General features: G+C 43.3%; 1 protein-coding gene across 1 annotated transcript; it reads left to right on the top strand.

Moving 5' to 3' along the window:
• The first annotated feature begins 32,873 nt into the window (after nt 1-32,873).
• LOC148502466 (uncharacterized) lies at nt 32,874-139,610 on the top strand. The gene is made up of 16 exons (XM_088449802.1): nt 32,874-32,895; nt 88,082-89,800; nt 90,056-90,465; nt 95,570-95,666; nt 112,695-112,709; nt 120,357-120,508; nt 120,933-120,969; nt 122,679-122,857; nt 124,191-124,209; nt 124,857-125,624; nt 125,847-126,856; nt 126,927-126,945; nt 127,035-127,796; nt 128,979-129,974; nt 130,512-131,365; nt 139,398-139,610. Exons 1-16 carry the CDS (start codon nt 32,874-32,876, stop codon nt 139,608-139,610), a joined length of 7,272 nt encoding a protein of 2,423 aa, XP_088305928.1.
• The last annotated feature ends 4,569 nt before the right edge of the window (nt 139,611-144,179 follow it).

Raw genomic sequence — 144,179 nt, 5'->3', positions numbered from 1 at the left:
TGAACAATTCCCAGCTGTACCATCAAGACCTTCACTTCCAGGTTTATGGGATGTGCATGAGCTAGTGACCACTATCGGGGAGGAATCCCTCTGGGCCATTCAGCGGTACAAAGCTTATAGGCACTAGTTTCGGAAAATTGTACTTTCTGGAGCTTGATGCATAGGGGCACAGCGCATCCCCTAATATAATTCTATGGGGATAGCTATATCTGCTACAAACCTTTGTAATACAATAGTGAATATGTATCGCAATATGCATTGTGGTACAGCTCAGAAATGCAGGTTAAATGCTATTTCTGACACTGCCCCTAACTAAACAACACTTAATTTAAATTTAACCACTTGCATTATTACTACAGGAAATGGATAATCTTCATTTTCTATACTGCCTCTCACACAACAATATGTTTGTAACTACTTGAATGTAACAGGTAATATTTTTTACCACTTTCCAACATCCTTTTGCTAAGAGAAATGTGATGACTCTGCTGCGCACACAAGGCCTGATTCAGACATGCTCGCTAGCCAGCAATCACTCGTTGCTGGCGATGTTTGCTAATGTGCGCATGCGTATACTTCGCAGTGCGTTTGCGCAAACTAGTACGAGCGATTGGGATGCGCTTGCTCACCCTGCAAAGTCAGCCCAGTTTAATGAGTGACAGGAGAGGCCGTTTGTGGGTGGTAACAGGGGCTGGCCACTGGAAACAGGGTGTGGCGTTGCGAACGCAGGTGTGCCTGAGCATCTTAACGCCGTTCAGAGGCATGCATAATTAACAGGCAGCGTCATAGTACACGTCACCTGGTTGTATTATAAACTGAAGTGATTGCAGTGCTTGCGGTACAGTCTACCGCAAGCGCTGCAGTCAGTTCTGATGGTACCTGATGTATTGATGGTTGCATACACTTCCTGGAGATGACGTGCGCAAGTGGGTGTCTTAAGACAGGCTGGTGGGCGTCTGCATACACAAAGCAATCGCTTGCCAAGACATAGTGGGCATGCTTATGCCTTGCCGTACCATCGCCTGCCTTGATGTCACGTAGCTGAATTTGCATACGCTGGAAGCAAGCGGTCGCATCTAGCGAGCAGGTCTGAATCAGGCCCATAGTACAATACGTTTTTAAGGTTTAATTTTTTTTCTTATTGGCTTTGATGTGAAGTTACTCCCCAGCAGCCATTTGCTATCAGACATGTGGTGATAGTGCGTTTTATACAACAATACCCCACTAAATCCACTTGGATTTTAACAACTTTAAATTACCATTTTGACTGCTTTATTGCATGCAGTCACCTTTTTATTACAGCTTTTGCTATAAGAGAAGTAAAAATACTTCCCCTCACACAACAACAATACCCATCTGGTCCACTTGGATTTTAACAGAATCAGTATGATATACCGGCAAATGGCATGCCGGCGGTCAGAAGACCGACAGCGGCACCCTGATGGTGAAGATCATGGCAGGCAGGTAAGGCACCTATCTCCCCCCCTAACCCTCCTCCGGTCATGCCTAACCCTAACTTCCCCCCGGTAATGGCTAAACCTAACCCCCCGTTCTCGCACCCTAAACCTAACCCTCCCTGGGCAGTGCCTAACCCTACCCTCCACCCCAGTGATGCCTAACCCTAACCCCCCTCCCTGCAGCCTAACTCTAACCCTCCCCGGTTGGTGCCTAACCCTAACACACCCTGGTAGGTCCCTAAACCTTCCCCCCTATCCCTGGCCTAACCCATAGCCTAACCCACATACTTACCTTCGGGATGCCGGTGGTCAGGATGCCAATGTCGATATCTTGACCCCCTTCGAGATGCCGGCGTCGGCATTCTTACGGGCATCGGGATTCCAGCGTCGGTATCATGATTTCCGGCATCCCGTCTGCCAGCATCTTGACCAGATCCCGATTTTAACAATAATAAAATTTTCCTTGAATGAATGTTTGGATACAAATTTTAAAATATATTTTAGGAAACAGACTGAGAGGTCATTCTTAAAAAAAACCAAAAGTATTATCTTTTATTACTGTTTAGTAACAGACTTTATAAATAGATCCACGTGAACGAGGCGTCTCACATGTTGTACAAATAACTGTCGTACCTCTGTGCGTAGCTAAATGTGATTCGCATTCCTGACGTGTGTACACTCATCTCTCAGGTTGTGACTCATCAGCTATTCTCCTTTCCCCGGCCATGTCTTTGCTTTCTCATAAACCTGTTTATTGAGATATAAATGCCTTGATTGCTTTCTTTGACGTATCGCGGTTGTTTCTCTAAACTACTGTAGTCATACAGTGAGAAAACACTAGAAAAAAGTTTAAGTGGCTCACCTAGCGCTGGATGTACAGTACATCTATTTTTTCTGTACACAAAAACACATACACATGTATCCTTATGTAAGTGTATGTTACTATAGCACTGACCAAGATATAGAGAGGTGCTGCCTACTTTAATGGGGGTACCCAACCCCTAATACAAAATTATTGTGGGGCACCTCTATACCGGTTGGGTGTATGAACTTTGTAGTAAGAATAAGTATAAAGAAAATATTTTGGGGGAAATTTTGCAGTTTATGTAGAAAATAACAGAAAAAAGTAGAAGAACTTTCAGGTACAGGGTGTAATCTAAAGGTGCCCACACACATACCGATCTGCACACGATCCCACGATGTGTGCGATTTCCCCTGAACTCTCCCCCAGCAGCTCCCCGGCAGCTCCTACACACGATTTGGAGTAAAAAGCATAAGATCTATTGTGCATCTTAACTTTTTTTTTTTCCCAGTGCATTTTGTCCCAGATTGTCAGATCTGCCCTACTGCACGGCAGATCTGAAGATGCGATGTGCGACCAGCGGGGACGCGCATCGCATCGTGATCGTGAGTTAGGACTCACGATTTCCTCACGATTTGGCCATATTTTACACGATCTGTCGTCACGATTCGTCGGAATCGGCCAGATCGTGTAAAATATCGCTATGTGTGTGGGCACCTTTAAGGGGACATAACATACAATATTTTGTATTTGTGTAAACACAGATAGTTAAAATATAAATATGTTTTGTGGAGTAACCTACAGATTCTGGCCGGAAACTTGTACATAGGAGTAACAGAACACTGATCATCCTTTGGGATTTGTTGGTGCGGAGAACTGCTATGAACTCACACATTATTGTCTCATACCTCCCAACTATCCAAACACTGTCCCCCCATCCCAAACACGTACTTCGGTTTTCCACGAGGGAGATAGGTTGGGAGGCAACTCTGTCATACCTGCTGCCCTGTGTATTATGCATGTGGCATCTAAACTGTAAAGTTAGAGACTGGGGTCAGCCCACACTCTACCATCATGAAGAGAATTGGGAAAGTGAAGCGTCGCCAATATTTTTTTTGAGTATTTGCAACCACCAACATCCGAGAAAAGTACTTTTTGGTGCAGGTTCCTCCAATTTAAGAATCCATAAACTATTTCTTAAAATCAGTACTTTAATTGATAGTTGTCCCAAATGGGGTTGAATAATAACTCAGTCTCATTCTTAATATATACTATAAAATACATAATACATAAAATCTACATAAACTTGTGATGTATTTCATGGGTGCATTGCTTGCTTCTTTAAACAGTTTATGCCATTATCTGGCACTGGGACAATTCTTCAGTCAAGCTGCTGATTTCTTCCTCAAGTATTAGAATGTGTCCTTACTGTTCTGTCATTTTTCCAACTTGTTCATATACTTGGGGACATGGAAGGTAAATAAAAATCTGGTGCTGCAGCTTTGGATAGGCTCATCGGTAAGGTTGATCCTAGTTCCCCTTCAGCTAAAGGACCCAGATGTTAGGTCATGTGAGGGCGGAAGTGTGGTTCCATGTCCTGACAGAGCGCTGTTCTTTTGTCTCAACTGTAGTATCTGGCTACCAATAGCAGAAATGTGTACCCTTGTGGGCTCGATTCGCTTGTCACGCTACAGGCACGGTGCCTCGCTTCACTTGTCACATGGTACTATTCCCACTCTATGTCAAAGTGGATAGTAACTGATGATTTCAGGGTCCTATAGCTGAAGGGGATCTAGCCGCAACCACAGCGGTAACTGTGATAATAAGTAACTGTCAGTGTATTCACTGCCGGGTTGCTCTGTAAGACTCTCTTTTTTTATTGATTGGTGTAATACGGTGCAGCGATACCCAGCTCCCTGACAATAGTTTCGGTGAAGAGCCGGAGCTTCCTACTCTGAAGGTCACTACTTTAAAGCTTGCAGCTGCAATAAACATTTACAAATTGTTAATGCTGAATGGCTATCCTTGTGAAAGTAAGCACATAAATGCAGATTAGCAAACTTCATTGATGAACATAGCTGCCAACAAATAATTATATTAAAAATTATAGCAAGATTTTTTTTGTTTGTTTGGGCAACTTTTCCACTCTTTTCACAGCTTGATACATCAACCACTATATACATTATTACAACAGGATGTGCTGATCACCATTTATATGTTTATTATTGTTATACTTACAAAATGTGATACATTTATTAATGAAGTACTGTATCACAGGTCAAAGTAAGACAAGCCAGGAACATTGACAGTAGCTATACACAAATTTAAAAGGAATTTCTAAAATTGAAATTAAAAAGATAAAAACAAAGCATTGCTGTCAATGGTTTATTAATAATGGGCCAAATGTAATAGGTCACGATTTAAAGTAAAAATCCAACTCGCACCTTTGCGTATTTTTTGAAGGTGCAAGTTGGTGTCGGGACTCACAAATGTAATAGCCTGCGAACTTTTGACTAGCAATAAAAGGTGCGAGTTATACAGAAGCCATCACAGATCAATGAGATCCGTGAAGGCTTCTGTCTGTACCAGCAGGCCCATAATGCCCTGCATGCTGGTACTTGTGGTTCTCCAAGTACCAGCATGTGGGGGAGGCTTACTGGGATATGTAGCACCACAGCTAAAGACAATATTAACACTTCTATTTTACACAACACATTTACACTATCAACCCAGCACCCAACGGCCAGGGGTGCCTGGGATAGCCCTGGGCTATCAGCCTAGGTCTGGGGTGCCCTGGAGAGGGAGACCCCTTTATTGGGGGGTCCCCACCTCCCCGAGAATCCCTGGCCTGGGCTGACTAGCGGTCAGGGGTAATGCTTTGGCCAGGGAAACTAGTGAAAGGTTTCCCTGGCTGTGGCATTACCCTCCTGCTAGAAGAGTCCGGTGCTGGTTATGGAAATCACAGGGGTCCCTACTCATTTTGTCCCCTGTTTTTCCACAACCAGGACAGGCTCAGCAAAACCCTGTGCTGGTACTTAATATGGTTCTTAATATACAGAGGCCCCCTACACATTTTGGCTCCTGTATTTTTAGAACCAGGATAGGCTTTATATAGCCCAGTGCTGGTTATGCTTATGGGGAGGTGGTGCATGTCTTTATTTTTAAAAGTGTTTTTGTATATGTACACATAGGAACATGCACGTATCTCATGGACATGTGCATGTTTCTGTGTTACTCTGACCTTCTCAGGATAAACTCGCTATCCTGAAGCTGGTCTATTGTTTTGCAAGTTCTCAGGCAGTAATATGTGCGAGTGAAGCACTTGCACTCTATTACATTGCCCGAGTTCTATCTAGAGAATGGAAAAAAAACATTTGGATGTGAGAAGTTTTTTGCGAGTTATAGTAAAGCCCGAAAATTGTGAATCTTACTATAGTCACACCCTATTACATTTGCCAATGAGTAAAAAATGTGAGTTTAGCACAGAACAAATTCGCAACCTATTACATTTACCCCAATATGTTATAGGGTAAACAGCATACTGTATTAATGAGGCATTAAGATTTATTTAAAAAGCTAATACCATACAGATTACAAATGTTATTATTAAGTCCTTTTTTTTTCTCTTAGATTTGGATGAACCAGTCACCAGGAGATGGAGGAGCACCATGTAGCACAGGAAGATGAGCTGCTGGACACACCAATCTCCACCCCATCAGCTAGTCCACCATAATCATCATCAGTGTGACTCCTGGTGGCAGTGGCGTAAGTTCATTCCAGGTGCCCGGAGGCAAGTTATCAGTTAGTGCCCCCCCTATCCCTCATATGTACAGCCCTAAGTGGGGTGAATATATTGTGGGTGATGGAGGAGGTGCCCCTTCAGTGCTGGCGCCCGGCGGCAGGCGCCTCCATTGTCTCCCATACTTCTGCCCCTGCCTGGCGGTAAATTCAATTTGACATTCATTTTTATTAATCTCTTAAATCTCTTGAGATCGAATTGAGGGCTCTATTCAGACCTGCTTGGCAAGATGTGTATGCAAATTCAGCAGGCAGGCGATCGCACGGCAAGGCATTAGCATGCCCACTGTGCTGTGCTCTGTGTATGCAGACACCCACCAGCCTGTCTTAAGATGCCCACTTGCGCACGTTATCTCCAGGAAGTGTATATAACCATCGGTAACATCGAGTACCATCGGATGCATTTACAGCACTTGTGGTTGACCATACCCTACTGCAAGCACTGTGAGCAGTTCAGTGTAAAATTCATCCAGGTGACATGTACTATGATGCTGCGTCTTAAGTATGCATGCCTCTGAAACGGCATTAAGACGTTCAGGCACGCCTCCGTTAGCACCTTCACTCCCCCGTTTCTAGCAACCAGTCCCTGTCACCACCCACAAACGGCCTGTTCTGTCACTCACTCATCTGGGCAGTCAATGCACAGCAAGCGAATGCTTCCCGATCGCTCGTACTGGTTTGCGCATGCACACTACAATGCATACGCATGCGCAGAATGCAAACATCGTCTTGCTGCATGCGAACGCATCCTAGCGAGTGGCTCTGAATCAGACCCTGAAATCGAACAGCAAAATTCCTTAGCAAATCTCAAATTAACTAAGGCCCTCATTCAGAGCCGGACGCTCTGAGCAGAGCGCTCGCTCTGAATGAGGGCCGTCCTCCATAAAAATGGAGCGTCCTCCTGGACGCTCGTATAGCTGTGGGTCACCACACACAGCCTATACGAGCGTGCAGGTTGATGGTCGCGATGGTCTTGACCATCGCGACCATCGCCACTGCGAGCCGGAGCCTGCGTTTGAGTTTTTCAACCGCAAGGCCCGGAGTGATTTTGGCTCTATCAGAGCCAAAATCACTCCCACTGACATCACTAGTGATGTCAGTGGGCCGGCTTCTGACGGTAGGCGTTCCCTTGGGAATGCCCCGTCTGGCAGGCACGCCCCCGGCACGCCCACCAAAGGGGGCGTGCTGTCAATCAACATCGACAGCACGCCCCCTTTGATCAGACACAACGAGCGAAGGAAAGTCCTTCGCTCGTCGCGTCTGGCGCATGCGCACGATGGAGCTCCCTCCGTCGTGCGCATGCTCAGTGCACACCATCGACCCACTTCTGAGCGGACAGCCGCTCGCGAGTGGGTCTGAATCAGGCCCTAAATTTCTAGTTTGCATTCGATTTTCAAATCGTATTCGATCTTGTTTCAGTTTAAGAAGGAACTTGATGTTCAATTTAGCATGTTCATGTACAAATCGAACACCAAATCCCACTCTAAAACATACTTCAAAGACCCAAATGAATAGACCTGCTTCATGCTTTAATTTTCAGCATGAGCAGTTCTATTTGATACAGATGCATGCATACATCAGTGAGATGCATGCATGTATCTTATTGTAAAAAGCTTGTTAAAAGTGTTAATTTCCTTTAAAATAACGTGGGGTCCCCCCCTAAAAGCACAACCAGCCCCGGACTTTGCATAGCCAGTCCTGGTTGTGCAAATACAGGGGAAGAATTGCATAGGGTTCCCCTGTACTTAGCGTAACCAGCACCAGGCTCTGAGCTGGTCCTGGTTCTGTAATTATAGGGGAAAAAAGTGTAGGGTTACCCTGTAATTTCCATAACCAACACCGGACCCTTTCTAGCATGGTGGGGGTAATGTCACAGCCAGGGAAACCCTATCACTGGGTTCCCCAGCTGAAACATTACCCCTGACTGCTAGTCAGCCCATGGCCGGGGATCCCTGGGGAGTTCGGGACCCCCCCAATAAAGGGGTCCCCCTCTCCAGGGCACCACAGGCTTAGGTTGATAGCCCGGGGCTATCCCCAGCACCCGTGGGCAGTGGGTGCCGGGATGATAGTGTAAAAGTGTTGTGTAAAATCAGTGTCATTGTCTTTACCAGTAGAACTGCAGGTCCCAGCAAGCCTCTCCCGCATGCTCCTGACGACGGTGAATTTACACCGAAACAGCTGTCGAGCTGATCCTGTCTCTGTGAGGGGAATATTCCGCTGACAAGTATCAGTTTTCTTTGCCACTACAAATGATATGTCTTGATTGAGCTTTGCTGTTATGGTATAATCGGCTCCCTCATTGTTTTGCACTTTTGAATGCACTTTATGGATCTATATAATTTTTTTTACATATTTAACCTTGGTTGTGCTGGCTCCTTTTTTCTTGAGATTATATAAATATATATATATATATATATATATATATATATACATACATATATATATACACCCACTGATGAAGTCTCCAAAACAACATGAGTTTGGGCGTGGTTTCAGAGATGTCACAGCACCGAGACACTACCTACAGGGAGGTGAAATCCTGTTAATGGGATCTGGAGCCTGGACGCTGTTCCACTGCTGAGAAGGCAATAGCAGATGCGGTCTCACCGATACTCATGTGGCTATGGTTTTCAGGCTAGATGTTTCCCGTGTTTACCTATGATCCTCTATGCTGAACTATGATAACTTCTGTGTAAGTTTTTTGTGTGTGCTAGAATTAAATATTTTTACATAATACTCATTGTGGTACGCACCCCTTCTTCTTCTTTGATCATGATGAATCACACAGCACATGCTGACTATTAATTTTTTTGAGCAGCGTCCATTCTGTATATTAAATTACATTATTACTCAATAGCCTACTTCTCCACCATGCCTTTATGAAAATGTGTGCAATGCAGTATGACTGATTTCCTCATCACAAAGGAGTCACGGGCACTCCCAAGGAATTTGGCAATAGTACTAAGGGAGATTACAGATATATCACATATAGCAATGCAGATGTATTCTATTCCTAAAGATAGATTCTACTCTACCCTATGGTACCATGGTAACAGTTCCGTCCAATGTGTAAGGAAACAGCTAAAACACATGACATCATTACAATTATAAAACATAACAAACTCAGGGGGAGATGTAATAAGCTCCTAACTGCCATTTTTCAAACACAAGGCCTGATTCAGAGACAAATATGCATATAAAAGTGTACAGAATTAAAATGCGCAAACAAAAAGCAGCTAGAGGGATAGTGTCAAAATAAAGAGGTATCCTTCACCCTCCACCACAATAGTATAATAGAACCAATGTGACATCACACTACCAGCGCTAATGCATATACAATACTTAGAGCAAATGGTGGGTAAATCCAAAGTCCTCCAAATTTGATGAACAGTGGATAATCAGACGACTCTCAAACACAGCATAGTCCGTAGAAATAAATTGCATATGTCCCCATATAAAAAAGAGGATGGGCATATAGTGAAGTACAGTATTAATATTTAATAAACCACATAACAAATAAACAACACACAGAGGAATCCTTTTCTAATGTGCCAAAACTACTGATAGCACATAGTGGTAAGCAGTAAATTCTTTAAGAATGAGATCCCCAACCAGTCAAAATGCAAACAATTACCAGCTGAGTTAGGAAAAACTTGCAACAGTCAGGTCTTTATGCACCAGTGAATAAGCCGCGATCCAGCATCTGTCCGGAACATGTACTGGATTCTAGCCGACGTTCGTCACACGTTCCCTGCACTCTCGTCAGTTTGGGGCTCTCAGAAAAAACAGCCAAAGCGTTTCAACCCCTTGCCTGAGGTCTTTTTCAAGGTCAGCAATCGGAATAATCCCAGAAGGAAATGAGTCCATTAAATATGTAGTGTGTCCTATCAGAGCGGTCTGGACACAGCTGATCTCTATACAATAAAAAACTACAAGTCCCATGATCACTTGCTGTGACCGGCCAATCTCTTCCATTAGTACAAAGCACGTGGTTCCTCTCCTTCCACTATGTAGCCAGAATGCGTGATATCTTCCACTCATAATAGCGATACGTCACTTCCTTAACTGTAACCATGGTAACGGAACGCTTCTTAGGAGCGGTGTTTAATTTTCAGTACAGGTCATCTTAGCGTAACTGTTAAGTCTACAAACTTTCTCTCATGTAGACTGCGGATTGAGGTAATACGATTTTTAAAGTGCTCTGTACCTATTAGTACAAAATAACATAATGTTAAAACCATAATTAAACAACAAACACAAAAAAAGAATAGATCATAAAACAACTCATAAAAACCATTTCACCTCAAAATCGAGGTTCAGCCTTCCCGGTTTAAGAGTACCTAATTCATAAATTTTCTTCATCTTAGCTTTAGCTAGCTGTCTAGGTAAATCTTTTTGCCTCCAATGTCCCATAATACACGATAATCCTATAAATCTTTTTATAGCTGATGGGCAACAATTATGACACTGCTTAAAATTATTTGATATGGCATGTGTCTCAAGACCGTTTCTTATATTCCGCAAGTGCTCCTCTATTCGTACTTTTACAGGTCTTGAGGTACGCCCAATATAAAAAAGGCCACATTTGCATTCTATAGCATATATCACATTACTAGTATTGCACGTTATAAATTCCCGAATTGGATGTATCTTTCCATTTATCTCAACTGTTGTAATCTTCGCTGCTCCAGTACTTTTAATATGACGACAGGCTATGCATACACCGCACCTATAAAACCCTTTTGATTTGATAGATGTCATATTTTTAATTTTTGGTAATGCACTTTTTACTAGAGCAGTTTTTATTGAAGGGGCCTTTCTATAAATACATGTAGGTTTTGTCGGAATTAAAGTGCCTATAACCGGATCCTTCTGTAAAATACTCTAATGTTTTTTCAGAGTTTTTTCAATTATCTTGTGTTGACAACTGTAAGTTGTCAGAAATATTTTGTTTATGATCAGATCTTTCATCCGATTTTTTCGCAAGAAGCTCTTCTCTAGGTATTTCATTAATCTCTTCCATTACTTTTTCTATTAGGTCTGGCTTGTAGCCACACGCTAAAAATCTATTTTGAAACTCTTTGGATTGTCTGTCATAATTGTCTTTCTTTGTGCAATTACGTTTAAGGCGTCTGAATTGACTCCCTGGAATTGAACAAAGCCAGTTATGGTGATGGCAACTGTCCGCCTGAATATAGGTTTGTGAATCCGTTGGTTTAGTAAAATTCATAGTATTAATAACCCCATCCTCAATAAATATAGTAATATCCAAAAAATTGACCGTGCTATCACTAGATGTGAATGTAAAATTAATATTTTTTAAATTAGTATTAAGATAATTTAAAAATTTATTTAAAAGCTCCCAACCTCCTTTCCAGAAAAATAAAACGTCGTCTATATATCTAGACCAGGACACCAGGTTCACTCCATAGGGATTATGGTTCCAAATCTTCTAATTTTCCCATAATCCCATAAACAAATTAGCATAACTTTTAGCGAACCTGGTGCCCATCGCAGTCCCAACCTTCTGTATATAAAAATTGTCATTAAAATTAAAAATAATTATTAGTTAAAATGAATAATACTCCTTCCATAATAAAATCCTGCAAGTCTTGTTTTAAAGTGCTTTGTCTTAAAAACTCCGTAACGGCCCTTACCCCTCTTGATGGTCTATAATAGTATAAAGCGACCGATGGTCCGCCGTCACCATAATAAACCCCTCCTCCCATTGAATTAATTGTAAAATGTTTAATAAATATAAACATAAATTGTTGGGGATCTCATTCTTAAAGAATTTACTGCTTACCACTATGTGCTATCAGTAGCTTTGGCACATTAGAAAAGGATCCCTCTGTGTGTTGTTTATTTGTTATGTGTTTTTTGATATATTAAAACTGTACTTCACTATATGCCCATCCTCTTTTTTATATGGGGACATATGCAATTTATTTCTACAGACTATGCTGTGTTTGAGAGTCGTCTGATCATCCACTGTTCATGAAATTTGGAGGACTTTGGATTTACCCACCATTTGCTCTAAGTATTGTATATGCATTAGTTCTGGTAGTGTGGTGTCACATTGGTTCTATTATATTGATTCAGAGCCGGACGCTCTGACAGAGCGCTCTCTCTGAATCAGGGCGTCTTTTTATTTTATTTTATGGAGCGACCTCCTGGCCGCTCGCATTACTGTGGGTTGCCATCCACAGCTAATGCGAGCGGCCAGGATGATGGTCATGATGGTCAAGACCACCTTGTGGTAGGGTCTCATGGCCACAAGCCCCAGAGAGCTTTCGGCTCAAACAGAGCCGAAAGCTCTCCCACTGACATCACTTGTGATGTCAGTGGGGCTGCCCCCAAATGGTAGGCATTCCCATGGGAACGCCTCCGTCTGGGCAGCCACCCCCCCAAACCGCCCACCAAAGGAGGCGTGCTGTCACTCAACATTGACAGCACTCCCCTTTTGGTGCGAGACCCGGAGCGTCGGATTGCCTGTTGCTATCCGGGTCTCGCGTATGCGCACGACGGAGCCGGCTCCATCGTGCACATGCGCTCTAGGCCACCATTGACCCAGTTGCGAGCGCTCAGCGCTTGCGACCAGGTCTGAATAAGGCCCATAGCCTGTAAAGTGACAGTTAGGAGCTGATTGGTTGGTACTTTATATCTCTCCACTTTATCAGTTTTCAAGGCTTAGTACATCTCCCCGACTTTTGGAAAAAACCTTTGTGAATGTAAAATCTATTTGATATGCTAGAGAGACATGCGTGTGTATATGCGTCTACACAAAAAGAAAAGCAATCTGCTGACATAGGTGCACTTTATGAAAGCAGTGTTCAATAATAATATTTTGTTATTATCATCTTGGTATGTTTGAAACTGCCTTGTAGCTGGTGCAGAATCTAAACTTCTGATCAAGTATATATGCACTACAATAGTGCTATGTGAGAATGCACCTTCCCATTCTGCCTCTCTAGGAGCAAGGTTGTTTGCAGCACTGAAGGGGCACCTCCTCCATCACCCACAATATATTCACCTCACATAGGGCTGTAAATATGGGGGATAGGTGGGCACTAAACATACTTACCAACATTTCACTCCCTCCTACCGGTAGGGAGCTGTCGGGCTTTCTCAGCGGGCGGTAAAAAGGGGGTGTGGCCAGACAATTGCACATATTTGGGGGCGGAGCATTGGGCCTTGACATCGGGATCACGTCATCGTGGCTCCGCCCCTCTTCACAATGCCGTTACTAAAGGCATTGTGAGGCAGGGGGCAGGGCCGGGATGACGGGATTCAGTGCGAATCGCGTCATCGGCCTCTGCGCTGCCTGGATTTATACTGTAAGTGCAGAGGGGGTGGGCGGATGGGTAGCTGGGGCCTGGGAGGCTTGCCTGCTTTTCCGAGGGGCCGGGAGCAGCACCTCATTTTTGGGAAGCTCCCGATCGAATCGGGAGGGTATGGCACTAAATGATAACTTGCCTCCAGGCATCTGGGATGAACTTACGCCACTGTGCAGCATACCACATACCATAGTGCAATTCCGTTTGTTTGCTTCTTAGAGATATCATACACAATACACTATGCCAACTGACAATTGCGCAAAGTTGGCATACAGTTGTACAAAATAGCATCTGCCCAACTTTCTTACATATTTCTTGTTCACAAATTATCCTTATTGTCTCATACAGAAATACTTTTACCCAAAGATAGAACATACAGGAAGAACAGGCAATATTTTCATTTTTCACATTCAATGTTCTGCACATAACACAAATACAGAGGGAAAAATGTGGAGATCATTAATTCTTTCCAAAATTACTTTCCAAACCAAAAGACCCACGTGTACGAGGTGTCTGACAGGATTACAAATAGCCGGCATAGCTCTGTGAGTAATGTGTCATTTGCGTTCCTGACATGTGTACATTCATTTCTCAGGTCGTGACTCACTCTTTTTCTCCTTTCCCCAGTTTTCTCATAAACTCGTTTAAACGCTATACTGTATATTTAATTCGATGCATCTCTAATTTCTTTAAACTAAAATGACATGAAATCCCTGCATACAGAATACTCTGAATGATAAATCTGTTATATGAATAACTTTAGCTACATTTAATAATAATAATAATAATAATAATAATAATAATAATAATAATAACGACAACACTTGTCTGCATCATTTTTGAGGTTACGGTTTTTCTAGGTGATCTTTTATATTAATTAGTGCATGGTGAATTCAAAAACAAAACTCATTTTGCTCAATGAGGTCTTTCAAGTTTAAAAAAGTTGATATTTCATAAATAAATTATGTAATAGTTTGGAAATTATAATGTTTATTGTTTCAAAGCAGACTTACATTTGCATCAATTGTACAATAGATATATTATGTCCCTTTATATGGCAGCAGGCCATTAATGCCTCAATATGTATATGTGACAGAGCCCATTCATGCACCTACATATGCCATATAAAGCTCCTTCATAGACTGTATAGCAGCCCCCTCATGCCCCTACATATGCCAGATAGAGCCCCCTCATGCCCCTATATATGCCAGATAGAGCCCCCTCATGCCCCTACATATGCCAGACAGAGCCCCCTCATGCCCCTACATATGCCAGATAGAGCCCCTTCATGCCAATACATGTTCCAGATATAGCCCCTTCACTGCCCTAAATATGACAGAAAGAGCTCCATCATATATCACCGCACTCTCATGCCCATGCTTGTGCCAGATAGAGTCCCTTTAGTGCCCTAAACATGCCACATAGAGCCCCTTCATACTGCTACATATGCCAGACACCACTCAGGTTCTACATATGCCACATAGAGCCTCTTCATATGTCACAGCCCCCTCTTGCTACTACATATGCCAGAGCTTATTTATGCCATATCATATGCCAGATAGAGCTCTTTCCAACCCCTGAATATGCCAGAGCCCACACATGCTCCTTTTATATGGCATTATGTGTACCTGTTATTATGCCATTAGTACAAACCTGCCCTTCATGCCCAGCCTTATATACTATAACTGCTCATCAGAGCTCAGCAGCTTCCAATCGCCCTTTGCATCCATTGTATACACAGTATTGACACAGTGACAGCGAACCATTCCGATGTCTCTGGAGTCAATTTACTAAGTGATGGTTTGGACTCCAATTGCAAACCGATTGGCATCGCCAGCGATTTGGAACATGAAAATACTGCATTTACAAAGCACTGATTTTGATTGTCATTCGAAATCTGTCGGTGATACCCATCAATTTTTGGGGTAAAAAAACACTGGTAGTTTTCTAGTTTCCGCTGAAAGCTGTCATCAAATGCAATTGTGAAACAGATGGAACCAACCATGAACTGTTGGAAACTAATCACAAACCGACCCACACTTCCTGATACTTTTCTATTGTTTTCCCCCTAACACAGTCTATTCTGATATCACAAACCCCCTATAAAATGCTGAAAAGCACAAAAACATGGTGGGAGCCTGTAGTGAGGTGGTTGGAGAGTAGTTAGAGCTGGTTAGTGGAGTTTAGTGGTGTTTGGAGTTCTTTTTCTGCAATATCTGAGTGGAGGTGTAAGTGTGTCTTGTCTCTTTCAGTGTTCTCTTGTTTCTTTTGGGTGTCTGTCTAATTTTCTGTCTTGTGGCAATTTTTATTTAAGTCTTGTTAGTATTATTTTTGTGTCTTTGTGGTGTGCTTGAGTGTAGTTCTAGTGTTAGTGTAGGTTTTCTTTTTCTGTGTTTGTTAGTCTTGTCTGTTTATTCTGTGTTTTATGTAAGTATGGAGGGTGAGAGGAGAGTTGACTGTGAGGAGTAGAGGGCAACAGCAGGGATGGAGGAGGCTCATGAGGTTTAGGAGAAGAGTCAGTGGGGTAAAACTGCATAGGGTTGCAACATTTTTTTTTTATGAAGGACATGTTGCATTAGTCTCTGCAATTGTACCCTGTAATGACTTAATTCTGGGGAACAAGGCTGCCAAAACTCTGAATAGGCATGAATACCCACTCTAGAATAATATTCTGAAATATATGATTGCGCTGGGGCCATATAAGCATTCTAATGGCCCGTACACACGGGATGAACAGACAACGATCAGATATCATTGTCTGATTGTCCTGCATGTGCTGGATGTTCGATATCGAACATCCAGCAACATGCACCAACCCCCAAATGATGTAATGACCCGTGATCAATGATCGCGGGTGCCTATAGTAAACAGGATAACCTGCTCGATATCGACCAGGTTGGCCTGCATGCATGGGCGATGGTCGATATCGACCATCCGTGCCCATGCATCGACCATCGTTTGGTCGTTTGAGGGGGCCAGAAACTGGTCGATTTGAACGATAACAATATATCGATATTGTTATCATTCAAATTGACCAGAGAAATCTGACCGTGCATATGCACCATTAGTCCCATTGCAGAGAATGGTTCTCAGATATTAAGAGAAGGGTTAAGGCAAAAACAGCTGATGAACGGAAGACTGCAGTGAATAAAAGTGGCTGTTCCCCTATAAATATGGATTACACAGAGTATGAAGTGCAGGTGAGAAGGATTAATGCACCTGAGCTTGTACATGGGCTGAATGTCAATGATTCAGATGCCCCACAACAGCAGCAATAACACGGTGAGTGTCAAATATGAATTAACCTTTAACAAACCCATAACTTACCACATTATGCTTCCCAATTCCCATAACTTGTTTTCTTTTAAAGAAATTCTGAAGAATGTTTAATTTTTATAAAAAAGGTAAAGGCTCCACAAGATTCAGGACCTCATTCAGAGTCGGTCGTTGCGGCCGCACGGTCGTACGCCACCGATGTTCGCTTAACTGCACATGCGTAAAGTTCGCAATGCGCGTGCGCAAACTTGCTGCTACGATCAGAAATTTCTCTCTCCTTTTAACACAGCCAGGTCGGTAGTTTGAGTGACAGATTGAGGCGTTTGTGGGTGGTAACAGGGGAAGGTGCTTGAAAACGGGGGAGTGGAGATCCCAACGCAGGCGTGCCTAATTATGCGAATGGCATTTTATGGGAGTGCATAATTAACAAAGTAGAGTCATGGCACACGTGACATGGGTGGTTTTTACACTGACTTGATCGTAGTGCTTAAGAGAGGGTATGGTCAACCTTAAGCTCTACGACCAGTTCCGATGGTTCCCGATGGTCTCGATTAATCCTTATATGGCTGGAGATGACGTGTAATGCGTACGAGAAGGGGGCGTATTTTTTGTCTTCCAGCCGCTTCCTCCCCTTGGTCGGCCAGCTAACGATCCGAACTTAGGGACGCAACATGCGAGTGCATCATTTGCATATCTGGCCCCTTTTCCTGTACGACCGTGCGGCCGCAATGACCGACTCTGAATGAGGTCCTCAGTGCTCAGGAGGAGGTTGCTGGTGAGCGTGATTTAAAGCAGGTTCAGTAATGTAACAGCAACAAGTCCTGAAAAATGGAAATCCTAATTAAAATCCTAAGCAGCTGTCCTGATCTGTAACAGGTCTTTCAAGATCACCATCATGTCCATCCTTAAGCTGTACAGTCTGTGAGTAATTGAGAAGGCCATCTGGGCAAAGAAGTCAGCCATCTGCTGCTACTAGAGGTCAGGGTGATGTAACAAGTCCATCTGGGCAAAGAAGTCAGCCATCTGCTGTCACTGGTGGCCAGGAGGACGTACAGTATCAGGCACATCCCAGCAAAGAAGTCAGCCATCTGCTGCCACTGGTGGCCAGGAGGATGTATCAAGCACATCCCAGCAAAGAAGTCAGCCGTCTGCTGCCACTTGTGGCCAGGAGGACATATTAGGCACATCCCAGCAAAGAACTCAGCCATCTGCTGTCACTGGTGCCAGGAGCACATCCCAGCAAAGAAGTCAGCCACCTGCTGCCACTGGTGGCCAAGAAGATGCTGCCAGTAAGTGCATCATTGTTGAAGTTTTTTTATGTCAAATGAAAGAGAAAAAGAGGATTACTATAACGGCTTTCATTGCAAAGCAACTAATCCCATCCCTAAATCCTTACATGTCACAAAAACTCTTAAGGCTATCTTTGTTGTTGTTTTTTTGCTAATCTTTACTGTGGAAGTAAAGGAGTAAAGGTAATGGAAATGTATTTGTAAACGTTCCTACATATTATTTGTACCTTTATATGTGTTTTGCATATATTTAAATGACTAAAAAACTGAGGCCCTGATTCAGAGCCAGACACTCTGACAGAGCGCTCGCTCTGAATCAGGGCCGTCCCTCTGTTTTTTTTGAGCGGCCTCCTGGCCACTCGCATAGCTGTGGGTGACCACCCACAGCTATAGTGAGCGGCCAAAAAGATGGTTGCGATGGTCAAGACCATCGCGACCATCGGGCTTGCGACGAGACCCTTGTGGTAGGGTCTCATCTGCAGCAAGCCCTGGAGAGCTTTCGAGCAGAGAGCACTAACACTGACTCTCTGGACAGCCGCTCGCGAGTGGGTCTGAATCAGGCCCATAGTCAGGTGAATAAAAGTCTTTTACTGCCTCAATAATTCTAACCCTTTCTATACACAAGGATGTCACAGATTATTAAAGTACATTTTTTAACCTCCAAATTAATAACTAGATGGTTATAAAATTTAAATTTTTAAGGTTTCAAATTATTTATTTATAAATAGTATTTTCATAAAATATTACTGTTCTGTCCTGGATAAATAAAAACAGTTTTCACTAAATGTAACAGACAGTCAGTATGCAGCTAAGTATAAAATGTATTTAAAAAAAATAAAATAACACAAATATATAACATAAGAATAAGATAATAAAATTCTCACTGATATTTAAAACTGGACATGTTTTACGTCTCCTGCTCGCTTCCGCAAGCAGTAAAAGAGTGATTCACTGTAGTGGCATAACTATAGAGGGTGCAGGGGGTGCGCCAGCTATGGGGCCTGGTGGGTTAGGTGGCCCGCCAACCCAGCAAGCGTCCCCCTGCACCCCCTGTAGCATGGCCGGCTAAGTTGCTGGTGCAACTGGGAACGCTGGTCTCTGATGTAATCAGAGACTAAAGACACCTCTGATTGATTCAGAGGCCAGTGTTCCCAGTGATGCAGTGTGAGGTGATGTTGTGACATAAACCACAATAAGAGGAGCCCGCTTCTGCTGCTGGATCTAGTCAGCGTCTACACAGTGTCTACGCGGGGAGGTGACGGCGTGGACTGAAGCATGAATAGATGTAAGTACTGCATGGGGAAGGGGAGCCACAGCATAAGGATCAGTACTAGGGACATTACTGAAGGCACAGCATAAGTTGCACCACTAGGGGCTTTGCTGGGGGCACAACAAAAGGGGCACTGCATAATGGGCACTACTGGGGGCACTACATAATGGGAACTTCTGGGGGCACTACATAATGGGCACTTCTTGGGGCACTACATAATGGGCATTACTGGGGGCACTGCATAAAGGGCTTTAATACAGGGGGTACTGCATAAGGGGCTCTAATACAGGGGGAATTGCTAAATGGGCACAACTTCAAGGGATGCTGCATAATAGGCACAACTAAAGGGTTCATTGTATAATGGCAAAACTACAGGGGGTACTCTATAATGGGCACAACTACAGGGGGTATTGCATAATGAGCACAACTACAGGGGCGCTGTGTAGGTAGACCTATGGGGGCCCCGAGGAAATTTTGCTATGGGGCCCCCATACCTCTGGTTACTCCCCTGATTCACTGGTTATTAATTCAGAGGTTACCAATTCTACTTTATTAATCTGTGATATCCTTGTGCCTCCACCGAGATGCATGCATAAGTGCTCTCTCTATTTGGGTGAGTAAAGGAACACCTAGTTACAAGCTCCGTGTCACAGACACATGTTTTATGTTTGTACCCTTTCTCTGCATCATGATGCTGCCATCAGTGGACCTGAATCAGAGGTAGATGCAGACTACGTCTATTGGCGGTTGCCCATCTGTGACTTTATCCATGCGTATGAATGTGCAAGGACTGAGATGCCCGCTACCAGCATCCATACACACTGTAATTAGAGATGTGCGTGGACCCCTGTGTTTTGGTTTTGGTTCTGGATCTTCCCTGGTTTTGGTTCTGGATTGGTTTTGCCAAAACGTCACCTTTATTAGTTAAAGGGCCAAAAGTTTGCATCCAGCTTGCAGGCTCAAAACTGATCGATATAATTATTAATAGAGTTGAGGACTGTGCAAAGATGATGGTTGGGATACCCTTGAGGATTGAAGAATTGATATACTAGCTGGTGTAGCCCCTGGGTGTAAAATTGATAATAAATAAATTAATTAAAAAACAATTCATTGGTGCAGCCCCAGGCTGAATAATTAATAATAATTTAATTAAAAAAGTAAAAAACTATTTTTTGGGTGCTGCCTTTGGCTGAATAATTAATAGTAAAAAGAAATTCAGTGGTGCATGTAAAATTGATAATAAATTAATTTAAAAACAAATCATTGGTTCCTAAACCAACCATAACATTAATTTAAAATGTCAGGTAGCAATGCTCCAACCAGCCCAATAATGGAAAGGAAAAAGGTGCAAGATGGAATAGTCCTTGGGCCCTCCCACCCACCTTTATGTTTTATACGAAACAGGACATTCACAGTTTAACAAACCAATAATTTCAGCAACAAGGACTGCCAATTGTGACAGAAATGATTGGTTTGTTTGGACCCCCATAAAACAAGCTGCCAATGTGACATGGACATGGAAATGAAAATGATCCTATACACAAACTGGCTTTACATTACTAGCTGTCGTCGTCGTCATCCCCATCAGTGTGTACATCCTCTTCTTCACACAATATTAATTTGTCCCCACTGGAATCCACCATAAGCGCCTCTGTAATTTTTTGATGTAATTGTTTGTAGAGGTCTTCCTCGAGGAATTTGTAGTTCATTTTAATGAACATCATCTTTTCCACATTTTGAGGAAGTAACCTCCTGCGCCGATCACTGACAAGGTTGCAAGCTCCACTGAAAACTCTTTCGGTGTACACACTGGAGGGTGGGCAACTTAAGTAAGGCAAAGCCAGTTTGTGTATGGGCCTCCAAATTGCCTCTTTTTCCTACCAGTACTGAAAGGGACTGTCTGAAATGCCTAATAGGATGTTATCTCTGAAATTCCACCATTCTGTGAATGGAGACCGTATCACACATAGTCACGGTAGAAGACATGTCACTAGTAGGCAGTTCTCTCAGGCCTGACCAGATTACATTTTTTGGTGACTGATCTGCATGACCAGCAGGCATTCTGTAAGGAAAATTGAGTCTTTTCCTGGCAGCTGCAGAAACTGAAGGAGGAGATGATGGCATTTCACATGCGGCTGCAGCTGACAATTCTTTTACCAACATCTCTTTGCACAGTTTTAGATTTTGGTCTGTAGGAAAAAAAATTCACAAGGTAGGACATAAACCTAGAATCCAGAATAGTCGCCAAAATATATTTTATAGATTTCAATAGATTGACAACTTTTGGATACTGGTGAAGTGAATCAAGGGCTTGATTCACTAGTCTGACATACTTTGCGCAATCACCCTTTTTCACCTACTCCTTCAGTTTCTCCAGCAGTTTTTGCAAAAGTCTGATGAGGGAAATGACCTGACTCAAGCTGGCAGTGTCTGAACTAACTTCATGTCTGGCAAGTTCAAAGGGTTTGAGAACATTGCACAACACGGAAAATATTTTCCACTGCGCTTGAGTAAGGTGCATTCCCCCTCCGCGGCCTATGTCATAGTCTGTTGTATAGCCCTGGATGGCCTTTTTGCTGTTCCTCCATCCGCTGAAGCATATAGAGGGTAGAATTCTACCGAGTTACTACCTCTTGCTTCAGCTGATGGCGTGGCAAATTTAACAGTACCTGCTAGTCATGCAATCTTCAACAAGTGGTTGCCAAATGTCTAAAATGTCCGGATATTTTACACACCATGGAGAGCATCTCCTGCACGCTCCAGTCAGTTTTTAAAAATGTTGCACCACCAAATTAATTGTGTGAGCAAAACATGGGATGTTTTTTTTAAATTCGCCCAGAAGTAATGCTCTCACAACCTGCTCATCTCTAACTGTAATACCACCTGGTGTGACTTTAGATGCCACCACCGGTTGCCCCATTGGAGTTTGCACCAGCCCTATGGCAGGTGCAGATTTATCCTCTGAGTATGGCCTCTAATGAGAATAATTGAGCGCCTGAGTGAGCAACCAATCCAACGGCATGCCAGCCCCATATCACTCTCATGGGATGGACCATCTCTGTGCGTCTCTTTAACCACTGCAAAGTCATTGGCCAGAAATGTTCAGCACTTTTCCATGACATCTCCATTACCATGTGTCTCAATCGCAGCAGCGCCTTTGTGCGTACACTCTGTGTAACGCATGCGCTGTAGGAGTTTTTAGGCAAAGCGCAGTACCAATACATACACACACACACAAACAACAAAGATAATACCTAGGGCCTGATTCAGAGCCACTCGTAAGTGGCTGCTCGTTCGCTCCGAGCGATGTTTGCCCAACTGCGCATGCGTATGGATCGTTATACGCATGCGCGAACCAGTCAGTGTGGCCGAAATTCATGTGCTCGCAAAATAGCGAATGCCTGACAATTTGAGTGACAGGATGAGGCGTATGTGGGTGGTAACAGGGGAAGGTGCTTGAAAACGGGGAGTGGAGATCCGATCGCAGGCGTGCTTAAATGTCAAAATGGGCGTTTTATGGGTGTGCATATTTAAAACAGCAGCGTCATTGACCACGTCACTGGGTTATTTTATAGCCAGAACTGCTCGCAAAATTGTGGTAGCAAAAACCAACCCCAAGAATAGCGAGCAGCTCATACCCTGTTCGATGTACTCGATTAATCTAATAAATAGCGGACATGACGTAGGATGCGAGCGGACAGGGGGCGTAGTTTCCCAAAAAATGAACGCAAGTTTTGTTCGCTCGTTCAGACCTAGAGGCGTGAACAGACCGCAAACAGCGAAAGGTTCATTTGAATAGCCACCCCTATTTTCTGGACGAGCGAGCGCAATAGCGACCGGCTCTGAATCAGGCCCCTAGTGTCAGCTGTACATTCATAATCAACCAATCAGAAGCGGTTTGCTTTTCTGGACATGGGTATAGCAGTTTTACATCAGAATTGCCAGACTAACTGGCATAGTTCTCAGACTGAATCATCCCCAGTGCCTACACGGTGTCACTCATAGTATTATGCACAGAAAATGAGTGGATGTTTATGAAGTACTTGTAGTAGCCACAGGGTGTTGCCCTTGTGATATATATACCATAGATCAGATATTTGTGGTTACAATCACATACATGTGTTCATAGTTACTAATAGGAATACTGAGTAGCTTTTCAGTTTCTAAATATAATTAATTGACTGGTCCGATGTTGCATCAATGGTAGCGTGTTCTCAACACCCGGTGGATCTGTACAGAACACAGATAGGGGAAGTGGGTATAGCAACATTTGCACAGCCCATCACACACTATGAGATCTATTTACTAAACCTTGGATGGAGTTAAAGTGAACAGAGATAAAGCACCAACCAACCAGCTCCTAACTGTCATTTTTAAAACACAGCCTGTGACATGGCTGTTAGCATCTGATTGGCTGGGACCTTATCTCCATTCAATTTATCTTCATCCAAGGCTTAGTACTGTAAATAGACCCCTATGTCAAGAGGGGAATCTGTTAGCAGGAAATAGAATATTTTCGCAAATACAGTGCAAGCGTGAATGCATTTCAGGACGGAATATCGTACATCTCTGTATCAGGCCCATAGTACCAGACACGTTAGATTACTAATTTTGTCACAAAGGACTTGTCGTACACAGAAGCTACGTGATTTGTCAGTGTCAGTATCCAGAGTATCCGTACATTGTACTTTTATCACACTAGTGATACGGATAAGTTGCATATTTTGTGAAAAAGACTCTAGTGCAGCAAATAGGTGTTAATTGCCATGATTTTAGGAGTATTTGGACACATCTGTATACCTCCTAATAGTCCAATCATGACAGGACGGTCATTGGTGGACCTCCAAACAGGTAGGGCTTACAGAAAATTGTCCAGGACCTTGAACAAATGTGAGCATGGTTGGTCAGGTCAGGATTGCATGGGTCATAAACTTGGCTTATGTTAGGGAAAATGGCCGTCCTGTCCCTACAGATTTATGTTTTATCAAGTTTTCTCATTTACATGTGATGCAATTCTAAGTACCAATAAAAAATAATTGTATCTATTTTAGTTTGGTCATCCTTACTTTGTGCATAGCTCACCATTACTGATGAGTAAAAGGTCTTGGCCAATCTATTACAATCATGAGTTCGTCCATAAATCTTTTTTAGGACCAATTGTCCCAATTACAATCATCTTAATAGTCAGTAAGGGACTGGTTGCATTTCTTTCAGCCCTATTAAGGCTGTGTAAATCATTTCCTTCTGCACTGGAAAGAACCCTTGTTGCCACAGAGATGTTTCTATCAAGCAAAAATTTTTTACAGTTTGTTCTTTTAAAAGGAGCAACACATCTGCTGCATAGGTACAATTTTATCCAATGTACATATCCCAGGGGGGGATGTAGTCAGCATCCCGTCATGTGGGATGCATTACGATCTTGGCACCAGAATCCCGACCACCGACTCCCCGAAGGTAAGTATCGGACATTAGGCGGAGGGTTAGGGTGCAGGGTTAGGGTGCAGGATATTCGACCGTTGGGATCTCATACCCAACACATCTCAAGGCGATGGAGCAAAACAAATCAATCACTTTTATGGCATTTTAGCACTTGCGTGTTCGGGTGTGGTAAGTATTATCGCCGGACGCATGGCCGGCAGTTCAAATCCCGATAGCGGCTGCCCGGGAACGGTGAAAATCCTGATCGTCCCTACCCTAACCCTCCCTTAGGGGTGCCCAACCCTAACCTCCCCCCCAAGTGCCTAACCCTAATCCCCCCTGTAAGTGCCTAAACCTAACCGCCCACCTTCCTCGCTGCATAACCTTAAGTCCCTCCCAGGGTTGCCTAACCCTAAGCCCCCTTCCCCTAGGCTAACCCTAACCCTCCCAGGGGGGTACCTAACCCTAAGTCCCCACGGGAGCCCTAAACCTAACCCTCCCCCCCCGCAGCTGCCCGCGCCCTGTGCCTGGCTTACCTTCTTTCGGTATGCCTGCTTAGGTCTTCCAGGCATCTGGTTAATGACAGGCGTCGAGTTAGATGCCTGTCATTAGTACCATGCCAGGTTTACAGTGTCTGGAAGCCGGCGGTCGGGATTTAGACCGTCGGCTTCTGGACTACATCTGGCGTGTTCTCATTCCCTGGGCATGCGCGATACAAATTCACACAAGTTACTCTACACAACTGGGCATATGTTTAACTCTTCAGTATTCTCAATATGCCCTTAATAAAGTAACTGTCAGAATTGTCACCATCTCTCTTCAGCTGCTGAACCCAATGAGTCCAAAGATTTGTATTTTGGGCATATTTTGCTTCTTTTCATATCTGTTCATAGTTTAACAATGGACCAATCATTCTGCTACATTGGTTAAAACATTTCAATAAAGAATAATGGTACCGGTACAACTTCATTTGGATCTTGGTGCTAACAACACTTCTTTCTCTTGTACAAGCTGCAATAAGAAAATGTTACCAACTATATTGTGGTTTCTTGTTCTGACCAAATTTTCGAACAATTCTCTGTAAAACCAGCCCCGTCCATCTGGTGTACATGTCACATGCTTCTCATATGCAATTTCCCATCTACTCTACCAGTCAATCAAATCCTGGTAATGTTTACACTAAAGGCTGTGTGCTGTCCATGTAAATATTCATAAGCTAATGTTCACTCTTATTATTATTTAACAAGTACATTGATTGCTAATACTAGTATGCCTCCACTTATATCACTAGATAAATGGAATGAATTGAGAGTCTGGGGCTTATGTAATAGGTTGTGAGCTACAGCCCCTGCGGGAAATCCTGTGAGTCTACATGGATTTTTAAAGCGACAATCATTGTAAAGGCAATACCAGCTTGGTTTTGCCTTTAAAATGATTGTAGCATCTGCGGATCACATCCTATTACATAAAGCCCCCTAATTTTGTTGTTCTTGTAGTCATTTAATCCTAAAATTGGAAAAGCATCTGTTGGCATTCACAGATTTTCAGATTTTAAGATACATGGGACTAAGATAAGAAGAGAAGCGGTCAGCATCTTGTCGTGCAGGATGCCGGCACTTAGAATACCGGCAATGGAATCCCAACACCTGTCTGAATTCCGGCACCAACATCCCACCCGCCAGCATCCAGAAGGTAAGTAGCGGGGTTAAGGGGAGGATTATGGCTAGGGCTTAGGTTTAGGCACTAGAGGGCGGGTTAGGCACTAAGGGGGGAGGGTTAGGTTTAGTGTGCGGGGAGGGGGATGTTAGGTTTAGAGACTATGGGGGAGGTGAGGTTCAGGCACTGGGGAGGGAGGATTATGGTAGGGAGAGGGGGAGGGTTAGAATAATAACCAATAAGTGTCTATATTCTAACCCTGTCAGGATGCCTGTGTCGGGATTTTGACCGCCAGGATGCCGGGCGTCGGCATCCCTACCCAACCTGAAAAGAAGATGGGAGGAGGATTTAATTAATTTTGTACTGGTAAGTAACCTCAAGGGGTTATCCATGTACACTTCAATATTTAGCTGGTGGTGGCAGAAGTACAGTATTATTTCAAACTACAAACCACTTTCATTACTGACTGTAATTACTAAAGTAATGGAAATGTGTTACATCCCAAACAAGCAGCTTTAATAAAAAAAAAACTTCACAAGACCAAATACTAAACAGCCACAATACAGAAATAACTAATGTACATGAAAAATCACTAACAGCATGGGAACCCAGATAGGCCAAAAAACCGAGTAGGGCAGGCAGCAAAAAACAATAACCAGAGACCTGCAAATGTGAGGACAGGCAGCTGATATCATAATGATAACAGAAGGAAGAGGTCAGTGCTGGCAACAGGAGAGAGACTGACAGCAATCAGAGGTCTGGGTGACAGCAAACAGAATAGTTAATAACTATGGGGTCTATTTACTAAGCAGTGTTAGGAGACAGAGTGAAAAGTGATAAGAAAGTGATAAGGTGCCAGCCAATTGGCTCCCAACTGTCATTTTTCAAACACAGTCTGTGAGATGGCAGTTGGGAGCTGATTGGCTGGCACCTTATCACTTTCTTATCACTTTTCACTCTGTCTCCTAACACTGCTTAGTAAATAGACCCCTATATGAGGTAAGTATAACAGCAGGCTAACAAGAAAAGCAACCATGGGTCAAACATAAGCATGGCAGAGCAAATCCAATAACACAGGATGAACACTACAATGACAACATGCTGATGCACCTGATGACCTTATAATTCAGCTGCACCTAGTCAAAGAACTCCCTGAACCCTGCAATCTAACACTGATTGGCAAACACCTGAGATGTCAGTGTCATTGTGCTATTTGGTTAGAAGAGAAGTGGAATTACTAAAACTATTGCTGTTCATCTCATCTCTTAGATTCTGATGTTTTAATTATCTATGTAACTATAAATCACTGTAACATTAATACAATATACTATCTGATCTAGGCTGACTGATCCTGGAGTCTAGATATAAAATTCACTTTGACTATTATTCTGCCAAATAACTTGTGGACAAATTATCAGAACAGATTTCTTGCCCCAACAGCTAATACCACACATCCAGATGTAAAACTACACATCCCAGCATTCCCTGCCACAGTTTTGCTATATAGCCATGCTAAAAAAAATTGCCATGCATGCTGGGATTTGTAGTTCAACAACATCTGGAGGGTCGCTTAGCCCACCCCTACCCTAAGGTCTAGCTCCAGAAACACAAATCAATGTTTGCAGCAGAGCAGGCTGCTACAAAGGCTGTATGTGTACACAAGGGATGTGCAGTCAGGGGAGGCAGAGTAATGATAATTACTTTAATCCACACCCCAAGAACATAATCTAATGATAAACAAATCGAATTTCACAAGTTGATAGCAGAATGAGTGAAGTCTTATAGGCTGGAGTGGTACAGTAGACTGTTATCAGGGACAAGTGAAGAGAATAGCAAATGCAGATCTAAATGGAATAGATGGTAGTGTGATCCGTGCTCAGCTGGGGCTTCCTGAGTATAAATTGCTATTTACTATTATTTACATATCCACTTCTTTCATCCGTCATATACTATAATATATTCCTACACCTCACCACACTCACCATCACAGAGGTGAGAACAGTGGGTGCAATCTATACCTTTGATGCAGATCTTAAAGGGCATATATTTTATTTTATAGAGCTGATGTACTGATTTACAGATGTTACCTGAAGTTTCAAACTGCATGTGTCTCCTGAATATAAGGTAACGCAACTGCTAGAAGGTACAAATTTAAACATGACATATTTATGCATATTTTAATGCACACTTAATGCCTCATTTAGAGTTTGCACACACAGATGCACTAAGAGCCTGTTTCTGGGTCACATGTAATGCGGTTGAAATAATAGACACAATCTGTGATCAAAAGTCCATTGCGAACATCAGCTGGTATTCAGACATAGAAATATCTATGCGACTGCGTTGCCAGGACCAGATTAAGGTGGGATGGTGTGACAGGGGAGGTCGCCCTGGGGCCCCCACATACAGAGGGGTTTCCCACACAGGGTCGGTGGAAGCCTGCCGAGATCAGGTGTCCAGTGGCACCTGTTCCCGGATGGGGCCTCAGCTGCTGTGGCTCTATGTTCCACTTATATCACTAGATAAATGGAATGAATTGAGAGTCTGGGGCTTATGTAATAGAGTGTGAGCTACAGCCACTGCAGGAAATCCTGTGAGTCTACCTGGATTTTTAAAGCGACAATCATTGTAAAGGCAATACCTGCTTGGTTGTGCCTTTAAAATGATTGTAGCATCTGCGGATCACATCCTATTACATAAAGCCCCCTAATTTTGTTGTTCTTGTAGTCATTTAATCCTAAAATTGGAAAAGCATCTGTTGTCATTCACAGATTTTCAGATTTTAAGATACACGGGACTAAGATAAGAAGAGATGTGGTCAGCATCTTGTCATGCAGGATGCCGGCACTTAGAATACCGGCAATGGAATCCCAACACCTGTCAGAATTCCGGCACCAACATCCCACCCGCCAGCATCCAGAAGGTAAGTAGCGGGGTTAAGGGGAGGATTATGGCTAGGGCTTAGGTTTTGGCACTAGAGGGCAGGTTAGGCACTAAGGGGGGAGGGTTAGGTTTAGAGTGCAGGGAGGGGGATGTTAGGTTTAGAGACTAGGGGGGAAGTGAGGTTCAGGCACTGGGGAGGGAGGATTATGGTAGGGAGAGGGGGAGGGTTAGAATAATAACCAATAAGTGTCAATATTCTAACCTTGTCAGGATGCCCGTGTCGGGATTTTGACCGCCAGGATGCCGGGCGTCGGCATCCCTACCCAACCTGAAAAGAAGATGGGAGGAGGATTTCATTAATTTTGTACTGGTAAGTAACCTCAAGGGCTTATCCATGTACACTTCAATATTTAGCTGGTGGTGGCAGAAGTACAGTATTATTTCAAACTACAAACCACTTTCATTACTGACTGTAATTATGAAAGTAATGGAAATGTGTTACATCCCAAATAAGCAGCTTTAATAAAAAAAACTTCCCAAGACCAAATACTAAACAGCCACAATACAGAAATAACTAATGTACATGAAAAATCACTAACAGCATGGGAACCCAGATAGGCCAAAAAACCGAGTAGGGCAGGCAGCAAAAAACAATAACCAGAGGCAGCTGATATCATAATGATAACAGAAGGAAGAGGTCAGTGCTGGCAACAGGAGAGAGGCTGACAGCAATCAGAGGTCTGGGTGACAGCAAACAGAATAGTTAATAACTATGGGGTCTATTTACTAAGCAGTGTTAGGAGACAGAGTGAAAAGTGAGAAGAAAGTGATAAGGTGCCAGCCAATTGGCTCCCAACTGTCATTTTTCAAACACAATCTGTGAGATGGCAGTTGGGAGCTGATTGGCTGGCACCTTATCACTTTCTTATCACTTTTCACTCTGTCTCCTAACACTGCTTAGTAAATAGACCCCTATATGAGGTAAGTATAACAGCAGGCTAACAAGAAAAGCAACCATGGGTCAAACATAAGCATGGCAGAGCAAATCCAATAACACAGGATGAACACTACAATGACAACATGCTGATGCACCTGATGACCTTAGAATTTAGCTGCACCTAGTCAAAGAACTCCCTGAACCCTGCAATCTAACACTGATTGGCAAACACCTGAGATGTCAGTGTCATTGTGCTATTTTTTAGAAGAGCAGTGGAATTACTAAAACTATTGCTGTTCATCTCATCTCTTCTGATGTTTTAATTATCTGTGTAACTATAAATCACTGTAACGTTAATACAATATACTATCTGATCTAGGCTGACTGATCCTGGAGTCTAGATATAAAATCCACTTTGACTATTATTCTGCCAAATAACTTGTGGACAAATTACCAGAACAGATTTCTTGCCCCAACAGCTAATACCACACATCCAGATGTAAAACTACACATCCCAGCATTCCCTGCCACAGTTTTGCTATATAGCCATGGTAAAAAATTTGCAGTGCATGCTGGGATTTGTAGTTCAACAACATCTGGAGGGTCGCTTAGCCCACCCCTACCCTAAGGTCTAGCTCCAGAAACACAAATCAATTTTTGCAGCAGAGCAGGCTGCTACAAAGGCTGTATGTGTACACCAGGGATGTGCAGTCAGGGGAGGCCGGGGAGGCAGAACCTCCCCTGTCATATTCCCTCACCCATCATACTCCCTCTCATGCTCCAGAGTGTTGATATAAAAACTGTGCTTTTTTACATGTGTGCCTCTCCAGCCATTGACCTCACCACACGTCACTGGTGTACACAATATACATTATGTGGCTTTCTTGTTTCCAAGTGATTAATAATTGCTGATCGGTAACCACACTATAACATATGAACACATTACCAGTTCCAAGAGCAAATATTAACTTACCTGTTTGTATTATTCCTTTCCGTGTTCCTTTCCAAGAAAGCAGTGATGTGTAGGTGGTTCCTCCTGTCAACAAAAATAATCAATAATAATTACTTTAATCCACACCCCAAGAACATAATCTAATGATAAACAAACTGGATATACAATACTTATTATTAATATAGTATGAGTATAAGCACTGTTTTATTATGGCTCATAGATCGATATAACAAACAAGGGTGAACCTATTGAACTCTTACTGCATGAAAAGCATAGGCATACTTTTCTATTATATATTGTTGTTGTTGATTTGGAAGCCACCACACAGCGCATCATCACCAAGTAGTGGGTATTATAGAGCGGATATAAAGGAGGACACACAAGGTAGATACAAGAAAAGCAGACAAAAAGGGTAGTGAGGCCTCTGCTCATGCAAAAACTTCCATTGTAGTGGAAAAGGGCAGAGCTAAGACATGTGGAGCAAGCAGAGCTCTGTGTGGATAACCCTAACCCTAAACCATAACCCCTAACCCAATTTGAAAGTTGGAGGGAAACTGATCAGGCGCAAAATGGAATTTCACAAGTAGATAGCAGAATGAGTGAAGTCTTATAGGCTGGAGTGGTACAGTAGACTGTTATCAGGGACAAGTGAAGAGAATAGCAAATGCAGATCTAAATGGAATAGATGGTAGTGTGATCCGCGCTCAGCTGGGGCTTCCCGAGTATAAATTGCTATTTACTATTATTTCCATATCCACTTCTTTCATCCGTCATATACACCCGTACAGTTTAAGTTTACAGCCTTATACTATAATATATTCCTACACCTCACCACACTCACCATCACAGAGGTGAGAACACTGGGTGCAACCTATACCTTTGATGCAGAGCTTAAAGGGCATACATTTTATTTTATAGAGCTGATGTACTGATTTACAGATGTTACCTGAAGTTTCAAACTGCATGTGTCTACTGAATATAAAGTAACGCAACCGCTAGAAGGTACAAATTTAAACATGACATATTTATGCATATTTTAATGCACACTTAATGCCTCACTTGGAGTTTGCACACACAGATGCACTAAGAGCCTGTTATGGGGTCACATGTAATGCGGTTGCAATAATAGACACTATCTGTGATCAAAAGTCCATTGCGAACATCAGCTGGTATTCAGAGATAGAAATATCTATGTGACCGCATTGCCAGGGCCAGATTAAGGTGGGGGGTGTGACAGGGGAGGTCACCCTGGGGCCCCCACATACAGAGGGGTTTCCCACACAGGATCGGTGGAACCCTGCTGAGATAAGGTGTCCCAGTGGCACCTGTTCCTGGATGAGGCCTCAGCTCCAGTGGCTCTATGTTCTAAATGCAGCAGCACAATCAGCACTGCTGCATACAGGGCAGATCTGCTCACGATACCCCTCATCAGGCTCACATGACACATCATTTCTGTCAAGCTGATCACTATAGTACGGCCTCAGGAGCCACTTTTCACTGTATGCAGCTGCGCTGACTGTGTTACTGCATTAAGAACACAGAGACAGAAGATAATTAATCAGGGGGGAGTGAGGGAAGGCTCCGTGTGGCAGAAGGGGTGGGGGGGATAGGAGTAGTTGCTTGGTGGGGGCCCCTACAACTTTGTTGCCCCAGGACCACCACAAGCCTTAAACCGACCCTGTGTATCGCCCTCCACTTCTGGGAGCAGCCATCATCATCATCATCATGTGCACCAACTCCATCCTTGATGCGGAAGAACTCTTTACGCATTTTGCATCTGCCCCACCTACAGGGCAAAATGGCTTTACCAGGGTACAAAGGTAAATGCTTTGTTTTTTTGCTTTGCTCCCAACTATGGGATCAGCCCCTATGGCTCTCTGGGTACCAGGTTAAGCTATACCAGGGAAGAATTCCTATTGGCTGCACTAATCGGGAGGGGTGATACTTTGTATAGTGTACATGACCAACTTTTTTACCCCTCCTGGTTTACGGCTTTCATCACTCCATTGGCCATTTCCATTCCCTGCTCGCAATTTTATTAATGCACCAATATTAATGGTGCATTAATAAAATTGACACTGAATTAAAAAAAACCAGTGGATTGGTATTGACTTGAAGAAGCGCATCTAGTGGGGATACAAATAATTTATTTGAGATTAAATATCCAACAAAAGGGTCTTTATAATGAACGGGATGCAGTTAGCAGGCCGGCGAATGGGATGACGCCAGTCTCAATCCTGATGCTAGAAGTCCAACACGGGACTTAAGATAGATGTTGAAATACTGACGCCTATCTTAATCCCGATGCCGGAACACAGACAGACACCAGCCTGAACCAGATAAGTACAGGACGTCTTAGATGTTAGGGGGAGGGTTAGGTTTAGGTAGCATAGCAGGGTTAGCGTTAGGTTTTGGAAGGAAGGTTATGGTTAGACTCCCTAGGGGTGGTTAGGGTTAGCCACCACTGGGGGTTTATGGTTAGGCACTAAGGGGGAGGGTTAGGTTAAGCACGAAGGGGGAGACTTAGGTTTAAGCACTAACAGGGAGTGTTAGGGATAGGGTGCGGGGTGGGGAGGGTTAGGGTGTGGGGTGGAGAGAGTTAGGGGGAGAAGGGGGAAGGTTCAGGATACCAACTATCAGGATGCCACTATCTGTATTTTCACAGGAGGCATCCCGACAGCCGTCATTACATATCGATTCCTAATGAACACAGCATGAAAAAATATATACAGGCAGATAAGGATGTTATATATTAAATACAAAATCTATTAAGTGACGACTGTCACCAATCAAGAAATAATTGTATTTACACTGAGGACATTACAACCATCTGATATATTTATTAACCAGCTAATTCCAGGATATTCTTTAGGAGATGAGAGAATCACATTAGATGCTGACTGGCAGTCATTATCAGATACACAGTATTCTACACTGCAAATGTAGCAAATGAGAAATAAAATGTTAATATGAAAGGGAAACTAAGCTACAGGTTACAGTACATGTAGAAAACTGCACCATACAGAAATTATTATCTGTTAAGTGGACACTTTGGGTTTAAGATTATTATTCTAGTCACTTTTTCTTTACTGCTATCTCTTCTATATTTTATATTTCGCTAATAAAGGTAAGATTTTAAGAATCAATGAATAAAGGTTATATTTTAATCAACTCATTAAACTTGCACGATGATTCAGAATTGCTTTATGTAAGTAACAAAGGGGCATGTGCATTTAGTAAAGTAACCCCTTCTCTTTTTTTCCTTTTAAATTTGCTACCTGATTTAAAGAAAGGGTATCAGTAGCACTCCTGGCATATTAACAGGATTGGAGTCATAAAACAGAATTATAGGAACATAACTATATAAAATAAAAATTAATTTCTCCAAATACCTCTATAGCACTAATTAAAATAAACAAAAAAATATATAGTAATCGTTTTTTGTGGGAATTAAGGGCCCGAATCAGCACAGATCGCTAGGCTGCATTTCCACGCACCCGGCCACCGCAAAAATATGCTAATGAATGCATACGCACTGCCACCGTAACATAATATGAATACGCCCAGCACTTCATAAAGATGCCCCCTTACATTCACTCACTTCCTTAATAATGTGCAAGATTGCAAAAACATCGAGAACCATCAGACCAAGATACAGAATAGTGGTTGACTTGACCCACCTGTAGGAATTGCTAAACCACCTGCACGCATTGAGTACTCAGGCTGCGTATGGGTTCGCACGACAACTCGCCGTCACCACCCACAAACGGCACTTCCTGTCAATCACTGAGTACTGGGTCTGCGTACTGCCTGTGATCACATTCCCAACTGCAGCGCCTGGTTTGTGCATGCACACTGCGTCTTCTACACATGTGCAGATTGCACACATCAGCTGGCTGTGTGCGAACACAGCCTTGTGATCCAAACTGAATCAGGCCCTGATTCAGAGCCGGACGCTCTGACAGAGCGCTCGCTCTGAATCAGGGCCGCCCCTGCTCCTTTTTGGAGCGGCCTCCTGGCCGCTCGCATAGCTGTGGGTGACCACCCACAGCTATAGCCAGCGACCAAAGTGATGGTCGCGATGGTCAAGACCATCGGGCTTGCGACCAGACCCTGTGGTAGGGTCTCGCTGCCGCAAGCCCAGGAGTGCTTTTGGTTCTATCAGAGCCGAGAGCACTCCCACTGACATCACTAGTGATGTCAGTGGGGCCGGACCCAGACGGTAGGCGTTCCCATGGGAATGCCTCCGTCTAGCAGGCACGCCCCCGGCATGCCCACCAAAGGGGGCGTGCTGTCACTCATCATCGACAGCACGCCCCCTTTGGTGCGAGACCCATAATGATGGCTATCCCGTCGTTATTTGGGTCCCTCCGTCGTGCGTATGCGCACTAGGGCACCATCGACCCGCTTGTGAGCGCTCAGCGCTCGCGAGCGGGTCAGAATCAGGCCCTCTATTCAGACCTGCTCGGCAAGATGTGTATGCAAATTCAGCAGGCAGGCGATCGCACGGCAAGGCATTAGCATGCCCACTATGTCTTGGCATGCGATCGCTCTGTGTATGCAGACACCCACCAGCCTGGCCCCAGACGGTAGGCGTTCCCATGGGAGCGCCTCCGTCTGGGCAGCAACACCCCCGGCACGCCCACCAAAGGGGGCGTGCTGTCACTCACCATCGACAGCATGCTCCCTTTGGTGCGAGACCCATAGCGACGACTTGGCCGTCGTGCGCATGCTCACTAGGGCACCATTGACCCGCTTGCGAGCGCTCGCGAGCGGGTCTGAATTAGGCCCTCAGTCCCTAAATTCCTTTAGACAAGCTTTGCTGAAATACAATGTTTGGAATAGTGAATTTGTGCACAATGAAGTCAAAACAACAACAACAAATCACAGTCTCAGCTTTTTGCATGTATCAGATCCTAATAAGACACTGTCTCAAAGATGTGTCAGAACCTTCAGTTGTCTATTAGAGTGGCTTGTTAGTGCTCTGCGAGTCTCAGGATGACATGGAATAAATGTGTTTTACTTTGATGGTGGCACAAAGCTGAGGATTTTAGCTTTGTGGTCCTTTAACCTTTACATTTTGGTAAGGCTAAAAATGTAGTTATTCAACTGGATACCAAACAATTGTGTTATGTTAATCTAGTTGTCACACATACCTTGACATAAAACACTCCGAGTGACTCAGACATAAATAATGCCCAACCATAAATGTATCACACAGAGATATAATGTATTCATTTATTTATTAAAAGACACTTGGATTATTACAGGTTGCTATGCACAGGGCAGTGTTTACATTTGTCTTGTTTAAGCCCAAGGGTCAATGAGCATATTATTATTATTATTATTATTATTATTATTATTATTATTATTATCCTTTTTGTATATGGCTCCACAAGGGGTCCACAACACCTTACAAATTACAAAATCAGAAACAGTATGAACAAAACAAGATAAAAGAGACTTACAGTACAGAACATTGCAGAACATGGACAAGTTTATGAACATTGCTGTATCAAAGTTTATGAACATTGCTGTATCAGCTGTCATAATACCCAAATAAGCAGCATTGCGGCAGGACCCAGAGCCGTAACTAGACTTTTTGGTGCCCTGTGCCAGAAAGAGCATCGGCGCCCCCCTCATTTTTCAAAGGGACATAATGCACCCAAAAAAGGGCCATGGCTTCATGGGGAAGGGCCAGCGAAGAGATAGGAGAGGCCAGGAGAAGCTGGGGATGAAATAAGAGGAAGCTACTAGCAAGAATGATAATAAACAGAAATTTGACAGGCCCAAACAGCGCCCCCGGACCTGTGGTGCCCTGTGCGATGACACCGGTCGCACTACCCTAGCTACGGCCCTGGCAGGGCCCAAGGGTTTGGTGCCATTTCAGGCAGTGGGGAGAAGATAATGGTATAAGTGAGGATAGGGAAAGCACATGAGAGAAGAGGGCCCTGCTCCAAGCCTGTATTCAAAATGCATTTATCAGTTCCTGTACTCGATCATCTCCAACAGGTTATGTTTTCAGGATATCTTGTAAAGAAAAACATCTCTGCAGACATGCCTCTCAACCTTCAGTCACTGCACTCACTACGTATAACACTTCCCGCAAATGTAACTCTATTGTGTTGGTCACTGACTCAATTGCATTATGCAGGTGGCCTACCTTCTGTAGGAACACTCTGATTATTTTATGTCCATCCAGCTGCTGTGATTGGAAAAAGCTAAATTCTGTGCCCATGGTGGTGCCACTACCTTGACTCTATAACAACTGCCTGTCACCCTAACATGATGCCTACAGTATAAAAATGGATACCAGAGCACAACGGTTGGTACATGAAATTGTAAGAGGGCTTGGTATATGCACTGTGCCTCAGCATATTTCTGTGTTTATCATTTATTTTTGATATGACTTAGGGACCAATTTCTCAAGTGTAAAAAGCTCAAAGCTTTCACCAGCTATAGGGATATTTGGTTTCCCTATTCAGTATATGAAGGAAATTATAGTTGAAAATAATGGATAACCCCACTGCTGCTCCTGCTGGCGATATATTCCCAGTATAGTGTTGTCTAGGGAGCCTGCTTATAAAGTATTTTAGCAGTGCTGGTACCACTGCCAAACATGTTCTGTTAATTGAACATCAAAAAATTATATGATCGGACGCAGATCAGGCAAACATTCTGAGTAAGTCTAAAGTCACTCAGAATGGCCGCCGTAACTGAGACTCCGGAGTCATGCTTCCTGCGTACGGGATCACAGACGCAGGATGTGACACTCCCTTGAAACGGTCAAGACAACCTGCATTTTTAGTTGCCTCCCCTAAATGATTCCTGACTGCCAGTCACACTGTGATTAAAGACTCACAGCATGTGACTATGGTAATCTACCTTCACGCATGGGCAATGGCACAATAATAATCGCTCCATTCGTGAAAACATCAGCATAAAGTAGAACTCTTTATAAGGACCAATTTGCGTAAACAGGAAACACACATCTGGTAAATTCTAAGTGGTGTGTGGTTCTCCTATTGTCCATGTATGTGTCTATTAATTTGACTATCCATCTTTAGGTAATACAGAGAGCAGATGGAGAGATTTCAGGGGTGTGAGTGACTTGTGACTCCTCTGTATCATGGTAATTTCCTGAATAGGGAGGTACGGGCTGTCAGCTGGCATGTATTTGTGACTATACATTGTCTCTGCCCTATATATTACTTGTTAATTATAAAATGTTTTACATAGTGTTCTACCCATTGACAATAATTATAGATTTATTAAGCTTTGATAGATGTAACAATGGCTACTGATGAATTCTGATGTTGTTAGTAATTGACAATTTAGACATAATGAAAAAAGCAACTGCATCACTCCCTCAAACACTATACTCTGTGTGCTGACAATTATACCCGATTGTGTGCTATAGAAACATATTCAGGTGTCAGTGATCATCTCACTATGGAGTTGTCTTTGTACGTAATGAGTAAGGTGTTTATGTGAATACAAGGATGCGTACAGTATAGGCTATTTTTGGCCAAGTAAACATATTAACCTGTTAACATCCTGTTTTCTAGTTTTTCTAAATAAAATGCTATAACAGTCATTGTAATGAAGCCACACCAAGCAATATTCAAACCATTACATTAAAAGTTCTCTGAGGAACTGGTGGTGAAACACATGTTGGATAAGGTCCAACACCTATGTCAGCTTAATGATTACAAACACAATGTGACATCTTCAGTATTTTACCTTGTACAATATATTTGCTATGCGCATGTACATTATCTGCTGTTCTTAAATGGTGTTATTTGAGTTAAACCCTCAGTAGCTAAAAGTTGTCACCTACTCCTCAGCTTTGCCATTTTGTTGCAAGGATCACTTTATGGTGGCCCCTGTTGTGTGGGGTCCCCAGGAGCTAGCATCCTAGTTGTTGTGACTACTGTATATCTGAGGTGTGCGGTGCGGTTTGGTTCTCCAGAAATTCAAATTTACCCGTCTTCAGGAATCCAGAAAGTTCCCGTTCTGATCTCCTGAGGAGATCCAGATAAATCTGAGTTGTGGTTCAGTTCTTCCCGGGTTCAGAATAAGGATTTTAAATCCAAATCTGGGGTTTTGGGTTGCAAAAATTACATGATTTTAGCTGTTTTTAAAAACATTTTTTCCAATGTTCTTTTTTTAAATGAATCCAGATCCAAAACCAAAACATATCTACTGTATATTCTGGTTCTGATGTAAACTCATTACTAAGCACTGACTAATTGTATGCCTAAGATCCACCACTCACTTAAGCATATTTCAATATATTGTTATTGATTTTTCATTTATTTATTATCAGTTACTTATATAGTGCCAGCATATTCCTTTGCATTATACAATTGGGAACAATTGGGAACAAACAGTAATAAATCAAGACTGGGTAGTAACAGACAGACATAGAAGTTTGAGGGAGCTGCTCGCAGGCTTACAATTTATACTTTTAAATATATAAACCATTTTGTACTAGAGGTGGGTACACACCTGAAATATATATCTGCAGATGATGGTCGTTCATACACACTGAACAACCATCATCTGTGCTGCAGCTGGGCCCGATGGCTGGGGGGGCGTGTATGGGGCATGGCCTAATCGCGGAATGTGTGGACACGCCCCCTCTGAAAAAAAATCTGTATGCGGCGCTTTGGAGGGGGGCGCTGTGTGCCCCTCAGCCCGGCGCACAGCCAATGGGGGGGTGCGATCAGCATGATCGCTCCCCCCTTTGGCAACGGAGACTGCTCGGGCTACTGCTTTAGCAGCCTCGGACAGTGTCTCAGTGCAGCCCAGCACACAGCAGCGTGTGCTGGGCTGCTGTGGATAGAGAGCGCTGTGCCGTACCCGGGTAAGTAGTACCTGCTTGCGGCTCTCCCCCCCCTTTTCTGCACCCCTGCATACATTGTTCACAGACATATCGTCTGTACACACTGGCCGACGGGGACACGATATATTGGCCAATCAATTGATCGGCCAATATATATCGGCCAGTGTGTATCCAGCTTAAGTGTAGGGTTCATATATATGGGACTGTGGCAGATGCCAATATATTTATACCTGTAAAGTCTCAACTCCCTGTGGAACTTTGAATGAGCATAGCAGTCAGTGCAAATGTATCCAAAATGCTTAGGCAAACCAGCAATATTTCCATGACACAGTATGAATGGAGACATATACATGTATTTTTTGTTATCCAAAATAATTGTTGGGTTGCTTTGAATATCCCTTCCAGCATCCTTAGTACTCCTGTTCTAATGCCATTTTACCTGGTAGGAAGCAATGGTTACATTTTTTAAAAGGGTGGTAAGGGAAGGCAAAATATAAAATAATAATAATAATAATAATAATAATAATAATAATAATAATAATATTATTATTAATAATATTATTATTAGTATTATTATTAATAAGTTTTCCAAGAAATTAGTTTGTACTGTAGGTACCCAAATTTGTATATTGAACTAATAAGTTTGAGGATTTTTCTTATATCTGTTTTCAATAGATGTTTAAATGGAAATACTTTTCTAGTTGAAAAAAGTAATTTTTCTCAGTTTGTTATTTAGATTTATTTAAGACAGAATGAAAAGTACTGTAAAGTGACTTTTCAAACAATACGGGTAAATTACCTTTTTTACCTTAATTTACGGTTGTTTTAATTTGCTTTTGTGATGAATAATTTTTGTCAAATACGTAGCTTATGTTATGGAGCATTTGTAGAAAATGTAATCCGTATTCTCTTTAACAGCTGTGGTTAGAGAAAGTCTGTAGGAGGTATAGTAACAATGTAATCAGTGTGTTATCTCATCTGATAATAACTGTGTAAGTGTTTTGTTTAGCTGATAACACCTGAGGCGACAGAGAAGAAAGTAACTGCAGCTTGAGTTATGCTGATAACATGCGGTAATGGAACAATTGCAATTTATATTTTGGCATAACGTATTAACTGGAAACCAGCCATACATTCCATGGTCAAATCAATGGGTTTTATAGTTGAATAGTTACCGATGTGCCTTAGAACGGTAACAGGGGCAAATAAAAATTACATTTATGAAGGAACTAATTGAATTAAGGTGTTTGGCAATTCTAACAAACTTGGGCAATTTCCTTGTGATATAAGATAAAGTATGCTGGTTGATAGACTTTTTGAATGTTCTGAAATGCAATGTTTTAATATACTTTAATAAAGAAAGTATCAATTATCTAAGGATGTTATTACCCTTTTCATACACTGTAAGCTTTTTGCAATAGGAATGTCTTTCATATTATATAATGAACCTACAATATATGGTAAGGTGTGTAAATAAACAAATACATACATACATACATACTGAACATGGCAAAATCTGGTTTCATTGGAAAGAGGGTGAGATGTGGCAGAAGCCATGTAAAGTGCTAGTTACCCAATTAAATGCTTTAAATGCCGGAAACATTTCAAACACTATTGCAGTTACAGTTTGGGGAAACGACAATGGCTCTGATTGATTGCTATGACCAACACATCCACTTTCATTTTTAGAAACTTTAGTAAATCTAAGTGGAGACAGAATTTTATTATTTTTGTACTCTTTTTGGTAACCCAGATGATGCATTTTATCATTTTTATGGTCTAAATAAATATTTGGTTATATGTTTGTCTCTCCTTTCAACTTTAAAGCTATGGGATCCCAAACTGTATCTCTTGTTACTTAATATAGTTATTTTCACATCAGTCAGTCTTACTGTAGATCCCCCGTCATTTATATATCCCAGTGTGGTTGGTATTAGGTGGACAGGATCAATGAAATCGGGCCTAGAGTGTGGAATCTAGAGATGATAGGCCTAGACCATTGGTGACCAAAAATGGTCCTCAACTACCTCCAACAGTTCATGTTTTTCAGACCAGCTGTGTCAGTTAGTAATGAATGTATTTGGTCACTAGCTAGGAGATCTGGAAAATATGTTAGATGTTCTGACAACTAAGTTTAGTCACCACTGCACTAGATCCTGGCTGAATGCCACAGGATCAGTGTATGGCCTACTGTTTTCTGAGCAGTAGTGGCTCTTCAGCGGAAAGCTTCAATTTAAAGACTGTCCTGTGAGTCTGAGAACCAGATTATGTTAGAGTGCTCTTCATAGGGTTGACAAATCAGATCCATTGGAACCAAGTATAGATTTACTGCACACTTCAGTGGTTTGGGCAGTTGTGGAAAACAGTTCACAGCAAGTGTGATATTAACCACAGTAGCCAAACAGGTTGTGGTACAGTTTAGAAAATTAAAGCTCCCATCTGATTGGTTGCTAGAAATTGTCGTCTTTTCGCTAGCTTTTAGAAATGCCCATTTAAGTTTGCAGAATATATTTTGTACTTATTTGCTATCTTCTTATTTATCTCCTATACACTTTCCTCTTCTTGAAGTTAAAAACAATATTTAAAGTTGTATACTGTATTTAGTCTGATTGTGACTATTTTATATGGCTAATATGTGCACAATCAGCAAAAATGAAGACATGACTCTGCTATTTGGGGTCATCCAGGTTTGTCTGATAGACGGCAGGTGACCACTAATCCAAAACATCTTCTGAAATCCCCATGGGTATATGGGGCTATGTACATATTATATCATACCTCATATGCATACATGACTTACTGTATAAGTCATGGCCTATACGTTAAAAATTACACTCTGTTTATTACATGGTGACATTTGTACAAACTAATCTTAAATTTTTTGTCAAACACGTCTGGATAATTCTTATCCTCCGTCACCTCCCAGCTGGGTGTTGTCTCATTCCAGCATAACTTGTGCCATGTAGGGTGTCTGACGGAGTACAAGATCCAGCTGCCTGAAAAGAGGAGTAACGTGCTCTTTCTTAGAATAAACTCTGATGCTCTGAGTATAAAAACATAGTCATAATAAGTGTCACTCTCTCATCTCATTTAGACAGCTCAATACACCCTAAATCAACCCAGGCTTTTGTGCTAGTGTTTATTTTGTGAATATTATGTTACGTTGACTTAAAGGTTCCACTGTTGTGCAGTAATAAATATATATATTTTTTTAAAAGTCACACCTACAGTACTATACGTTGGCAAAAAAAAAAAAACATTATTATGCTGAGCTAAGTGTTTAGTGATTAGATGAGCACATAATTATATTATACATGGTTACATTATGCAATTTATTATTACAGTAAAATGGAACATGGGTATAGTGGTAAATTATGAAGATTTATTTTAGTCTGATTAGTGTAATTAATACAAATCTGGGATGCATTTTACACCTGAACAGTTGTAGTCTGACCAGATCTGGCACCTTAGATTGAATGCACAGATCTATATACAGTTAGCCACATACAAATGTGTCCTTATACTTTGCATAATGAGCAGTATCACTGAACCACTCTGAAAGGTGCACCGTACAGTCTTTTTCTGTAATCTTTGCAATTTATTAGTATCCTAGATGCAGTGAAACATCACTCACAGTGTACTACAGACCTTAACTGTAAAGTATTTTGTTTTAAACACATACAGAGGTGCAGATGCAGAGGAAGTTGGCATGAGAAAAAGCTGCAGCCGCTGTATCATAGCACTTCGTACACAAATTCAAACTCAGGGCTGAATTCAATTAGCGGCGAAATTGCCTGATTTTTTTTTATTTTTAAAACTGCGAAAACGGATGATTTTTGCAAAAAAAAAACTGGCGAAAAGTCTTCACCATCTCAGACCAGGTAATAAAAAATGCAAATCCCTATTTTTGACTAAAAATGTAGGGATTTCTTTCAGAACCCTTTGGACACCCCCATCCAATGAGAAATTATCTTAAATTATGTTTTAAAGTTGCATAATTTGGCAAAAAGTGACCAGTCAAATATTTGGAGAAAAAAAAAAAAAAGTTGAAAATGGGTTTAATGTATTAGGTCTGGTATTTCGGGGGGCAATATGGATGCGTCAAGTGTTTTAAACATCGCACGTGGTTGCAGCACATGCTTTTTTAAAATTTTTACGACACGAAAATATACTTGCACCCATTTTAACATACCCTTAATTTACGTGGAACAGTAATTTCCTGGAAAAAATAGCTATAATTTTTTTAAAGTTTTTTCGTCTATGCAAACTACTGCCAATCGGCGCAATTTTAGTGCCCTAAATACTTTTATTGCAGCCAATAATACACTTCTAAATTATTTTCCGATGTATGTCAGCCATTTTTTGAGGTTCAGATGCAATTTCCTGACTTTTTCGCCTATTTTTGCCTTTTTTTTTTTCACACCTCCCGTTTTCGCCATTTTTTTTTTCAAGATTGAATCTGACCCTCAATCGCACACAGATGTACAAATGTTGCACATTAGATTGATCAGTGTAATTTATCAGAGTAATTTTGTCAAATCCATTTGCTTTATTTATGCAAATAAGTTGCACATTTTTAGCAAGAAAGACAACTGTTGCGGCTGAGTCAGGACCTGACTCGCCGAGAGGGGCTATTTGGTGCGACTGAAGCCACGTTGTACACCAACTGGACAATGACTGCACTAGAAATTGCACTTAATTTATACTTTGACATCCCAGTCAGAAATGGATCAGTAATGTTGCTTGTTATGGTCAGAATTGCTGAATGTATTTGAACCTTATATGATACATCTTGTTAACGATACCTATGTATCAGAGCCGTAACTACACTTTTTGGTGCCCTGTGCCAGAAAGAGCACTGGCGCCCCCCCATTTTTCAAAAATACATAACGCATCCAAAAAAATGAATTGCCTCATGGGGAAGGGCCAGGGAAGAGATAGGAGAGGCCAGGAGATACTGGGGATGAAATAAGAGGAAGCTACAAATGAGAATGATAATAAACAGAAAATTGACATGCCCAAACAGCGCCCCCTGACCTTTGGTGCCCTGTGCCATGGCACCGGCCGCACTACCCGAGTTACGGCCCTGCTATGTATACATGTTGCATGTTTTAAACACAAGTACATTAAATACATAGAATTTCTATTTATCCATTTATAACACAAAAGAACAAATGTATCACATATATATTTTTAGAGAAAACCATTCACATCACAGTCAAACATTCTGATGTCTTGAAATTCTAAATTCCATCTCAAACAAGAAATGATGATACGATATCCAACATTGCTGGAATATATCTTTATCACATTTCACCATTTTCACACTGTACTCTATACAGGTTGAGTCTCCCATATCCAAAATGCTTGGGACCAGGGGTATTTTGGATATCGGAATATTCCGTATATTTTTAAATATTTGCATATCATAATGAAATATCTTGGGAATGGGACCCAAATTTAAACACAGAATGTATTTATGTTTTATATACACCTTATACACACAGCCTGAAGGTAATTTTATACAATATTTTTAATAATTTTGTGCATCAAAAAAAGTTTGTGTATATGAAATTCATTTATGTTTCATATACATCTTATACACACAGCCTGAATGTAATTTTATACTATATTTGTAATAATTTTGTACCTTAAATAAAGTTTGTGTACATTAAATCATCAGAAAGCAAAGGTTTCACTATCTCAGTCATACTAAAAATATTCCGTATTTCGTAATAATTAGATATGGAAGACTCAACCTGTATCTCCTATAATTAACTGGTCTCTTCACTTCTGAACGGACTGCAGTTGTAATTAAAATAAGATTAAATTGTATTCCCTGTACAGTATGTGCAATTAGTGATGTGTGATACATATGTCAGCATGATTTTAACTAACCTAAAGAATGTCAAATATTTGCATGCCACATTCAAGAACAATGCAACATATTGTTCATGAACACAAATTATATATAGGCTGCTATGCAATGTCTACTTAGAGAAATTAAATTACAACTTTGATACATTATGTCCAAAAAAAGGTTTAAGAGAAAAATAAAATTCTTCCACCTAATCCTGTTCTATATTAGCCCTTAACCAAACAAAATACATACCGTTTCATTGCTCCTGTTCTCGACTCCTGCTTTCAAATGTCTCATTGTCTCCATTGTTCTGTCTTCTCTTCTGTCTCCTATCTTATCCTATTTATTCAGAAGGTCTCACTACTCACTATCCATGTATACTGTGCCTCCCCTTTTTCTCGTCTTGTATTTTATTTTGCCCTCTATCCTATTTATTTTATTTGGAACATGCATGTCTACATAATCCGCTCTTTTGGATTTCAGTACCATCTGTATGCGGATTATACTCAAATCTACCTATCCTCTCCAGATTTATCACCATCTGTATTGGTCCGTGTCACTGAATGTATTTCTGCCATTTCATCTTGGATGTCATCTCGCTACCTGAAACTTAATATTTCTAAAACAGAATTAATTATATTTCCACCGGCCAATAACAGTTACCAATCTGATCTATTTATCACTGTTGATAACTCAACAATCCACCCCACCCCACCCCACAAGCTCGCTGCCTTGGTGTCATCCTTGATTCTGAACTGTCCTTTGTTCCCCACATTCAATCTGTCTCAAAATCATGTTACATACATCTAAAAAACATATACAAAATTCGACCATATCTCACACAAGACACTGCAAAAACTCTAATCCATGCACTCATTATTTCCCGCATTGACTATTGCAATAGTCTCCTTACTGGTCTTCCCAAAAACAGGCTATCACCATTACAATCCATTATGAATGCAGCTGCAAGGCTTATCTTCCTTGCCAAACGTTCATCGTCTGCTGCCCCGCTCTGTCAGTCCGTCCATTGGTTGCCGGTTTTCTACCGTATTCAATACAAAATACTGTTACTTACACATAAGGCCATTAACCGAATTACACCAACATACATCTCTTCACTCATCTCAAAATATCTCCCAACCCGACCTCTCCGCTCAGCACTAGATCTGCGTCTCTCATCCCCGCGCATTACTTGCTTCCATTTACGGTTACAGGACTTTCTTCGGGCTGCACCCACTCTATGGAATGCCTTACCACACACAATAAGACTTACCTCTACTCTTCAATCCTTCAAGTGTTCCCTGAAAACTCACCTCTTCAGACAAGCTTATCAGATTCCAGAACCGACCACATAACCTTCATAGCTTCCATGTCTTATCACATCCCCTCTCACAGTCCACACATAACCTCACATATTGTCTTTCTTTCACATACTCCTGACATTTTGCCGACATTCCTGTGTGACTGGATCATGCAGCCCACCAAGAAACTCTGCATTCTGGCCGGACCAAATTGCAATATATAGCACCTATCCTTGTGTATCAATGCCTATTTCCCTATAGATTGTAAGCTTGCAAGCAGGGCCCTCTTACCTCTATGTCTGTCTGTTATTACCCTGTTTTGTTCTATCAATGTTTCCAATTGTAAAGCGCAACGGAATATGCTGCGCTATATAAGAAACTGTTAATAAATAAATAAATTTACAAGAATAGCCTGAACCTTCATGTTTGGACCTGGGGAAAATCTGACCACAGATGAATGGCTAAATTACACAAGACAAAGGGGAATATTTATCAATGTTCGATTTTTAATTCGATTTTCAGTTTAACTTGGTTCGATTATGAATAGTGATTTCTGGTTTGATTAATGCCCTTGTCCAAATCGAACTTCAAATCCCCAAAATAAGACCTGCTTCATGCTGGAATTTTTAGCATGAGCAGGTATGAATTACACAGATGCATGCACAGATCAGTGATGTCTGTGCATGCTTCTGTGTGTAAAAAGATTGTAAAGTGTTAAAAAAAAATGACATGGGGTCCCCTCTAAAAGCAAAAAGAGCACCAGGCTTTTCTGAGCCGGTCCTGGTTGTTAAAATATGGGGGACAAAAGACATAGGGGTTTCACATATTTTTCACAACCAGCACTGGGCTTAGTGAGCAGCCCTGGTTTTGGAATTTCGGGGGACAAAAGACTTAGGGGTTCCCATATTTTCCAAAAACAGCACTGGACTCTTTTTAGTGGGGTGTAATGCCACAGCTGGGGTACCCTTTCACCGGGTCCCTGGCCAAAGCATTATACCTGACCGCTAGTCAGCCAAGGACACCGCTGGCCTGGGCTGATAGCATTTTGGTCTATCCCGAGAACCACTGGCCAGTGGGTGTTGGGTTGATTGTGTATAAAAATAGATTTAATAACATTGTCTTTTACAGTAGAACTAGAGGTCCCAGCAAGCCTCCCCCACATGCTGGTACTTGGAGAACCACAAGTACCAGCAGGCGGGGCATTATGGGCCCACTGTTACCTCTAGTTCACCTGCAAAAGAAATATTAAAATAAACACAAGACACACACCATGAAAGTAGAACTTTATTACACTCACACTCAAAGATACTCACACATACTCACCTACAATCCCTCAACATGTCCTAATGTCCATGTAGGCATCCATGTCTTCCTAAAACAAAGAAATGCAAAGTCACGAGCAACGGACATACTGTAAGTACTGTCCTCTACGGACAGTACTTCCAAATGGCAGCTCAACCGTGGCATTTCACTTAGAAATGCATGGGCTGAGCCAATGAATGGTTCTCACCATTGAGGTTTCACTAGGTTTCCTCTATATGAAATTTATATATCAAACCCATCTCTTCTTAATCTATCTTCTAATCTTTATTTGAAAGGTTATTCAAATTCTCAGACAAGGATATGATAATTGTAGTAGAGGAAATTAATAATTATTGGAATAAATAGAAATATGTAATTAAGCCACTATAAATAAAATAACAAATTTATTTATATATTCCTATTATGGAGGTTGTATGGGAGAGCTGTAGAGGCTATAAGTTCTTATGATGAAAATCAATTTTATGTTTTTACTATCATGTTTCACAAGGATACATTAAAACTATATTACTAAACATGACATAACTACTGTAGTTAAAGAGTGTAAATGTTTTTATTAGAGCCACAATGGAGACATGAAACTTGCTCGTAAATCAAAATACTGTAGGAATGAGAAACATATAAAGCTTATTTAAGTGCTACTAAATTTGGACTTTAATGCTATTTTAAATGTAATGTATTTGTCTAATTGACTTATCTAATAAAAGTATGCCATTTCATTATATATTTATAGCATAACACAATAAAATTATTAATTAAGACATTCTTACAACTCTGGTGGGTTGTTGATGACTTATGTATTTAATATTTTTTGGGCTTTGTTTTTTAATTGTCTTACGGACTTGAGACATAAAAGGATGAGTCCACCTTCCTTGACCTTTTTAAGGTTAAATACAGTATAAAATGTTATGTATTAATAACAACTTAATTACAATAGGGATTTCACTCCCAAGCCTTTTGTAGCTAGAGCGATTTTATTTTTTGTGATTGTTTCATAACAAATAATGTTTTTTTATCTGTGCTAGGGTTTATCTTTGTTATTAAAGTATTGATGGGTATATTTAGGCAACAAACTGCAATGCATATCGATTTATTTAATAGGTTTTTGTCTGAGTAAAAATAGCCAAAACAAAGAGAAAGTATAGTTTTTCATGAACCTTTATGAAGTTACTTAGAGGCCTATTCATCAAACAATAAATGGCCTGGTAACCACGTGGAAACGCTAGTTTCCGAATATTTATGTTACTGGACCATTCATCATCATGGTCTCAAATGGACCATCTGATATTCAGCAAACTCCAAAAACTGAAAGTAAGGTTTAAGTCAGTTAATGGGGTTAGCGTTAGGTTTTGGGGAGGGGGGTTTGGGTTAGGCACCCTTAGGGGGGAGGGTTAGGGTCAGGCATTACTGGGGGGGTTTGGTTTAGGCATGAAGAGGGGAGACTTAGGTTTAGGCACTAATTTGGAGGGTAAGGGTGCTGGGTGGGGAGGGTTAGGGTTAGGCTACAAGAAGGGAGGGTTATGTGGAGATGGGGGGGAGGGTAAGTATACTTACCCGACCCCAGTCGGGATACCTACCATAGGGATGCAACTGTCAGTATTTTGACAGGAGGCATCCAGCCAGCCGGCATTACATACCCATTTTCCCTGGAAGAGCTGTAGAGGCTGAAAATTCTTAGAGTTCTATTCATTATGTTATTTATTGGGGTCTGAACGGACCCCAATAATTAACATTTGAACTCTCTACAAGTGCCGGAGCAATTCATCATTGCTCCAGCGTGAAGATAGCTGATCTGATATCTCCTGCATTCACTTCTTCTAAGATTGGCACGAAAACTTAATTTCTACAAACACAAGTGACAATTTTAATTTTCACCTTCTTTTGAAGATATTAAGGGGTATATTTGTTAAAGTGTTGGTTTTTAGAAGTGGGGAAGTTGCCCATAGCAGCCAATCAGATTCTACTTAACATTTATCTAATACCAGTGCTCGAAGTGAGCCGGTATACAGCGGTATGCCATACCGCCACTTCAACAAGTGTCCAGATTGGAAGTCGGAACTGGGACCAAGTATGGGATCCCAGCGCCCAAAGAGCAGCGGCAGCATAATTTGGAGAGGTGTCCTGCTGGGGACACACACATACCGCGCTGGTTTGAACGAGCATTGGGTCAAGGACCAGGGCAGATGCAGCTGCATTTTTACTTGTCCCTGAGGCTTGAACGAAATGCGGACCGGCGGCAAATAAAAAATAGGCATTGGTGGCCTTTTACATGTGGAGCCAATCATGGCTTGCGGACTGTCATAAATCAGAAGCAGGCACGTGGCTGATTCTGATTGGCTGTCTGTATGCATTGTGATTGGTGCATGGCGGGTTTACAGTTTAAACAGCTGCTGCTGCTATTTCTGCACTAATGTTGTCACCCGGGGAGTCCCTTTGCTGAACAAATATGTTTCCCTACTTGATGCCAAGCCGTGGAGAGCCCACTACCAGCCGCAGGATTGGGAAGAGTAGATGCAGCTGGCCTCTGCCAGCAGGGACAACTGCTATAGGCTGAGAGGTGGAGTCGAGTCTCTAGAGGACAGCAGGTAGTGTGAGCATTGAGGGGTACAGGGATATGAGAGGACAGCAGGTAGTGTGAGCATTGAGGGGTGTAGGGATAAGAGAGGACGGCAGGTAGTGTGAGCATTGAGGGGTGCAGGGATAAGAGAGGACAGCAGGTAGTGTGAGCATTGAGGGGTGCAGGGATAAGAGAGGACAGCAGGTAGTGTGAGCACTGAGAGGTGCAGGTATATGAGAGGACAGCAGGTAGTGTGAGCACTGAGAGGTGCAGGGATAAGAGAGGACAGCAGGTAGTGTGAGCAGTGAGGGGTGCAGGGATATGAGAGGACAGCAGGTAGTGTGAGCAGTGAGGGGTGCAGGGATAAGATAGGACAGCAGGTAGTGTGAGCATTGAGGGCTGCAGGGATAAGATAGGACAGCAGGTAGTGTGAGCAATGAGGGGTACAGGGATTTGAGAGGACAGCAGGTAGTGTGAGCATTGAGAGGTGCAGGGATAAGAGAGGACAGCAGGTAGTGTGAGCATTGAGGGGTGCAGGGATAAGAGAGGACGGCAGGTAGTGTGAGCATTGAGGGGTGCAGGGATAAGAGAGGACAGCAGGTAGTGTGAGCATTGAGGGGTGCAGGGATAAGAGAGGACAGCAGGTAGTGTGAGCACTGAGAGGTGCAGGTATATGAGAGGACAGCAGGTAGTGTGAGCACTGAGAGGTGCAGGGATAAGAGAGGACAGCAGGTAGTGTGAGCAGTGAGGGGTGCAGGGATATGAGAGGACAGCAGGTAGTGTGAGCAGTGAGGGGTGCAGGGATAAGATAGGACAGCAGGTAGTGTGAGCATTGAGGGCTGCAGGGATAAGATAGGACAGCAGGTAGTGTGAGCAATGAGGGGTACAGGGATTTGAGAGGACAGCAGGTAGTGTGAGCATTGAGAGGTGCAGGGATAAGAGAGGACAGCAGGTAGTGTGAGCATTGAGGGGTGCAGGGATATGAGAGGACAGCAGGTAGTGTGAGCAGTGAGAGGTGCAGGGATATGAGAGGACAGCAGGTAGTGTGAGCATTGAGGGGTGCAGTGATATGTCCAATGACTGCTTCTACTTGAAAAAATAAAATAACACACGGGGGGTAGTTTAATTCAGACACCTGTAGAAATAGGGAGAATATTTTTTTTTCTCTTTTTAATATATATATATCTTTTACAGAACTTACTCTATTGCAAACCACTATTTACTAATGCCAAAATACACAGGAAAAGCTTGAAAACATAGCATCAAAATCAAACATGCATTCTACTAAAATTTTCATACCCCCACTATAAAATTCCCACTTTGGGCACTGTCTAATACCTTATAAAAGATAATAGCTTTAATCAGATTGGTTGCTTTGTTCAACATCTCACCTTCAAACACTTTAGTAAATATACCCCTAAGTGATAATGAATAGAGGGCATTTTCCAGTACAGATTGCAACTGCAATTGCAATAGCGATTACAAACGCAGTCTCACTGTGATAGCATGATAATCCTCTGTAATCGCTATGTCATAGCAGCACAACATAAGGCCGCCCTTACACACATTCGTAGTACTTAGCAAGACTGTGAAACCATCGGTAACATCGATTACCATCGCAGCCTCACGCACACTTGCACAAGCTCTGACCTTACTCAGGAATTACTAACCTCATCGTAGTACTCAAGCTGCATCTGGCATCACAGTGGCTAATTTATACACACCCCTGCAACGGCGTTCAAATGCCCTGGCACACCTGCGTTTTGCCCACCACCCCCCTGTCACCACCTCCAAATGGTACTTCCTGTCAATCACTCTGCGATGGGTCTGTGTGGTTACTGCGATCGCAGTCCTGATTGCAGTGCATGTGCACTGAGATGCGAAGAAAGCAACAATCGGCTGTCTACATGCGTAATCACAGTTGCGATCGCTGTTGAATCAGGCCTAGAGTCCCTTATGATAAAAATCTGTTTTGTATTCTTATAAACTCTTACTATCATGTTTTACAAAGTTACATAAAAAAAACTCTATTATTAAACATGACATAACTAGTTAAAGAGTGTACATGTTTACAAGGGAGGCATGAAAGTTACTCGTAAATCAAAATACTGCAGGAATGAGGAACACAAAGCTTTTTTATAGAGAGAAAATATTTAAGTGGCATTACCTTTGGACTTGAATGCTATTTTAAATGTAACGTAATTACCTAATTGACTTATCTCATATTTTTTTTTATATATTCATAGCACAACACAATAAAATTATTAATTGAAGAAACACTTACAACTCGGGTATGTTGTTGATGACATACTTATTTAATATTTTTTTCTGCTTTGTTTTGTTTTTTTAATTGACTTGAAGGACTTGACACGTGATAGGTTAAGTCCTCTTTATTTATTTTTTTATTTTTTTTAGGTCAAATCTAATTTATGTGCTGTATTATTAACTATATAATGACTAGGGATGAGCGGGTTTTGGGGTTCCGAGTCTGATCCGAGTCGGCTTGGGTTTTCCCGCCTGACTCGGATCTGAAAACGAGGCAAAACGTCATCATCCCACTGTCATATTCACGCAGATTTTGGATTCTATAAAGGTCCCGTGATCGTCGCCATTTTTTCATTCTGGCTGTGGAGAGTGAAGAGGGAGGAAGGAGGGAGCTGTGATCTGTGCAGTTGCTGTTGCATGCTGACGCTGTGCATAGGGGCTGGCTACTGTTGTCCGTATAGGGGCTGGCTGTTGTCCTGTCCATAGGGGCTAACTGTTGTCTATATAGGGTCTGGCTGTTGTCCTGTCCATAGGGGCTGGCTGGCTGTTGTCCTGTCCATAGGGGCTGGCTGTTGTCCTGTCCATAGGGGCTGGCTGGCTGTAGTGATGTGTTGTCCATGGGGTACTCTGTCCTTCAGGGGTGCTCTTCACTCACCCCCAGTGTGAAAAATATAATAAATGTGTGTGTTAGCTACACTTGTCATCAGTGCAGGGGTGCTGTGCTGCTGTCTGTCAAGGGGCTGCTGCCTCTTTCATAGGATCACCCCCAGTGTTCAAATGAAAAAAACAACATTTTTTTTGTGTGCGTGTTAGCCACACCTGTCATCGGCGTAGGTGCGCAGGGGTGTTGTGCTGTTGTCTGTCAAGGGGCTGCTGCCTCTTTCAATGGTTCACCCCTGTGTTCCAAGAAAAAAAAAACATTGTGTATGATTGTGTGCGTAGTGAGTATTGAGGACAGTCACATGACCAGAGAGCAGTATCCACATACCAGTCTTGTAGCTGCCAGCAGCAGTCATGATGATAATGCAAGGCTGTCAAAATCATCTATGAAAGCCGATGTACCAGGGCTTAAGTCAGGACAAAAAGTCATGCTAAAAAAATACAACTTTTACCTCGTTAAAACAAAATAAATGTAAAGTTAAGTCAGCTTTAGAGAAACATAAAATTGGCAATATGCCATTCACTACACAAACTGGCAAGGAAAGGATAAGGCATTGGCCTGTATTTATGATGACTGATGGTTCTAACGATAATTTAAGCCCCTTCGCTTGTAGGAAAGCTACAAACAAAATTAAAATTGTCAGGATGAGTAAGACACCGGAACCAACTGTGTGCTCTGAAAAATCACAAATCCCAGAGGAGAGTCCAAGTACGTCTGCTGTTGCCATGTGTGAGCCTGACCTTTCTAGTAATACTGTACTTGAAGAGGATCCTCCTGCCACCATTCGTGTGCCTTCTAACATAGAAATTAAGGATGCTTCTGTGGAATTGCACGAGGAGGATGAGGAGGATATTTATCTAGTTGGCAATAACAACAAGGATGATGAGGATGTTGATGATGATGAGGATGTTGATGGCAAGGATGTGTGTGTAGAAACTGTAAATCAGGCAACAGCTGTTGCTCACGGTGGGAAAAATCTCATTGTTGCCATGCCTGGGCAAAGGACCAAAAAATCCACTTCCATTGTGTGGAATTAATTCCACCCAAATCCGGACAAGCTTTACCAAGCCATTTGTAACCATTGCCATGTAACAGTGAGTAGAGGTAAGGACCTTTACCATCTCAGAACCTCCTCCCTGTTACATCACATGCAGCACATTCATTAAATTGGAAAGGGAATTTCAAAATCTAAAATTGATGACAAAAAAACAAAACAACAATCAGTCAAGTGTCACCTAGCTGCTCCCTTCTATCTGGATCCAAGTGCCTGCAATCTCCACCACCAACACCAGCATCATCATCAACATCGTCATTCGTGATTGGAAGTAGTTCTGCATCCAATTTCATAAGCATGACTGACTCCTCTCCAATCCATGATTCCTGAGAAGGATCCTTGAGTGCTGAACCTGTTGCTGCTGCTGGGGGTGAATCTTCATCCCAGAAAGGGACCAAGATGACTATTACTAGTCATTTGCAAAAACAATTGACTATTAAACAGTCCTTTGATAGATGAAGTAAGTATAACAGCTGTCATCCAGTTTCACATCGGATCACTGACGCCATGGCGGCTGTGCTAGTATTAGATGGTGAAATAATAAAAAATGAGGATGATAGTGTGGAGGAAGTGCAAAAGGAGGATGAGGGGAAAATTTGTGTCCTATCTGACGCTAATGTGGATGTTGATGATGAGGATGTGGTTTGCATAAATCAGCCACCAGTGGCAGCAGTTCTTGCTCATGATAAAAAGAAACCCAGAAAAGCCACGTCTTGGGTGTGACAACAGTTGTGAAGGCATCTGTTCCATTTGTAAAGCCAAAGTTAGCAGAGGAAGGGATGTTAACCATCTAGGCACCTCCTCCCTGTTACGTCATTTGCAGCGAGTTCATGCAATTTGTTTAACGAAATTATAATTTGTAAATTAATAACAAGCAGTCCAGTATCTGCTACCAGCAGTTTGGACCATCACATGCAATCTCCACCAACACCCTCATTGTTAACCTCCTCCTTAATAATTGAAGGTAGTCCTTCCAAAAAAATGTTTTGTGGGGGCCCAAACAAACCAGGGAGTTCAGCCACGAAAGTGTCAGAACTAGTCGCTAAAGTGCTTGGTTTGTTAAACTGTGCATGTCCTTTTTAATATCCCACAGAAGAGTGGGTGGGAGGGACAATTCCATCTTGTACCTCTATTCTTTACATTTTGCACAATTTGGGGCATTGCGGACAGACATTATTATAGTTTAATAAACTGCCATCCTGTCTGCCACTGCTGTGTGGCAATGTTTCATAAATGTCCTATATTTTTTTAAACTGACGTACATTTGTGCCGCTGCTCTGTCGCTTACTTTAGCCTGCCAGCTCGCTGCAGCCTTTGGCCTATATTGGTGAAAAATAGTGAAATCAATATTGTGAGCTGTGAGATGGTTAAAAATTCATGGAAATGCCTGAAAATGATTGTTATTAAGGTTAATAATACTGTAGGAACAAAAATAGGCCCAAATGAAGTGGTTTTAGCTGTTTATGTAATTTTTTTGAAAAAATACAGATCCAAAACCAAAAAACATAACACCAAGGGAAAAGTTCCAAAACCAGATCCAGATCCAAAACCAGGGGAGATCCAGGTCAAAAACTAAAAATAAACCAAAACACTGGGGTCGGGGCACATCTCTAGTAATGACAAGATGGTTTTCACTCCTAAGCCTATTACAGCCAGACCAGTTTTATTTTTTGTGATTGTTTCATTACGGAAAATATATATATTTTTTTTCATTTGTGCAAGGATTTATCTTTGCTATTAAACTGTTGACAGGTATCTTTAGGTAGCAAATTACAATGCATATTGATTTATTTAATATTTTTTTATGAGGAAAAATGGCAAAACAAAGACAAAATAATAGTTAAAATTATAATAATAATAACAACCACCAAAACTAATATATAATGATTACAACCTCTATAACTATCCACAAAGGAAAACCATATACTGTAGTTCTCACAAATATAGAGATACCAAATATGTGACCTTTATACAAGACATGATGCTGTCTTAGTGTCCAGAAACAAAAGGTTTACAGTTTACAGCAGTTTTAGAAACTTTTTGTATACCTTTAAGGTGCATTGGAACTGACCACTGTTCCACTGCATTTGTTTTCACAAATGCTTAGCTTATGAGTTAGATGGGGCAATAATGGCAGTGGTTGGATAAAGACTGAGGATTAGATGAAAAAATATTGGCACCTTCTTTGTAGGCTTAATTCTCAGTGCTTGTGTGGTTTGTTGAAAATGTATAAATTCAAAGATAAGAATAGCACCAGTGATGTCACACCAAGAATCACTTTCAAGTGTATGAACTATATATCCAAGCGTAACTTACACATGTGTTTATATTTCCTAGCATCACTTACACATGTGTGTATATAATCTCCATCTCTTCTATTCCACAAGTCAGCTGTCTTGAAGTTTTCCATGACTCTGCCCTCTCCTTCAAATCCCACACTGACTATTTCACCAGGACTTGCTACAATATATCCATTATTAGTTCCTTTTTCACCCAATAGGCATAAAAGACACTGATCCACTTCCTCTTATCTGGCCTCCTGCCTATCTCATCTCTGATATATCCTCAATTCTGCTGCTCATTTAGTCTACTGTACATCTCCAAACAAACAGCTTCAGCCTCCTCTCTCCACTTGGCTCTACACTGGCTACTCTTTCTCTTCAGAATTCAATTCAAACTCTACACACTCACCTATAAAGTTCTCACCCAATCCTACTCCCTCTACATTTCTGAACTCGTCTTCCTCCACATTCCTCCCTACGCTATCCACTCAGTTAACGACTGCCACTATCAATTGATTACCTGTTCTCACTCCCATCTCCAAGACTTCACCTATTATGCTTTCCCCCACTGAAACTCTCTCCCAATCAGACACTCCACCTGTCTCCAAAGCTTCAAACGGGCTCTCAAAACCCACTTCTCAATTAAAGCCTACCTCATCCAAACTCTGTTTCACCCCTGTCTGTTTAACTACCCTTAGATTGTAAGCTCTCATGAGCAGTGCCATCTTCCCTCATGCCCTTTTCACTATCTAATATCATCTCCTTCCCACTGCCAACAACAGCACCAAACCTCTGCCTGCAACTGGCACTGTTTTTGATTGGCATTTATTTCTGCTTATGTACTTTGTCAGGTGCTGTGAACCCCTTGTGGCATAATATTAAGTTTGAAAGCTGACACAGTGAAGCATTGTCACTGTGCCAGCTTTAGAACTTTAAGAATGATTGGAAAGCTTAATGTTTAAAGTTCTAAAGCTGACACGGTGGCAATACTTTACATAACATCACTACATCACTACTATGTCAGCATGCCATGTTCCACGTGCCCCTGTCTTCATTCTCAACATTCTGAATGTAGATATGACCACTACCTCCCACACATACGTGTACAGTATATGCTGTGTACTATTCTATTTTTATTACTCCATTTATTGCCATTAGTATTTGTTTTTTTAATGACAGTATAAAAAAAACCCATATTTTTTCTGTTCATCACAAATGATATGTTTTACTAAATACAGCAAGTCTATGTTTTATTTTGCATGGGTTGGTAGCTCAAATAGAAGGTAATGAATATTATTTATAGCCATTACATATCTCAATTATGTTATAAATTGAAAGATTTTCTTCCTACGGGTCCATTCATCATCCTATAATTTTTGATTTTTACTGCCTATTTTTCATTTTTATGTAGATTTTGAGTTAGTGTCCCATTCATGTAGTTTGCAGTGCAGGAGATATCAATGAAATCTCCTGGTTACAGTCCTGCCGTGTTAATTTCCAAACTACCCATACTTTAGTATTGGATGTGGAAATTGTACCATTAATCAACTTCCAAAAAAGCATTTTCTCCAGAACTTGTGTGTGAAACTGTACGCCATCTTGAGATGGCATACAGCTTCCGATAGTCTGCACAAGCTGCCGTTTACATGGCAGTTTATCTAGAAGTGCAATATACATACCTGATTTCAGTAAGCAGCTCCTCCTCCGTCGCTCTCGCCTCTGCACTTCTGCATGCTGCTGCTGACGGAAAGCATTTACCCTCTTTTGCCCAGTGACACTTACAAGAAGCACTCACTAGGGCCACCGGGGAACAGACAGAGGGGAGATGCTTGCAATCAGCAGTAGCAGCAGTGGGTAGAACATAGAAAAGTGTTTATAAAAATAAAAAAATATATTTATGTATTACAGTATATTCTCATTGAACGGAAGTGACACATGCGGAGCACTGATTACAGCTTCCTTATCTTAGAACAGGCAGGGAAAAGTACAGTATCTCTTTTCTGAAAAGCTGTTTCCCATGGGAACGCCTACCGTCTGAAGCCGGCCCCACTGACATCACTAGTGATGTCAGTGGGAGTGATTTTGGCTCTGATAGAGCCAAAATCACTCCAGGGCTTGCGGCAGCGAGACCCTACCGCAGGGTCTCCGTCGCAAGCCCGATGGTCGCGATGGTCTTGACCATCGCGACCATCATCATGGACGCTCGCATAAGCTGTGGGTGGTCACCCACAGCTATGTGAGCGTCCAGGAGGACACTCCATTTTTATGGAGGAGGGCCCTGATTCAGAGCGAGCGCTCTGGTCAGAGCGTTCGGCTCTGAATCAGGCCCTGTGTACACTCCAAAGTCCAGTGCAGAGTCCCAGTCCTAAAGGGGTGCTGTAGTGTTGTCCAGGGGGTGCTCTGTCCATCAGGGGTGCTCCCCCCAGGTGCAAAAAAAAATATTTTTTCTATGTTTGTGAATTGTGTGCACAGTAGCCACACGTGCATCAACAAAAGTAGCACCAAGCGTGCACCTGTGTCATAAGTAAAGGGCCGGCTGGATTGACCATTAAAGGGTGCTGTAACCCCCAAAGTGCACTCCAAACCAAATAAAAAAATATTTTCTGTGTTTGTGAATTGTGTGCACTGTGGCTGCACATGCATCAACAAAAGAGCAGCGCCAAGCGTGTGCCTGTGTCCCATAAGTAAAGGGCGAGCTGGCTTGTACTTTAAAGGGTGCTGTAACCCCCAAAGTGCACTCCAAAAAAAAAAAATATATATATTTTTGTGTTTGTGAATTGTGTGCGCAGTAGCCGCACGTGCATCAACAAAGTAGCGCCAAGCGTGCACCTGTGTCATAAGTAAAGGGCCGGCTGGCTTGACCATTAAAGGGTGGTGTAACCCTCAAAGTGCTCTCCACAAAAAATAAAAAATTCTCCTTTTTTCCTGTCTTTGTGAATTGTGTGGGCTGTAGATGCACCTGCATCCTCAAAGCAGCAGCACCAAGCGTGTGTCTGTCTGTTAAAGGGTGGTGTAACCCCCAAAGTGCACTCCAACAAAAATAAAACATTTTCTTCTGTGTTTGTGAATTGTCTGCACTGTACGTGCATCCTCAAAGCAGCAGCGACAAGCGTGCGTCTGTCTGTTAAAGGGTGGTGTAAACCTCAAAGTGCGCTCCACAAAGAAAAAAAAATGAATTGTGTGGGCTGTAGCTGCACGTGCATCAACAAAGGAGCAGCGCCAAGCATGCGCCTGTGTCCCATAAGTAAAGAGCTGGCTGGCTCATTTCTTAAAGGGTGGTGTAACCCACAAAGTGCACTAGTCTCCAACAAAAATAAAAAAATATTTTCTGTGTTTGTGTGCGCCTTAGCCGCACGTAAATATCAATATAACATAAATGGAGGACCAAACTTTCTCCAATAAAAATAAAATAGGGAAAGATCAAGAACCACTTCCTCCTAGTGCTGAAGCTGCTGCCACTAGTCATGACATAGACGATAACATGCCATCAACGTCGTCTGCCAAGGCTGATGCCCAATGTCATAGTAAAGGTGACATACAATCCCAAATGACAAAGTTCAGGAAAATGACCTTAAAAAAAAACATTTAAATCATGTGAGGAGAAACGTAAACTTGCCAATATGCCATTTATGACACGGAGTGGCAAGGAACGGCTAAGGTCTTTCCCTATGTTCATGACTAGTGCTTCAGCTTCACATGACGATGGAAGCCCTCCTCCCGCTAATAAAATCAAACGAGTTAAGCTGGCAAAAGCACAGCGAAGAACTGTGCGTTCTAAGAAGATATCACAAATCCCCAAGGAGAGTCCAAGTGTGGTGGCGGTTGCGATGCCTGACCTTCCCAGCACTGGACGGGAAGAGGTGGCTCTTTCCACCATTTACACGCCCCCTGCAACTGATGAAATGAGCATCCACAGTCCACTTGCTGATATGCAATTTGAAGATGTCACTGTTGAAGTACAACAGGATGAGGATACTGGTGTAGCTTTCGCTGAGGAGGAAGGTGGCAAGGAGGATCCTGATGGTGATGTGGTTTGTTTAAATCAGGCTCCAGGAGAGACAGTTGTTGTCCATGGGATGAAAAAGCCCATCACGGTCATGCCTGGGCAGAAGACCAAACATTCCACCTCTTTGGTCTGGCAATATTTCTATCCAAATCCGGACAACTGTCTTGCCATATGTACCATATGTAAAGGTGAAATAAGTAGGGGTAGGGATGTTAACCACCTAGGAACATCCTCCCTTATACGGTACCTGCAGTGCATTCATAAAAGGTTACTGTCAAGTTCAGAAACTTTGGCAAAGACCGTAAGCAGTCCAGGGACACCTAAATCCCGTTGTCCTGTTGTATCCAAGCGCCTGCAAACCACACCGTCAACTCCCTCCTCGTCAATTTCCTCCTTAGTCAGGATTGGAAGTAGTCCTGCAGGCCATGTCACTGGCATGACTGACTCTCCTGTCCGGGATTCCTCCGGTGGATCCTGCATTGCTACGCCTACTGCTGCCGATGCTGCTGTTGCTGCTGCTGGGAGTCGTTCATCATCCCAGAGAGGAAGTAGGAACACCACTACTTTTACTAAACAATTGACCCTCCAACAGTCCTTAGCGAGGAGGATGAAGTACGACAGCAGTCATAAAGCCTATGTGGTGTCTCTCTTTCCAGCCGACACAAGCCTGCAGAGGTGCAAAGACCTGCTGGTGAAAACACTGTCAGCTGAAGCGGAACGTGACAGGTCAACAGCTCCTTCTTCATTTTCTCCCGCAACTGAGGCTGCCAGGAAAAAACTTAGGTATCCTAAGCAACCTGCTGGCGGTGATGCAGGGCAGGCAGGACCAAGTTTAGACATCTGGTCCAGACTGAAGGACCTGGCAACAATTTCTGACATGTCTACTGTCACTGCATATGATACTGTCACCATTGACAGAATGGTAGGCATGTCAGACAGTCCGTATCTGTACTGGCAGGAAAAAGAGGAAATTTGGAGGCCCCTGTACAAACTGGCTCTATTTTAGCTGAGTTGCCCCCCCTCCAGTGTGTACTCCGAAAGAGTGTTTAGTGCAGCCGGGAACCTTGTCAGCGAAAGGCATAGGAGGTTGCTTCTACAAAATGTGGAGAAGATGATGTTCATAAAAATGAATTATCAACTCTTCCAGGGAGACCAGCCTCCAGAACGTACAGAGGGTCCTGTGGTGGTGGATTCCAGCGGCGACGAATTAATACTTTGTGAGGATGAGGATGTACACAACACTGAAGAGGGTGAGGAATCGGTGGATGTGGAGGATGAGGATGACATCTTGCCTACGTAGAGCCAGTTTGTGCAGGGACAGATTAATTGCCAGCTTGTTTTGTGGGGGCCCAAACGTACCAATCATTTCAGCCACAGTCGTGTGGCAGACCCTGGCGCTGAAATGATTGGTTTGTTAAAGTGTGCATGTCCTGTTTATAGTACAACATAAGGGTGGGTGGGAGGGCCCAAGGACAATTCCAATTTGCACCTCTTTTTTTTCTTTGCATTATGTACTGTTTGGGGCCTAGTTTTTCAAACTGCCATCCTGTCTGCCCCTGCAGTGTCACGAGTTTGTGCCGCCCACTTGTGTCGCTTAACATAGTCATCCTGCTACCTCGGTGCCACCTTTTGGACATAAAAACACTATTGTGAGGTGTGAGGAGTTCAGAATAGACTTGAAATTAGTGGAAATTAAGGTTATTGAGGTTAATAGCAGCATAGGAGCAGAAAAACCCACAAATTCTGTGATTTTAGCTGTTTTTATGCTTTTTTAAAAAAAAATACAGATCCAAAACACAAAACCCAGAACCCAAAACACGGAAGGGTGGTTTTGGCAAAACCAATCCAGATCCAAAACACGAAGAAAGATCCAGATAAAAAAAAAAAAAACACAAAACATGAAAAGTGGCCGGTGCACACCCCTAATTTAGTGCGTGCATAATCGCAGTGCAATCACTGCGCGTATATAGTACAGCATTCGCACATGCGCATTATAAAACATAAGCTTGTTCTGTGTTAAAATCGCCATTGCATCCGTCTGTGAAACAGGACCTCAATGAAAGTCCAAAACCTAATTATCACCACATCATTTTATGGTATGATGTGTAGACTCCTTAGTATTCTTGGGGAGTTACGTTGTTTTTTTTGACTCAATGTAACTTATTTTATCTTTTATCTGCTGATCTGTTTTCAATTGATTACAGAAGAGCTAATTTAAACTGGCAGGTGTAACAGGTGACTATGCCAATTTAGTTGTGTTGCACACCTGTGTAGTTATTTTCTCTTTGATCTGTTTTATTAGATACATAAAAAAATCTTTGTAACTCCAGTTCGTACAGTGACAGCAGGGCCGCAACTAGGGGGGGGCTGAGAGGTCATGTGCACCGGGCGCCATCCTCCAGCGGCACCGGCCACACACACTTCTCTGTGCCGGAGGTCTGCAGATAGAGACCTCTGGCAGTGGTGCGCGCCGGACAGTGGGCACTGAAAATCGGCGGAAGATCCCGCCCTCCCTCCTCCCCTAGGAAGTTAGGGTAAGAGCTCAGGGGGGGAGGAGGGGGCGGAGAGGGAGTGAGAGGGGCGGCAGTGCTGCACAGGGCGCACTGCCGTCTAGCTACGACGCTGGTGACAGTGCAACGTTGCAGAGTTGAATTACAGCCTGGGACTTGGGAACCGTGTTAGTAATAATTTTTTAATGATAGTTGATTTTTTTTTATTGGAAAAGAACCAGGGATGTAAAGAAGTTTGAAAGGATTATGTTTTGATTCTACTGAAAGTAATAATACTTTACTCACAAGGAAAAAAGGGGGAGGGTAAAAGTGTCGGGTGTGGTATGTTCTGTTGACAGTTATCATGTCGTCATGCATTAAGTCAACATGTGAATGCTGACATGGTCAAAATGTTAAACATGCTTAGCATGTCGACAGTGAACATGCCTACATTAATCATGTCTACACAGATGCCGTGTTGACATGAAAGAATGTCGATAGAACGTCCCTGGTGGCTCAGCAGTCACTTACCTGGTCCCAGCAGTAGCAGCATCTACAGCGTCATCTTCTGGGCCCCATAGCTCATGTGAGCGGCAGGTGCTGACATCTAATGGAGCGGCATTCCGTTGAATATTTTCCCCCTATTTTTCCTTATTCCTAACCCTACTCCTAATCCTTTACCTAGTGCCTAGACCTAACCCCCCCCACACTCACACCCCCCCCAGTGCTAAACCCTAACCTTTCCAGGCGCACCTAAACCTAAACGTTGGCTGTAAGTGTCAACATCTCACATGGCAACAAATTGCCATTATGAATTTCGACATGGTAATTGTTGACCATGTGACCAGATCCGAAAAGTGCCCACTACGATGTTAAAGTAACATTCTGGAAAAATATATTTTTTTGTACAATATATAATAAAGTAGAAACAGAAATATAAACATATTTAGTATAATTACCTAGGTTCCAAATTGCTGTGGACTGATTCTCATTTCTGTGATGTATTTTTAAGAATTTATAAGGACCACTGAATGGTTATGTTTAATGACTTCTTACGCTCATGTGACATCATCAAGCCTGTGATTAAGAGTTTCAGTCTCAATTGCTATGACACATTGTTGGATGGGGATGTTGTCACCATCCCGGCAGTTGGGATGCTGGCACTGAGTATACTGGCGCTGGCATCCCAACGGTAAGTATTAGGGTTAGGGGGAGGGTTATGTTTAGGATTAGGCACTAGGGGGAGGGATAGGTTTAGCCTGTGGGGGGGGGGGGAAGGTTAGGATTAGGCTGCAGGGGAGAAGGTTATGGTTAGTCTGCAGGGGCGGGTTTAGGGTTAGGCTGCAGTAGGATGGTGTTAGGATTAGAGGAAGGGTTAGCGGTTAAGGTTAGGCTACTTATTTTCAGGCATCAGGATTCAGTCTGTTGGCATCCCGACCGACAGGATCCTGTGCCCAGCCCATTGGATATATACATATGACATACGAGTTAAAGACTGATTTTTTTTTTTGGCACACTGTATCTAGGGTACGGCAGTATAACCTTTCACACTGCTTGTATAATTCTTTTCAATATGTTTGCAAAACAGACCCTTTATCACTGTGACAAGAGTGATGAATATTGGGCTACAAACCAGGGGATTCAAATTAGGAAGGAAACACATGTACATATTTAGTACAAAATGAAAATTATTTAATGTACCAGATATAGTTTACTAAACCAATAATACTATTATTACAATAGGAACTCAGATCAGTCCATTATCCCCAGAGACAGCTATTATAGCTAGATGACTTTATTACAGGGATATAAACAGATATTTTTGCAATGCAATTAAAACTGTAATAAACAGTAAACTCCTACTTATCTAATTTAAATTTATTTAATACCTGTTTTACTCGAACATCTGGGGGTAAATTTACTAAGAATCGAGTCTGGGAGAGTTTGCCTTTTTTTCAACTCGATTAGCTACGCCGAAACTCGGATGATTTGAGGCTCCTGAGACTCTCAAATTTACCAAGAAGTGAGTTTAGCTGAGAGTGAGATGTCCGATGGTGAAGCAGAACGAGATTTCTCTCCCGAGTAACAGGTTTTGCAGGAGATTACTCACGCGAGATTGCAGTCTCTTCTCTCTGCAAAACTCTCCCTAGCAAGCAGCCTGCAAATATCAATGAGATATGTGTAAGCTGCTTGTCTTCTAGGCTGTAAAAAAACTGGTTAAAGTTAAAAACAAAATAACATAGGCCTTCCCCCTAAAGCCTAACCAGCCCCGGACTTGCCAGCCAGTCCTGGTTCTTAAAATTAAAGGGAACAAAATGTGTAGGGTTCCACGGTAATTTAAGAACGAGCAAATCAGCGGTGGCAGCTCACTGGCTGGGACCCATGTGGAGGAGCCGCTCATTGGCTAAGCCAACGTGGGTCCTAGCCAATGAGTGTCCGCTAATGTTAAGCCACCGCTGATTGGCTCGTGGCCCGGCACTAATGATACCTCATTCTTCATGAACTGTCATTAGCGTACTGTATCAACATGCTGTAGCGTGTTGATACAGTGTGTCCAGGGCCCTATTTGGATTTCTGTGGAGAACATCGTGGGACAAAAGGTGAGTATTGGATCTTTTTTTCCAGGCACTTCCATAGGACACTTTACGTTGAGCAGGGGACGTGAACATCTGGGAACAGGTGAGTATGTGTGTGTATGTATGGATGTAATAAATCTTTATTTTCACGGTGTGTGTCTTGTGTTTTTTACATATTTCTTTACAGGTAAACTACATGTACCAGCAGCCCCTTAATGCCCGCATGCTGGTACTTGTGGTTCTCCAAGTACCAGCATGCGGGGGAGGCTTGCTGGGACCTGCAGTTCTACTGTAAAGACAATGTTGTTCATTCTGTTTTTCACACTACACTTATACTATCAACCCACCACCCATGCTATCAGCATAGGACAGGGTTGCCCTGGAGAGCGGGACCTCTTTATTGGGGGGGTCCCCAACTCCCCAGGTATCCCTGGCCTGGGCTGACTAGTGGTCAAGGCTGATGCTGGGGCTGGGGGGCCATGTGAAAGGTCACCCCTGGCTGTGGCATCAGTCCCCCGCTAGAAAGGGTCTGGAGTTGGTTTTAAATATAAAGGAAACCTCACGCAAATTTTTTCTCCCTATATTTAAAACCAGGTCTGGCCCTACTGCCTGGTACTGGTTCTTAAATTACTGTGGAACTCTACACATTTTGTTCCCTGTAGTTTTAAGAACCACGACTGGCTGGCAAGTCTGGGGCTGGTTAAATTTTTTTTTTACTTTTAAACTTTTTTTTCTATTTTGAGGCAGAAACATACATGGATCACAGTGATCTGTGTATGCTTCTGCCAAACTCACAGATCACAGGCAGGTATATTTACTTCACAAGTTTTTATAGGAGAGTTTTCCCATCTCATGAGAGTTTAGAAACTCTCTGCTTGGTAAATTCCAGAATCCTATCTTCACTAGTGAAAAGGTACACAAGTTTTGCCGATGGTGAATTGAAGAGAGTTTGCTAACTCTCCAGTATTTTCCCGTAGCAAAGGAGATCTCTCTCAGAGTTTGACATTAGTAAATTTGACAGTGGGAAAAATGCCCAAACTCGCCAGAGTTTGCAAACTCTCCCAAACTCTCACTTTACTAAATTTACCCCATGTAGTGTCTTTTTCGGGTTACACAATTAAACATAATTATTTGTAAATTTTTCATTTGATTTATGTAAATACTGCCCCAAAAAGTTTTTTTCTTTTTGCCTCTGGCAAGCCACAGTTCTAGTATTTATTAAAGTAGCCAAGATACAGTACATAAGCAATATTTTCTCTATACTACAGCTACTGCAATGGGTGTTGTGTTAAACTCCAGGATGGATGGTTCTAAATATATGTTTCTTTGACGTATGGGCCGTTATTTGATTACATGCTAACTACAGATTTATACCAAAAAATAACATATAGAAGAATACCAGGTTCATGCTTCATAGTGATCATCTCCCAGGCTTAACAAAGGATATTATGGGAATGGAGGAACAATTTCATATGATAGCAAACAAAAGAGTTTGATGACTTTCCACACTGCAGACTGGCACATTCAGTATGTAATTACAGTATATCTCCTGCCAAATTCTGTTTAAAATGATCAGCTATAAAAACATGTAGTAACATATCCAATGAGCGTAAATTAGATTTAAATTACTGGGCAAACACGTTAAGCCTTGTTTGTAAATATTTATAAAAAATTGTGATTGTGTAGTGTGGTTGTAAAAAATAGATAAGTTAATATTGTCTTTTGCAGTAGAACTACAGGTCCTAGCAAGCCTCCAGTACCAGAATGTGGGGCATTACGGATCCGCTGGTACCAGTAGTTCCACAGTAAAATAAATATTTAAAAAACCACAGAACACACACACCGTTGAATGTAAAAATTTATTAAAACATACATGCAAACTAGGGGTGTGCACCGGCCACTTTTCGTGTTTTGTGTTTTGGTTTTGGATCTGGATCTTTCTTCGTGTTTTGGATCTGGATTGGTTTTGCCAAAACCACCCTTCCGTGTTTTGGGTTCTGGGTTTTGTGTTTTGGATCTGTATTTTTTTAAAAAAAGCATAAAAACAGCTAAAATCACAGAATTTGTAGGTTTTTCTGCTCCTATGCTATTATTAACCTCAATAACCTTAATTTCCACTCATTTCCAGTCTATTCTGAATACCTCACACCTCACAATAGTGTTTTTATGTCCAAAAGGTTGCACCGAGGTAGCTGGATGACTATGCTAAGCGACACGAGTGGGCGGCACAAACACGTGACCCATCTAGGCATGAAACTGCAGTGGCAGACAGGATGGCATTGAAAAACTAGGCCCCAAACTGTACATAATGCAAAGAAAAAAAAGAGGTGCAAGATGGAATTGTCCTTGGGCCCTCCCACCCACCCTTATGTTGTATAAACAGGACATGCACACTTTATCAAACCAATCATTTCAGCGCCAGGGTCTGCCACACAACTGTGGCTGAAATGATTGGTTCGTTTGGGCCCCCACAAAACAAGCTGGCAATTTATCTGTCCCTGCACAAACTGGCTCTACGGAGGCAAGATGTCATCCTCATCCTCCACATCCACCGATTCCTCACCCTCTTCAGTGTGTACATCCTCATCCTCACAGAGTATTAATTCGTCCCTGCAGGAACCACAGGTCCCTCTGTACGTTCTGGAGGCTGGTCTCCCTGGAAGAGTTGATAATTCATTTTATGAACATCATCTTCTCCACATTTTGTGGAAGCAACCTCCTACGCCTTTCGCTGACAAGGTTCCCGGCTGCACTAAACACTCTTTCGGAGTACACACTGGAGGGGGGGCAACTCAGCTAAAATAGAGCCAGTTTGTACAGGGACCTCCAAATTGCTTCTTTTTCCTGCCAGTACAGGTACGGACTGTCTGACATGCCTACTTGGATTCTGTCACTGATGTAATCCTTTAACAGACAGACGCACGCTTGTCGCTGCTGCTTTGAGGATTCAAGTGCGGCTACAGCCCACACAATTCACAAAGACAGAAAAAAAAAAATAATATTTTTATTGTTTGTGGAGCACACTTTGAGGGTTACACCACCCTTTAACAGTCAGACGCACGCTTGTCGCTGCTGCTTTGAGGATGCAAGTGCGGCTACAGCCCACACAATTCACAAAGACAGAAAAAAGAAGAAGAATATTTTAATTGTTTGTGTAGCACACTTTGAGGGTGTCACCACCCTTTAACAGACAGACGCACGCTTGTCGCTGCTGCTTTAAGGATGCAGGTGCGGCTACAGCCCACACAATTCACAAAGACAGAAAAAAGAAGAATATTTTTATTGTTTGTGTAGCACACTTTGAGGGTGTCACCACCCTTTAACAGACAGACGCACGCTTGTCGCTGCTGCTTTGAGGATGCAAGTGCGGCTACATCGCACACAAGTCACAAACACATTAAAAAAATAGTTTTTTATTTTTTGGAGCACTTTGAGAGTTACACCACCCTTTAACAGACAGACGCACGCTTGTCGCTGCTGCTTTAAGGATGCAGGTGCGGCTACAGCCCACACATTTCACAAAGACCGAAAAAAAAAGAACAATATTTTAATTGTTTCTGTAGAACACTTTGAGGTGTCACCACCCTTTAACAGACAGACAGATGCACGCTTGTCGCTGCTGCTTTAAGGATGCAGGTGCGGCTACAGCCCACACAATTCACAAAGACAGAAAAAAGAAGAATATTTTTATTGTTTGTGTAGCACACTTTGAGGGTGTCACCACCCTTTAACAGACAGACGCACGCTTGTCGCTGCTGCTTTGAGGATGCAAGTGCGGCTACATCGCACACAAGTCACAAACACATTAAAAAAAAAGTTTTTTATTTTTTGGAGCACTTTGAGAGTTACACCACCCTTTAACAGACAGACGCACGCTTGTCGCTGCTGCTTTAAGGATGCAGGTGCGGCTACAGCCCACACATTTCACAAAGACCGAAAAAAAAAGAACAATATTTTAATTGTTTCTGTAGAACACTTTGAGGTGTCACCACCCTTTAACAGACAGACGCACGCTTGTCGCTGCTGCTTTAAGGATGCAGGTGCGGCTACAGCCCACACAATTCACATAGACAGAAAAAAAAAGAAGAATATTTTTATTGTTTGTGTAGCACACTGTGAGGGTGTCACCACCCTTTAACAGACAGATGCACGCTTGTCGCTGCTGCTTTAAGGATGCAGGTGCGGCTACAGCCCACACAATTCACAAAGACAGAAAAAAAAAAGAACAATATTTTAATTGTTTGTGTAGCACACTTTGAGGGTTCACCACCCTTTAACAGACAGACGCACGCTTGTCGCTGCTGCTTTAAGGATGCAGGTGCGGCTACAGCCCACACAATTCACAAAGACAGAAAAAATAAGAAGAATATTTTTATTGTTTGTGTAGCACACTTCGAGGGTGTCACCACCCTTTAACAGACAGACGCACGCTTGTCGCTGCTGCTTTAAAGATGCAAGTGCGGCTACATCGCACACAAGTCACAAACACATTAAAAAAATAGTTTTTTATTTTTTGGAGCACTTTGAGAGTTACACCACCCTTTAACAGACAGACGCACGCTTGTCGCTGCTGCTTTAAGGATGCAGGTGCGGCTACAGCCCACACATTTCACAAAGACCGAAAAAAAAAGAACAATATTTTAATTGTTTGTGTAGCACACTGTGAGGGTGTCACCACCCTTTAACAGACAGACGCACGCTTGTCGCTGCTGCTTTGAGGATGCAGGTGGAATCTGGACGGGATTTGGAACCGAGGACACACTACCTCCATCAATTGTCTAAATCCCACTGCACTAATGTCGGATACCGGACGCACGTCTAACACCAACATAGCAGTCAAGGCCTCAGTTATACGTTTTGCTTCAGGATGACTGCTGTCGTACTTCATCCTCATCGCTAGGGACTGTTGGAGGGTCAATTGTTTAGTAAAAGTAGTGATGTTCCTACTTCCTCTCTGGGATGATGAACAACTCCCAGCAGCAGCAACAGCACTAGGAGGAAGTGGTTCTTGATCTTTCCCTATTTTATTTTTATCGGAGAAAGTTTGGTCCTCCATTTATGTTATATTGATATATATACGTGCGGCTAAAGCGCACACAAACACAGAAAATATTTTTTTATTTTTGCTGGAGAGTAGTGCACTTTGTGGGTTACACCACCCTTTAAGAAATGAGCCAGCCGGCTCTTTACTTATGGGACACAGGCGCACGCTTGGCGCTGCTCCTTTGTTGATGCACGTGCAGCCACAGTGCACACAAGTCACAAACACAGAAAATATATATTTTTTTGGTTTGGAGTGTACTTTGGGGGTTACAGAACCCTTTAACGGTCAAGCCAGCCGGCCCTTTACTTATGACACAGGCGCACGCTTGGCACTACTTTGATGATGCACGTGCGGCTACTGCGCACACAATTCACAAACACAGAAAATAATTTTTTTTTTGGTTTGGACTGGAGTGTACTTTCGGGGGATACAGCACCCTTTAACGGTCTAGCCAGCCGGCCCTTTACTTATGACACAGGCGCACGCTTGGCACTACTTTGTTGATGCACGTGCGGCTACTGCGCACACAATTCACAAACACAGAAAATAATTTTTTTTTTGGTTTGGACTGGAGTGTACTTTCGGGGGTTACAGCACCCTTAACGGTCAAGCCAGCTGGCCCTTTACTTATGACACAGGCGCACGCTTGGCACTACTTTGTTGATGCACGTGCGGCTACTGCGCACACAATTCACAAACACAGAAAATAATTTTTTTTTTGGTTTGGACTGGAGTGTACTTTCGGGGGATACAGCACCCTTTAACGGTCTAGCCAGCCGGCCCTTTACTTATGACACAGGCGCACGCTTGGCACTACTTTGTTGATGCACGTGCGGCTACTGCGCACACAATTCACAAACACAGAAAATAATTTTTTTTTTGGTTTGGACTGGAGTGTACTTTCGGGGGGTTACAGCACCCTTAACGGTCAAGCCAGCCGGCCCTTTACTTATGACACAGGCGCACGCTTGGCACTACTTTGTTGATGAACGTGCGGCTACTGCGCACACAATTCACAAACACAGAAAATAATTTTTTTTTTGGTTTGGACTGGAGTGTACTTTCGGGGGTTACAGCACCCTTAACGGTCAAGCCAGCCAGCCCTTTACTTATGACACAGGCGCACGCTTGGCACTACTTTGTTGATGCACATGCGGCTACTGCGCACACAATTCACAAACACAGAAAATAATTTTTTTTTTGGTTTGGACTGGAGTGTACTTTCGGGGGTTACAGCACCCTTAACGGTCAAGCCAGCCGGCCCTTTACTTATGACACAGGCGCACGCTTGGCACTACTTTGTTGATGAACGTGCGGCTACTGCGCACACAATTCACAAACACAGAAAATAATTTTTTTTTTGGTTTGGACTGGAGTGTACTTTGGGGGTTACAGCACCCTTTAATGGTCAAGCCAGCCGGCCCTTTACTTATGACACAGGCGCACGCTTGGCACTACTTTGTTGATGCATATGCGGCTACTGCGCACACAATTCACAAACACAGAAAATAATTTTTTTTTTGGTTTGGACTGGAGTGTACTTTCGGGGGTTACAGCACCCTTAACGGTCAAGCCAGCCGGCCCTTTACTTATGACACAGGCGCACGCTTGGCACTACTTTGTTGATGCACGTGCGGCTACTGCGCACACAATTCACAAACACAGAAAATAATTTTTTTTTTGGTTTGGACTGGAGTGTACTTTCGGGGGTTACAGCACCCTTAACGGTCAAGCCAGCCGGCCCTTTACTTATGACACAGGCGCACGCTTGGCACTACTTTGTTGATGCACGTGCGGCTACTGCGCACACAATTCACAAACACAGAAAATATATTATTTTTTTAGCACTTGGGGGGAGCACCCCTGATGGACAGAGCACCCCCTGGACAACACTTCAGCACCCCTTTAGGACTGGGACACTGCACAGGACTTTGGAGTGGACACAGCCCCTATGGAGAACTGACTGCACAACACAGTCCAGCCAGCCCCTATGGACTTTGAAGTAGTGGACACAGCCCCTATTAACAACAGCAGCACAGCACAACACAGCCAGCCCCTATGGACTTTGAAGTAGTGGACAACAGCAGCACTACACTACACTACACTACACAGCCCTAACTCCCACCCTCCCTCTTCACTGTCCACAGCCGAGTGAGAAAATGGCGCCGACGTGTGTACCTTATATAGGATCCAAAACCCGCGAGACTCGGAAGGCGGGAAGATGACGTTTTGCCTCGATTTCAGATCCGAGTCAGGCGGGAAAAGTCGAGCCTGACTCGGATCGGACTCGGATCGGGGGGGCTCGGGGGGGTTCGGATTTCAGAAATCCGAACCCGCTCACCCCTAATGCAAACACACATACACACTCACACTCACTATCACATGACTACTGCGACATTAGGCCCTGCCCCCTCATGAGAAAATGCTATGAATCATGGACATTTCTATTATCACAGAATTGCATTATTAAGTCCCGCCTCCTCCCGACAGACCAAGCATTCATGTTAAGAATCACCCATTCACTATGAAGTGGGCCGGAAGCAGGAGAAGTGCCAACTCTTCCTGGGGTGGAGGGGGTTCACGAACAATTGGGAGCCTCACCCAGGTCCCGGGAGAGTAGGAAAGCAAGCCCAGCACAGGTGCCCTCTCTACCCTGCCCGAAATCCTAAACCTGCTGCACATATTATCATATTACACTACATCAGTGGTTCTCAAACTCGGTCCTCAGGATGCAGATGCACAGGTGTATTCATTACTCACTGACACAATTTAAAGATCCACAGGTGGAGCTAAGTAAGTCACTTGAGATTCTGTGAGGAGACCTGGAAAACATGCACTGGTTGGAGTCCTGAGGACAGAGTTTGAGAACCTGTGCACTAGAAGGTTTTAATGTTGCTCTCTAAATAAACATATAATTTGTATCCCAAAACAAACCATAGTTGATCAGTAGCCCACGTAGAATTATTAACTAGTTTTAATGCCAGGAAACATTTGTTGTTGATAGACAAATTCCTCTAAGACAGGCAAATACTGTACATCCTTCTGTTGCCCTAAATACAACACCCATAGCAATGATACAGGCAAAAGTTCCTGCAGTCACTAGTCATTCAGTTTCATATCTAGATCATGTGTCAGAGCTGATTGATCATGAATTATGTCAATTTAATCTAATTGTTTTAGCAGACTATATGGAAATGTCTCTTACACTGAGTCGTGTCATCCATGGGCTGTCCCTTGACCAGATCATACTAAGATAAAACCCATGCAGAATTCATTCATTAAGCATTTGGTTTGTTGATGCTCTCCTTGGATATTTATTAGGACTAAAGGACTTTTACAGAACACAAACCATGGGGACCTTACATTTTATTTCCTTGCCTTGGTTTCTGCTATTGTTGGCTATTCTTCCTGGGACAGGTAAGACAGACGCTCTTTGGAATTGGCTTTATTGCAGATTATGTGGTTCTTATAGATGATATATCTAAAATAATGCTTGAAATATATAAATATTACACAATAATAACAATACGGTATAATGAGTGTAACTAGATAAATGGATGGAGTGCCATAATGAGGCAAATGCTAATTTTCTAAATGAACTTGCTACTTTGAAACAAGAAAAAAAACATATGAATAATCCATCATTATCCTAAAACGAGGTGCAACATATATTTAAATTCTCTATAAGTACAATGAAACACAACTGAACCTGCATTAGCATAAGTAGATTGGCTTTGCTCCATGCCCGCCCATCCACTTTACAGTAGAGAAGCTTGATCACTTTGTGTACACAGGGATCTCCATATTTCTGCTTATCTATCCTATTTAGGTGATTTTAAGATGACCTGACTAATACAATTTATCCTTGAACTTCTACTAAGTGCTTTCTCTTTCTCCTTTGTTGCTGTGTTTTTAGCTGTGTTTTTAGTAATATAAAATGTTGTTATATTACGTGGCACAGTTCTCAGGAGGAGATGTGTCAAGCCTTAGAGAGAAGTAAAATGGAGTAGTTGCCCAAATCAACCAATCAGATTCTGTCATTTCAAAGACTATGCTAGATAAATGACAGTTAGAACCTGATTGGCTCCTAGGCATGATACATCTGCCCCAGTGGCAGAAAACTGTTCTTTGTTTATCTCTCTGACAGGTGATTTTTATTATTATTAATACACCACTAAAAGTTGGTTAGATTCTATTGATTTTATTCAGAATATTGTAAGACTACATTAAAGAAAATGTTGTCAGGTAACACTGAGGCAGTTTGAATTTTAATTGAAAATTCATATTTCAACCTTGAACTTTTAGTTCAGTTTAACATCACTTCAGGCACATTCAGATACATTTATTTTAAAATAAACTGAAAAATAAATGTATTTTCTGCATTTTTAAGACTTATTGGCTATAGTTTATAGAATTGTTTATTTTTTTTCTAAATTAATTTGATTTATTCATTTGTTTCGAGTGCAAAGTTCAAAGTCACCGCAATACTGAAAATACAAAACAATGTAGGCATTTAAGTGTGAAACATTTTGTAACTTAGCGCAAATATTTGCAGTCTTTAAAATGTGCGGGAATGTAACACAATTTTAAAACCCATTTGACCACTTTGAAACAATTTCAATTATCTCTAGAAAGGGAATTTCCACCAAATTTAATTGGAAATGTGGTGCTTAATTAAAAAAAGCTCTCTCTTGAAAAGAAAAACGATACTGTATAAATACGTTCCCCTTGGATATTTATAATAATTTGTATATATAAATTATGTATTTAATTTAAATAAACTTCCCCTGACAGGTACTTTTAATAAAAGGGCAAATATAGCATTTCTGCTTTCTGGTATTGGAACCTGGATAGGAAAGACCATAAAAAATGCGTCCATCTCAGCCCCCTGTTCTCCCAGAAAATAATATTCCATTTATATTAAAAAAGAGAATCTCCTTTTTAAATTACACAAATTACAAACCTTGGTTGTAGTCTGACAGCTTTAAATGACACCTGTAAGTTATACTTGTGTTTTGCAAAGAGGCATCAGGAGACGCTAAATAAATCTTTTCACTGGACCCAGTAATGAAATCCCCGTCACTTGGAAAAATAAAGGCAATATGCTCAGTTGATGCCAGTTTGCGTAGTGCCGAAATGTGTACTGTACATTCACACAAAACAAGCCACATGCATACTGTATGTTTGTATACAGATCTGCTGACATGTGACACTTGTGGCTGTTGAGGCAGAATGGGGGGAGGAAGGGGAAGGCTAATACAGGCAGAGTACAATAAGGTCAAGTTTGCATAGTTGGTAGCATATTATGACCCACTCAAAGATGCCCATACGCCCAGAGCCGTAACTAGACTTTTTGGTGCCCTGTGACAGAGAGAGCATTGGTGCCCCCCGACCCCCTTTTTTAAATAGAGACATAAGATAGTGCACCTGAAAAAGGGCCATGGCCTCATGGGGAAGGGCCAGGGAAGAGATAGGGGCAGCCAGGAGATGCTGGGGATAAAATAAGAGGAAGATACAAGTGAGAATGTTAATAAACAGGAAAACTGTCAGGCCCAAACAGCGCCCCCTGCCCTGTGGTGCCCTGTGCAATGGCACAGGCCGCACCACCCTAGTTACAGCCCTGAATAGGTCTGTCAGTAGCTGCATCAACTGCAGGTAACCTAGCACTCGTACAATTCCAAACTTATGATAATGACGATGGTCTGATTGGCTGATGAATAGTTATGGAGACACAACATTTTTTTCAAATAATTATGGGAGTATATATATCATTTAAAAAAAAAATAAGGGAAAACATATTCATTGTTAGGTATAAAGGGGCACAGATATTACTTTTATTTATTTAAGGATTATCTTTTTTTTAACTCTGCTTTCAACTGGCCAGGGGTACTAGGTGAGGTAAGGGGCAAATGTAAGTTCACATGATTCATCATAGAATGGCTGCAGACTGCCTTAAACAGTGTTGAGCTGCATGCAATTTAAAATGTCACCAGTGCTTAGTAATTTATTCTTCACACCACAGAGTAATAATCGGGTTGTTTCAGGGGCAAAATGATGCAATATGCTGTGATCACAGGGTCTCATTCAGAGCCGCTCGTAAGCTGCCGTTCGCTCGTTCCGAGCGATGTCCGCACATCTGCGCATGCGTACGGTTTGTAATACGCATGTGCGAACCAGTCAGTGCGGCCAAAAATCATTTGTTCGCTATATAGCGAATGCCTGCTATTTTGAGTGACAGATGGAGGCGTATGTGGGTGGTAACAGGGGAAGGTGCTTGAAAACGGGGAGTGGAATTCAGAACGCAGGCGTGCTTAAAGGTCAAAACGGGCGTTTTAAGGGTGTGCATAATTAATACAGCAGCATCATTGACCACGTCACTTGGTTGTTTTAAAGTCTGAACTACTCGCAATATAGCGGTAGGAAAAACCAGCCACAAGAATAGCGAGCAGTTCATACGCTGTTCGATGTACTCGATTAATCTATTAAATAGCGGACATGACGTATGATGCGAGCGGCCAGGGGGTGTATTTTTTAAAAAAACGACCGCATGTTTTGTTCGCTCGTTCAGACATAGAGGCGGCAACAGACCGCAAAGAACGAACGGTTCATTTAAATAGCCACCCCCTTTATCAGAACGACCGTCCGCAAATAGCGTCCGGCTCTGAATCAGGGCCACAGATCTGGCAGAAATAAAGATAAAAAGCCTTTTGCTCTGTGGATAATGGGGCTTGTATATTTGCATAGAATATTATTGTGCATAAATTATTACCCAATGGTATTTATGCCATGTTTTTTGTATTTAGACATCAGAATATTTTTTAATAGAAAATTATGGTCATTGTAGTTCATAGAACGTTATCATCTAAGATGGAAACAGTTCACCCCCTCAAAAATAAAACCTGGAGCACGTGACCAAATGGGGAATTTGTGCAGGATTGCATAATTGTCTAAGTGCGTTTATACAGTATATAGAGTGTAGATGAGTGCAGCTCCTGAATGCAAGCAGCATGTGGGATTCTCAAGCTCCGGATTGTGACTATTTTTAACATAATTAGACCGAAAGCCCATCCCAAGACATCTAGCAGTGCTGTGGTGTGAAGTATGGGGTTCTACGGTTAAAAATTAGTTTAAGGAAAAGCAACTTACCTTACCAATGCTGGTCTCCTGTTCTGTCTTGTCAGAAGTGCTTGGTTACAGAGTTACAGAAGTTGTTTCTAGTTGGGACAATTAGGTGTTCCTTGTATATTTTATTATTATACTCAACCTGATATAATTGTTTAAGTGAATCATTCAATTAAAACTTAAATAACAAAATGCTACCTTGCTATACCAGTTGTTTAATTAAGTCAAGTGATTATCTCGGTGCAGTTATGACAAATTCAGGGCTGTCAAAAATATTTGTCATTATTTCGTTTGACAGTATGGCATTATACACAGGAGGGTCCACATGTGATTTGGAAAAGCAGACATCATTTGCTAACAATTATACAATAACAGCCATATATAGAGTTTAAAGTGGGTCTCCTTGTGTACATGAGATCAACACTTTGAGATCCATTATTTACTAATAGCATAATTATTGCCATTTTCTATTAGACAGTGGCACATTAACAATGGGTGCAGAATGTTGAGTGCACATGGACCCCTGAGCCAGGAAGGGCCCGTGCCCCCTAACCTGCTCCCACCCTATTCTACTGCTGCTGGCCATGAGAAATATAGATACATCCAGCGGTTGAAGTTGGTTTTGTTAGATACACTGACACTTCTTCCCGCTAACTCTACAGATGGCGGCATAATGACCAGACATCGGAAAAGTTATTAGACTTTGTGCACCTTTTTGGACATATGTATTCTTGTAATGAGAAAGAACCTATGCAATGCAGTACCTTGAGTTTTCCTTGTGAAGGGCTTTTAGCACACACACAGCAGGGCAAGCCCATTATCTATCATATGCTGCTGCAAAATCATATTGATTTATGCTATTTGATTTTAATTTATGGGAGGGGGCTATAGTGGTCAGGGTTACATTGCATATTGCTTATTAGATGTATATAATACAAAATCTATTCACATTAGGGTACAGGGGAGAACCGGCAGCTGCTCATCTTACTGGAAAGGGTCTGTACAGCTTAAACAAATAAGATTTATATACTGTCACATCGTGGTATGTTTGACACCATAGTCTCCCTGTAGCAGTTTGACAAGAGCTTCAGTGAATTACTCTGTTCTTTGTCTTCTACAATATCAGTTACTTTTTTTCATTTCAGTAGACTAACAAGCGTTTCTTGCATAAACTATATAAACTGAGCAAAGTGAAGATGTTAAAGTCATAAAGAAGTTAAAAAGCCATTTTTGCATGACAAACGTTATAAAAAGAAAAGAAATAGACATTGAAATGGGACTTGATAAGAACTTATCTTAAATAAAGTGAATGCTCAGCAGCGATATTTCGGAGAATCCTAATCCTTTCTCATGCTGTTCTTCTAACATACTGTAACTGTTCTACATTTTTTAAAGCAAGGCAGTTTACATCACTACAGTATTAAGGTCATGCACTGTTATACAGTCTCAGATCTTTACTAACATTCACGAATCAGAGTTTATTTTAATCGGTATAGCATAATATAATCAGAATCAACAATGAATGTATTAAAAATGTATCTAAGAATTTTGTGACTGATATACAGTACTAAACGTGCAAAGAATATTGTTTTTTTAAATGCAAAAAATAACTGATTTTTTTTTCTTTCTAGGTGCACAGACCACAGGTATGTACATTTTAATACACTTCTATGATTATATCACCCTCATTCATTTAAATACAGTATCTCCTTCACTATTTTGCCTGTTGGATAACAGAAAAAAAAACAATTGTGTTAAAATATAATTACATGTAGTTAAGATATGTTTTATATTATATATTTTGAAGATATGTTGCTGCAAAAATAGATTTTCCATGTTATCATCGCACATTAACAAGTAGACCCAAAAGTAATTAGTGATGAAGACAGTTCCTATGTCCTCTCAATCTATTGTTTCATCTAAGTTCCAAATTAGACAAAACTGAACAGTTTTTAATGAAAACGGTGATGCTAAAGAGATTTGAATTTTGGGGTATACTTACTATACATTGGTTTGTCAAAGCTGGCGATCATCATTTAAGGCGAGAGGTATCAAGCCATGGGGGAGGTGTATCAAGTCTTGGAGTGAGAAAAAGTGTAGTATTTGCCCAAAGTAACCAGTCAGCATCTAATTATGGGTACACACTGGACCTCATTCAGAGTCTCTCGCTAGCGCTGTGCGCTCGCAAGCAGCCAATGGTTTGCGTATGCGCATGCGCATGCATCATTCTGCGCATGCGCGTACTACTCTGTGTGATCGCAGGCCACTTGCTCGCCCAGCAAAGACAGCCCAATGCAATGAGTGACAGGAGAGGCTGTTTGTGGGTGGTAACAGGGGCAGGACACATAACGGGGGAGTGGAGGTGCGAACGCAGGCGTGCCTGGGTGTTTCCACACCGTTTTTAAGGCGTGCATAATTAACAGGCAGCGTCGCAGTACACGCCTGGTTTTTACACTGATGTCCTCGCAGTGCTAGCGGTAGGGTAAGGTAACCACAAGCGCTGTGATCGCATCCGATGGTGCTCAATGTACCTATGTTTTAAAACACTTCCTGGAGATGACGTGTACTGGTGGGCGGCTCTGCCTGTGCAATTGGGTGTACGCTGGCGACTCGCTAAGACATAGCGGGCATGCTTATGCCTTGGTGTGCGATCGCTCCCTGTGGCGTCACTGACAAATTTGCATACGCTGGGGCTGATTTGAAACCATCCAATCTCGTTTGTGATTTCCCTTGAACTCTCCCCAGCAGCTCCCTTGAACTCTCCACAGCAGCTGAACTCTCCCCAGCAGCTCACTATGTACTGTACACCAGATCTATCATGCACAATATAATGATTTGCATATTCATTACATCATGTGTGACAGTAGAGAGATGCATGCATGCATCAGGGAAATTACAGATGCACGGACGGGATCAGTGAGATTTGTCTGTGTTGCTGAGTTTAAAAAAATTAAAACCTGTGTAAAATGTAAAAAAAAAAAATGGCCTGCCCCCCCCCAAAAGAACAACCAGCCCTAGGCTTTGGAGACCCAGTGCTTACTGTGCTAAATACAGGGGACAAATGATATAGGGGTCCCTTGTATTAAGCACAACCAGCACCAGGCTATTCAGAACGTCCTGGTTGCCAAAATACAGGGGATAAAATATGTCGGGGTCCCCTTTATGTAACGCAACCAGCACTGGGCTCTGATCCAGTCCTGGTTCTGGAAAAGCAGGGGAAAAAATTGCATAGTGTTCCCCTGTAAATTCCAGAACCAGCACCAAACTTTTTCTAGCAAGGGGGTAATGCCACAGCCAGAGGAACCCTTTTACTGGGTCCCCCAGCCAAAGCATTACCACAGAACATTATGGAGCTGCGGACCCCCCAATAAAGGGGCCCCCCTCTCCTGGGCACCTCAGGCCTAGTCTGATATTCCGTGGCTATCCCCAGCACCCCTGGAGAACTGGGTGCTAGGTTGATTGTGTAGTGTGGTGTAAAAAATAGATGAGATAATATTGTCTTTTGTAGTAGTACTACAGGTCCCAGCAAGCCTCCCCCGCATGCGGGTACTTGGAGAACCACAAGTTCCAACATGCGGGGTATTACGGGCCCGCTGGTACCTGTAAATCCACAGCAAAATAAACATTTAAAAAACCACAGAACACACACTCCGTTGAAAGTAAAAATTTATTAAAACATACATACACTCTCTATCACACATACTCACCTATGTATCCCTGAGGCCATTCACGGCAAAAAAAATCCATACTCACCTCCTCCTATGCTTCGATCATGTACTCTTCTGTCCATGAAGGCATCCAGGGTCTTAGCAAAACAATTAACCAAAAATCTTGGACCAGTGGACATTAGTACTGTCCTCAAAGGACAGTACTACACGAATGATCACTCAGAGGTGGGATCTTTCTATAGAAATCCCGATGCTGATCATTCATTGGCTGAGAGAGGCAAGCCTTCCGCCTCTCAGCTAATGAACGGTTCCCACCATTGAAGTCAATGGTGAGAATCGCAAAGGTAACCTTAAGTAATCTTGCGTAATGCCCAGCATGCTGGTACTTGTGGTTTTCCAAGTACCAGCATGTGGGGGAGGCTTGCTGGGACCTGTAGCTCCAAGGCAAAATACAATATCTTTACTACTATCAATTGCACCACACTACATAGTCAACCTGGCACCCACCGCTCCATGGGTGCCGGGGATAGCTATGGGCTATCAGCCTAGGCCTGAGGTGCCCTGGAGAGGGGCACCCCTTTATTGGGGGGTCCCCAGCTCCCCACAGATCCCCAGCCTGGGCTGACTAGTGGCCCGGAGTAATGCTTTGGCTGGGGGACCTGGCGAAAGGGTTCCCCTGGCTGTGGCATTACCCCCCCCCGCTAGAAAAAAATTGGTACTGGTTCTGGAATTTACAGGTGAACCCTACACATTTTTTCCTCTGTATTTCCAGAACCAGGACTGGATAAGAGCCCAGTGCTGGTTGCACTAAATACAGGTGACCCCTACATCTTTTGTTCCCTGAATTTTGGCAACCAGGACTGGTTCTGAATAGCGTGGTGCTGGTTGTGCTTAATACAGGGGACCCCTACGTTGTTTATGCCCTGTATTTAGCACAACCAGCACTGGGTCTCCAAAGCCCGGGGCTGGTTGTTCTTTGGGTGGGGGGAGGGGGCACACCATTTTTTTTTCTATTTTTACACAGGCTTTATTTTATTTAAACACAGAAGCACAGACAGATCTCACTAATCAGTCCGTGCATCTATGTCATTGACACACAGATGCATGTAGCATGGATCTCCCTGATCCATCCGTGCGTCTGTGTTATTGACACACAGATATATGCAGCATGGATCTCCCTGATCCATGCGGGCATCTTGGTCATCCATTACATCATTCAGCGTGCATACACACGAAATGATGTCATGCCTTATCATTTCAAATACTGTGCTGGATTAATGACAGAAGTTGATTGGTTGCTTTGGGCAATTTGTCCACTTATCTCTCTCCAAGGCTTGATACATTTACCCCATAGTATTTATGTTTCTATGTTATGCTGCATAATATAACATTGTAAACTCCCACTGAATTTTCTACAAGATAAACTATACTATACATACAGTACTGTAGCTACCACAATATACTCCATGGAATATAATGCATGCAAGTACATATATAGGTTAAACATACCATGAGTAAATACCACACCTAATTACAAGACACACCACAGTTGCATCATAAATTCATTATCAGCATAGTGAAAAAGAATATATGTTTCTATTATGACTACCCGTGACATTGGCTTATGGAAGGCACTATTCTAGCGAGATAACCCCCTTATATCTACATCTACTCACCTGTACTGTAATTTAATGGCTGTTGTTTGTAGATAATACTGGAGATTTCCTTGCTGAATAGTGAGGTCACTCAGACTGTGAGAGACCAGTGCATGAGCAGCATCTGTACTGTGCAGGTCTCCCTCTGCGAGATCTCTCACAGTTCTACCAAGCATATTTGCCAACTCTCCCTGATTGTCAGGGAGACTCCCTGATATATAACAGCAATCTCCCTGTCTCCCTGAAGAATCCAGCAATCTCCCTGATTGCACCTTTCCCCCATTATGTAGCTGTTATATAACAAAAAAAACCCCAGAGCTATATTAATTCAAACTGGATAATTAGTATCATTTCCCTGCATTGGGTATAAGGAACAGTGGGCCTGATTCAGACCCGGTCGCAAACGCTGAGCGCTCGCAACTGTGTCGATGTTTGCCCACTGGGCATGCACACGACGGAGCCGGCTCCATCGTGCACATGCGCGAGACCCAGCTAGCGACAGGTGCTCCGTCGCTCCGGGTCTCGCACCAAATGGAGCGAGCTGTCGATGGTAATTGACAGCTCGCCCCATTTGGTAAGTGGGCAGGGGGAGGTGGCTGGCCAAATGGTGGCGTTCCCGAAGGAATGCCTGCCATTTGGGGGCGGCCCCACTGACATCACCAGTGATGTCAGTGGGAGAGGTTGCGGCTCTATTAGAGCCAGAAGCTTTCTGGGGCTTGCTGCCACGAGACTCTACCACAAGGGTCTCATCGCAAGCCCGATGGTCGCGATGGTCTTGACCATCGCGACCATCAACCTGGCCGCTCGCGATAGCTGTGGGTGGTCACCCACAGCTATGCGAGCGGCCAGGGGCCGAACAAAAACAAAAGAAACACCCTGATTCAGAGCGAGCGTTCATTCAGAGTGTCCATCTCTGAATCAGGCCCAGTGATCCCTATGGCTACATGAGTTTTCTGAAAAGTATCAGTGTGTTTTCATCATCAAATAAATCTTACTAACTGCTTTGGGACACATTTACATGCGGATGTAAGTCAATTTTATGACGCTCCTCTCAGATGTAGCAGCACACGCCCACTTTACCGCCGTGCTCATAGGTGCTGCTGACACAATCTCTCCCAAATGCTTTTTCAAAAGTAGGCAAGAACAGTATGCCCCCCAACCGCTGCCTGATTGACAGGCTGTGTCCGTTTGTGGTCGCCCCCTGTTTCCTGGGAGTGCGGAAGCCAGGGTCTGCGTCTTCTGACTCAGACTTCCTGGCCTCAGCACTGGAGCTGTGAGAGGCAGGGGCATATCTGTAATGGGTGCAGGGTGTGCAGGGCACATGGGCCCCTGGGTCCAGGGGGGCCCACACTGCACACCCTGCACCCATAGTCCTATACTTACCTCTCCATAGTGCTGCTTTGCAGAGCCAAGCTGGCGCTGCAGAGCAATATTAATCACTGGGAAAATGGTGATGGCCATTTTCCCAGTGACCTGCGCATGCGCAGTACTACTGTCCCCGGGAAAACGGAGCGGGCACCATTTTCCTGGAGACCCGCGCAAGCAGTAGTAGATTCTGGCACTAAGCCAGAATCTACAGTGCACCGCGGGACCACCAGAGAGAGGAGGGGGCCTGCACTGAATCTGCACGCGGGCCCCCTCCTCTCATAAAACTCCCCTGGCGAGTGGCAATCTGAGTAACTTCAGGGTTACTCAGATTTCCAATGGTATCACAGAGGATCCCATTCTGCACATTAGGATGCAGCAGTCGATCCATGATGCAGGCAGGAGACATCTATTGATGCCAGACTGCATTAGCACATGACTTGTACAGTATTGCACAGCTGCTTCCCTGTGACTGGGCAATACAGTACAACTCAGATTCAGGCCAGATACACATACAGTAGATTACTATAATACAATAGTCTAACACCACTGCCAGGAAGGACAAATAGGGGTAAACAATACACAAAGCTCAGCCTCTACCTTTGCGGAGAAATGAGGTGCTGGCTGCAAGTTTATCACACCAACGTTTCCAGCTTCTTTACTTGCAGCAAACATGGGGCCTGATTTAAAGTTGAGAGTAGAGTAAAATAGAGCAAGTAACTGAGCATCTTGGTAACACCATGTTGCACTGCAGGTGTGGGAGATGTACAGTGTGCAGAGAGATTTAGATTTGGGAGGGGCGCGTCCAAACTGACATCTAAATTGTAGTGTAAGAATAAAGCTGTGCAACATTTGTGAGCCACATGCAAAAGCAACCAGTATTTACCCCACATGCAAAACGGGATGTAGTCTCGACTATGAAATCCCGGCATGGGACTAATGATAGGCATCGAAATACTGAAACCTATCACTATCCAGATGCCGAAATCCCAACACCCGGCATACCGAAGGAAGGTAAGCCGGGCATCGGGACCTCTTAGCCACGGGAGGGGGGGTTAGGTTTAGGGACTCCCGGGAGGACTTAGGGTTTGGTACCCCCCTGGAGGGTAGGTTTAGGGTGCGGGGAGGGGGGGTTAGGTTTAAACACCCCTGGGGGAAGTTAGGGTTAGGAACAAAGGAAAAGATTAGGGTTAGGAACCCCTAATGGAGGGTTAGGGTTAGAGGGGGGGGGGGGGAGAGGGTTAGGGTTAGTTCTTACCTTACAGTAGTTGGGAATTTCAGCTTTCTGCATTCCGGCATCGGTATTACATCCACCGGGCTTAAGTCCGGCGGTATGTTATACCAATTCCTGCAAACCAAATACACGGTTACTTGCTCTATCTTAATCTATTCCCAAATCTGAATCAGGCCCATTGTCATCTTGATCAGACCCATACGTTTCTCAAAAAAACTTTTTGGATTTGGATACAAGCAAAAACATTACATAAAACCCCCCCAAAAAAAACAGTTCAGTTTTTCTCTTTTGCCATCTGAAAAAACCCCAAACCACACATACTGTAATAACAGAATAAACTGACTATCGCCATACCAGCTGCATTTATAGACTGTGGGCCCGATTCTGAGCTCACACACAGCTGAAGTCGGACGCAGTGGAGCGATGTTTTTGTACTGCACATGCGTCTTGATTGTCTGCACACAGGGAGCCTGATTCAGCATGGATCGCAATTGCAACCACGTACGCAGATCGGCCAAGGGTGTGTACTGCTTATACGTATGCTTCGCAGAGTGTGTGCGCAGGTTAGCATTGCGATCGCACTGCGATCACGCACACAGATAGAAAGCCAAGCCATTGCAGAGTGAGTGACAGGACATCAGTGTTTGGGGTTGGTGACGAGGGAGTGGACAGAGAAACGCAGGTGTGCCAAACGTCATTTCCTGGGTATGCATAAATTAGCCACTATGACAGCATACGCAGCTAAGGTATTCACTGCATGTAATGTTACTTGCGATCTATGAGACAGGTCAGAGCTGCTGTAATTCTGTGTGAGGGTCCAATGTTACTCGATGTTACCGATGTGTATGCAGGGCTGTGAGGTATTACGGATGTGAGAAAGCGTTTGTGGGCATCTCTATACGGGCTGTGTGGTTGCAAACAGCATATTTTTGCAGCAGAATTGCATGCGTCCACGCAGCCACGAGCGCAATAGCGATCCGTGATAATTCAGGCCCAGAGTCTTTCTACTGATTCAGATGCATGGGCTCCAAAATGTATTAGACATGTATAGGCCATTCCTGGGCAATGACAGGGAATTGGCTATTCTGATGCATGGCGATGCCGCGTCCTAAGTGAGTGGTGCTGACGTGGTGCTGAGACTGGTTGCGTAGAAATATCCTTCATCGCTAAGTTTTGGAAGTCATGCTCTAGTATGGGTCTAGTGCGACCGACGGTGGAGTCTAAAGATGCACCAAGTGGTATATAAGCATCTAAAGAGGAAAATTGGGCATCTTAGTCCATGCACATTTGGGTACAGGGCTCTACGCCAGGGAAGGGCTTGTATCAGCATCAGCATTAAGTCATAGATGGACTGTAACTGTGGCAGAAGACGCGCACATGGGCGCCGATGTGTCCTATTCAGAGTCTTCCCCTATTAGTCTAATATATACCCCAGAAAGGAAAAGCAAGAGGTCTGCTCAAAGACTGAATGACCAAAACCTTAAACCTCTATGGAACATTCCTATTCTACAAACAATATTTTTAAAATTGATTGATAATGATAAATACAGGAAGCTCAGTGACCTAAAGCTCAGTGACCTAATGCAGGAGATAAGGATGAGACTCAGGATAGCAAATTTCAAATAATTAGTTATGAAAATGATACTGATGTAATATATTACATTGTCAATTTCTGATAGTTGTAAATTATGTTTTACAGCAGCATCAATTACAGTTCTCAATACAAGCGCAGCTTCAACTGCTCCACCACCCTCTACCACAACACTCACTGCAGCAACCACTACTACTGCAGCTCCCACTACTACAGTGGCTCCAACTACTACAGCAGCAACCACTTCTACAGTGACTCCAACTACTACAGCAGCAACCACTACTACAGCAGCTCCCACTTCAACAGTGGCTCCCACTTCTACAGCGGCTCCCACTACTACAGTGGCTCCCACTACTACTGCAGCTCCCACTTCTACAGTGGCTCCCACTACTACTGCAGCTCCCACTTCAACAGTGGCTCCCACTACTACTGCAGCTCCCACTTCTACAGTGGCTCCCACTACTACAGCGGCTCCCACTACTACTGCAGCTCCCACTTCTACAGTGGCTCCCACTACTACTGCAGCTCCCACTTCAACAGTGGCTCCCTCTTCTACTGCAGCTCCCACTTCGACAGTGGCTCCCACTACTACTGCAGCTCCCACTTCGACAGTGGCTCCCACTACTACTGCAGCTCCCACTTCTACAGTGGCTCCCACTACTACTGCAGCTCCCACTTCTACAGTGGCTCCCACTACTACTGCAGCTCCCACTTCTACAGTGGCTCCAACTACTACAGCAGCAACCACTACTACAGCAGCTCCCACTTCAACAGTGGCTCCCACTTCTACAGCGGCTCCCATTACTACAGTGGCTCCCACTACTACTGCAGCTCCCACTTCTACAGTGGCTCCCACTACTACTGCAGCTCCCACTTCAACAGTGGCTCCCACTACTACTGCAGCTCCCACTTCTACAGTGGCTCCCACTACTACAGCGGCTCCCACTACTACTGCAGCTCCCACTTCTACAGTGGCTCCCACTACTACTGCAGCTCCCACTTCAACAGTGGCTCCCACTACTACTGCAGCTCCCACTTCGACAGTGGCTCCCACTACTACTGCAGCTCCCACTTCTACAGTGGCTCCCACTACTACTGCAGCTCCCACTTCTACAGTGGCTCCCACTACTACAGCGGCTCCCACTACTACTGCAGCTCCCACTTCTACAGTGGCTCCCACTACTACTGCAGCTCCCACTTCTACAGTGGCTCCCACTACGACAGCGGCTCCCACTACTACTGCAGCTCCCACTTCTACAGTGGCTCCCACTACTACTGCAGCTCCCACTTCTACAGTGGCTCCCACTACTACAGCAGCAACCACTACTACTGCAGCTCCCACTACTACAACAGCTCCCACTTCAACAGTGGCTCCCACTACTACAGCAGCTCCCACTTCTACAGTGGCTCCCACTACTACTGCAGCTCCCACTTCTACAGTGGCTCCCACTACTACAGCAGCAACCACTACTACTGCAGCTCCCACTACTACAACAGCTCCCACTTCAACAGTGGCTCCCACTACTACAGCAGCTACCACTTCTACAGTGGCTTCCGCTACTACAGCAGTGACCACCTCTACTGCAGCTCTCACTTCTACAGTGGCTCCCACTACTACAGCAGTGACCACAACTACTGCAGCTCCAACTTCTACAGTGGCTCCCACTACTACAGTGGCTCCCACTACAACTGCAGCTCCCACTACAACTGCAGCTCCCACTTCCACAGCGGCTTCCACTTCCACAGCAGCTTCCCCTACTACAGCATCTCCCACTTCTACAGTGGCTCCCACTACTACAGCAGCGACCACAACTACTGCAGCTCCCAGTTCTACAGTGGCTCCCACTTCTATTGCAGCAACCACTACTATTGCAACTCCCACTTCAACAGTGGCTCCCACTACTACAGCAGGGACCACAACTACTGCAGCTCCCACTTCTACAGTGGCTCCAACTACTATAGCAGTAACCACTACTACTGCAGCTCCCACATCTACCGTGGCTCCCACTTCAACAGTAGCTTCAACTTCTACAGTTGCTCCCACTACTATAGCAGCTACCACTTCCACAGCGGCTCCCACAGCGACTGCAGCTCCCACTACTACTGCAGCTCCAACTACCACTGAAGCTCTCAGTACTACTGCAGCTTCCACCACAGCAGTTCCCACTACTACAACAGCTCCAACATCTACAGCGCCACTCACTATTACATCAGCTCCCACTACAACACCAGCTTCCACTACTACTGGAGCTCCCACTACCACAACAATTCCCACTACAACTGTAGCTTCCTCTACTATTACAACACCCACTACTACTGTAACATCTATATCTACAACATCTTCCATTTCGACTGCAGCTTCCACTACTACAGCAACTCCCACTAATACTGTAACAGCCTCTACAACTGCAGCTCTCACTACAACTGTACCAACTACTATAGCATCCACCACCAATACAGCACCCACATCTGCTGCAGCTCTCACTACAACTGTACCAACTACTATAGCATCCACCACCAATACAGCACCCACATCTACTGCAGCTCTCACTACAACTGTAACAACTACTACTGCATCCTCCACCAATACAGCATCTACAACTACTGCAGCTCTCACGACAACTGTACCAACTACTACGGTATCCTCTACCACCACCACGCCCACATCTACTGCAGCTCTCACTACAACTGTACCATCTACTACTGTATCCTTCACCAATACAGCATCTACATCTACTGCAGCTCTCACTACAACTGTACCAACTACTACAGTATCCTCTACCACCACCACGCCCACGTCTACTGCAGTTCTCATGACAACTGTTCCAACTACTACTGCATTCTCCAGAACTACAGCACCGACAACTACTTCAGCTCTCACTACAACTGTACCAACTACTAGTGCATCCACCACCAATACAGCACCCACAATTACTTCAGCTATCACTGCAACTGTGCCAACTACTATAGCATCCACCACCAACACAGCACCCACAACTACTTCAGCTCTCACTACAACTGTACCAACTACAACTGCATCCACCACCAATACAGCACCCACAACTACTTCAGCTCTTACTACAACTGTACCAACTACTACTGCATCCACCACCAATACAGCATCCACATCTACTGCAGCTCTCACTACAACTGTACCAACTACTAGTGTCTCCACTAACAATACAGCACCCACAACTACTTCAGCTCTTACTACAACTGTACCAACTACTACTGCATCCACCACCAATACAGCATCCACATCTACTGCAGCTCTCACTACAACTGTACCCACTACTAGTGCCTCCACCAATACAGAACCCACATCTACTGCAGCTCTCACTACAACTGTACCAACTACTACTGAATCCACCACCAATACAGCACCCACAACTACTTCAGCTCTTACTACAACTGTACCAACTGCTACTGCATCCTCCACCAATACAACATCCACATCTACTGCAGCTCTCACTACAACTGTACCAACTACTATAGCATCCACCACCAATACAGCACCCACAACTACTTCAGCTCTCACTACAAGTGTACCAACTACTAGTGCATCCACCACCAACACAGCACCCACAACTACTTCAGCTCTCACTACAACTGTACCAACTACTACTGTATCCACCACCAACACAGCCCCCACAACTACTTCAGCTCTCACTACAACTGTACCAACTACTAGTGCATCCACCACCAACACAGCACCCACAACTACTTCAGCTCTCACTACAACTGTACCAACTACTACTGTATCCACCACCAATACAGAACCCACATCTACTGCAGCTCTCACTACAACTATACCAACTACTGGTGCATCCTCCACAATTACTGCACCCACATCTTCTGCAGCTATCACTATAAGTGTACCAACTACAACTGTAATACCAATGACTACTGCAGCTCCCACTATAACTACTGCACCTGTAACTGCTACTACAGAAGCAGGAACTGTCACTGCATCATCTGCTATCACCACAGCTCCTACAACTACAGGATCACAATCTACTACTGCTGCTCTAGTTACTAATGCTGCACAAACTTCTACTGTAACTTCTACTACTACTTCAGCATCCACAACTACAACTAATATTGCTGTTGTCCTGGCAGAAAGTTACAACCGTAAGTATAATGTCTTAGAAAATGACAATGCAGTTTTGAGTACAGTATAACTTCCTAATTTATCCTATCTACATTACCTCCCCCAAAATGTATAGAATTCTTCTCTAAACAGTTGATTATAAAACCTGTACAAATTTACCACATAATATAATCCCTGACACAATGGGTCTGATTCAGACATGGACAGAATTGCAGAGCCGCACACAAACAGCTTTGTTTTTCCATCCATCTTAATGCAAATGCAGAAGGATGTGTCAGGCACCTCCTTTCTGCATTTGCGAGCACCATCATGACCAATGGTCGCTCCTTTGGTCAGGCTGCGGGAGCTGAAGCAAAGCCTGGCCTCGTCCTTCCCGTAAAACGGTGGCGACACTCCTCCATTTCCGGGAACAGTGACCAGCCACGCCCCTGCTCCAAACCCAAAAGCTGCTGAACGTGTCCTGTGCAGGCACAGACTACTAAATATCGGAGATCTATGTTCGTCATTCGATAAACCTATATCTCTGAGTCATGGCCAATTGTGTGACACATGCTCTGTATGGAATGATGCCTGCTCTGCAGTATACTATAGACACTTATACAGTAATTACTAGTATGAAAACATTATACAGATTGTTACTCTTTATTACAGTGCCATATTGGTCCATCATCCTCATTGCACTGGCCTCTGTACTTGCTCTGGGATTGCTGATGGGTTTACTTTTTGGGGTAAGTATAGCACCTGTTTCAATATATTGTTTCATTCAATATAGTTTTATTACGACTTTCATGATCTACGAGTTAATCAAAATGCCATGAATTGTTGTTGTTTTTATAGCATATACTTTATTACCCACTGCCGTAGAAAGAATTTATCAGGCGCCTTATCCCTGCAGAATGTTTTGGGGGACCAGGTTCACAAACTGCAAAAATGACACTGACATGGATTGTGGTGTCACGCAAGGCCCTAAATGTTGTAGATGGAGGTTTCAACATCCCCATGTGCCCACATCAAGATCTTAAAATCCTTAAGGCAGGGGCGTATTTACAATGGGTGCACACCCTGCACCCATAGTATACTTACCTCTCCGGAGTCCCACGTCAGCGCTGACATCTGCACTGTAAAAGCAGCTGGAAAATGGCAGCCGTGCCAAATTTTCTCAGTGACCTTCGCATACGCTATAGATTTTGGGCACACTCTAGTGCCCAGAGTCTATAAGTGCGGCGCTGGCCTTGCAGCAGCCAGACTGAGAGGAGGGGCCCATTACGGAGACTGCACACGGGCCCCCTCCTCTCAAGAAACGCCCGTACCTTAAAGCCTTGTCTGAACCACTCCTGTTGCATCTATCTACTTTGTAACATTAAATACTCTGCAGATGAGGCAGCTCCAGCTACAACACACAGTCTCTGGTGATCATAGTCTCATCCATGGTGCTTCAAACAGACTCACCACCTGCAATAGTGTTCCTGTGTTGCCAGAGCAGGATAAAGACCCCACAGGGCCCTACTCAAGATATAAGTTTGGGGCCCCCTATTAATGTAAACAAAGGGAATATATAGGGCAGGATGAAATTCATTATGTTGACACCACATATGAGGAAGCCAACTTCCCAGCACCGGGATGCCGACAATGTTAAAATGCGACTTAAACTATTTTAATTGTGTCGCTACTAAATATTTAAATATGCTGCTAGTCCAGCATGATTATAGTTACATAATCATGGAGGGGAGAGGACATGGGGTGAACTGCTGACAGAGCAGACACCGGGGAGCGGCACACAGCAGCAGGGGGAGAGATGGCATAGGGGGAGGGGGGGCACAGACATCCATAGGGCATAGCAGATGTAGGGAGAAAAGTATAACTTTTCTGTGAAGCTGACTCCTCAAAAAGAGCAGTTTTTCAGAAGTGATATTTTAGGCACTCCATACCAGATCTTATGATCCACTTATGTAAAGCAGACAAAAAGGCATTCATAGTAGTCCATCAGGTGTCGCTGAATACCACTTCCAACGTATTTTGGGTTGAGAGCCAGCTTGTTCCTTGTAGTTCCTTGTAGTCCTCTTATTCATCGCATTTCCATATGGTTTTTATCTTTATCAAGGCAAAATGAGGACACCAGTCTTATGGGTATTTCTACCCAACCTCAGTCATATCTAAAAAATAGATATTTCCAGACATGGAATTTTCTATCAGCTAACCACATTCAGAAGAATCCAAAAGAATCCCTTCCAGCCTCCCACCCTATAGTTCTGCATAATCTAAATTGAAAAAAGTTCCCGCCGATTGTAGACTTCCTACAGGAACCAGAAGTGATGTCACAATGTGTCCCGAGCCTAATCTTCCCCACTGGAGACCTTAATGAGCTCCGGTCCCATGTGGATCACTGTGATCTCAGTTGTATTGAGACTTTCTAACTAGCCTGAGTGTCACGTATCTGGGCTTAGTTTGTATACTTCATGTTTATCTGTATAAATGGCATATATTATTATTATTATTATTATTATTATTATTATTATTATTATTATTATTATTATTATTATCATTTATTTATATGGTGCCACAAGTAAAATTATTTTTGCTTTTTGCCAATGCTTTGTCAGTGCTTCACTCGTATTATCCTGGTTTGATTTTTTAAAGACCATAAAAATTAAAAATTTGTTTTGTGTTACTTTGGTTTTGTTGAACGTCTTTAAAGTGCATTGATAGTGCATGAGACTCCAATCCCTTCTTTATATTACGTAGGTGTTCACCCAGTCTAATTTTTAATGGTCTACTAGTCCTTCCTATATAAAATTTGTGGTAGGTACACTCTATACCGAAGATCACATTACTTGTGTGGAATGTGATAAAATCTTTAATAACATGTTTCTTATTATTAATACAAATTTCCACTTTTTTAATTGCCAAAGGTATTGGTTACATTTTTGCACCCTATGCGCACCTGTCTCTATCCAAACTTTCCTGTACAATAACACAATCTCTGGCTTCCCGGTCCCCCGAGTGTCTGTCTTGGCTCTTTGCTCCCCTGTCTGGTTCTCACTCTTATCCACTCCCCAATCAGCATCTGATGTCTCCGACGCTGACCGGTGCATGTGCAGTGGATACAGACATCTTTCGCAGATGAGAAAGATGTAAAGAATCTCCTCACCGGGACAGCCCTTTACCGCAAGGGTTATCCCAGGACTTCAGCAGACATACATATGGTGGCAATTTGAAAGTGAAGAGCAACAATTTTTTAAATGCCACTTTTTGTTTTCTTTTTAGATAGACCCCAAAATCACAAAAATAATCTTGTCAGATTTTTATTTTTATTACTCATTTATAACATTCTTGTACCCATACTGTAGGGTAAATATATTATTGTGATATTAATTTATGCTTCATATTTATACAGATTGTAGGTTGTGTACGATTCTCAACCTCAACATACAATGTAACCGGGTACCCAAGTTACTCTACACACTATGGATGGAGTAATCCTGCAGATCAAACCACAGACCTGGAGGGTGGAGCACAAAGAAATCAAGGCTGTGACCGAACTCTTCACCAAAGAGATGAACATGAACTGTGCTCAAGACATCAGTGTGGAAAGAATCCAACCAATTAGCCTGAACTGTTTAGCACTTGTTATTGTCATTGTTACTCATTCCCATGCAGGGACTTTGGGATGGAACTGTCACCTCTCAGTCAAAAGAAATCCACAATTGCCAGCCCTAGGCTTAAATGAATTGTGTTCTTGTGTGATCCTATTACAGAATATCATGTAGCAAAAACCACTTTACACAATTCATCCTCCTTGTGTTAAATAATTTTCCTTGGCATACTGTACGTGACCTGCATATGGCTTTTTAAAAATTGCCCCACCCCAGTTAGATCCTTCTGTTTTTTTTCTAATCCCTTAATTCATTTTTCTTTGCTACTGAAAATAAATGTAATATTTATTTATTTATTAACAGTTATTTATATAGTGCACACATATTTTGCTGCACTTAACAGAGAATATTGAGTAATTTAGTCAATCGATCCCTTCAACAGTGGAGTTTACAGTCTATATTCCCTACCTCATATACACGCACACGAGGGTTAATTTTTGACAGAAGCCAATTAACTTACCAGAATGTTTTTGGATTGTGGGAGGAAAATGGAATACCTGGGGGAAACCTAAGCAAACATGGGGGAAACATACAAACAGATACGATCCTGGTTTGGAATCGAACCCATAACATCAGTGCTGAGGTAGCATTGCTAGCCATTGTGCAACCAAAAAAAAAAAAAGTCACCTGTCAGTCTCTCTTCCCCCTAGGTAGAAGTCTATAGTGTCTAGTGCTTAACCCAGTGTGGTTCGCTTCTTAACATTAACCACTAATTCTGTATGTTTCCATAGGGAGCTCGGCATTTAAGCACAGTCTTGACTGTATTATGAAAAGATAGCCTACATTCTAGCCTAGAATAATGTTAGGAAACCTTGGTGTCTGAAAGGGCGATGTGTTCCTACTGTTCGGCTGCCAAAAGGAAACAATAGGTTCTGTTCTTACTAGACTTCAAAAACCGTAATAGCAATCCACTTCAAGGCTATGTATTCCAAGACCAGTGTATGTGAGGCAGGACCTTGCGACATTAAAGACTGGCCTCATAACTAGAGGAGCTGTAAGTGGCACAGTTAATGAATTGATACATTGTATATACATTGTGCAGGAACAAATAAGGGCTACAGTGACATTTGTTGTCCTTCTTTAGTGATGAGAATGTGGTGGATCAATGTATGACCTGCATGATGTTACTATGTAGCAGAGTGGAGTAGTTAATGATGACCCTACACCTTCCATGATATTAGTATGTCATTATGTAAAGGTGAAATAGCAGTGGCGGACTGGAGCAAGAAGGGCCCCCCCCCGGGGAATGCAGTGATAGGTGCCCATGCTTAATGGGTGTGGCCAGTTAGTTAGGCTAACCATTAGGTGAATCTTGTGTAATTTCTGTAGAAGTGCATGTTTATCAGCGGTCCTGCTCAACCAGGTAACTTAACCTCTAATAGAGTAACAATGTATAATTTGAGAGCACAGTCTGGAACCTGACCCCTAGAGGAGGGAGTGGGCCTTCAGGTAGTGGGGTCCACCAAGTATTTACCCTGTACCCATTGGGTCACTCCAACCCTGGTGAATAGTAAGCTGCACACCGAGAGACAGCTGTTGGTTCATGATGTTACTATATCTCACTCTATCTGTGCACAGTTTTTCATACATTATTATTTTGTATTCAAGAATAATTAAATAGCACGAGATGAGAAAACATTCTCAGGATCCTAATAGGACATTCTGCTACCTTGTTTCTATGCATTAAGTATCACAGTGTTATAATGTAATCTGCAAAAGAGTGATTTATAGCAAAGGTGTTATCATTTACATCATTTTATATGCTTAAATATTTTATATTTATTAAAGGATATATACTGTATTGTAAATACATACATTTATATCAGTAGATGCATTTTATTTTCTAAAAATGTTACAAATATTTTATGTATGTTTACACCAGTTTACTGCTTTATCTGTAACACATATGCCAGCAATGTAGTCCTTATTGTGATTTCATTATTAAAGGAAACATAATACAGACAGTTTAGCTTTATTTCAATACAAGAAAAATATCAGGTGCATCTGGGTGTGTCAATTAATCTAAAATGCTGCTCACCAAGTGAGGGGAGGCTAACCCCTCCAAAATCCCTGGAGAAAAAAAGAAAAAGATGGGAATACAGAAAAATTACAATTTATTAAATGTATTGCACAAATATTTATAAGGTACACAATAAATAAAAAAAATATATATTTATAAAAATACAAGGATTCTACAGTACAGTACCAAATTGGGATTAAAAAATAAAATAAATGAGCACTGGTGCCTCCTGCCACTGTGTCAATATAATAGTCTGTCAGACTTAAGGAGACTCTTACCTCTACCTTATATATGCTGGCAGGGAGATACTGCTATTGCCCAGTAATAAGAGACTATTAGCACTGCTCTGTCATTGTTGCCACATTTCAGCTGAGAGTGATCACTGCAGATAGTGACTGTAAAAAGTAAAGTAAACCAATCATATTCTAGCTATTATCTTCTAGAAGGTGCTTGTTAAATGTTGAATAGAATCTGATTGGTTGCTATGGGCAACATCTCCTCTTCTAAAAACTCTCACTTTAGTAAAAATACCCCTTATGCTTTCTACATTCTGACATATTTCTTTGAGACATTGACACATAATCCTGTTCTCAGGCGCCCCTATCCAGGTCGGCATCAAAGTGATAATCAATTCTTAATCCCAGTGGTTATATATATATATATATATATATATATATATACTGTATACACACACACATGGTATAATATGACTTGCCAACATAGAGCCTCACTTTTTATACAGTCTGAACATTGTAAATTGGTCTCACAAAGGCGACTATAAAATTCACTGCACATGTAGCAATTTGTTCCAAGAGACTTCTCATAGGCACCATGACTCAGATTTCCACCTGTTTCAGCGAATGATACATTATATCTCCTGAAGTCTTTCAGACTATTATATTGATACAGTGGCAGGAGGCACCAGTGCTCATTTATTCTATGTTGGAATCACTGTTTGGTACTGTAGAATCCTTGTATGGACCATGACGCACGCACAGTGGTAAAAAAATCGCTCAATTTGCGAAAACATCTCTGAATATACTTTATTAGTAATATTTTATTCTTACAGTTTTATTAATTCGGACAATAAATAGTCACTGGACAGTACAATACCAATGGGGTAAATGGACTTTCCCCTGCATTGGCGTATCTATAATGGGTGCAGAGTGTGCGGTGCACATGGGCCCACATCAGTCACCCTACACCCATATATAGTTATACTTACATTTCCACAGTCTCCAGAGTGCTGCTTCATAATACCGGGCCGGCACTGCAGGGCAGCAAAAATCACAGGGAAGATGGCGGTGGCGGCCATTTTCCCGGTGACTGGCACATGCTCAGTAGATTCTGGCAAAAAACCTGAATCTACTGCTCTGCCATAGAGGAGGGGGCTTACAGTGAGTCTGCACATGGGCCCTCTCCTCTCTTAAAAAAATGCCCCTGTCCCTCTGGATGGTCTATTGTGTCACTAATGCATTTTGGTCCTGATTCAGAGATGAATATCAAATAATGAAATTATGAATATAACCAGTGCACTTCAGAATGGCCAATATGACTCTTCAGTGTAGCAGTGTCACCCCACACTCCCAAGATACAAACATCAAACAACGATATCACCAATGAGTCCTTATGGCGCTAAAGCAGGTGATGTAGTTCCACACTGGATAACCATCAGTGCTGTAGCCTTAATATAATAGTTTCACTCAATCCTTCCAGCTGGTACACATCAAAGAAACAAACAAAACTTCTCATAGTGCAGTAGATCAAACACTTTAAATAAACATAGGTAATAGGTCCAGGCTCTATTACTGCATATGATACATGTGATATTTGACAAAAAAGCTTCAGTGGGAGAGGGTTAAACCCAATAATTAACAGGAGACCTTGATATTAGATCCTTCTTTGTCATCTTGAGTCCCACCAGCATTTTAGAATTCACATACAGTAAAATAGATAGAAAACCTCTAATAGCGTGAAACTGTATTAAAAAAATTATAAAACATTAAAATATACAACAAAGGCTGCAATAGGCTCTCACCCGGTGTAATGGTCTACCACATACAATAGCAGACAAAAGAACAGTGTTACAGATGTTACCGGGGTGTCCGCAGAAATCACCGTCCACCTACCAGGTCAAGTCCAACTGCATCCCAAAGAATATTCCTCCTATCCAAAACATTTAAAAAATTAGGTGTGTATCTTCCTTAATGCATAAGGAGGAAGTGAGCCGGGTCTGATATTTCTACTCCCCAATAAACCAATAGGGCATAGCCTATTGTCAGACATGGATCAGATAACTTCTAGATTAAAATGCAAAATCCTACAATATCCCATTCCAATTTTAGGCCATATTGCTGTTTGATATAATCCAATAGTGCATAAATTCTGCTCAGGCAGTTATTCATAATGTACATTATGGTTTCCACTGTAAGTAACCAAATGCCCTGGACACCCATCACATCCACGCTGCATGATTCTCCTTCCAAACACAGGAAGTCGCGGTCAGCATTCCACAATAAAAAGCTCTTTGATGATGTAATTCCGGTTCCGCCAGGAGTGCGTGTACATTCCACCGGAGTTTTTATACAAGGCCACTGGCTGTCCTCAATTGTTCTACCACTGGAACTGGCTTAATTTTCCAGGTTCCATTTTCCATGTTTCGACAGTCATCTTAGGCACACTTAGTCATCGGTGGCCACCTTGGAGTGGGGCAAACAAATAATTCTTAAAAAGTCCAGAATAAATATGGCCATCTAAAATATAACAAAGGGGATAGGATATAAAAATAATTAATAGCTAAATAATATAACAAAAAAAGGATAGAATTGAAAGTAGCAGAGTAAAACACATGGAAAGAAATAAAATATTAAAAAGACATCAATGGTGGGAACCGCATGGTTACTAAAGTGCATTCCCACCATTGAAGTCAATGAGGGAAACTCCTCAGAGGCTCATCTCTGCAGCGGTTGGAGCATCATTCGCGAAGTACAGTCCTTAGATGATGGTACAATGTCCGGTGGTCTGCGCTTCTTGGTTTTTTTTTTTAAGAATACTGTGGCTGCCTACTGAGAATGAAGAGAACCGGAACCAAGGTGTAGGTGAGAATGTTTTTTTTTTTTTCTTTTACATTTCTCATCCTGGATTCTACTGGACACGATCTACACCTGGGACAAAGTGAGTATGTATGAGTGTGAGTGTATTAAAGTTTTACTGTCACAGTGTGTGAGTCTTGTCTTTTCTTAAATATTTTTGTTGCAGGTGAAGTAGAGGCACCAGTGGGTACTTAATGCCTTGCATGCTGATACTTGTGGTTCTCCAAGTACCAGCATGTGGGGGATGCTTGCTTGGACCTTTAGTTCTCTTGTATAGGACAATATTATTTAAAATATTTATTAAACTATCAGCTTGGTCCCCACTGTCCAGAGGATCCCTGTACTGGGCTGACTGCTGGGGGTGTTGAATGCTTTGGCTGGAGATCCCTGTGAAGAATGTCCAATGGCTACCGCATAACACCCCGCTACAAAGAGTCTGGTTCTGGCTAATATACAGGAGCTCTACTCATTTTGTCCCCCATATTTCCACAAACAGGACCGGCTCACAGATCCTGGTGCTAGTTTTGTTTCTATAGGAAGACTTCGTGTTTTTTTTTTTAAATTTAACAATTTACTAGCTTTTACACACAGAAGCCTGCACAGATCTCACTAATCTGTTAATTCTTCTGTGAAACACGCACCTGCTCAGTCTAAACTCGCTAGCCTGAAGCAGGTCTATTATTTTCTGAGGTTTTTTTTTTACCAATTCTATACAAGTTTAAAATTTGCTCTCTATTACCTTTCACAAGTTATCTGTTTTCCATGGGAAAACATCTGGATTTAAGTTTGGCTATTGTGAGTTGTGGGAATGCGAGAAGCTGGCAAGTTTACATGTTCTCACACCCTATTACATGTGTGAGCTGTAAAAAAATGTGAGTTCAGTGCTAAAAGTTAAACTACAACAAAATATAGTATCATATATATAAACAAGTGAAAATATCTCTAAAATCTACATCTAACACAACAAAATGATCATCTATGTGTACTCAAAAGAAATACATATCTTTCCTAAATTCATGTCAAAAGGATGATGTGATGTTATTTAAAGAAAATGTGCAGTTTTGTAGATTAAAGATGACAGGGTTTCAAATTGAAATATCCGGAACACCTCTCTTCTGAATAATTTGTTTAGAACATCTCCTCCTCTTTCTCCGATCGAAACCTGTTCAATACTTCTAAATGTAATTTCCTCAGGCTTGGAGTGGTGATGACTAATAAAACATTTAGAGACAACATGATGTTCCACTTTATTTGTAATATATCAAAAGTGTTCTTGTATAAATAGTTTCAAAGTTTTTTTGGTTTCTCCCACATATTTCAGACTACATGTATATTCCAAGAGGTACTGTATATACGCTTATCTTTGTTATCTGGAGATCCTTGGTTGTTGAAGAGGTCCAATAGGACTTTGAAATGTATATATAGAATAACAGAGATAAAAAAGACATATTAATTCTAACATTGTGCGTATTTTAGAAACTTTGTGTCCCCCCATAAAAATCACATATGATTAGTAGTGTATATGGTATCATGTATAGGGTTTAAAATAAGAACTGTATCAGTCCCATATAGCATATTTAAACCCATCAATATTTACAAAAAAAAACAATTCTATTAAAACAATGATAAAACACACAATAGTAATGTGGACAACTGCCCACTGATAGGTATTGCATGTAGCATGTAAAATATATGAATCTCATATCTGTCCAAATAAGGAGTAAGGGGAATTGAAGCAACCCGACACGTTTCGTCTGTAGGTCAGACTTCATCAAGGGGATACATTACACTTAATTCTGTCAGATATGAATTTAATTTCTTTCTGCAATACTCACAAACTTCAAATCTCTGCAGACAGACTTAACAACATTATTAATGTCTATCTGACATACATGATAAAATGCTACAACATCAGCATACATAAAAATAGCAACCCCACCTTATTTTCTTGGGCAACTTGAAGTTTTAAAATAGATTTGACTGTTACAGTTTTAAAATATAGGTGTAAAGAAGCTTTAAGTGAATTAGATCTCTATGAGACAACACCTTGTGGCACAATTTCCCAAAAACTGCAATTACAGTTCAGATTTTAAGGATATCCATGCTTGAGTCCAGATGGTTAAATCAAATTGATTGAGATACTAATTATTAAGTCATCTGTGCTCAATCATGGATTTCCTTAAAACCTGGACTGTAATGGAAAAGTTTGGGAAACTTTGCCTGAAGGAATTACAAACAGGCAAACAGCAAATTTGCAAAGATTATTTTTATGACTGGGTATCTCCTAAATTGGTATCTTTAGAAACTACTATTCCAATAAAGGTATTAAAGACACTAAAGCAGATAATTAAAACCATTGGATTTCTTGTTAATGAGCTCCGCCAAAAGAGAAAGCAATTGTCATACAGCTCAACTTTTCTATGTATGTCCCTTGATCGATCAAAATTGTAAATAGCTACAGTGTATAATGTTGGCTGCCTCACTTCCTAACTATAACTCTAGGAATGCTGATGAACAAACTTTGGTATACATAAACAGTGGTGGGGAGGGGCCTCACTGGGAAAAGGCGTGGCCTCACAGCACTCCCCCAGTTTCATCACTCTGTGGGCGTGTCCTGCACTCCCAGAGATGCCGGGTTGCCCCAGAGACTCTCCATACACTACCGGATACTCCTCAGTGGCCAGGAGCCAAGCGCTGCACTGTGATGTTAGTGTGCATTGCCCATCTCCATGTAACAGACAAGGAGCAGGCATTGTGGTGTCACCTTCTCGGTGGGTGATACCTGGTGTGGTCCACACCACCCCACCCCCTCCTAATAATGCTACTGTACATATACATATTGCTGGCTAGCATGTATAATTAAATAAGATTAAATGCATTCCATAGGGTACATCACTCACCCAACAGCAGATGTACAATCTTACTGTCTGGTTCACACTAATGGCCTAAATGGCAGGCTAATGGAGTAAATCTTTATCAATGTTTACGGGAATAAGTTGGTCTGGATGCAGGTGGAACAATACATAATATAACACATGCTAAATTATATTCTGTCTCTACAATTCTGGGTACAGTGGGCATGATCAGAGATAGGTGGATTTCGAACATCGAGCGCAAGCGCCCAATGTATTACATCTGCGCTAGCAACTGAGACTCACTACAAATGCATCCTAATGGCTATCGCTGGTGGATGCAGATCGGAAATGCATGGAAACTCATGTAATATTGATAGGCATACCTTGGGAGTGACTGGGGTGTGGCTTTTGTTGGCAGGCGTGTCGGGCACATGCTGGTGACAGGGACGGCATTGAAAGGAGCAGTTCCATAGGCATCGGTGGCCATGTATTGTTGGACACTCAACAACCATAGGGTTGCTCTAATGTCCGATGGTGCGACCGCAGTGGGATGGAGCTGCAGCAGGTGGGCATCGCATTATAAAGCTGGAACCTTTACTGAACAAGGAAACGCAAACAAATATAGTATAGCAAAACTTTGAGACACAGCCATTTTTACAAAGCTGTAGTATAATATAATTTTATAAATGTATATTATAGTTATATAGTGTGATTTGTTAGAGGGTTGGGCATGGGATCCTGCGGTTGGGTTGCCAGCAGTGAGAATACAGACAGCGGCATCCCGACAGTCAGAATCTCAACTCAGTTATGAAAGTGCCCTAACCCTTCCCCCACCTTACCTGCAAGCCTAACCCTAAATCTCCCCTTCCCCCGCAAACTAACCCTCCCCCCGCAGCCTAACCCTAACCCTCCCTCTCAGCAAACCCTGCCCCTCCCCCTAGTAACTACAGGGCCGGATTAAGGGAAGGGGCGACAGGGGCAGTCATCCTGGGGCCTCCACACACAGGAGAGCCCCCACACATATACCCGGCGACCGGGGGACTAGAGGCACTGGTGACCTGCTGCCTGTGCTGTTGTATGATCAGCAGGGTAAAGGCAGATATCAGAAAGTGGACAGTCCGGGGATCCGCGGCGCTCAGGAACTTTATTGAACCAGTAGTACCAGTGGCCGATGCAATAGTTTCTTTCATTTAATCGGTGCAGCGTGTGTGATATCATGTCGTCACACAGCGATGCATCCATTGAAAGAGAGCAGGCAGCCGAGGAGCAGTGCCACAGTGAGCAGCCGGAAAACAAGTAAGGTAAGTGAGGGGGATGGGCGCTGGGGAGGGAGATGCTGTGTGCCGAAGAGACAGGTGGGGTCTGTGAGAGGGTCACCAGGGGGGCACTGTGGCAGTATTGGAGGGGGACAAGGGCCTCCACAACTTAGTTGCTCCCACAAGACTTAATGCGGCCCTGAGTACCTAACCTCTAATCATAAACCTAACCCTCCCACTAACCCAATACTTACCGTCATGATGTCAGCGGTCGGGATTCTGACTTCTGTCAGGATTCCGGCACCAGTATTCTGACCGCTGGCATCCGAACTGCCAGGATACCGACTACGTCCCCTGTAGGGTTACTCCATTTATTGCCATTAGTATTTGGTTTTTTTAATGGCTGTGCCAAAAAATATTATATTCTGTCTGTACATCACAAATGATATGTTTTATTAAATACGGCAACTCTGTTAATTCAAATAGAAGATAATGAATATTTTTATAGCCTTTACATACATGTATCTCAATGATGTTTTAGATGAAAATAATTTCATCCTTTGTATTCTTAGAAAGTTATGTTGGTTTTTCATGTCAATGTAACTGATTTATTTCTTTTATCTGCTGATCTTTTTTACAGTTTATTACAGAAGAGTTACAGATTAAATGCAGCACTGGCAGCTGTAACAGGTGACTGTGCCTATTAAGGTGTGTTGCAAACCTGTGTAGTTATCTTCTCTTTCATCTTATTTATTAGATACATAAAATTATTTGTACCTGAGGTTTGTACAGTGACAGTGTAATGTTGCAGAGTTAATTTACGATCTGGGACTTGGAAAAACGTGTTAGTTATACATTTTGAATGATAGCTGATAGATGATAGGGGGGCATAAGAGTGCCCAGTGGGGTATCTTCTGTCAACATTTGTCATGTCGACATGCATTATGTCGACAATGTCAAAATGTCAGCTCACTTAGCATGTTGATAGTGACCATGTTGATATCAATCTTGTATACACGGATGACAGGGCAGCATGATTGAATGTTGAATAGTGATAGAATGTCCCTGATGGCCCAGCAGTCACTTACCGGGTCAAGGCGGCATCGGTGTCCCCAGTGTTGTCTTTTGGTACCTCATGCGAGCAGCAGTTCCGGTGCCAACACCTGATGGAGTGGAGTTCTGTTGAACACTTTTCTCCTATCCCTGACCCTAATCCCTCCCGGTGGCAGCTAAACCTAACCATCGGCTGAGAATGTCAACATCTAACATGGCAACATTTCAGATGTCGACATTGTAAACATGTTGACATTCTAACTGTTGACTATGTGACCGGATCCCCAAATGCCCACTATGTTGCCAAAAGTAACATTCTGGAAAAATATATTCTTTGTACAATATAGTATATATTAAACTAACCAAGATATGTGGGCATTATTTTCTCTACTACAGCTACTGCAATGAGTATTGTGTTAAACTCCAGATGGATGTATCTAAATATTTATTTATTTGATGTATGTGTCAAGTTTTTTGATTAAAGGCTAACTACCAATTTACGTATACCTATAACAACATATAGAAGAATACAAGAGTCGTGCTTCATAGTGATCATCTCCCAGGCTTAACAAAGGATATTATATGTAAGAAAGTGACAAGCTTGATGATGTACAAACCTATATTCAGTACTCTGACAATGAAAGCCCAAATCCATTTCTATATACATTATGTGGTGTCATTAGGAGTTATATGAGGAGTTAGGGCAGCACAGACAGTGTAATGGTTAGCATTACTGCCTCTCAGCACTGAGGTCATGGGCCCTACCTGTGTGGAGTTTGTATATTCTACCTGTGCTTGTGTGGGTTTCCCCCGGGTGCTCCAGTTTCCTCCCACACTCCAAAAATATACTGGTAGGTTAATTGGCTGCCAACACAAATTATACCTAGTGTGTATGTGTGTGAGCATTTGATTAGGAACATAGAGTGTAAGCTCCACTGGGGCAGGGACTGATGTGAATGGCCAAATATTCTCTCTGTAAAGCGCTGCGGAATTTGTGTGCGCTATATAAATAACTGGTAATAAATAAAAAATAAATATATCTGGTGCTGCAAGTTTTGGAATCTAGTCTTTGAGAACATAAAGTACCAATTTATCTTGGTGTGGTGTAAAGGTCAACAGACAGAAGGTTGACAATGTATTGGTCAACACCAAATGGTCGACAGACAATAGGTCAACAGGTACAAAAGGTTGACAGTACAAAATATCGACAATGACAAATTGTCACCACAAAAATGGTTTAGGCATTTGTTTTAAGGCAAACCCTAACCCTCCATCTAATACTTAAACCTAACCCTCCCTCTGGTGCCTGAATTTAACCCTCCCTCAAGTGCCTAATCCTAACCATAGCCTAAACTTAACCGCCCCCTCCGGAAGCTAACCCTATCCCTTCCCTAAGTGCCAAAACCTAACCATAAGCTTAAAATGTAAAGAAAAAAAAATAATATATATATATATATTTATATATATACATATTGTGTCAACCTTTATTGTGTCGACCATTTGAACCTGTCGACCTTTTGCACTTTCGACTGTTTGTCATTCGACATTTAGTACCTGTCGACCAATTGACTGTTGAACATCTGGTGTCAACCTATACATTGTCGACCTTTTGTCTGTTGACCCTTCATACGTATACCACTGTATCTATGGGGAATAGAGGAACTATTTCATATGATAGCAAATAAATGAGTATGATGGCTTCCCACACTGCAGAGTGGCACATACAGTATATCTCCTGCCAACCTCTGTCCAAAATTATCATCAAAGTAGCAACAGCTTAAAAAACATTTATAAACATGCCCAGAATTGGTGCCCTCTCTGTACTGCCATGAATCCGAAACCTGTTCCACATGTTAGTATATTATACTAGAGGGTTATAAAATGTTGCTCTTTAAATAAACATATCATTTATATTACAGAAAAAAACCCATAGTTGATCAGTAGCCTACATAGAAAAAATACATTTATTAACAAGATTTAATGCCAGCAAACATTTGTTGTTAATAGACAATTTCCTCTAAGACAAAACATCATTTTCTGTTGTCCTAAATACAACACCCATAGCCGTGATCCATCCATAGGTACAGGCAAAAGTTCCTGCAGTAACTAGTCATTCAGTTTCATATCTAGATCATGTGTCAGAGCTGACTGACCGTGAATTATGTCTATTTAAACTAATTGTTATAGCACAATAAATGAAAATGTCTTGAACACTGAGCTGTGTCATCCATGGGTTGTCCCTTGACCAGATCATACTAAGATAAAACCAACGCAGAATTCATTCATTAAGCATTTGGTTTGTTGATGCTCTCCTTGGATATTTATCAGGACTGAAGGACTTTTACAGAACACAAACCATGCGGACCTTACATTTTATTTCCTTGCCTTGGTTTCTGCTATTGTTGGCCATTCTTCCTGGGACAGGTAAGACAGGCGCTCTTTAGAAGTGGCTTTATTGCGGATAATGTGGTTCCTATTCATGTAATGTACAGTGGATAAATTAAAAGTGATATATCTAAAATAATGTGAGAAATATATAAATATTACACAATAATAACAATACGGTATAATGAGTGTAAGTAGATAAATGGATGGAGTGGCATAATGATACCACAGCAACATTTCTAAATAAACTTGCTATTTTTAAACAAGACAAAATTATGAATAATCCATCATAATCCTAAAATGAGGTACAACATATATTTCAATTCTCTATATGTACAATGAAATACAATCTGAACACGCATTAACATATGTAGGTTGGCTTTGCTCCATGCCCTCCCATTCACTTTACAGTAGAGAAGCTTGATCACTTTGTGTACACAGGGATCTCCATATTTCTGCTTATCTATCCTATTTAGGTGATTTTAAGATGACCTGGCTAATACAATTTATCCTTCATCTTCTACTAAGTGCTTTCTCTTTCTTCTTTGTTGCTGTGTTTTAGCTGTGTTTTTAGTAATATAAAATGTTTTTATATTATGTGGCACAGTGCTTAGGGGGAGATGTGTCAAGCTTTAGAGATAAATAAAATGTAGTAGTTGCCCAAAGCAAACCAAATATTCTATAATTTCAAAGACTGCTAGATAAATGACAGTTAGAAGATGATATGGTTGCTTTGGGCAACTACTGCAAGGCTTTTTCCCTGTAGTTTTATGACCAGGGCTGGCTCAAAGTGCCCGGTGCTAGTTCTTAAAATATGAGGGACCCATACGCAGAAAACTTCGTGGCAGAAAACTGTTCTTTTTTTAGCTCTCTTTGAAAGTAGATTTTTTTTTATTATTCCACCCTTTAAATGTGGTTAGATTCTATAGATTTTTTCAGAATATTGTAAGACTACATTAAAGTAATTGTTGCCAGGTATTAGAGATGCTTAAAGTCCAGTATTAAAGGCAGTTTGAAATTCAATTGAAAATTCGTATTTCATCCTTGAACTTTTTAGTTTAATATCACTTCAGCAACATTCAGTTACATTTATTTTAAAATAAACTAAAAAACACAAATGTATTTTCTGCATGTTTAAGACTAATTGGCTACAGTTTATAGCATTGTATATTTTTTTTGAAAAATTAATTTGATTTATTACTTTGTTCGAGTGGAAAGTTCAAAGTCACCGCAATAATAAAAATACAACACTATGTAGACATTTAAGCTTGAAATGTTTTGTAACTTAAAGGTAGCTCAAATATTTGTAGTCCTTATAATGTGCAAGAACGTAACACAATTTTCCAACTTTAGAACCTGTTTGACCACTTTGAAACAATTTCAATCATCTCTAGAAAGGGCATTTCCATGAAATTTCATTTGAAATGTGGTGCTTAATAAAAAAATTAAAAAAAATGAGAAAAAACACAAATGCTAGGCAGTGTCTAGGGCTAATCCCTGTGTGTTGTGTACACAATACTCAGAAATTGCAAAAATAATTTAATATAAAACCAAAATATACATGCATATAATAGAATTCCTGCCGTAAACCCTGGGTAGTCTCCAAGGAAATATACCAATATAAACAACCTAAAAGAAATATTCTAGGAAATACGGTGCATAAATGCAATGCAAATTAACCAAAGAAAAACCAACATATATAAATGTATCAATTGATAATAAATAAATTAATAAATAAATACTGTGTGAGTGACCTATACAAATATATATATATAAAAGTTGAATAACCATGATATACAGTCCAAATGTTATACCAAGCAGAAACATATGGTTATAATATATACGTAGAAATGATGTAGAAAATAGAAATTAGTCAATGGAGATTCCAGATATAATTACCGGGTGCCTGCTCAGTCCTATAGGGTGCAGTAGTAAAGATCCAGCAGGGTTGGAATAGCCTGCTGCTTGTGCAGTCCCTTGGCTGTAAGATGCTCCCAAATAATAAAGTTCCAGTAAGGCTTGTAATCATCCGGTTTTAGATGGAACAAGGTCTCAGTCCCAAGATGGTAGGCAATGGGGGGGTCCAGTAAAGTGCAAATCTCTGGTAATTGGTCTGACATGTTTCCCTGTCACAGACAGTTTTTTCAAAGGCAATTAGAAAAAATAGTAATTAAAAAAAGCTCTTTCTTGAAGAGAAAAACTATACTCTATAAATACATTCCCCTTGGATATTTATATTAATTTGTATATGTAAATTATGTATTTAAATTAACATAAACTTCCCCTGACAAGTGCTTTTAATAAAAGGGCAAAAATTGCATTTCTGCTCTCTGGTATTAGAACCTGGATAGGAAAGACCATAAGAAATGTATCTATCTCAGCCTCCTGTTCTCCCAGAAAGATAAGATACCATTTATATTAAAACAGAGAATTTCCTTTTTAAATTACACAAACTACAAAACTCAGTTGTAGTCTGACAGCTTTAAGATACACCTGTAAGTTATCACAGGAGGTGCTAAATGGATCTTTTCACTAGACCCAAAAATGACATCCCTGTCACTTGGCACAATAAAGGCCATTTGCTCATTTGGACATGATGCCAGTTTGCATAGTGCCCAAATGTGTACTGTACATGCACACACAACAAGCCACATGTATATGTCTGTATGTAGATCTGCTGACATGTGACACTTGTGTCTGTTGGTGTCTGGATAGGTGGGATGGGGGGAGGGGAAGGCTAATACAGGCAGAGTACAATAAGGTCAAGTTTGCATAGTTGGTAGCATATTATGACCCACTTAGTGATGCCCATACGCCTGTCAGTAGCTGTATCAACTGCGGGTATCCTAACGCTGGTGCAAAACCACAATGATGATAATGACGATGGTCTGATTGGCTGATTGAAAATTCACATCAGCAGCTGATTTCCTTGTTGATTGCACATACATTATACGGTTATGTGGTGCATATAATAGGTGGTGAGATCCATAATCCACTGCAATATTGTTGATTGAGGCTGTAGATTTAAAGTGACAATAATTTAAAAGGCAAAACCTAGACAGGTAACCAGTACACCATAGAATATATGGGGATAGTGGCATAAATAATAATTAAGTTTTATACTTTAAGAAGCACATATATTATTTATCAATATAGAGATAATATTTTTTTATTTTTATGTATAAAGTGGACAATATTTTTATTGTTAAGTACAAAGGGGTGCCTTTATACTTAACATTATATTATTTTAAATAGTTATGGAGACACAACATTTTGTTTTAAATAATTAAAGGAGCATAGATATAATACCCCTTTTCTACCAAAATTCTGGGTCTGACCCGTGTTGGAACAGGGTTCCTATCCGGATCAGACCCGGAATTTAGCCGGCGCCGACTCGGGATATTCCCGAGTTGCCGCCGCTCAAACCGGAGTCGGGTCTGCATAGACCTGGCTTTCCCGGCGTGAAAGTTGACGCTTGGAGATGATGTCATCTCCAAGCGCCAATGAAGCTGGACCAATCGGCCGGCTTTCAGCGCACTCCAGGTCATCGTGACCCGGAGTGTGCTGTTCTTACAGCAGGGTTTCACGGGCTATGCCCGTGGTAAACCCTACTATTTACCTGGGTTGGATTGGGCGATCCAACCCTCTCCCCTTTTACACCAGGAAGGTGCCTGGTTTAACCCTGCAATAACCTGGGTTTTAGCTCCGGTGTAAAAGGGGTATAAGATGGCAACAGTTCACCCCTTCAAAAATAAAACCTGGAGCACATGACCACATGGGGAATTTGTGCAGAATTGCAAAATTGTCTAAGTGCGTTTATACAGTATATAGAGTGTAGATGAGTGCAGCTCCTGAATGCAAGCAGCATGTGGGATTCACAAGCTCCGGATTGTGACTATTTTTAACAAGACATTTATCTTATGATAATTAGACAGAAAGCCCGTCCCAAGACATCTAGCAGTGCTGTGGTGTGGAGTATGGGGTTCTACGGTTAAAAATGAGTTTAAGGAAAAGCAACTTACCTTACCAATGCTGGTCTCCTGTTCTGTCTTGTCAGAAGTGCTTGGTTACAGAGTTACAGAAGTTGTTTCTAGATGGGACAATTAGGTGTTCCTTGTATATTGTATTATTATACTCATCCTGATATAATTATCAAACTGTTTAAGTGAATCATTCAATTAAAACTTAAGTAAAAAAAATGCTACCTTGCTTTACCAGTTGTTTAATTAAAATTCAAGTGATTATATTTATTTAAATGCAAAATATAACTGAATATTTTTTTGTTTTGTTTTCTAGGTGCACAGATCACAGGTATGTACATTTTAATACACTTCTATGATTATATCGCCCTCATTCATTTATATATCTCCTTCACTCCTCTGCCTTTTGGATAACAGAAAAAAACAATTGTGCTAAAATATAATTACATGTTGTTAAGATATGTTTTATATTATATATTTTGAAGATACGTTGCTGCAAAAATAGATTTTCCATGTTATTGTCGCACATTAACAAGTAGAACCAAAAGTAATTAGTAATGAAGACAGTTCCTTTGTCCTCTCAATCTATTGGTTCATCTAAGTTCTAAATTAGGCAAAACTGAACCTTTTTTTTATGAAAACGGTGATGCTAAAGTGGTAAGAGATTTGAATTTTGGGGGTATACTTACTATACATTGGTTTGTCAAAGCTGGCTATCATTATTTAAGGGGAGATGTATCAAGTCATGGGGGGAGATGTATCAAGTCTTGGAGATAGACAAAGTGTAGTATTTGCCCAAAGCTGCACTATGTGCACCAAATCTATTGTGCACATTCTTATGATTTGCATATTCATTAGATTATGTGCGACAGCAGAGAGATGCATGCATGGATCAGGGAGATCCGTGATACATGCATCTGTCTGTGCTGCTGTGTTAAAAAAAATTAAAAACTGTGTACATTTAAACAAAAAAAAAAACAGCGTACCCCCCCAAAAGAACAATCAGCCCTGGGCTTTGGAGACCCAGTGCTTATTGTGCTAAATACAGGGGACAAATGATGTTCCTTGCAGTAAGCACAACCAGCACCAGGCTATTCAGAATCAGTCCTTGTTGCCAAAATACAAAAGACAAAAGATGTAGGGGTCCATGTATTTAGCGCAACCAACACTGGGCTCTGATCCGGTCCTGGTTCTGGAAATGCAGGGGAAAAAAACTGTGCATGGTTCCACTGTAAATTTTGGAACCAGCACTGAACTTTTTCTAGTGAGAGGGTAATGCCCCAGCCAGAGGAACCCTTTTACCTGGTCCCCCAGCTAAAGCATTACCCCTGAATGCTAGTCAGCCCAGGCCAGGATCATTAGGGAGCTGGGGACCCCCCAATAAAGGGGTCCCCCTCTCTAGGGCACAGCAGGCCTAGGCTAGCCCAGGGCTATCCCTAGCATCCCTGGAGCAGTTGGTGACAGGTTGATTGTGTAGTGTGGTATAAAAAATAGAAAAGATAATATTGTCTTTTGCAGTTAAACTACAGATCCCAGCAAGTCTTCAGTACCAGCATGCGGGGCATTACGGGCACGCTGGTACCTGTAGTTCCACATCAGAATAAATATTTTAAAAACCACAGAACACACACACCGTTGAAAGTAAAAATTTATTAAAACATACATGCAAACACACATACACACTCACTATCACACATACTCATCTACATATCCCTGAGGCCATTCATGCAAAAAAAATCCATACTAACTTCCTCCAATGTTTCGATCATGTCCTCTTCTGTCCATTTAGGCATCCAGGCTCTTGGACCCTGAATCTGTGGACATTAGTACTGTCCTCTAAGGACTGTACTACCCGAATGACCGCTCAGCGGCGGGATTTCACTATAGAAATCCTGATGCTGAGCATTCATTGGCTGAGAGAGACGAGCCTTTCACCTCTCAGCCAATGAACGGTACCCACCATTGAAGACAATGGTGAGAATCGCAAAGGTAACCTTAAGAAACCTCGCGTAATGCCTTGCATGCTGGTACTTGTGGTTCTCCAAGTACCAGCATGTGAAGGAGGTTTGCTGGGACCTGTACAGTAGCTCCAAAGCAAAATAGTATATTTTTACTTCTATCAATTGCACCACACTACATAATCAACCTGGCACCCACCAGGGAATAGCCCAGGGCTATCACCTTAAGCCTGGTGGGCCCTGGAGGGGGGGATGCTTTTAATGGGGGGTCCCCAGCTCCCCAAGGATCCCCAGCCTGTGCTGACTAGGGGTCAGGAGTAATACTTTGACTGGGGGGACCCGGTGAAAGAGTTCCCCTGGCTGTGGTATTACCCTTCCCCCTTGCTCGAAAAAGTTTGGTGCTGGTCCTGGAATTTACAGGGGAACCCTATGTATTTTTCCTCTGTATTTCCAGATCCAGGACCGGATCAGAGCCCAGTGCTGGTTGCACTAAATACAGGGGTCTCCAATGTCTATTGTCCCCTGAATAATGGCAACCAGGACTAGTTCTGAATAGCCTGGTGCTTTTTGTGCTTAATACAGGGGACCTCTATATTGTTTGTGCCCAGTATTTAGCACAACCAGCACTGGGTCTACAAAGCACGGGGCTTGTTGTCCTTTTGGGAGGGTCGAGGGGAACACCTTTTTTTTCTATTTTTACACAGGTTTTATTTTTTTTAAACACAGAAGCACAGACAGATCTCACTGATCCGTTCGTGTGTCTGTGTCATTGACACACAGATTCATGTATAACGGATCTCATTGTTCCGTCCGTGCGTCTGTGTCATTGACACACAGATGCATGTATAACAGATCTCCCTGATCCATCCGTGCATCTCTGTCATTGTCACACAGATACATGTATCACGGATCTCCCTGATCCATGCGGGCATCTGTGTCGTCCATGACATCATTCAGCGTGCATACACACGGAACGATATCATGCAAATCGTGAACGACAAGTAGAGGACTTTCTGCATGTTGAAGAGATCAGTGACCACGATGAATGACCCACGGGAGCGCGCATCGCATCGTTATACTGTAATGCCCACACACACGGCACTTTTTAAATAATTTGTCATTCCAATCGATCCAAAACGGCCAAATCGTTTAAAACAACGTATCATGTGTGGGGGCTTTAACTGTCAATTCAAAAACTGTGCTAGATAAATGACAGAAGCTGTTTGGTTGCTTTGGGCAACTTCTCCATTTTATCTCTCTCCAAGGCTTGATACATTTACCCCATATTATTTATGTTTCTGTGTTATGTTGCATAATATAACACTGTAAACTACCACTGATATACTATGCTATACTATACATACTGCACTATACATACTCTACTCTACTATACTATACATACTGTACTATACTATACATACTGTACTATACATACTGTACTATACATACTATACTACACATACTGTACTATACTATACTATACTATACATACTATACTATACATACTGTACTATACTATACATACATACTGTACTATACATACTATACTATACATACTGTACTATACTATACTATACATACTATACTATACATACTATACATACTATACTATACATACGGTACTATACTATATTATACATACTATACATACAATACTATACTATACATACTGTAGCTACCACAATATACTCCATTGGAATATAATGCATGAAAGTACATATATAGGTTAAATATAACATGAGTAAATACCACACCTGATTACAAGACACACCACAGTTGAATCATGAATTCATTATCAGCATAGTGAAAAATAATATATATTTCTATTATGACTACCTGTGACATTGGCTTATGGAAGGCACTTTTATAGCGATATAAACCCCTTATTTAATGGCTGCTGTTTGTAGATAATACTGGAGATTTCCTTGCTGACCAGTGCATGAATAGCATCTGTACTGTGCTCGTGCAGGTCTCCCTCTGCGAGATCTCCCAAGCATATTTGCCAACTCTCCCTGATATAACAGCAATCTCCCTGTCTCCCTGAAGAGTCCAGCAATCTTCCTGATTGCACCTTTCCCCCATTATGAAGCTGTTATATACAAAAAAACCCACAAGAGCTATATTCATTCAAACTGGATAATTAGTATAATTTCCCTGCATTGGGTATAAGGCACAATGATCCCTATGGCTACATGCATTTTCTGAAAAGTATCAGTGTGTTTTCATCATCAAATAAATCTTACTAACTGCTTTGGGGCTCATTTACATGTGGATGTAAGGCCTTTTTGTGACGCTCCTCTCAGATGATGTAGCAGTACACGCCCACTTTACTGCCACGCTCATAGGTGCTGCTGACACAATCTCTCTAAAATACTTTTTCAAAAGTAGACAAGTACAGTATGCCCCCTAGCTGCTGCCTGATTGACAGGCTGTGGCCGTTTGAGTTCACCCCCTGTTTCCTTGGAGTGCGGAGGCCAGGGTCTGCGTCTTCTGGCTCAGACTTCCTGGCCTCAGCATTGGAGCTGCAAGAGGCAAGGGCGTATATATAATGGGTGCAGGGTGTGCATTGCTAGAGAAGGGGGGGTTAGGTTAAAGCACCCCCGGGGGAGGTTAGGGCTAGGCACCCCCCAGGAGGGTTAGGTTTAGGGTTGCAGAGAGGCGAGGTTAGGTTTAGGCACCCCCCAGGAGGGTTAGGTTTAGGGTTGCGGGGAAGGGAGGTTAGGTTTAGGCACCCCTGAGGGGAGGGTTAGGGTTAGGAACAAGGGGAGGAAGTTAGGGTTAGGTATACCTAAGGGAGCGTTAGGGTTAGAAGGGGAGAGGAGAGGGTTAGGGTTAGAACTTACAGGGCCAGATTAAGGTCTGTGGGGGCCCCTGGGCAACAAACATGTGGGGGCCCCTATTAAATGTGACAAACTGGGGGTATGCGCAATGGGGACCTTATGCAGAGCCCCCAGTAGTGTCAGTGCCCACAGTGGTAGTGCCCCGTATGCAGTGCACCCAGTAGTAGTGCCCCTTATGCAGTGCACCCTTTGCAATACTCCCATTAGTAGTGCCCCCTGTAGTAATGCCCGCTGTATAAATGCCCCCAGTAGTAATACCCCTGTAGTTGTGCCCCAAATAGTAATGCCCCCCAGTAGTAATTGGGCGTGTGCCCAATAATAATGCCCTAGTAGTAATGCCCCCTGTATAAATCCCCCAGTAGTAATACCCATGTAGTTGTGCTCCCAATAGTAATGCCCCCAGCAGTCATTCCTCCTGTAGTAGAGTCCTCTGTAGAAATGCCCCTCTATTAGTACACCCAATACTAATGCACCCTCTCTAGTAGAGCCCCCAATAGTAATGCCCTCTGATTAATGCCCCCAGCAGTAATGCCTCCCCCTCCGAGTAATGCCTCCCCCCAAGAAATGTCCCCAGTAGTAATTCCCCCCCCCAGTAATGCCCCAGTAGTAATGCCCCCAATAGTAATGCCCCCAGCAGTAATGCCCCCAGTAGTAATGCCTCCCCCTTCCCCGAGTAATGCCCCACTAGTAATGCTCCCTCCTGAGTAATATCCCCTGTAGTAATGCCCCCCGCCAGTAATGCCCCCAGTAGGCCGCTTGCACTAGAAAAAAAAAAGAAAAAGCCCATACTTACCTAAAAGCTAAGCCCCGCGTCCGCTGCAGTCCACTCGGCTGCTCCTCTGCACTATGGCAGAGACGTCATGACATCTCTGCCATAGTGCACTTCGTGAGCCAGAAGCTGGAGCTCATGTGAGCTCAAGCCTCCGACTCTGGCTGCCGCTGTGGGGAGGGAGCCGGGCGCCTGCTGGTTACAGCGGGCACCTGGTAAATGGAGCCTCCCTGCGGTGTGTGGGTTATGTTGGCCGGAGGAGGCGGAACTGGTTCCGTCTCCTCCGGTCCACTTTAACCCCGATGGGTGTGGGGGCCCTTAACGTGTGGGGGCCCAGGGACGATCTCCCCTGTCACCCCCCTGTTAATCCGGCCCTGAGGATTTACCTTAGGCTGGATTTTCAGCTTTCTACCTTCCGGCGTCAGTATTACATATGCCAGGCTTAAGTCAGGCGGTATGTTATACCAATTCCTGCAAAACAAATGCACCCCTTGCATGGCAACATGGTTTGTGCAGGTACACGGTTACTTGCTCTATCTCACTCTATTCCCAAATCTGAATCAGGATCATTGTCATCTTGATCAGACCCATATGTTTTTCTGAAAAACTTTTTGGATATGGACACAAGCAAATGCATGACATACATACACTTTGGTGTTTCTCTTTTGCAGTCTTTAAAAACCCAAACCACACATAATAGCAGAATAAATTGACTATCGCCATACCAGCTGCATTTATAGACTGTGGGCCCGATTCTGAGCACACACACAGCCGATGTCAGAAGCAGTGGAGCGATGTTTTTGTACTGCACATGCGTCTTGCTTGTCTGCACACAGAGGGCCTGATTCAGCATAGATCACAATTGCAGCCATGTACGCCGAACGGGCAATGGTGCGTCTACGTATGCTCCACAGTGCGTGCGAGCAGGTTAGCATTGCGATCGCACTGCGATCAATCACGCAGATAGAAAGCCAAGCCATCGCAGAGTGAGTGATGAGACATCAGCATTTGGGGGCGGTGACGAGGGAGTGGTCAGAGAAACGCAGGCGTGTCTGTCCATATAAACGTCATTTCCTGGTTGTGCATAAATTATCCACTATGACGGCATACGCAACTTGAGTACTCACTGCGTGTAACGTTACTTGCAATCTATGAGACAGGTCAGAGCTGCTGTAATTCTGTGTGAGTTTCCAATGTTACTCGATGGTACGATGTGTATGCAGGACTGTGAGGTATTACGGATGTGAGAGAGCGTTTGTGGGCGTCTCTATGCTGGCAGTGTGGTTGCAAACAGCATATTTTTGCAGCAGAATTGCATGCGTCTACGCAGCCACGATCACAATAGCAATCCGTGGTAGATCAGGCCCAGAGTCTTTGTACTGATTCAGATGCATGGGCTCCAAAATGTATTAGACATGTATTGGCCATTCCTGGGCAATGACAGGGAATTGGCTATTCTGATACATGGCGATGCCACAATTTATGGGAGTGTTGCCGGCGTGGTGCTGATGTGCGCTGAGAGTGGTTGTGTAGTAATATCCTTCATCGCTAAGTTTCGGAGGTCATGCTCTAGTATGGGTCTAGTGCGACCGATGGTGGAGTCTAAAGATGCACCAAGTGGTATATAAGCATCTAAAGAAGAAAATTGGGCGTCTCAGTACACGCACATTTGGGTACAGGGCTGTACGCCAGGGAAGGGCTTGTATCAGCATCAGCATTAAGTCATAGATGGACTGTAACTGTGGAAGAAGACGCGCACATGGGCGCCGATGTGTCCTATTCAGAGTCTTCCCCTATTAGTCTAATATATACACCAGAAAGGAAAAGCAACATTCCTATTCTACAAAAAATATTTTTTTAAATGATTGACAATGATAAATACAGAAAGCTCAGTGACCTAAAGCTCAGTGACCTAGTGAAGGAGATACGGATGAGACTCAGGATCGGAAATTTCAAATAATTAGTTATGAAAATGATACTGATGTAATATATTACATTGTCAATTTCTGATAGTTGTGAATTATGTTTTACTGCAGCATCATCAACAGTTCTCACTACAAGCGCAGCTTCAACTGCTCCCCCACCCTCTACCACAACAGCCACTGCAGCAACCACTACTACTGCAGCTCCCACTTCTACAGAGGCTCCCACGATGACAGTAGCAACAACTACTACTGCAGTTCCCATTTCTACAGCAGCTCCAACTACTACTGCAGCTCTCACTTCAACAGTGGCTCCTACTATTACAGCAGCTCCCACTATTACAGCAGTTTCCATTTCTACAGTGGCTCCCACTACTACAGAAGCATCCACTAGTACTGCAGCTCCCACTTCAACAGTGGCTCCCACTACAACTCCTGCAAGCACTACTACTGTAGCTCCCACTTTAACAGTGGCTTCCACTTCTACAGCGGCTCCCACAACTACAGCAGTTCACACTTCTACAGCTGCTCCCACTACTAGAGCAACAACCACTACTATTGCAGCTCCCACTTCAACAGTGGCTTCCACTTCCACAGATGCACCCACGACGACAGCAGCAACCACTACTACTGCAGCTCCCACTTCAACAGTGGCTCCCACTACTACAGCAGCTTCCACTACTACAGCAGGAACCAGTACTTCTGCAGCTCCCACTTCCACAGTGGCTCCTACTACTACAGCCGCAAGCACTGCTACTGCAGCTCCCTCTACTACTGCAGTTTCCACTTCTACAGTGGCTCCCACTACTACAGCAGCAACCACTAGTACTTCAGCTCCCACTTCAAAAGTGGCTCCCACTACTACAGCAGCAAGCACTACTACTGCAGCTCCCACTACTACTGCAGTTTCCACTTCTACAGCAACTCCCACTACTACAGCAGCAACCACTACTACATCAGCCCCCACTACTACAGCATCTTCCACTTCTCCAGTGGCTCCCACTACTACAGCAGCAACCTCTACTACTGCAGCTCCCACTTCTACAGCAGTTTCCACTTCTACAGGGGCTTCGACTACTACAGCAGCTTCCACTTCTACAGTGTCTGCCACTACTAAAGTAGCAACCACTACTTCTGCAGCTATCACTTCAACAGTAGCTCCCACTACTACAGCAGCAACCACTACTACTGCAGCTCCCACTTCAACAGTGGCTCCCACAACTACAGCAGCTTCCACTACTACAGCAGGAACCAGTACTTCTGCAGCTCCTTCTTCCACAGTGGCTCCTACTACTACAGCAGCAATCACTGCTACTGCAGCTCCCACTACTACAGCAGTTTCCACTTCTACATTGGCTCCCACTACTACAGCAGCAACCACAACTACTGCAGCCCCCACTACTACAGCAGCAACCACTACTATTGCAGCTCCCACTTCCACAGAGGATCCCACGACGACAGCAGCAACCACTACTACTGCTGCTCCCACTTCTACTGCGGCTCCCACTATTACAGCAGCTTCCACTTCTACAGCAGGAACCACTACTACTGCAACTCCCACTTCAACTTTGGCTCCTACTACTACAGCAGCTAGCATTACTACTGCAGCTCCCACTACTACAGCAGTTTACACTTCTACAGTGGCTATCACTACTACAGCAGAAACCACTAGTACTGCAGCTCCCACTTCAACAGTGGCTCCCACTACAACTCCAGCAAGCACTACTACTGCAGCTCCCACTACTACAGCAGTTTCCACTTCTACAGCGACTCCCATTACTACAGCAGCAACCACTACTACTGTAGCCCCCACTACTACAGCAGCTTCCACTTCTACAGTGGCTCCCACTACTACAGCAGCAACCACTTCTACTGCTGCTACCACTTCTATAGCAGCTCCCACTTCTACAGTGGCTCCGACTACTACAGCAGCTACCACTTCCACAGCGGATCCAACTACTCTAGCAGAAACCACTACTACTGCATCTCCAACTAATACAGCAGCTTCCACTTCCACAGTGTCTCCCACTACTACAGCAGCAACCACTACTACTGCAGCTCCCACTTCAACAGTGGCTCCCACTACTACCGCATCAACCACTACTACTGCAGCTCCCACTACTACAGCAGTTTCCACTTCTACAGCAGGAACCACTGCTACTGCAGCTCCCACTTCAACAGTGGCTCCTACCACTACAGCAGCTAGCACTACTACTGCAGCTCCCACTACTACAGCATTTTCCACTTCTACAGTGGCTCCCACTTCTACATCAGCTTCCACTTCAACAGTGGCTCCCAATACAACTCCAGCAAGCACTACTACTGCAGCTCCCACTACTACAGCAGTTTCCATATCTACAGCAGCTCCCACTGCTACAGCAGCAACCACTCCTACTGCAGACTCCACTACTACAGCAGCTTCCACTTCTCCAGTGGCTCCCACTGCTACAGCAGCAACCACTACTACTGCAGCTATCACTTCAACAGTAGCTCCCACTACTACAGCAGCAACCACTACTACTGCAGCTCCCACTACTACAGCAGTTTCAACTTCTACAGCGGCTCCCACTACTACAGCAGCAACAACTACTACTGCAGCCCCCACTACTACAGCACCTTCCACTTCTCCAGAGGCTCCCACTGCTACAGCAGCAACCACTACTACTGCAGCTATCACTTCAACAGTAGCTCCCACTACTACATCAGCAACCACTACTATTGCAGCTCCCACTTCCACTGAGGCTCCCAAGATGACAGCAGCAACCACTACTACTGCTGCTCCCACTTCTACAGCGGCTCCCACTACTACAGCAGCTTCCACTACTACAGCAGGAACCACTACTACTGCAACTCCCACTTCAACTTTGGCTCCTACTACTACAGCAGCTAGCACTACTACTGCAGCTCCCACTACTACAGCAGTTTACACTTCTACAGTGGCTTCCACTACTACAGCAGAAACCACTACTACTGCAGCTCCCACTTCAACAGTGGCTCCCACTGCTACCGCAGCAACCACTACTACTGCAGCTCCCACTACTACAGCAGTTTCCACTTCTACAGTGGCTCCCACTACTACAGCAGCAACCTCAGCTACTGCAGCCCCCACTACTACAGCAGCAACCACTACTATTGCAGCTCCCACTTCCACAGAGGCTCCCACGACGACAGCAGCATCCACTACTACTGCAGCTCCCACTTCTACAGCAGCTCCCGCTACTACAGCAGCTTCCACTACTACAGCAGGAACCACTACAACTGCAGCTCCCACTTCAACAGTGGCTCCTACTACTACAGCAGTTTCCACTTCTACAGCAGGAACCACTGCTACTGCAGCTCCCACTTCAACAGTGGCTCCTACCACTACAGCAGCTAGCACTACTTCTGCAGCTCCCACTACTACAGCAGTTTCCACTTCTACAGTGGCTCCCACTACTACATCAGCTCCCACTTCAACAGTGGCTCCCAATACAACTCCAGCAAGCACTACTACTGCAGCTCCAACTACTACAGCAGTTTCCACATCTACAGCAGCTCCCACTACTACAGCAGCAACCACTACTACTGCAGCTCCCACTACTACAGCAGTTTCCACTTCTACAGCGGCTCCCACTACTACAGCAGCAACCACTACTACTGCAGCCCCCACTACTACAGCAGCTTCCACTTCTCCAGTGGCTCCCACTGGTACAGCGGCAACCACTACTACTGCAGCGATCACTTCAACAGTAGCTCCCACTACTACATCAGCAACCACTACTATTGCAGCTCCCACTTCCACTGAGGCTCCCATGACGACAGCAGCAACCGCTACTACTGCTGCTCCCACTTCTACAGCGACTCCCACTACTACAGCAGGAACCACTACTACTGCAACTCCCACTTCAACTTTGGCTCCTACTACTACAGCAGCTAGCACTACTACTGCAGCTCCCACTACTACAGCAGTTTACACTTCTACAGTGGCTCCCACTACTACAGCAGAAACCACTAGTACTGCAGCTCCCACTTCAACAGTGGCTCCCACTACAACTCCAGCAAGCACTACTACTGCAGCTCCCACTACAACAGCAGTTTCCACTTCTACAGCGGCTCACATTACTACAGCAGCAACCACTACTACTGTAGCCCCCACTACTACAGCAGCTTCCACTTCTCCAGTGGCTCCCACTACTACAGCAGCAACCACTTCTACTGCTGCTACCACTTCTACAGCAGCTCCCACTTCTACAGGGGCTACAACTACTACAGCAGTTTCCACTTTCACAGCGGATCCAACTACTCTAGCAGAAACCACTACTACTGCATCTCCAACTAATACAGCAGCTTCCACTTCCACAGTGTCTCCCACTACTACAGCAGCAACCACTACTACTGCAGCTCCCACTTCAACAGTGGCTCCCACTACTACCGCAGAAACCACTACTATTGCAGCTCCCACTTCCACTGAGGCTCCCATGACGACAGCAGCAACCACTACTACTGCTGCTCCCACTTCTACAGCGACTCCCACTACTACAGCAGCTTCCACTACTACAGCAGGAACCACTACTACTGCAACTCCCACTTCAACTTTGGCTCCTACTACTACAGCAGCTAGCACTACTTCTGCAGCTCCCACTACTACAGCAGTTTACACTTCTACAGTGGCTCCCACTACTACAGCAGAAACCACTAGTACTGCAGCTCCCACTTCAACAGTGGCTCCCACTACAACTCCAGCAAGCACTACTACTCTAGCTCCCACTACTACAGCAGTTTCCACTTCTACAGCGGCTCACATTACTACAGCAGCAACCACTACTACTGTAGCCTCCACTACTACAGCAGCTTCCACTTCTCCAGTGGCTCCCACTACTACAGCAGCAACCACTTCTACAGCAGCTCCCACTTCTACTGGGGCTACGACTACTACAGCAGTTTCCACTTCCACAGCGGATCCAACTACTCTAGCAGAATCTACTACTAATGCATCTCCAACTAATACAGCAGTTTACACTTCTACAGTGGCTTCCACTACTACAGCAGAAACCACTACTACTGCAGCTCCCACTTCAACAGTGGCTCCCACTGCTACCGCAGCAACCACTACTACTGCAGCTCCCACTACTACAGCAGTTTCCACTTCTACAGTGGCTCCCACTACTACAGCAGCAACCTCAGCTACTGCAGCCCCCACTACTACAGCAGCAACCACTACTATTGCAGCTCCCACTTCCACAGAGGCTCCCACGACGACAGCAGCATCCACTACTACTGCAGCTCCCACTTCTACAGCAGCTCCCGCTACTACAGCAGCTTCCACTACTACAGCAGGAACCACTACAACTGCAGCTCCCACTTCAACAGTGGCTCCTACTACTACAGCAGTTTCCACTTCTACAGCAGGAACCACTGCTACTGCAGCTCCCACTTCAACAGTGGCTCCTACCACTACAGCAGCTAGCACTACTTCTGCAGCTCCCACTACTACAGCAGTTTCCACTTCTACAGTGGCTCCCACTACTACATCAGCTCCCACTTCAACAGTGGCTCCCAATACAACTCCAGCAAGCACTACTACTGCAGCTCCAACTACTACAGCAGTTTCCACATCTACAGCAGCTCCCACTACTACAGCAGCAACCACTACTACTGCAGCTCCCACTACTACAGCAGTTTCCACTTCTACAGCAGCTCCCACTACTACAGCAGCAACCACTACTACTGCAGCCCCCACTACTACAGCAGCTTCCACTTCTCCAGTGGCTCCCACTGGTACAGCGGCAACCACTACTACTGCAGCGATCACTTCAACAGTAGCTCCCACTACTACATCAGCAACCACTACTATTGCAGCTCCCACTTCCACTGAGGCTCCCATGACGACAGCAGCAACCGCTACTACTGCTGCTCCCACTTCTACAGCGACTCCCACTACTACAGCAGGAACCACTACTACTGCAACTCCCACTTCAACTTTGGCTCCTACTACTACAGCAGCTAGCACTACTACTGCAGCTCCCACTACTACAGCAGTTTACACTTCTACAGTGGCTCCCACTACTACAGCAGAAACCACTAGTACTGCAGCTCCCACTTCAACAGTGGCTCCCACTACAACTCCAGCAAGCACTACTACTGCAGCTCCCACTACAACAGCAGTTTCCACTTCTACAGCGGCTCACATTACTACAGCAGCAACCACTACTACTGTAGCCCCCACTACTACAGCAGCTTCCACTTCTCCAGTGGCTCCCACTACTACAGCAGCAACCACTTCTACTGCTGCTACCACTTCTACAGCAGCTCCCACTTCTACAGGGGCTACAACTACTACAGCAGTTTCCACTTTCACAGCGGATCCAACTACTCTAGCAGAAACCACTACTACTGCATCTCCAACTAATACAGCAGCTTCCACTTCCACAGTGTCTCCCACTACTACAGCAGCAACCACTACTACTGCAGCTCCCACTTCAACAGTGGCTCCCACTACTACCGCAGAAACCACTACTATTGCAGCTCCCACTTCCACTGAGGCTCCCATGACGACAGCAGCAACCACTACTCCTGCTGCTCCCACTTCTACAGCGACTCCCACTACTACAGCAGCTTCCACTACTACAGCAGGAACCACTACTACTGCAACTCCCACTTCAACTTTGGCTCCTACTACTACAGCAGCTAGCACTACTTCTGCAGCTCCCACTACTACAGCAGTTTACACTTCTACAGTGGCTCCCACTACTACAGCAGAAACCACTAGTACTGCAGCTCCCACTTCAACAGTGGCTCCCACTACAACTCCAGCAAGCACTACTACTCTAGCTCCCACTACTACAGCAGTTTCCACTTCTACAGCGGCTCACATTACTACAGCAGCAACCACTACTACTGTAGCCTCCACTACTACAGCAGCTTCCACTTCTCCAGTGGCTCCCACTACTACAGCAGCAACCACTTCTACAGCAGCTCCCACTTCTACTGGGGCTACGACTACTACAGCAGTTTCCACTTCCACAGCGGATCCAACTACTCTAGCAGAATCTACTACTAATGCATCTCCAACTAATACAGCAGCTTCCACTTCCACAGTGTCTCCCACTACTACAGCAGCAACCACTTCTACAGCAGCTCCCACTTCTACTGGGGCTACGACTACTACAGCAGTTTCCACTTCCACAGCGGATCCAACTACTCTAGCAGAATCTACTACTAATGCATCTCCAACTAATACAGCAGCTTCCACTTCCACAGTGTCTCCCACTACTACAGCAGCAACCACTACTACTGCAGCTCCCACTTCAACAGTGGCTCCCACTACTACTGCAGCAACCACTACTACTGCAGCTCCCACTACTACAGCAGTTTCCACTTCTACAGTGGCTTCCACTACTACAGCAGCAACCACAGCTACTGCAGCCCCCACTACTACAGCAGCAACCACTACTATTGCAGCTCCCACTTCCACAGAGGCTCCCACGACGACAGCAGCATCCACTACTACTGCAGCTCCCACTTCTACAGCAGCTCCCGCTACTACAGCAGCTTTCACTAATACAGCAGGAACCACTACTACTGCAGCTCCCACTTCAACAGTGGCTCCTACTACTACTGCAGCTAGCACTACTACTGCAGCTCCCACTACTACAGCAGCAACCACTACTACTGCAGCTCCCACTACTACAGCAGTTTCCACTTCTACAGTGGCTTCCACTACTACTGCAGCTACCACAACTACTGCAGCCCCCACTACTACATCAGCAACCACTACTATTGCAGCTCCCACTTCCACTGAGGCTCCCATGACGACAGCAGCAACCACTACTACTGCTACTCCCACTTCTACAGCGGCTCCCACTACTACAGCAGCTTCCACTACTACAGCAGGAACCACTTCTACTGCAACTCCCACTTCAACTTTGGCTCCTACTACTACAGCAGCTAGCACTACTACTGCAGCTCCCACTACTACAGCAGTTTACACTTCTACAGTGGCTCCCACTACAACAGCAGAAACCACTAGTACTGCAGCTCCCACTTCAACAGTGGCTCCCACTACAACTCCAGCAAGCACTACTACTGCAGCTCCCACTACTACAGCAGTTTCCACTTCTACAGCGGCTCCCATTACTACAGCAGCAACCACTACTACTGTAGCCCCCACTACTACAGCAGCTTCCACTTCTCCAGTGGCTCCCACTACTACAGCAGCAACCACTTCTACTGCTGCTACCACTTCTATAGCAGCTCCCACATCTACAGGGGCTCCGACTACTACAGCAGCTTCCACTTCCACAGCGGATCCGACTACTCTAGCAGAAACCACTACTACTGCATCTCCAACTAATACAGCAGCTTCCACTTCCACAGTGTCTCCCACTACTACAGCAGCAACCACTACTACTGCATCTCCCACTTCAACAGTGGCTCCCACTACTACCGCAGAAACCATTACTACAGCAGCTCCCACTACTACAGCAGTTTCCACTTCTACAGTGGCTCCCACTACTACAGCAGCAACCACAACTACTGCAGCCCCCACTACTACAGCAGCAACCACTACTATTGCAGGTCCCACTTCCACAGAGGCTCCCACGACGACAGCAGCATCCACTACTACTGCAGCTCCCACTTCTACAGCAGCTCCCGCTACTACAGCAGCTTCCACTACTACAGCAGGAACCACTACTACTGCAGCTCCCACTTCAACAGTGGCTCCTAGTACTACTGCAGCTAGCACTACTACTGCAGCTCCCACTACTACAGCAGCAACCACTACTACTGCAGCTCCCACTACTACAGCAGTTTCCACTTCTACAGTTGCTTCCACTACTACAGCAGCTACCACAACTACTGCAGCCCCCACTACTACATCAGCAACCACTACTATTGCAGCTCCCACTTCCACTGAGGCTCCCATGACGACAGCAGCAACCACTACTACTGCTGCTCCCACTTCTACAGCAGCTCCCACTACTACAGCAGCTTCCACTACTACAGCAGGAACCACTACTACTGCAACTCCCACTTCAACTTTGGCTCCTACTACTACATCAGCTAGCACTACTACTGCAGCTCCCACTACTACAGCAGTTTACACTTCTACAGTGGCTCCCACTACTACAGCAGAAACCACTAGTACTGCAGCTCCCACTTCAACAGTGGCTCCCACTACAACTCCAGCAAGCACTACTACTGCAGCTCCCACTACTACAGCAGTTTCCACTTTTACAGCGGCTCCCATTACTACAGCAGCAACCACTACTACTGTAGCCCCCACTACTACAGCAGCTTCCACTTCTCCAGTGGCTCCCACTACTACAGCAGCAACCACTTCTACTGCTGCTACCACTTCTATAGCAGCTCCCACTTCTACAGGGGCTCTGACTACTACAGCAACTACCACTTCCACAGCGGATCCAACTACTCTAGCAGAAACCACTACTACTGCATCTCCAACTAATACAGCAGCTTCCACTTCCACAGTGTCTCCCACTACTACAGCAGCAACCACTACTACTGCAGCTCCCACTTCAACAGTGGCTCCCACTACTACCGCAGCAACCACTACTACTGCAGCTCCCATTACTACAGCAGTTTCCACTTCTACAGTGGCTCCCACTACTACAGCAGCAACCACAACTACTGCAGCCCCCACTACTACAGCAGCAACCACTACTATTGCAGGTCCCACTTCCACAGAGGCTCCCACGACGACAGCAGCATCCACTACTACTGCAGCTCCCACTTCTACAGCAGCTCCCGCTACTACAGCAGCTTCCACTACTACAGCAGGAACCACTTCTACTGCAGCTCCCACTTCAACAGTGGCTACTACTACTACTGCAGCTAGCACTACTACTGCAGCTCCCACTACTACAGCAGTTTCCACTTCTACAGTGGCTCCCTCTACTACAGCAGCAACCACTACTACTGCAATTACAACTTCAACAGTGGCTCCAACTACTACAGCAGCTTCCACTTCTACTGCGGCTTCCAATTCCACAGCGGCTCCCACGACGACAGCAGCAACCACTGCTGCAGCTGCTCCTAATACTACAGCAGCAGCCACTACTACAGTGGCTCCCACTACTACAGCAGCAACCACTACTTCTGCAGCACGCACTGCTACAGCAGCTTCCACTTCTACAGTGGCATTCACTTCCGCAGCAGCTCTTACAATGATAGCAGTAACCACTACTTCTGCAATTCCCACTTCAACAGCAGCTCACACTACTACAGCAGCTACCACTACTACTCTAGCTCCCACTTCTACAGCAGCTTCCACTTCTACAGTGGCTCCCACTTCTACAGTGGCTGCCACTTCTTCTGCAGCTCCAACTACTACTGCAGCTCTTATAATTACTGGAGGTTCCAATATTATTGTAGTTCTCACTCCTGCTGTTCCCACTCCTACTTCTGCTCCCACAACTACTGCAACTCTCACTACTACAGCAGCTTCCACTTCCACAATGGCTCTTACGATGACAGGAGCAACCACTACTACAGTGGCTCCCACTACTACAACAGCAACAACCACTACTACTGCAGCTCCCCATACTACAACTGCTACAACTTCTACAGTGGCTCCAACTACTATAGCAGTAACCACTACTACTGCAACTCCCTCTTCAACAGCGGCTCAAACAATGACAACAGCAACCACTACTACTGCAATACCCACTACTACAGCAGCTTCCACTTCTACAGTGGCTCCCACTACTACAGCAGCAACCCCTACTACAGCAGCTTCCAATTCTACAGTGGCTTCTACTACTACTGCAGCTCCCACTACTTCTGTAGCTATCACTACAATTGTACCAACTACTTCTGCATCCTTCACAACCACAGCAGCTACAACTTCTGCAGTTTTCAGTACAACTATACCAACTACTGCAGTATCCTCCACAACTATAGCACCCACATCTACTGCAGCTCTCACTACAACTGTATCAACTACTACTGAATCCACCACAAAAACAGCACCAACAACTAATGCAGGTCTCACTGCAACTGTACCAACTACTACTGTATCCTCCACAACTACATCAACCATAACTACTGAAGCTCTCACTACAACTGTGCCAACTAATACTATACCCACCACCAATACAGCACCCACATCTACTGCAGCTCTCACTACAACTGCATCCACCACCAATACAGCACCCACAACTACTTCAGCTCTCACTACAACTGTACCAACTACTACCTTTTCCTCTACAACTACATCATCCACAACTACTGCAGCTCTCACTACATTTGTACCAACTTCTACTGCATCCACCACCAATATTGCACCCACAACTACAACTGTACCAACTACTGCTTTATCCTCCACAACTACATCAACCACAACTACTACAGCTCTCACTACAACTATACCAACTACTACTGCATCCACCACCAATACAGCATCCACATCTACTGCAGCTCTCACTACAACTGTTCCAACTACTACTGCATCCACCAGCAATACAGCATCCACAACTAGAGCAGCTCTCACTACAACTGTACCAACTACTACAGTATCCTCCACAACTACATTACTCACATCTACTGCAGCTCTCCCTACAACTGTATTAACTAATACTGCATCCTCCACCAATTTAGCACCCTCATCTACTGCAGCTCTCACTACAACTGTTCCAACTACTATTGCTACCACCACCAATACAGTACCCACAACTTCTTTAGCTCTCACTACCACTATACCAACCACTATTGTATCCTCCACCAGTACAGCACCCACATCAACTGCAGCTCTCACTGCAACTGTACCAACTACTATAGCTTCCACCACCAATACTGCACCCACAACTACTTTAGCTCTCACTACAACTGTACCAACTACTACCGTATCCTCCAAAACTACATTAAGCACATATTTTGCAGCTCTAACTACAACTGTACCAACTACTACTGTATCCTTCAGCAATACAGCACCCATATCTACTGCAGCTCTCACTACAACTGTACCAACTGCTATTGCATCCTCCACCAATACAGCACCCTCATCTACTGCAGCTCTCCCTACAGCTGTACCAACTACTACTGCATCCTCCACCAATACAGCACCCTCATCTACTGCAGCTCTCACTACAACTGTACCAACTACTATTGCTACCACCACCAATACAGTACCCACAACTTCTTTAGCTCTCACTACCACTGTACCAACCACTACTGTATCCTCCACCAATACAGCACCCAAATCAACTGCAGCTCTCACTACAACTGTACCAGCTACTACAGTTTCCTCCACCAATACAGCACCCACAACTACTTCAATTCTTACTACAACTGTACCAATTACTACTGCATCCTCCACTAATACAGCACCCACATCTACTGCAGCTATCACTACAACTGTACCAACTACTACTAGATCCTCCACCAATACAGCACCCACAACTACTTCAATTCTTACTACAACTGTACCAATTACTACTGCATCCTCCACTAATACAGCACCCACATCTACTTTAGTTCTCACTACAACTGTACCAACTACTACTGCATCCTTCACCAATACAGCACCCACAAATACTGCAGCTCTCACTACATCTGTATTAACTATTACTGCATCCTCCACCAATACAGCACCCACAACTACTTCAATTCTTACTACAACTGTACCAACTACTACTGCATCCTCCACCAATACAACACCCACATCTACTGCAGCTCTCTCTACAACTGTACCAACTACTACTGTATCCTCCACCAATACAGCACCCTCATCTACTGCAGCACTCACTACAACTTTACCAACTACTATTGCTACCACCACAAATACAGCACCCACAAATACTTTAGCTCTCTCTACATCTGTACCAACCACTACTGTACCCTTCACCAATACATCACCCTCATCTACTGCAGCTCTCACTACAACTGTACCAACTACTATTGCTACCACCACAAATACAGCACCCACAAATACTTTAGCTCTCACTACAACTGTACCAACCACTACTGTACCCTTCACCAATACAGCATCCACATCTACTGCAGCTTTCACTACAACTGTACCAACTACTACTGCATCCTCCACTAATACAGCATCCACATCTACTGCAGCTCTCACTACAACTGTACCAACTACTACTGTATCCTCCACCAATACAGCATCCACATCTACTGTAGCTCTCACTACAACTGTACCAACCACTACTCTATCCTCCACCAATACAGCATCCACTTGTACTGCAGCTCTCACTACAACTGTACCAACTACTACTGTATACTCCACCAATACAGCACCCACAACTACTTCAATTCTTACTACAACTGTACCAACTACTACTGCATCCTCCACCAATATGGCCCCCACAACTACTTCAGCTCTCACTACCACTTTACCAACCACTACTGTATCCTCCACCAATACAGCACCCACATCAACTGCAGCTATCACTACAACTGTACCAACTACTACTGCATCCTCCACCAATACTGCACCCACAACTACTTCAATTCTTACTACAACTGTACCAATTACTACTGCATCCTTCACCAATACTGCACCCTCATCTACTGTAGCTCTCACTACATCTGTATTAACTATTACTGCATCCTCCACCAATACGGCACCCACATCTACTGCAGCTCTCTCTACAACTGTAGCAACTACTACTGTAATACCTGTAAATACTGCAGCTCCCACTATAACTGCTGCACCTGTAACTACTACTACAAAAGCAGGAACTATCACTGCATCATCTGCTATCACCATAGCTCCTACAACTACAGCTACTCCAACTACAACTCCGGCTTTTGTTGCAGCTTCCACAACTGCAGCACTAACAGGATCACAAACTACTACTGCTGCTCTCATTACTAATAGTGCACAAACTTCTACTGTAACTTCTACTACTACTTCAACGTCCACAGCTACAACTAATATTGCTGTTGTCCTGGCAGAAAGTTACAACAGTAAGTATAATGTCTTTGGAAATGCCAATGCAGTTGTGAGTACAGTATAACTTCCTAATTTATCTTATCTAAATTACCTCCCCCAAAATGTATAGAATTCTTCTTTTAACAGTTGATTATAAAACCTGTACACATTTTCCCACACAATGTAATCCCTGACACAATGGGTCTGATTCAGACATGGACAGAATTGCAGAGCTGCACACAAACAGCTTTGTTTTTCCATCCTTCTTAATGGAAATGCAGGAGAAGGTGTCAGGCACCTCCTTGCTGCCTTTGTGAGCACCATCGTGACCAATGGTAGCTCCTTTGTTCAGGCTGCTGGAGCTGCAGCTTCCTTCAGCCTAACCAGCTGCTGGTCACTTCAGAGGCCAGGAAACTGCATCTGTTGAAGCAGTCCCTGGCCTCGACCTTCCCAGAAAATGGTGGTGACACTCCTCCATTTCCGGGAACAGTGTCCAACCACGTCCCTGCTCCACCCCAAATGCTGCTGAATGTGTCCTGTGCAGGCACAGACTCCTAAACATCAGAGATGTACGTTCATCATCAGATAAACCTACATCTCTGAGTCATGGCCAATTGTGTGACACATGCTCTGTATGGAATGATGCCTGCTCTGCAGTATACTATAGACACTTATACAGTAATTACTAGTTTGAAAAAATTGTACAGATTGTTATTTACTCTTTATTACAGTGCCATATTGGTCCATCATCCTCATTGCACTGGCCTCTGTACTTGCTCTGGGTTTGCTGATGGGTTTACTCTTTGGGGTAAGTATAGTACCTGTTTCAATATATTGTATTATTAAATATAGTTTTATTACGACTTTCATGATCTACGAGTTAATCAAAATGGCATGAATTGATGTTGTTTTTATAGCATATACTTTATTACCCACTGCCGTAGAAAGAATTTATCAGGCGCCTTATCCCTGCAGAATGTTTTCGGGGACCAGGTTCACAAACTGCAAAAATGACACTTGCATGGATTGGGGTGTCACGCAAGGCCCTAAATGTTGTAGATGGAGGTTTCAACATCCCCATGTGCCCACATCAAGATCTTAAAATCCTTAAAGCAGGGGCGTATTTACAATGGGTGCACACCCTGCACCATAGTATCCTTACCTCTCCGGAGTCCCACGTTGGTGCTGGCGTCTGCACTGTAAAAACAGCTGGAAAATGGCAGCCATGCCAAATTTTCCCGGTGACCTGCGCATGTGCTATAGGCTCTGAGCACACGATAGTGCCCAGAGTCTATACGTGCGGCGCTGGCCGCGCAGCCGCCAGACTGAGAGGAGGGAGCCCATGACAGAGACTGCACACAGCCCCCTCCTCTCAAGAAATGCCCCTGCCTTAAAGCCTTGTCTGAACTACTCCTGTTGCATCTATCTACTTTGTAACATTAAATACTCTGCAGATGAGGCAGCTCCAGCTACAACACACAGGGCCTCATTCAGAGGCGGTCGTAGGATGCAAGCAGTCGCTCAGAAACAGGGCGGCCGCTTGCATCCTGAACGGCCGCCTCCATGTCGGTCGTTAGGCTGTGGGTTAACAGCCACAGCTCTAACGACCGCTAAGGGAGATGGTCGCGATGGTCAAGACCATCGCGACAGTCGGGGCTTACGACAAGACCCTAAGGTAGAGTCTCGTCAACCTTAAGCCCCAGGGAGCTTCCTGCTCTGTTTGAGTAGGAAGCTCCCCACTGACATCACTGATGATGTCAGTGGGGACGCCCACAAAACGGCAAGCGTTCCGAAAGGAACGCCTCCGTTTGGCCGGGCACGCCCCCTGCCCAGCCTGCAAACGGAGCGAGCTGTCAATCAACATCGACAGCTCGCTCCGTCTGCTTCGAGCCCGCTAACGACGGGTGACCGTCGTTAGCGGGGGATCGCGCAAGTGCATGACGGGGCTGTCTCCGTCGTGCGCATGCCCTGTGGACCAACATCGAGTCGGTTGCGAGCGCTCAGCGCTCAACGCTCGCGACCGACTCTGAATAAGGTCCACAGTCTCTGGTGATCACAATTTCATTCCTGGTGCTTCCATCAGACTCACCACCTGCAATAGGGTTCCTGTGTTGCCAGAGCAGGATTAAGACCCCATAGGGCCCTAGGCAAAATAGAAGTTTGGGGACCCCTATTAATGTAAAGAGAGGGAATACATAGGGCAGGATGACAATCATTCAGTTGACACTGCGAATGAGGAAGCCAACTTCCCAGCACCGGGATGCCGACAATGTAAAAATGCGACTTAAACTATTTTAATGGTGTCGCTACTAAATATTTAATATATATAGTTATATTAGTGACACTGTTAAAATGCATTTTAACATTGTCTGCATTCTAGTGCCAGTATACTGGTGCCCAGACTTGTACGGCACACACATAAGAACAATGCATTAACATGCGTGCTCATAGTATACAGGCAGCTATGATCCCAGGTGGGAGTGGGCGCTACATGCATGCTCTATGCAAAATGATAAAACATCAGCTTTCCTTACTCAAGTAAACTTTGCAGAGGGGAAGTGGCACAGTACTAGTGTATGCATACACACATGGATAGGCGGCATAGCTGGAAGTTTGCCTAATGACAGCTGCTCAAGATTTGGACAGTGCGATCTTCCTGCATTGCCCAAGGGCCCTCGTGGTGCTGCCGCAGCTCCCATCTTGTTGGCATTCAGCACTCACCTGACTGGGGCAGGCAGAGAGATCACAGATTTCTCCACCTTTTCATTTCTCTGTTCTTATCTTGCAGCCCCCAAAGGTTAAAGGGGTCTCTTCATCATCACTTAATTTGTTCTAAAGCATTTTTTTGGAACTAGATGGTTTTACTAAACGCCATCATGAGATGGAGTTCAGCACCTGATAATCGTCACAGGCTGCTGTTTACATGACAGCCTGTGAAGATTTACAAGGCAGCCGTTGCAGTCAGCAGAGGGACCTATTCAAATCCCTTTATGCTGTGTCTGCACTGCAGAGCCCCAAGAGCTGAGAGCTCCTGGGCACCACAGGGTTGTATGTGAGCTACCTGGCTGCTTGCGATACTCCTCTTGTCCTCTGCACTGCTCTGGGAAGAGAGAAGACAAGTGAAGGCATTTGACTGGAAGTGGGAAGGGTGAGAATGGGGGAGCATGGGGACATCGGGAAAAGCTAAGGGACACAGTGGGGGAGGAGGAGCAGGGCCAGGACAGAGCTGACATCTGGGAAAGCTAAGGGACACATCAGCAGGGGGAGGAGAGAGGACATGGGGTGAACAGCTGACAGAGCAGACACCGGGGAGTGGCACACAGCAGCAGGGGGAGAGATGGCATAGGAGGGAGTGGGGTTACACAAAGAAATGGGGGCCACAAACGTTGGCGGCTGTGGTGAGGGGGCACAGTGTAGGGGGAAAGTATCACTGTTCTGTGAAGCTGACCCCTCAAAAAGAGCAGCTTTTCAGAAGTGATATTTTAGGCAGTGAGGCATGATGATGCCTCCAAACAGTTTTTTAAACTCACAGCGAGTTTAAAATATTATTATCACAAGTGATAATTATGTAATGATTAATAGACCCCTTAATGAGGTCTGTTCTAGAAAAGTGTTTATACAGATGAGAGAAGTTTTGTTCTGACAAACATATTACAATCTCTTCAGGCGCTACGTTCAATAATCCTGGAGGGGTTTGTTATTCTCTCACTCTTTCTTTATAGTCACACTCAGTATTTCCCAGGAAGAAAAACATATAAAACATCACTTTGAGTAATACTGTCAACACTAATTCTCAATACACAGTATAGAATTCTTGGGTTCCTACCAGAAGGTATGCCCTACATATGAGGTAGACATAAAACACCTTTGGAGGTGAATGAGCCTCCCGATCTCACAGTTGCCATATCCCTTTTTTTTCAATTGTCACTACATACCAGATCTTATGGTCCACTTATGTAAAGCAGACAAAAAGGCATTCATAGTAGTCCATCAGGCGTCGCTGAAAACCACTTCCAACGTATTTTGGGTTGAGAGCCAGCTTGTTCCTTATAGTCCTCTTATTCATCGCATTTCGATATGGTTTTTATCTTTAACAAGGCAAAATGAGGACACTAGCCTTATGGGTATTTCTACCCAACCTCAGTCATATCTAAAAAATACCTATTTCCAGACATGGAATTTTCTATCAGCTAACCACATTCAGAGGAATCCAAAAGAATCCCTTCCGGCCTCCCACCCCATAGTTCTGCATCATCTGAATGGAAAAAAAGTTCCCGCTGATTGTAGACTTCCTGCAGGAACCGGAAGTGATTCACAATGTGTCCCGAGCCTAACCTTCCCCGCTGGAGACCTTAATGAGTTCTGGTCCCTTGAGAATCACAGTGATCTCAGTTGTATTGAGACTTTCAAACTATCGGGAGTGTCACTTATCCGGGCTTAATTTGTATAGTTCCAGTTTATCCCTATAAATGGCATATAGACCCTATGTATAGATTGTCCTCAGAATGGATGGTCACCATTTTGGGGTAGATTCTTAAACCATACAGTAGTACTCCCCCATCCATGAAATATGGAAGAAATAAATAATTATATAAATAAATAAATAACATTATTACAACCTGTTCAAAACATACTCAAGCTAAAATATATATAAATTATGAAATAAAAATATAAAATAAAGATTGTTAAAATATAAAATAATGGCATAATAAGTGGATATGTATAAAACCCCATATTCATAAAAACCACTTGAAGTCAAAATCTTTATTGTCTTCATTGACACCAGTGGGAATACATTTTTAAAATTATAGATACAATTATTTTCGCTTTTTGCCAATGCTTCACTTGTATTATTTGATCTGAATACTGGTGTGATTTTTTTTAAGACCACAAAAATTTTAAATTTGTTTTGTGTTACTTTGGCTTGGTGAATCTCTTTAAAGTGCATTGATAGTGCATGAGACTCCAATCACTTCTTTATATTACGTAGGTGTTCACCCAGTCTAATTTTTAATGGTCTACTAGTCCTTCCTATATAAAATTTGTGGCAGGTACACTCTATACCGTAGATCACATTACTTGTGTGGCATGTGATAAAATCTTTAATAACAAGTTTCTTATTATTAATACAAATTTCCACTTTTTTAATTGCCAAAGGTATTGGTTACATTTTTGCACCCTATGTGCACCTGTCTCTGTCCAAACTTTCTTGTACAATAACACAATCTCCGGCTTCCCGTTCCCCCGGGTGTCTCTCTTGGCTCTTTACTCCCCTGTCTGGTTCTCACTCTAATCCACTCCCCAATCAGCATCTGAAGTCTCCGACGCTGACTGGTGCATGTGCAGTGGATACAGACATCTTTCGCAGATGAGAAAGATGTAAAGAATCTCCTCTCTGGGACAGCCCTTTACCACATGGGTTATCCCGGGAATTCAGCACACATAAATATGGTGACAATTTGAAAGTGAAGAGCAACAATTTTTTAAATGCCACTTTTAATTTTCTTTTTAGATAGACCCCTAAATTACAAAAATAATCTTGTCAGATTTTTATTTTTATTACTCATTTATAACATTCTTGTACCCATACTGTAGGGTAAATATATTATTGTGATATTAATTTATGCTTCATATTTATACAGATTGTAGGTTGTGTACGATTCTCAACCTCAACATACAATGTAACCGGGTACCCAAGTTACTCTACACACTATGGATGGAGTAATTCTGCAGATCAAACCACAGACCTGGAGGGTGGAGCACAAAGAAATCGAGGATGTGACCGAACTCTTCACCAAAGAGATGAACATGAACTGTGCTCAAGACATCAGTGTGGAAAGAATCCAACCAATTAGCCTGAACTGTTTAGCACTTGTTATTGTCATTGTTACTCATTCCCATGCAGGGACTTTGGGATGGAACTGTCACCTCTCAGTCAAAAGAAATCCACAATTGCCAGCCCTAGGCTTAAATGAATTATGTTCTTGTGTGATCCTATTACAGAATATCATGTAGCAAAAACCACTTTGCACAATTCATCCTCCTTGTGTTAAATAATTCTCCTTGGCATACTGTACGTGACCTGCATATGGTTTTTTTTAAATTGCCCCACCCCAGTTAGATCCTTCAGTTTTTTTTCTAATCCCTTAATTCATTTTTCTTTGCTACTGAAAATAAATGTAATATTTATTTATTTATTAACAGTTATTTATATAGTGCACACATATTTTGCTGCACTTAACAGAGAATATTGAGTAATTTAGTCAATCTATCCCTTCAACAGTGGAGTTTACAATCTATATTCCCTACCTCATATACACGCACACTAGGGCTAAATATTGACAGAAGCCAATTAATTTACCAGAATGTTTTTGGATTGTGGGAGGAAAATTTAATACCTGGGGGAAAACTAAGCAAACACGGGGGAAACATACAAACAGACACGATCCTGGTTTGGAATCAAACCCATAACATCAGTGCTATGAGGCAGCAATGCTAGCCATTGTGCAACAATGGATTCTGCAAAAAAAAGTCACCTGTCAGTCTCTGCTCCCCCTAGGCAGAAGTCTATAGTGTCTAGTGCTTAACCCAGCGTGGTTTGCTTCTATAGTCTAAATAATAATGCATTAACCTCTAATTCTGTACTGTGTATGTTTCAATAGGGAGCTCTGCATTACATCACAGTCTTGGCTGTATTATCAAAGATGGACTACATTTTAGCCTAGAAAAATGTTCGGAAACCTTGGTGTCTGAAAGGGCGACGTGTTCCTACTTTTCGGCTCCCAAAAGGAAACAATAGTTTAGGTTCTTATTAGACCATAAAACCGTACTAGCGATCCACTTCAAGGCTATGTATTCTAAGACCAGTGTATGTGAGGCATGACCTTGCGACATCAAAGACTGACCTCATAACTAGAGGAGCTGTAAGTGGCACAGAGAATGAATTGATACATTGTATATGCATCGTGCAGGAATAAATAAGGGCTACAGTGACATTTGTTGTCCTTCTTTAGTGAGGAGAATGTGGTGGATCAATGTATGACCTGCATGATGTTTCTATGTAGCAGAGTGGAGTAGTTAATGATGACCCTAAACCTTCCATGACATTAGTATGTCATTATGTAAAGATGAAATAGTAGTGGGGGACTGGAGCAAGAATAATAATAGCAAAGATGAAATAGCAGTGTCGGACTGGAGCAAGAAGGCCCCCCTTGGGGAATGCAGTGGTAGGTGCCAATGCCTAATGGGTGTGGCCAGCCACTGCAGACATTTGGCTAACCATTAGGTGAATCTTGTGTAGTTTCTATAGAAGTGCACCAACCATGTTTATCGGTCGTCCTGCTCAGCCAGGTAACTTACCCTCTAATAGAGTAACAATGTATTATTTGAGAAAACAGTCTGGAACCTGACCCCTAGTGGAGGGAGTGGGTCCTCAGGTAGTAGAATCCACCAGGTATTTACCCTGTACCCCTTTGGGTCACTCCAACCCTGGTGAATTGTAAGCTGCACGCTGAGAGAAAGCTGCTGGTTCATGATGTTACTATATCTCACTCTATCTGTGCACAATTTATCATTCATTATTATTTTGTATTCAATAATAATTAAATAGCACGAGATGAGAATACATTCTCAGGATCCTAATTGGACATTCTGCTACCTTGTTTCTATGGGGGTCATTCAGACCCGCTCGCGAACGGCAGTACGCTCGCAAGCGGGTCGATGTTCCCCGCTGCGCATGCGCATGACGGACGGAGCTCCGTCGTGCGCATGCCCGAAACCCGGCAAGCAACAGGCTCACCATCGCTCTGGGTCTCGCACCAAAGGGGGCGTGCTGTCGATGTTGATTGCCAGCACGCCCCCTTTGGTGGGCGTGCCTGCCAGACGGAGGCGTTCCCATGGGAACACCTACCGTCTGATGCCGGCCCCACTGACATCACTAGTGATGTCAGTGGAAGTGATTTTGGCTCTGATAGAGCCAAAAACACTCCAGGGCTTGTGGCAGGGAGACCCTACCGCAGGGTCTCCGTCGCAAGTCCGATGGTCGCGATGGTCAAGACCATCGCGACCATATTTTTGGCCGCTCGCATATGCTGTGGGTGGTCACCCACAGCTATGCGAGCGGCCAGGAGGCCGCTCCATTTTCATGGAGGAGGGCCCTGATTCAGAGCGAGCGCTCTGGTCAGAGCGTCCGGCTCTGAATCAGGCCCTATGCATTAACTATCACAGTGTTTTAATGTAATCTGCAAAAAAGAGATTTATAGCAAAGGTATCATCATTTTATATGCTTAAATATTTTATATTTTTAAATGATATAGACTGTATTGCAAATATGTACATTTATATCAGTAGATGCATTTTATTTTCTAAAAATGTTTCAAATATTTTATAAATAGCAATTTACTGCTTTATCTGTAACATATATGCCAGCAATAATGTCTTCATTGTGATTTCATCATTAAAGGAAGCATAATGCAGACAGTTTAGCCTTATTTCAATTCAAGAAAAATATCAGGTGCATCTGGGTGTGTATCAATTAATGTAATTCATCTAAAATGCTGCTCACCAAGGGCCTCATTCAGAGGTGGTCATAGGATGCAAGCGGTCGTTCTGAAACAGGGCGGCCGCTTGCATCCTGAATGGCCGCCTCCATGTCGGTCGTTAGGCTGTGGGTTAACACCCACAGCTCTAAAGACCGCTATGGGTGATGGTCGTGATGGTCAAGACCATCGCAACCATTGGGGCTTACGACGAGACCCTAAGGTGGTCTCGTCAACCTTAAGCCCCAGGGAGCTTCCTGCTGTGCTTGAGCTGGAAGCTCCCCACTGACATCACTGATGATGTCAGTGGGGCCGCCCCCAAACGGCATGCGTTCCAATAGGAATGCCTCCGTTTGGCCGGGCACGCCCCCGGTCCGCCCAGCAAACGGAGCGAGCTGTCACTCAACATCGACAGCTCGCCCCGTCTGCTACGAGACCCCTAATGATGGATCACCTGTCGTTAGCCGGGTCTCGCGCATGCACACGACGGAGCCGGCTCCATCATGCGCATGCGCACTGGAGCAACATCGACTCTACGAGCTCACGACCGGGTCTGAATAAGCTCCCAAGTGAGGGGAGGCTAACACCTCAAACACCTGAGGAAAAAAAAATAAAAAAATGGGAGCACAGAAAGATTCCAATAAATTACATTTATTGCACAAATATATCATAGGTATACAATAAATAAATAAAAATATTCATAAAAATACAAGGATTCTACGATATCAAACAGGAATTAAAAAATAAAATAAATCAGCACTGGTGCCTCCTGACCCTGTGTCAATATAATAGCCTGTCAAACTGTTACCACTACCTTATATACAGTGGCGAAAGTTCATCCCAAAAGCCTGGAGGAAAGTTATAATTTGGTGCCCCCCACCATCACAGCCGCTGACACTGTAATGTAGCATTTCCTAAGCAGATATACCCGCAGTTGCACACAGAATATAGGCATGCCATGGAGGAGTGAAACAGAGAGTTGTGGGTGAGGGGGGCGGCGGACGTGTCACACTGACATAAGAAGATGCTGAGGAGTAGAAACACCAATGAGTAAGGACAGGATATAGATAGACGGAGGTGGTAGCTGATGGTCTGATACGATGCTCTCCTCTAGTGTATGGTGGCTTCTCAGGTGCCGGGAAGAGGTGCCATGTATTGGGCGGCTGTGACGGTACACTCCAGGCTGCACATGGGTTTCCTCCTCTCTTAAAATGCCTCTGAGTCTGAATTTTGGGCCTGATTCAGCAAATATTGCTATTGCTAAAGCGTACGTAGATGGCCGGTTGTTGCGCACTACACATGAGTATGCATCGCAGTGCATGTGCGCAAAGGCACCACTGTGATCGCACTGCGATGACGGAGACGACATAGAGCCATTGCAGAATGATTGATAGGCAGTGAGCATTCGGGGGTGTTGATGGGGGGTGGTCGGAGAAACACAGGTGCGCCTGTCCGTTTGAACGCCGTTGCATGGGCGTGCATAAATTAACTTCTGCGATTGCCTACGTAGCTTGATTACTCACTGCGTGCAACGAAGTTAGCAATTTAGAGGTAAGGTCAGGGCTGCTGTAATTCTGAGTGAGGGGTCGATGGTACTCAATGTTTGAGGAGGTTTGCAAGGTACTATGGATGTGAGAGAGGGGAAGTGGGTGTCTGCATGTTGTCCGTGCGAGTGCTTTGTGATTACAAGCATTACCATACTTTCGCAGCAGACTTGCGTGAGTGACTGCCGCTGCGATCACATTAGCGATTCTTGCTGTATCAGGCCCATTGTTCATTGGTCTCACAGAGGCGACTATAAAATTCAGTGCGCTTGTAGCAATTTGTTCCAACAGACTTCTCACAGGCACCATGACTCAGATTTCCATAATGTGAAACTGTTTCAGC

This window comes from Taudactylus pleione, unplaced genomic scaffold (genome assembly GCF_031769625.1).
Source record: "Taudactylus pleione unplaced genomic scaffold, aTauple2 ptg000496l, whole genome shotgun sequence".
In the NCBI taxonomy this organism is placed as follows: domain Eukaryota; kingdom Metazoa; phylum Chordata; class Amphibia; order Anura; family Myobatrachidae; genus Taudactylus; species Taudactylus pleione.
Note: the sequence above shows the minus strand (reverse complement) of the source record. Positions and strands in the feature narration are given on the sequence as shown.

Coding starts and splice junctions, on each gene's coding strand:
- LOC148502466 (XM_088449802.1), top strand. CDS start 32,874: ATGGCTTTACCAGGGTACAAAG. Junction 120,970..122,678: donor GCAGCTTCCACTTCTACAGT/GTCTGCCACTAC, acceptor CCACTACTACAG/CAGCTTCCACTACTACAGCA. Junction 125,625..125,846: donor TTCTCCAGTGGCTCCCACTG/GTACAGCGGCAA, acceptor CTACTACTACAG/CAGCTAGCACTACTACTGCA.